This window comes from Perognathus longimembris, chromosome 1 (genome assembly GCF_023159225.1).
Source record: "Perognathus longimembris pacificus isolate PPM17 chromosome 1, ASM2315922v1, whole genome shotgun sequence".
In the NCBI taxonomy this organism is placed as follows: Eukaryota; Metazoa; Chordata; class Mammalia; order Rodentia; family Heteromyidae; genus Perognathus; species Perognathus longimembris.
Genome location: NC_063161.1, coordinates 107,114,234 through 107,258,412, shown reverse-complemented (window position 1 = coordinate 107,258,412; position 144,179 = coordinate 107,114,234). Strand labels below are relative to the sequence as shown.

Here is a 144,179-nt window from a genome sequence, read left to right as displayed (position 1 = left end):
GTGAGAATTTGGGGAAGTGAGTTCCCTAAGAAGATAGCCTCTGAATAAGAGAGGCCAGAGGGAGTTGGTTATTGGGTTTTAGACAAAGGGAAGGGAAGGGAACTTTTGCATCTGCAAAGTTCTTGGGGCAGGTGCTGGAGGAGCAGCGGAAGGGAAGGAGAACCTATGGGGATCTGCTTGCAGAAGCTCGGAGTGGGGTCTCTTGCTTACCTGTGTCTCCCTACCACACACACCTGACACTTTGCAGCTTTCAAAATACAGCATGGGAAGTGGGGGTGTGGCTTGAGTGGTAGAGCACTAGCCTTATGTGAAAAAGCCAAGCAAGCTTGAGAGGCCCTGAGTTCAAATCCCAGTACTAGTAAAACACACACACACACACACACCACACACACACGCACACACACACAAACACAAGAGTTCAAAATGTTGCACTTTTAAGTCGGCCCTCAGGAGAACATGACCTGGGGCTGCTTGGGATCCCGTGGTGCCACCCAGTGTCTAAACCTGGTCCTGACAATATTTCCTTCTGACCAGTCCCTTCTTTGGGGGGCTTGGAAGTGGCTGTCACCTACACAAGTCCCAGATTCCCTGGGCTGACTTCCCTTGTTTTTGCATGGTAGGAAGCCTGCACCCCACCTATGCAGGCCATGAAGTATGTGGAGCCCCAGAAGAGAAGTATCCAGGGCCCTGGCCGTTCTCGGGGCTGCACTGAGGTGTCCTTACTGCAAACCACTCTGAGACTCCAGATGTATCCCAGTCTCAGTGGAGACCAGACTGTCCTGCTCACAGCAGGGGGGTCGTGTGTGTGTGTGTGTGTGTGTGTGTGTGTGTGTGTGTGTGTGTGTCCTGGGGCTTGAACTGAGGTCTTGGCTGCTGTCCTTAACTGTTTTGCTCAGGGCCAATGGTCCACCATTTGAGCCACAGCTCCACTTCTGGCTTTTTGGTGATTAATTGGAAACAATAGTCTCATGGGACTTTCCTGCATGGGCTGGCTTCAAACCATGATCCTCAGATCTCAGCTTCCTATGTAGAAAGGTTTACAAGCATGAGCCAAACTCAGGGCTGAGATTTTTTGCTCAACGCTGGAGCTCTATCACTTGAGTTCCACTCCACTTCCAGATTTTTGTTGGTTAATTGGAGATAAGAATTTCATGGACTTTTCTGCCATCAGGCTTCAAACTTGTGATCTCAGATCTCAGCCTCTTGAGTAGCTAGAATTACAGATGTGCCCAGCTAATAATATATCTTTAATTAAAAAAAACAGTTCCATTTATACAGAGTGTAAAATAGATTAAAATCAGCGTCAATGCATGAGTCACCCAAGAGACTTGAATTTTTTTTTAAATCACAAACAGGACTTAGTGGTAGACGTAGCTAAGAACAGGAGCCTGTCTTGCAGGGTACCCAAGCAGGCTGGGCAATGGCCATTTGCAGGAGAGCTACTGCATACCCTTGTGTGCCCTTTTTGGGAAGGAGACACCACATCCAGACTTGCACTCAGGTGGAAGGTGCCAGAGTAGTTGTCCCCACTTTGCCTGCTAGTATCTCAGGAACATCAGACATGTGTATAGATAAGACACTGAAAGAGTGAGACACCTGTAATCCTAGCTATCCAGGAGGCTGAGATCTAAGGATCATGGTTCAAAGCCAGTGTGAGTATCAAAAAAAATAAAAATAAAAGCTGGAAGTGAAGTTGTGGCTCAAGAGCCAGCCTTAATCAGGAAGGAAGGAAGGAAGGAAGGAAGGAAGGAAGGAAGGAAGGAAGGAAGGAAGGAAGGGAAAGAAGGAAACAAAAGATACTTAACCATCACCTGCTCATCCTGGGCCTCAGTCTCTTCAAGAAGAGTGCCCACGTGGACCTGAGATTCCCCCCCTCCTGGGCCCCTTCTAAATGGCTTGCCTCTGTGATATTGAGCCCTGGCAGTTGGGCTGGGGGAAAGCTTGCCCTTCTCTGTAGCATTCCCCTCCCAGGAGAAGTGCTGGGGCTTTTAGACCTCTGAGCACAGCAGAGACCCCTAGAAAGCAGAACACCCTGACAACTTACCCCATATGACCCTCACCTGGCCATCTGCTCCTGGGTGCTCTCTCAACACCCATGTGCCAGGTGAGCCCCAAGCTCTCTGCTCCTCTGTGGCCTTCCTACCACACGCAGCCCAGGTTCACCCTCCTCACACCCTGCCTCCCAGACCAGCACACCTGAGCCCACTCTTCCCCCATGGACCCTGAATTCTGCCCTCTGCCCACCTGTGCTCATGTGGGCTCATCGTGTCCATCCTACTGTGGATCTTCCTCCTCCACAGCTCCTGCCTGGTGCCCCACTGCCAGGACATAGCAAGAGAGAGCACTTCCCCACCAAAAGACGGAAGCTAAAACCCAGGGACTTGGTGCTTACTGTCCCAGGCTCTTCCTTTCTTTCACTTCAGTTCATCTGCTTGGTGATGAACTGCTTCATTTTGCACACCACTCCTTCTAAACCCTTTTTTCATGTGTGCTGGTATTTGGGCTTGAACTCAAGGCTCTTGACTTTTTTTTTATTTTTTGGCTAAAGACTAGTGCTCTACCACTTGAATCATACCACTACCTTCAGCTTATTGGTAATTAATTGAAGACAAGAGTCTTGCAGTCTTCCTAGGCTGACTTCAATCTGCAATCCTTAGATCTCAGTGTCCTGGATAGCTAGAACCACAGGTGTAAGCCACATGCACACAGCTCAAGGTTAGTGCTCTACCACTTCAGCCACAGCTCCACTTCCAGCTTTTTTGTAAGTTATCTGGAGAGAAGAGTCTCACAGACTTACATGACCATGCTGGCTTTGAACCATGATCCTCAGATCTCAGCCTCCTGAGTAGCTAGGACAACAGGTGTGAGTCACATGTGCCTAAGAGGTTTTTTTGTTTGTTTGTTTTTGGCCAGTCCTGGGCCTTGGACTCAGGGCCTGAGCACTGTCCCTCTCTTCCCGCTCAAGGCGAGCACTCTGCCACTTGAGCCACAGCGCCGCTTCTGGCCGTTTTCTGTATATGTGGTGCTGGGGAATCGAACCTAGGGCTTCGTGTATCCGAGGCAGGCACTCTTGCCACTAGGCTATATCCCCAGCCCCCTAAGAGGTTTTATATTCTGTGGTTAAGGACCCCAAATAGATACACGGGGCATCTGAGAGCAGAGAGCACCAGAGATTTAGAGAGAGAGAGAGAGAGAGGCAAGGTGGGGGCTTCCTGAGGTCTGCCTGGAGGTGGGTGGAGAGGAAATGCATGCACATGAATGCTAGGGCCCTAACTGGGTGCTGTCCAGGGAGCAATCACTACTAGGAAGTTTTCCATCATCCCCCTCTTTCCTGCTGTCTACCAAGCATGGAACTCGCCCATCTCTGTCCGTATGACAGCTGGGCTGAGTTCTCTTCCATTCAGCCTTTGTTTCTGAACTCTTCCTTCTTGCCCCTTTCCCCCACCTTCCTCTCCTTTCTACTCTTTTCTTGCTCTTCTGTCTCTCTTGCTTCATCTCTATACCCCTCTTAGGCCACGCTCTCTCTCTTCTTGCATTCCCCTTTCTCTTTCCATCAAGGTAGACATTCTCTGTACCTGGCCTTGCTTCTCTCTTACTTGTCCGTGTCTCTCTCCCCTCCCTGCACACCTCCCCCACTTTAAACCAGTTTGGAGTGGGTCCCCAAGGCTTGCTCCCGCCTCCACCTGCCCCTTCCTGCATGCAGCACCCCACCACAAGCCCAGTTAATGTGTTTCGCATGGCATGTCAGTCAAACGCCCTTCTAATGTCCTTAAAGCACGCAGAAAATTGCATCCTTATGAAAAAGAAAGGGGGGGATTGCATGGTGGAGGTGGAGCTGCTGCAGCTTGGTCCCTACCCTGTTGAATTCAGAGGCTGAGCAGTCCCATGGTGTCTACCCTCCCCCAGACTCCCTTTTTTCTCTGGGGGTTGGGCCAGAGCCAGGACACTGCCTCCTTGAGGTGGCCTTCCAGGCAGCTCCTGGATGCATCACCTTGCCATTCCTCCCCTTCTGCATTTCTACTCATTCTTTCCTTTGCACTTTTAGGCCAAGCTCATAACTGCCTCAGGGCCTTTACACATGCTATGCTTGTATCTAAGATCAGCATAGCCATTCCTTCTTGCCATTCAGTTCTCAAGTGAAGGGTCAGCTCCCAAGATACCTTCCCTGACCACTATGATTAAATCCCACTCATCCATCACCTGCATCATTTTCCTCATGACAGTTGTCATTCCATAAAATCCTCTTGTGGATTTAACTGTGGCTACTTCACCTCTGTTTGTCCTGCTCCCAGTGTAAGTTCCTGAATCCATGGCTGTGGGTGTAGCACTTGGCACAGTGGCTGGTACACAGACCATACCTAGTAATTCCTTTGGTTTACATGCAGTAAGATCTGTTACAGATAGGCAGAAGCAATGGGAACCTTAAGGCATCTGGAGCTTGAGGCTGCTGGGGCTCGAATAGTAAGACATTCATAGAGATGATGGTGGCTGTGTGTTCCTGGGCAAGTTACCTAACATCTCTGAACTTTATCATCTGCAGAACAGCAATTAGGAACATCCCTACTTCTGGGCTGTCACTGAATCAAGGAAGTATTTCATGCTGGGTCCCCAGTGCTGGGAGCACCCTGCCTTAAGACATCAAAAGCTTGTTAAATGAATGCAAGGCCCATGGTGTAAATTGCTCAATAAATATTAGAAGTTCTGTGATGCTGCATCCAATTACTCCCTGCAGCACCAGGCAACATTTCAAATGTGGCCCATGAAACTGCCATCTTGCTTTTATAGCACCTGGATATTTTATTTTGTACTTACCCAAAGATCTCTTTTAGGATTATTATTAGAACATCTCTCTCTCTCTCTCTCTCTCTCTCTCTCTCTCTCTCTCTCTCTCTCTCTCTCTCTCTCTCTCTCTCTCTCTCTCTGCGTGTGTGTATGTGTGTGTACTGGGGCTGGCACTCTACCACTTGAACCACACACTACCTCCAGTTTTTTGGTGGATAATTAGAAATAAGAGTCTCATAGATTTGTTAACCCAGGCAACCTTTGACCCGAGATTCTCAAATCTCAGCCTTCAGAGCAGCTAGCACTACAGGTGTGAGCCACCAGTACCTGATTTAGAACATCCCCCCCTCCCATTAATCACAGATTACTACTGCGTTTCTACTCTAAAATTCAAGAATGGGCTGGGCATATATACACTCAATGGTAGAGCACTTGTACCACATGCAGGAGGTCTAGATTTGATTCCTGGAACTGGAAAAACAAAAAAATGGCAAAACAAAACTGCAAAAGCAAGTATTAGGGAAATCAATTGGTCCAGGTTGCAGTCGCCTCTCTAAATAACTCCTCTCCTGACACCTGCACCCTTCCATCTTGCTTCGTCAGCCCCCTGGCTTCTGCCCCCACCCCAGGTAAAGGGCTATGGTCCCTCTAAGTGCTCCTCAGCCTAGGGAAGCTGTGCCCCTTGGACTCTCTGCTTAGGCTTTCTGCTTTCCCCATACCTGAGGTCACTGCTGTCCATTTAAACTACTCAGCAGAACTCCACAGAGTCCAATGAGAGCACATAGGGTCCACAGAGCCTAGGACCCCCTCATCTGGGCCCCAGTGGTCACAGAAATCTAGACATGGATGACAATGAAGAGAAATTGAACTTTAAAAACTTAAGCTTGAGGGGCTGGGAATGTAGCTTAGTAATAGAGTGCTTGCCTAGCATGCATGAAGCCCTGGGTTCGATTCCTCATGAGGCACCACATAAAAAGAAAAAGCCAGAAGTGGCGCTGTAACTCAAGTAGAGTGCTAGCCTGGAGCAAAAGGAAGCCAGGTACGGTGCTCAGGCCCTGAGTTCAAGCCCCAGGACTGGCAAAAAGAAAACAAAACAACAACAAAAACCTTAAGCTTGAGCCCCAGAGGGAATGTCTTGCCCTCCCCAAACCTCTGGCCTAGCCTGGCAAGGACACCTGCAGCCTGGACACATACAGCCTCAGTCCTGCTGGCCTAGTAGCCACTGTTTGTCACCTTTATGTCCCATCTACAAACCTAAGGAGTCCCAGCTCCTTTGCCTGCTCAGGTGAGAGGCTTGGGGGAGGGGAGACCTGTGGCTGACAAATTCCTTCAATTCTAAGATCATCTGACCTGGAGGAGGGAGAGTGAGGCCTACGGCCTACGGCCACAGCTGGTTTCCCTGGGAACTGGTGCAGTGGTGGGGTAGTGTGACACTGAGTTGGAGCAGCGATTTACATTCCCAGCTGGGGCTCTTGGGAGTTCCTTCTCCCACAAATCTCTTCCAGGGTAGGGGCTCCCCCCAGCCCTGGGGTGTGGAAACACAAGAAGGATTATGAGACTCCTGCCACATAGAAATAGAATCATCAGGTCACAGGCCACCTATCAGGCCAGACAGCGGCTGGTTTGGTCTCTGGAGTTCTTAAGTGGCGCCTAAGGACGTTGGTGCTGGCTCCAGGAGACTGACCTTTCTTGGGCTTCCTATAGGCGGGGTAGGAGAGCGTCTTCCGCTTGCTTGGGGTGGGAGGGAAGACTTAACAATCGGGGTTCACTGTAGTTTAGGAGACTCAGGAACCCCATTCTTTCCTTCCATCTTGAAAATTCCACCAAACACTCTCGTAGCAATCCAGAATCCGGAAAGAGCATGCCACAGTCACTTTTATTTTATTTTATTAAGTGAGGTGCCAGAAAAAAAAAAAGGATAGGGTGTCCCCCGCTTGCACGTGATGGGAGGGGGGTCTGCATTGAGTTGAGAGCAAGCCTGGGACTCCTGGCTGAACCAAGTTGAGCCCCTTCTCCGCCCGCCCCCCCCCCGCCCCCCCCCCCCCCCCCGCCGCCCCAGCTTGGCTCTCCCGGCTACCCGGGACCCTGGCTACCTTTCTACCGACAAGAGGACGATTTGCTCAGGAAACCGAGGCAACGCTTCAGCGGCTCCCTAAGTCTTCCCTACCGACGGAGCCATCTCCAACTTCACCCCTAGAGCGAAAACCTCGCGCAGCCGTCGAGCGTGGCCGCCCAGCTGATCCTCACTGTCCTCTGGCCCGGAGACCCTTTCCTCCTGCAGGGTTCGGGCGATCGCAGGGGCTCCCCTCCATCCTCAAGTCCCAGACTACATCCCGGCCATCCCTTGCCCCAGCCGCGGGCCCGGGGTGTCTGAGAAGCTCTCCCCGTGCCTCAGCCGCCCGCGCGATCAATGCGTTTGGTTTCCCAGGACCTGGGGGAGGTGGGGGAGGAGAAGGGACTTGTGTGGCTAGGATCCAGGAGGAAGCAGATCCCTCCCCAAGCTCCAGGCCTAGGGTGGTGGACTGGGAGGGGACCTCGGCGCCCGAAGGCACGGATTACTTGGAATAGAGTGCAGACCCTTAGCTTGCGGTCCCGACTTGGCGTCTGCCTCGGTGACTTCGCTGTTCACGGGAGCCGCTCGCCGGGAGTTCCCATTGAGTCTCAGGATTCTCCCAAGCAAGCCAATCCTAAACTCTTCTCGGGCCGGAGGGACTGGGTCTGCGGTTGCTGTTCCCCAGCTCCTCATTATCTCCAAGGAGCGGAGCGGTGCAGGCTGGGACAAAAACTCCATCCCCACCCCCCACCCGCTCCCCCCAGCCCTGGAATCCGAACCCCCTTCTTCTGAGGCCCAGCTTCCCCACTGACCTACTGGTAACCTCGCTTTGAATCAGGTTCCCATCTCTGCCTGGGAGGGTGGTGGTATACTCACTGAAAACTGGGGGGCCTTGTGATTTGATTCCCCATTAGTAGTCTACACACACACACACACACACACACACACACACACACACACACACACTCCACACACCCATGGAGTTCTGGTCCTACCAGAACAATGAATGATTGGGACCAGTGAAATACCTTCCAAGCCCAAATCAAGTAAATTGCCTAAGGTGACAATCTTCTACAACTCTGCAGAAGTGACCAAGACAAAATGGAAACTTGGTCCTCCAGGCCTCCTGCCCTCAGAACTCCACATTGAAACCTCCATCTCCTTTGAAATGGAAACGATTAGGGGAAATTCTGTAATCACTTGGTCCTGGGAGCCTGGTACAGAACATTACCAAGCATTGCTAGGTTGAGCTGACCCCAAGGGCAGGAAAGAATTAGGGGACACCATCATGTTCCTTCCAGGCAACCAGTAAGGTCATCCCCGGGGGTCTTTGGAGGAGAACCTGAGCGCCTAAGACTGAATTGAGAACCTCAAGCCAGCAAGAGACCATTCCAGAGCTCAGGCAGGACCGGGGCTCAGGGATGTATTTGCAGTCTGCTGAATGTGTTATTGAGTCTCTCTGTGTCTCTGTCTCTGTCTCTGTCTGTCTCTCACGCTCTCTCACTCTCGCTCTTTCTCTTTCAATTTCTGTTTCTCCTCCTCTCAGTTTCTCTCTTTCCCACCCCCTGCACTACGGTTGGGATTCTGGGAAGGGGAAATTCAGACTCAGGTTCTAGGATAGTACCACCTAGTGAAGGTCAAGGTCATGTTGACCTTCACAGATGGGGATCATAACTGTAGGGTGATCACTGCTTTCTAAAATAGGAAGTCTTCCGTTGTGTGAAGGTAAATGTTCCGGTCTCCTTTCCCTCACTTTTTTTGTGGAGAGGGAGGGAAACCTGGAAAAGACCTGGCTTTGACTCCTGGTCCCTGATTAGCACCTCATGATCAAGATGTATCACTTTCTCAGAGCATTAAGCGATAAACTCATCATTTCTCCACTATCATCCTACTGGCACCAAAGAAGCACAGGGACAGAAATGCAGTTCTAAGATCATTCTAGAAGGTAAAAAGGCAATCGACAGCGATCTTCCTCCTGAGGAGGGGGCTCTGGCATGTTGTTCCCTAGAAAAGACCACCCTGTGAGGGCTGTGAGCTAGGTTAGTCAGTAGTCTTGTCTCTACCACTCTTTGGTACCCTCCCTGCTCCGGTGATCCTCCCTTCCCCTCAAAAAAAAAAAAAATCAGAGAAAAAGCAAACTCTGGGCAAGCACCCCTCTACACTGATGGGTGCTGCTTGCGCTTGTCTCTGTGCAAAATTTCATTATCATGAGCTTCGGCCTTCAAAAAGGGCCGATCGGGACCCTTCAAAGATCCACACCGCCGGTCCTTCAAGTCCCGGAGATCGAACAACCCGGGCGGCTCTGAGCTCTGGGCCGATTCACATGGCCAGCTGTAGACTACCGTGGCCTGCCGTGAGTCCCGGAGATTCGGAGGAAGATGGAGTCCAAGCTAGCCTCAGGAGCCCAGAGTGAAATCGGCTCATAAAATTCCGCCTCAGTCATGCCTCGGGTGGGCCATATCTGATCAGGGCACATCTCACCTCCACGGAGCCAGAGAAAAGGATGTTCTAGAATGGCGACTGCCCTTGGTATCTTGCCAGGCCCTCCACCCCTAACAGGTTCGGAAGCCACCGCATGGGGCCCCATAGTGTCATAAAATATTTTATTGGAAAAAAAAAAGTCACCATCTTCTCAAGAGTGGGGGGGGGGGGATAGGAGTCCCAGCGACTTCGGTGACCCAGTCCCAGGCAGAGCCGAGCGACATGGGTAGCCGGCCTCCATGCCGGTGCACGGGGCTGAGTTCCTGGGGGCGCGGAAGCGGGCGTGTGCCAGGCGGCATCGTGGCCCGGAGGTGGGGTGTGGTGTGGGCAAGGAGCGGGGCGTGAATGCACGTGGAGAGCCAGGCACCCCTGAGTCGTTTCCCGCTGCGCTGGACTCGACTTTCCTAGGTTAGGGCCTGAGCTTGGCTTCAAAGTCTGTGTCCTTCCTTGTTTGGCCCCTAATTGTCCGCAATCGAAGTAGTAACTGCATGTTTGCAGACGGCTGCGTGGATGTGGAAGGGCCAGGTCCTGGCTTCCCGCAGGCCTAAGGGGACCACTGGCAACGGCCCAGGTAGCCGGGTTCAGCCATCTCCGTTCAGTCCTCCCGGCTTTGGTCGCTGGGCTCGCCCGGCACCTCTACCGGCTTCTCTGCCTCCTTGGCGCGCTCCTGCTCGGTGAGTTGCTCGCTCGTCGGGATGGAGTTCTTCTTGGGCCGCCCCTTGGGCTTCGTAGGGGACTCCAGCCCGCCGCCCTGCAGCACCTGCTCAGGGGGCATGGCCAGGGCAGTGGTGAGATGGGTCGCAGATGGAGGAGGCCGGGTGCCCAGAACCCACGAGGAAGGGAAGAACCTAGCCCAGAGCTTCCAGGAGGACACCCCCCCCCTTGGTCCAGGGAAAACAGCAGCCATTTAGGTGCTGCTGGGGACAGGTGTGGCCATGGGGATCAAAGCTGCCAGGATGTCCAGAGGGGAAGGAATGAATGTTAATTGTTCTGGTGCAAGCAATCAGACATCCGTTACCAAGAAGTCAGGACGACTGGAACGCATAAAGTCTCCGTGGAGGAGGTCAGGGAGCATCTTTTGGGGGGGAACACGACTAGGGCATGATCAGGGAACACTCACTATTTTCTTCCATTTCATCCTCCGATTCTGATACCACGTCTTCACCTGCAACTGGCTCAGACCCAGGGACTCGGCGAGGTCTATTCTGCAATAAGCAGGGCGCACCCTCAGCAGGGCGGCTGGTCACCCTCTGGCCTGCTGGCTCTGGCTTTGCCCCACCCTTACCTGTCTGGCGTGGAGAGATACTTCTGCTTCTCGAAGCGTTTCTCCAGGCCCATCAACTGCAGCTCGGTGAACACAGTACGGCTCCGGCGCCCTTTTTTGGCTTTCGTGCCTGTTTCCCCAGGGCCTGATGCCTCCAACTTCCCACGGAGTTGCAACTCCAGTGGCAGGTGCGGCGTCCCCGCCGCACCGGGCAGCCCAGGCCCCGCGGCCAGCAACGCGGAGCCCAGACCGGAGCAGCCGAGGGGCGCCAATGGGAACTTGAACACCGCTGCTTGCTCAGCCTTCAGCACCGCTGTGAGGAAAAGGGGATCCCGGTGAGCTTGAGCCGTGCTCTTCCGCCCTCTAAATGCGCTGTACCACGCGTGAATTCGTCTAGTGCCACCCACTTGCGCTAGGCGCTTGGATTTGTACCCCATGCCGTGGGCAACCCTCCCACACGGGTGTCCTCCAGCAATTTGGAAAGAGAAACCACCACTATCCCGTGTTCTGGCCCTGGCTTTCCCAGGCCCCTAGCTGTGCCTGAAATTCCTGTTTTCTCGCGAACAAGTTCACAGTTCCGAGAAGGAGAAGCACAGGTGTGTCTTTCGTGTAAAACAAATCAAGGAGAAACGATCACGACTTGAAAGGTGGGCGGCTGCCCCAGCCAAATCAGCATCTTCGCAATCGAAAAAGAACGAGCTGGAGTGTGGACATACGCGCTTCCGTGTGAAGCTCAGCCTGGCGAGCCACGGCCAGCGGCCAGAGCATCATCTGGGGATGGGATTGGGGCGCTTCCTGAAAATTGAAAAGTGTCGGGCAAACACGAAAATTATTGTTGTTGCTTTCGCTGTTCAGATTATTTCCCATGAAGATGTTTCTATATTCTTTAGTCCTAAAGAAAACTCTTTAGCCCGCTTAAAACGAATTACCAACAACAGAGCAGATGCAAATGCAAAGCAGGGCAGAGGCTGAATGAGCCTCTGAACGAGCAATCTGGCCCAACAGCCACTGGAGGGGTGCGTTCAGACTGGAGCTGGTGCACGGAAGGTGGCTAATGGGGCTGGGGTTCCCTCTAAGCATATAAGGCCTCCCTTCTGCTCAGGACTCAGGGTGAGTCCTAGCCCCAGACTCCCTTAGGGCCTCTGCAAGATCTGAGTAAATTGGGAAGAAGGACAGAGGAGGTGATGAGAGAAAGAATTTTTAGGGAAAAAGTGGGAGTGGAGAGGCAGACCTAGCCTGCCAAGAGAGAATGAAGTGGTTGGGTGAAGAGTAGAAAAAGAAAAGCAAGAAGAGGATGGAAGCTGTTGGAAAGAACATGGCAAGACAGGGCAGCTCCCTACCAAAGAAGAGAGACAGGATGGAGGCAAGAAAGATCTGTCAACTGACTTCAGGTCTGCAGAGGCCCGGCCCAGCAGCTACTCACAGCCAGGCTGTGAGCCAGGCCCGCTAGCCAGGCCCCACCAAGTCGGCGCTGGGACCGAAGCCTCTGGTCGCAGGCTGGAGATCACGGGGCTCCGGAAGGCTCCGAGGCCGGCTTAGACCAGCTCGGCACTCAGAGATGCAAGGCCTTTTCAAGAGCTCCAGCTTTCTGAGTCTGGGCAGCCATGGCCACTCCTGGTCAGCGGTGTGCGGCGAAGCTCGGGCGTTTTTATTTTTTATCCACAGTGATCGGGAGAGTAGTCAGGCGCCTACGATGGACTTGCGGGCTCGGTCCCTGCACCTGGCCCCCAAACCGTGCAGGATGCCGGTAGAGCTGCCCTGAAGCTGAGAGCAACTATGCCCTCTACGGCCCAGCCGAGGGGCACGAGGCCTGGTTTCTGTGCAGCCCGTTGCCTACAACCACCCAGCGTGGAGTGCGCACACGTCGGTGCCCTGGGTCGACCTCGGAGCCCAAGGGGAGGAGGGTGGACCCCGGGCACCCCGGCGTCGGTTTTCTCCTTCTCGACAAGCCCAGCCCGCACCCCCTACGCCCCGGCCTCCGCACGTACCTAGGTGGCTGTGGAAGGGCCGCGCCGCCAGCAGCGCTTGCACGCCGAACTTGAGCAGCTCGCCCGCGGCGGCGGCGGCGGCGGCCGGCGCAGCGCCCTTGGGTCCCGGCGGCTCGGTGAGGATCTCCTCGATCATAAAGCTGCGGTAGCGGTGCGGCCGGTGATCCGCACAGCCCTCGGGCGGGCCGTAGCGCGCGGCGCCCGGCTCCCCGGGCCGCTGCATCACGGCGCCGGCGGATGCGTCCTGGGAGCGCTTGGCTGGGACAGTGGCGGGATTTGGGGCGCGGGGCCCACGCGGGGCTCTAGGCCGGCCCGCAGCTCCCGGCGGCGGCGCGCGGGCGCCGGCTCATGCCCCCTCCCCCGCCGGCCGGCCGGGCGGAGGCGCAGGGCGCGGGCGGGGCGCGCGGGGCTCGGCCAGTCGGACGCGGGACTGCGCCCCCCGCCCCGAGCCGCCGCGCCTCTAGCCGGGCCAACCTCGCGTCACCGCCCCGCCCCGCCCGCCCCGCCCCGCCCCGTGCCACCGCCCCCCCTCACCCCCGGGGCCGAGCCGGAGGGAGGGAACTGAGGAGGGTGGGAGGGAGGAGGGAGAGGGGCAGGCTGACCAAGACCAGGGAGGACGATCAGAGCCTACACCGTAGAAGGAAAGCCGCAGAGCTCCGGAGTGGAGACCCCCAAGAAATGGAATCGAGGATGAAAGGTGAGAGAGGGTCCTGAGGGAGACAGACAGGGTCACCCAAAGTAACACACAGGGCTGTGGGGTGCCTGGGAGGCCTGAGAAGTGAGGGGCGATGGAGAGAGATGCGGGAGTCAGCGCGCTGCAACGTGCGGGAGAGCACAGACACGAGCAGGGCGTGGCGAGGGGTACACTAGAGAGATTGGACAGCTCGGAGCGCAGCGGCCTAGACTGGGAGTAGGGAGGTTGGGAGCCGAGAGATGGGGAAGAGCTGCACCGAGGCTGTTCAGTTCAGCTGAGAAAGGTGTAGCTGGTTCGCAGCTTCCCAGGAAGGGCAGAAGATTGTAACTTCCCTCCGCAGGGGTGCAGCAGTGGGCAGGGTGGAACTCGCACCTGTGTACCATCATCCCCAAACATCTCCGTTTCACTTTTCTGTGTCGGGCCTCATTTCTCTTTTACCCTCGAAAAGAAAAATCCCCTCTTCAAGATTTATATGAACTGGGAATCCAAGAGATGCGACCGATGTATTATTCTCCTTGGCAATCCCTAGGAGACAGAATGGAGGAAAGTTTGCCTTTCCCAGTTTCGAGGTATCAAACCGTTATGGGGTGGGGCTTGGGGCAAGGCATCATCCACCACCGAGTGAGTCTGAAGGCCTGGCTCCATCCCTCCAGTCTCAAAGTTTCCTACAGGACCCAGGAAATTGTCAATGCTCCCTCTAGATGGTTCTCTTGGCCATTAGCAAAGTACATGCCCAAGTCACAGCCTGAATGATTCTAAGCTAAATTCTTCATTGAGTTAGTCTCTGGCTCTGCCACTTCTGGGCAAGCCGCTGGCTCTTCAGTCTCCATGAAGAGATATTAATACTCAGCCAGAGAGATTGTGAGGGCTGATAGGGAGGGATACTGCATCCCCAATGCCTCACAGGGAAGAAAACCGTGTGGGCGAACTCAGTTCCTCCCAGCAAGGAGAGTGGCTGTCCCTAGGAGGCTGGGAGATCAGTTGCTGCCCTTCTCCTCCCCTCCTAGAGCCTCAGGTCCTATTCTGGACTACCAGTCAGCATCTGGCTCCAGTTGGTGTCCGGGGCCACTTCTGCTCTACTGGGAGATAAGTCCTCACCTCTGGGAAATGGGGTTCATCACTCCTGTAGCCCCCCCTCCCCAAGATGGTGTGGTTTCTCCTGTTCCAGCTGCTGGCAGATGAGATAGCCTTGAAGCTAGCCCTTGACTCCAGGCACCTGGAAAAGTAAAAAAGGGCAAGAGCCTTTGTCTATAGGAGCTGGGCTGGGGACAAAGAATGTCTTACCAAAGGCTCTAATGAAACAGATCCCAAGAGACCATTGTCCTGTATTCCTAGCTGTTGAGTGAGTTTGTGGACCTCAAGGTCATCATCAAGACTAAAGGAACCAAGGTGCTGATGACTCACACCTAATTCCTAGAAGGCATTGCTCTGAGGACTGAGGTTCAAAGCCAACCTAGGTAAACAAATCTCAGAGACTCTTTTCTCCAATTAACTAGCAAAAAGCCTCAAATGGAGGTGTGGCTCAAGTGGTAGAGCATCAAATTTGAGTGAAAAAAGCCAAGCAAGAATATAAGACCCTATAATCAAGCCCCAGTACTGATACAAAAATTTAAAAAAACAAATAGAAGTGCCATGAGGTAAAATGGTGGTTTGGAAGAAGTAATGTGATACCCACTGGACGAGACAGTGAGGGTATCCTCTATTCTGTTTGCCCTGAAGGCATCCGTCTCTTACCTATCCCCCAGAGGCCCAGAAAGCCCAGATAGGAGCCCAGAAAGTCCAGATGGGGACCTTTCCCAGCTCAGCAAACTCTTGAGATGAAAACTCCAATCCTTTCTTTCCTCAGATGGCCTAGGCACACATGATTAGGACTGGGTTTCTATGTTCTGTGTCCCAATGTCCTTGTGTCCCAGTCTCAGGCCCTTTCTCCTGGACCCCATCTACTCTAGACCAGCAAGGCAGCCTCCTCCTCCTCTTCCATAACTTCCCAAAGGGCATAAGCTAGAGTGGTTTCTAAGACAGATTATGCCCAGCGCCCATCCTACTCCCTCCCTCTTATTTTGACTCTGACAGAAGCCACCTCGATATGAACCATCTCTGCCCAATCCAGTGACCATCTTGAATGTCTATCCTTCCTGAAAGTCTCAGATCTGAGGAAGAATGGCTCGGGTTGTTGATTAGCTATTTAACTGTTAGTACTGTAGCTCATCTATCAGGTGAGGACAAGGGATCATTTTCAGGATGGAAGCTTCAGCTCTAGGTTTTAAAGGAGTCAAAGACTAGTGCAGCCCAACCTCCACAGGTGTGCCCCCATTCCCAATTCCTTGGAAACTGGCCAAAGCTATTTCCTGTGCCCCAGGCCTGGGCTTGCAAAGTGTGAGCTTGGCCTCTGGGAATGAGGCTCCAAGGGCTGGGGGCGGGGGGGGGGGGGGGGGGAGGGAGGACTGCAAGGAGACCAGACTGAGAGCCAGATTATACCCACCCCACTTTCTCCCTCAAACACATCACCCACTGGTGAACCAGAGCCACAGGTTCTGGTGTGGTCTCCCTGCCTCTGGACCTAAAGCCCATCTGCAGATAAACCCCCTTTAGACGAAAAAACACAACCACTAGCGAGGTCTCCTCTATTCAAGAATTATAGCTTTGGCAGCCAGTGAAAAGGGGTTCACTCCAGACACAGATGACACCCAAAGGAGGGAAGCCCCCACCCAGGGGCCCGCCGCTGGGGACCCACCGCCGGGACTTCTTGCCACCGCTGTGAAAATCCCGGAAACCGTCTGCTCCCAGCGCGCACTGTGGAAAAGGTGACCTCAGCGCCCCAAGTTTGCCACGCGCCCTGGCGGGCCTCGGGTAGTGGGGGGCTCCGGGCTGCAGGGGATTCTCAGAGCCGCCTGGAAGCTGGGTGGAGAGACCCTGGGACGCAAAACCGTTCACCTCGCTACTGATGCTTTGCACCCCACTCTCGAGCCCCACAGCTTCAGTTGGAGTAGGGGTTCACTTCGTTTGCATAAACCGAACCCCCTTAGCTCCAGACCTGCCTCCAGCTACATTCTTCTGCCCACCCGCTCGAGGATTCTGGAATGGAACCAGCGCTCGAGGGGGTGGGGGGCTGAATCATTGTGTAGATGGGTGGTTCTGGGTAGGGCAGCGTCCAGCATCTGAGGGGCTTCTGAGAGGAACCGTCCTCCAGCCCTGTCCGGGACCCTTTCCTCTTTGCCTGGAAGCGGGTTTCGATCTACTTAGCAAAACGAAGTTGGGGTCAGGAGTGTAGGAAAGGAGATTTCTTTAGAACGGTTACTTCCTTTCTGGGTACAATCGGCCAAGTACCCACCTGCCAGGACCCAACAGCCCATCCCTACTTGACCGGCGAAACCTGGAGGTGAGTTGGGATAGCCGATGAGCCCCAAAGTGTGTTCTCTCCTTCGGAAGCCTGCCGGGCGGGCTGGTTCGTTGGCGGGCTCTTCCTTTAAGCCTGAACTTGGGATCAAGCTGTGGGGTCCCAGGCTGCGATGTTCAGTGCCCACCCCATCCCCACTTTCAAATGGATAGTGCGGGGGGGAGGGGGCGCAGGCCGCTTAGCCCCTGCTGGGAACGCACCGTTTGGAAAGTGTGCGCCCGGCGCCCCGCGCGTATCTGAGATCCAGGATCCGAGTCATCTATGCTGCCTTCAACTGAAAAAAAATCTTTGAGGGATTTAAAAAATTACCCCATCCCCATCCCCGGAGGTCCCCTTCTCCTGGGGACCGTGAAGTCACATCGTTGGAGAGTTTCATCTCTGGGACGCTTTCTTTTAGGAAAAATTCAACGTCCAGCGTAGACTTTCGTTTTGAGTCACTTCAAACATCCCGGGAGCATGAGGGTCAAGTCGCGCCTGGGATGACCTCGCTATTAGAAATAGCTCTTTCTTACCAGGCATCGGTGGCTCGTGCCTGTAATTGCAGCTACTCGGGAAGCTGAGAATGGAGTTCAAAGCCAGCCTGGGAAGTAAAGTCAGCGAGACTTATTGCCAGCTAACCACCAAAAAGCTGGTGCTGTGGCTCAACTGGTAGAGCACTTGGACAAAGAAAAGAGGAGGGAGGGAGGGAGGAGAGAGAGAGAGAGAGAGAGAGAGAGAGAGAGAGAGAGAGAGAGAGAGAGAGAGAGAAAGAGAGAGATCCCTCTTTCTCCAAGAGACCTTTCTTGCAGTATTATGCAGATTTGACCCTTTTGGAATCCCGCCCCCCCTTTTTGTAAAGTGTGCTCCATTTTACCGCGCTGTTTCCTTTGGAAATACAAGCTGAAAAGGACGGAGCTACAAATAAGTAGAATCGGCCCTGCAAGGACTCGGTACTTAGCGGCCAGGATCTCCAGGAGATCCTCCGTTTTTGGTAGATTTTGCGTCCACTTCACATCCATGGCTGGTCCTCCCCGGGGCTTTTCGGAGCCACCTGGGATCTGAGTCCATTCTGGTGATCAAGCTGCCCCCAGAGGTCATTCCCAGGGCGCTGGGAGCCGGCTCCGTGGTGCTGTGGGCAGTTGCTCGCAGCTGAGGTCTCACAGAATGGGTGGTAGTCTAGGGGATGCCCCCCTGGCTGCCTCCGGTGGCTGATGCAGAACCCCATCCCCGGGAAGGAAAGGGGATGTCTGATCTTCCACTGTCTGATGATGCCAGGAGGCGCAGAGCCTCTCTGGCCTTGGGGATAAAAAAAGGACCGCTTGTTGACCTCCACGAAGGAACCTCCTAGCACCTGGACAGGTGCTAGCCACCAGCTAGCCATCTGACTCCTACCTGGGGCTGGCCAGAGCTTGTGAGGCTGTGCGCGATCGGTTTGAGGCAATGGACTGGCCCCTGCCAAGCCGCCAAGCCTCCAAAACGCAGTCCCAACAGAGAGGCCGCGCCGAGGCGGCTTGTGTACACAGTCAGCGCTTGGTGGGAGGCAAGCAGGAAACGCCTAGAGTCTTCCCCTCCCCACCCTTCCCCTCCGACCTCTTCTTCCTTTAATTTCATTGTCTTTCTCTCTCTTTCCCCCTCCTCATATTCTTAGTCCTGTCCTTCTTCCACCTCTAGCTCTCACCTTTAAGCTCCTTTGCATATGATTCCCTTTCTCTTACAGGTTTGTTTTTCTCATCAAAAGGACACACGGCCCATGCCAGGCACCTTGGCTTATTCCTGTAATCCTAGCTCAGGAGGCTGAGATCTGAGGATCGGTTTCCAGCAGGAAAGTCCATGAGATTTTTTTGTTGTTGTTGTTGCAAGTCCTGGAGCTTGGACTCGGGGCCTGAGCACTGTCCCTGGCTTCTTTTTGCTCAAGGCTAGCACTCTCCACTTTGAGCCACAGCGCCACTTCTGGACATTTTCTGTATATGTGGTCCTGAGGAATCGAACCCAGGGCTTCATGTATACAAGGTGAGCATTCTTGCCACTAGGCCATATCCCCAGCCCCAATGAGATTCTTATTCTCAATTAAACACCACAAAAACAGGAAATGGTAACGTAACTTAAGTTACCAGCCTTGAGTGAAAAAAGGCAAGCAAGAGTGCAAGGCCCTGAATTCGAGTCACAGCATGGGGAGAGAAGTTTCTGTCTTCCCAATAGTGAGAGAAGGGGCCTTCATATTCCCTGGTGTGCCAGTCAGGTGCCACTCCCTGCCTTTAACAACTCAAGGCTCCTGGAGGGTTCTGCAGCCTGTGGGTGGGCCAAGTCTTCTATCCAGGGCCCCCTGGGCATCCTGGGAGCCTGTAAGCTAACCCCGCTAGGGATTCATACTGCCTCTGTCTTTCCTGTTACAGACAACCAATGGGACAACCGTGTGGCTACAAGCTTTGTCCCAGAATAAGTCAGAGACTGGGAGTTAGGCAGTGACTGCAGTACCCACCCACTAGGCACCTCAGGTCCTTGGAGAAGAGGGATAAAATGGATACAATGCTTACATTCCAGGCAGAGATGACAGAGTGGAGGCAGGAGCTGGTATCACCCCATAGTCTCTGTACTTTTTTGGGTCCCCCCCATGTCACTTCTGTACTTCTTGCCCTATTTCTGCCCCCTGATGCAGGGGTCTCATAGGCCCAGCGCATCCAGACTCAAATGTCATATAGAGCGAGCACCCAAGACCCATCTTTTCCTTACCACTATCCTTGAGCAAAATCATTCTTTGTCCAGCCCTCAGTTTCCCAAAATGACAAAACCAGAGGGTTGGGTTTTTCTTGTTTGTTTTTTAGATGAAGCCTTTTCCCTTTCAGTTTCAATAGCCTCCATCTGGGATCTTGATACTAAATTAAAAAAAAAAAACATTTTAGCTGGGCACTGGTGGCTGGTGCCTGTAATAATCCTAGTTACTCAGGAAGCTAAGAGCTGAGGATGGAGGCTCAAAGTTAGCCTGGGCAGGAAAACCTTGTGACTCTTATCTCCAATTAACCCCCAGAAAACCAGAAGTGGATCTGTGGCTCAAAGTGGTAGAGTGCTAGCCTTGAGCAAAAGAGCTCAGGGACAGCACCCAGGCCCTGAGTTCAAGACCCACTACTGGGGTGGGGTGGGGGGCTTTACAGACAGAGCAACAGAGCTCCAGTACAAGGAAGGATTTACCTCAGTCATTTTGGTATGACTGCAGGCCATATGTAAATCAATGTAAATGGCTTTGTTCCAATCATTTATGCATGCTAAAACTGGGATTTGATATCATTTTCACATGTCAGGAATTTTGTTTATTTGGTGGTACTGAGGCTTGCTCTCAAGGCCTGGAGCTTGCCTAGCAAGTTCTCTACCACTGGAGCTGTCCCCCAGTCCCTCTTATTTGTTTGTTTAAGATAGAGTCTCATGCTTTTGCTGAGGCCAGCCTCTAACCAGGATCCTCCCATCTCTATTTTTTCAAGTAGCTGGAAAAAGCAGGGGTCACCATGTTTGACCTTTTTGAAAAATTACCCTTTCTTTTCTTCTTTTTGATGATACTGGGATTTGAACTCAGGGCCTTGAGCTTGCTCAGCTTGCTTGATTGGCTGATGCTCTGACACTTGAGCCATGCCTCTAGGCCAGCCTTTTGCTGGCCATTTTGGAGATGGAGTCTTTGGGATCCCTTTCCTTAGGCTGGCTCCAAATCACAATTTACTGGATTTCAGCCTATTGAGCAGCTAGGATTACAGGTATGGGCCACTGGTACCCAGTGAAATATTACTTTTATCTTCATTTTTTTATTGTCAAGATGATATACAGAGGGGTTACAGTTACTCACTTAAGGTGGTGAGTACATTTCTTGTCATACTTGTTACCCCCTTCCTCATTTTTTCCCACCTTCCCTTCTCCCAACCTCCTCTGCTTTTATCATTTTTTTTAAACCTTCCCAATGATGGACATTGTCATTCTAGTCTTTAATGCTTATGAAGTCTATGAACATTAATAATAAAACAATTTCTTCCAAGTCAGATTCTTATCATAATTTAAAAAATATACCTTTATGGTTATTCTTAAGGCATTATACAGAGGGATTACTATTTTGTAAGTCAGAAAGTCTGGTTTCCCCCAGTTTTCCCCTCATCTCTGCCCACAAGTTGCATAGTTTATTTTCCACATAGTATATACTGCATATTATGACTGCATTTATTCTCCCTTGCTCCCACCATTTCTGCACCATCTTTGCCTAAAAAGACAAAATAAAACCTTAAAAGTTAGATTTTTTTAACTATTAAAATGTAAAATCAATTCGGTTTATTGGTCTTATGGAAGAAGTTCATTCCTGATCTGAAATCATTTCTTCTGCCTTCACTAATGAATACTCTTGAATATCAGAAATATTACATTAGGTAAGTATTTTTTCCCCAAAAATATTAGGTAAGTTTTTTTTCCCCTTCTGGTTTCTTTTTTCTAGGAAACAATTTAATTTTTTTTCTTACTGCTACTACTGTGCCTAGATGCTGTACTGAATGAGACACAACCATGTTTTTGGGTGACCCTCACAGCAGTATTTGGAGCAGAGACTATTCCCCAGCTCTTTGCATACTCCTGGTGACAGGATGATCGCTCCCTTCAGTGGCATCCCTAACGGATTGCTGCAAGCCTAGTGACCTAGACCACAACAATCCCGGCAGGCTGAAGCCACTGCTGCTGAGCACACTCCCTCCTCAAGGAGTCCTTTCCCGTCTCCTTGCAATTCTATCTAAATGCTCTCCAGCTGTTGAAATGTGGATAGGCAGGGGGAGGTGAGGGCCCTGACTTTCTGGGAGTTTCCCAAGCCTTGAGCCTTTGCAGCTGCCAAGTGACAAATTTTTGCAAGGAATAGGCAAAGGGAAAAATATGACAGAAAAACAGTTATTATAAATGTCCAGCTTGCTAAAAGTGTTTCCAGGAAATCTTGCTCCGAGGTGGCCTCAGCGCCCCACCCCCACATGTTCCATGGTTCTTTCGCCATCTGCTGGTCTCATTCTGTCATAACCAGGCTCACCCCTACAGGGCTTCAGTTTTGAAAAGAGAAATGAGAGCCCACCAAGCCTTACATGTGGAATCTTAAAATGTCCAAATTCCTGGAAGCCAAAAGGGATGGTGATAACTAGTGGCTGGGTGTGGGGAAATTGGAGATTTCAGTAAAACATAGGGCTTTCTGTTTAAGATGAACAAGTTTTGAGGATCTATATACATACAGCATGACGACTATAGCACATAATAGTTTATAGCCCTGGGTGTGGTGGACATGCCCGTAATCTCAGCATTTAAGAAGTTGAGGCAGGAGGATTGTGAGTTTGAGGCCAGCCTGGGCTACAGAGGTAGACTCTCAAAAACAAAACAAAAGTAACTATGAGAGTCAATTAGGGGTTCATTAAAGAGTACATTAGGTGGGTGTGGGGGTGTGGGAGTGTGCGTATGCACACCTCCACACACGCCATTACTAAGGCTTAAATTCAGGGCCTGGGTGCTGTCCTTTGACTTCAAACTGTAATCCTCAGATCTCAGCCTCCTGAGGATCTAGGACTTCAGATGTGTGGTGCCAGCACCTGTCCCAGGATAGTTCTGAATTCTTGATCCTCCTGCCTCAGTCTTCTGTTGTACTGGAATTACACACATCACTAGCAGGCCTAGTTATGGTTGGCTGTGTATATGTGTGTGCCTCTGTGTGTCCCTGTATGTGTACTGGTCCTAGGGCTTGAACTCAGAGCCTTGGTTCTGTCCCTAAGCTTTCTTTTTAACTCAAAACTAGCACTCTATTGTTTGAGCCATAGCTCCACTTCTGGCTTTTTTTTTTTTTTGGTAGATAATTGCAGATAAGAGTCTCATGGACTTTGCTGCCCAAGATGGCTTCTAACCATGATCCTCAGATCCTAGCCTCCTGAGTAGCTAGGATTATAGTCATGAGTCATGGGTACTCCACTTTGTAACAGGGAAACAGAGGCACGGAGGTGTGACTTCATGTGCCCTAGTAATAGAGCTGAGTTTGAAATGGTGCTCTCTCCACAGTACCATGATGGACCTGGAGCATTTGGGGGTACTTTTCCTTCTGGGTTAACACCACTGTCCCTCCGGCCTCCCCCTTGGTACTGAAGTTCAGATCTACTATTGCAACTGCCCAAAAGTCCTGTGGACATGCCTCACTGAGGTGTCCTGGGCACTGAGCACAGAGCAGCACACACAGCAGCCCAGGATCTCAACATGGAGGCCAGGTTGGTGTGCGCTCACATCTGCTTGGGCCCCTGTGCTCACTCCAATCCTGTCCCACCACAGCTCACTCTACAGGAGGAATGCCATGTCCAGACTGTAACGCAGGCTGGGGGTGGGGGGCATGAAAGGAATGGCACTTCCTAATGGTGCAGTGCACAACCCAAAGGGAGAAGTTCCACCAGGAATTCCCTTCTGTTTTCATGCAACCAAATAGGGGTGAAAAGATTCTCATGTTTAAGCTCTGTCATCTTCCAGGCACTCCTTTTCCAGATAACCAGCAACTTTTTGTTGAGACACGGAAGGACATGAAATCCTATCTTCACACTTCCTATTTAAAAGTTCACTTTAATTCAGAAATTTATTTGCCATCATGTTTATACTGAAGATCAGAGTAAAATAACATCCTTCAACCATTTCAACAAGGGGACTGTGGCAGCCTGAATTGTAAGACTGCCCCCTGGTGTTCACACCTGGAATAATCCATCCTTCTGAAAGTGAAGGGCTTGTCAGTGAGACAGGTTAAAACTGTTCAGATTCTGTTACTTTATATGGCAGATGTAGTCATGGTCCCTAAACTCGCTGACTTTGAATTGATACAAAGGGCCCGACCCAGGGGACAAAGTCCTTCCTGAGGTCAAAGATGTTCTGCTGGTCTTGGAGAAGTGGTCCTAGAAGCCAGGACCCCAAGAACATGGAAATAGATTCTTCCTGTAGTCAGAGTGAGCTTGAAAGTGGACACTTCCTTTACTGAGCTCCAGGTGAAGTCACAGAGGGGTCAACACATCTTGACCACAACCTAAGAGACCCTGAGTACAAAGCCCTGCCAAGCTGTGACCAGTCCTGGTTCAGCCAGGTGGGGCCCTCCTAGTGTGCCTTGAAATGGTGTCTGCCTGTTCTGTCACTTCCCCTGAGGTGGAAGTAAGGCAGAGCCTGGCCAGTCCCCAAGGACTACCACCCCCATGACCAGGGTGAGTTGTTATGACTTGGGTTAATGAACATACTGGCTTTAGTACAGAGTCACTTCCAGTTGGCTATTTTTTAATCCATAGTCTTGGCATCCTGTGGGTGTGACCTGGTGTGTTCCTCCCGCCCATGGCTGTCACTTGAACAGTTCTTACCTTGCCTGGGGCGGGGGGTGGGGGCGACAGCAGCTTCAGAACCTGGGAGCCTAGACCACAAGGTGTGCCTCGTCTCCATTTCACAAAAGTGAACTGGTGCCAAGCTTTTTTCTTTTGTTTTTTTTTAAAGAGAGAGAGAGAGAGAGAGAGAGAGAGAGAGAGAGAGAGAGAGAGAGAGAGAGAGAGAGAGTGTGTGTGTGTGTGTGTGTGTGTGTGTGTGTGTGTGTCCTGGAACTTGAACTCAGGGCCTGGGCTATGTCCCCTGAGTTTTGTGCCCAAAGCAGGCACTCAACTCAGGGCCTGGGCTATGTCCCTGAGTTTTGTGCCCAAAGCAGGCACTCTATCACTTGAACCATAGCTCCACTTCTGGCTTTTTGGTAGTTAACTGGAGATAAAAATCTCTCATACTTTCCTGCCTGAACGGCTTTGAAACATGATCCTCAGATTCCAGCCTCCTGAGTAGTTAGGATTGCAGGTATGATCCATTGGTGCCTGGCTCTCTTATCTTTAAATATATATATTTAGTAAGAACATTGTCGTTTAAAGAAAAAGCATCAGGTAGATGATAGAAGTGCATGGAGAAACTGCTAGGAATGAGGCAGCCTGGCTTCCTGCTCTCCTGCTCGGTGGCATGGAGTACATTCTTTCTGCATGCCACAGTCTCTGCCTTCCTGCAGGAGGCCCCTGACATGCCCTTCCCAGAATGACTGACATAGTGTGCATACAGAATGGCACCCATGCCGACCGGCTGTTTAGGAAATAAGTTTGGTGGTAAGATATGAGAACCTTGCATTAGCACAGTGAGTCTCCCTGCTGCCACTTTCCCATCCATCCCCTGCCATGCTCTGGGCCCTCTGAGACACCCCGAGACTATCACCAGCATTGGGGGTGGGGGCTGTCTCATAGAAACCTTGGCTTTCCTCCACTACCTTTAGGTGCCCTGAATTCAAGCCCCAGGACCAGCTTGAAGGGCTCTCCTCAGAGCATGCAGTGAGAAGGAATGAAGTGAATGATGGCTGCAATGGTGCTTCCCAGCTGGCCCAGAGCCCTGGCTCTGAGCTAGGAGACAATGCCCTGCTTCTGAGCTGTCTTCAGACATCCAGGAGGTGATTGTGTGCCCTAGAGACAAAGAAGTCTCTAGAGTTTAGTAACTTAAGATGAAGGTTTTTTTTGTTTTGTTTTGTTTTGTTTTTGCCAGCTGTGGGGTTTGAACTCAGGGACTGGGCACTGGCCCTGAGCCTCTTAGTACTCAAGGCTAACACTCTACCACTTGAGCCACAGCACCACTTCTGGTTTTTGATTGGTTAATTGGAGATGAGAGTCTCATGGGGACTTTTCTGTCCAGGCTGGCTTCCAACCGTGATCCTCAGATCTCAGCCTCCTGAGTAGCTAGGATTATAGGCATGAGCCACTGACACCAGGTGTTGAAGAATTTTTTTGACATCCTTAGAAAATTCCAAATTCTGAGGCTTGGATATGCCAGTCACTGCCATGATAGTGAAAATTTTCCTTGAAATTAATAGTATAACCATTGTTTACCATAAGCAACTAGGCCCCTTCTCAATAAAGTATTTGCATATGCTATGCCAGGCAATTCTTCTGCCTGAAATCTGCTTATGAAAGAGAAATATCTACTAGAGCTATTTAGGGACAGGCCAATCCTTTGTTTAAGATATTTGATGTTCAAAGAATTGGAGTTGGCCTTGTCTATAGGAAGGACTTTAGTTGTGTAGGTTTCATGATATGACACAACCTCTTCCCTCTTGGGTACAAGAAATACTACTAAAATGGAACCTGTATTGAATTTCCTGTCTTGCATTGGACTGGCTTGGTCTCAATGAACTTTTACACTAAGAACAACTTGAAAAGTTGGACAAAATATAAACAAACAGCTTTTTTACCATATTTCAGAGAGGTGGGAAGCCCAGAGAAGAAAGCCTGGTGTTTTGTACATTTTCCTCAAGAGATTTTCTAGTAACAAATGCTGAGCAAGAGAGCAGGTAGTTCAGTCAGCGACAGTGCCTAAGGGACAAGGTGGAGAGGCACTGTGACACTCCCAGGCCCTATGTGGGAAAGTGGGCAGATCAGCTCTTACTAGGACCAAAGCCAGCTTGAAATCAGCTCAAATTTTGGTTTGATTAAGGTTAACTTCACTGCCTGCCAGAAATTAAACTGAATCACTTCACTGTATGAGACAGAAGCCAGATCTCAAAGTATCTCCTAGATTTTTAAACCACAAAATCTGACACTTCATCAGAAATAGGCAGACATACAAAAAGACCAGAAATGACCAGCAATGTAAGACCAAAAGTAAAGTCATAGAAAGCCCAGATAGGGAATTATCATCCAGGGACTTTAAAATCATCAAGTTTCTGATTTCATATGTTCAGAGTATACAATGAGAAAATGAAAATTATTTAAAGCAATCAAATGGAAATTCTAGAATTTAAACCCATAAAATAACTAAAGTTAGAGCTCACTGGAGGCTAGAGATTCAGGGAAGTGATAGAATACTTGCATAACATGTGTTATGAGTTCCTAGGTTTAAATGTTCAGCACAAAACCCACCCCCCAAATTTATAAGTAATTCTACTACTGTCTATGAAGAAGTAAATACTAATGGGAATTGGTGGTGTATATGAATAAGAAAGACAGAGAAAGGGAGATTGCAGATGGATAGCATGGAGTCTTTGTCAAAGTAATGCATTTAATTTTGCATATTTGGGAGGAAATTCCTCAAGACCAGAGGCAGAAATCCCAGAAATAATAAGCAGAACAATTTCTGTGACAAAGATAGGTATGAGAACATAGTTTGAGGTTTTTTTTTTTTCTTTTTCTTTTATGCTGGTACTGGGCTTGAACTCAGGGTCCCATGCTCTCATTTGGCTCTTTTGCTCAAGACTGAAACTCTACCACTTTTAACTTTTTGCCAGTTAATTGGATATAAGAGTTTCATGAACTTTTCTGCCTGGTCTAGTTTCAAACCATGATCCTCACATCTCAACCTCCTGAATACCTAGGATTACAGGTGTTAGTTTCTGGTGCCCCACTCAAAGTTTGTGTTTTTACAAGTTAAAGTTGAAAGACTTTGTACTTCACAGGTACGGAGAAGACTGTCAGGCATAAGAGCCATACTTCTAAGTAGGGTTTAATCAATTACCAGAATATGAGTTTCCCTGGAATCTCTTTAAAATAAAAAAAAATTAATAAAAAATTTAAATATGTAAAATCAATTTGATCTTCAGATCAGGACAATGTAAAACACTTTAAAAATAATATAATAGGGCAGGTCAAGATGGTGGATTAGAAGTATCTGCCATTTTCACTCTAAATGAAAGCAACCTGGTATCATGAAAGAGTCTGATGAGAGAAAGAAAAGAAAGGAGCCAGAAACCACGAGTGAGGTGGCAGGAGGCAGAAAACTGCAGAGAAACAATCCAGACAGGAGAAATGAGGTGCCAGACTTTGAAGTCAGGCCCCACCACGTGAACCCCATTTTAGAATCGAACCCTGAGCCAATCAGATTTGTACCTGTGTTCTAATCTTGCTTGCACAGCTGATTGTTGTAACCTTGTTCTTTGCCTTTATAAGCCCTGTGTAATCACAGCTCGGGGCTTCCTCCTAACCTCCGCTGTGTCGGTGGGTAGTACGAGGCCCGAGTTGGCAGCTCATTAAATAAAACCTTGCCTTGCTTTTGCATTTCGGAGTGTTTGAATCTCGGTGGTCTTCTTGGGGGTGGTCTTGCGACTTGGCACAACAGAAAAAGCACCAAGGACCTTTTCTAGCTCCCTACAAATGGGGAAGGGGCAAATGAAAGACAGCAATGTAACAAAATCAAACAATCCTTCCAAATGACTGCCAACTGTAGCTGCAGGAAAAAGTCCGCACAAGCCACAGGCCTCAATCCTAGTATAGGATTTGTAGGGCAACAACTAGTCCAGTGTAAGAGACAAGGCCTTGTGAAAAAGACATTCTGTGTCTCCCCACATCCAGGAGAGTGACAGGGAGTGGACCCATCAGAGCTCCTGTTGTCAGGATGGAATCCCCCTGTCCCCTATATGGAACCATCATGGCTCAATGCCTCACAGGACATTTTGCCATAGAATCTGAGTATAAGATCAAAGATGATTGAGGAGAGGGCTGTGTCAAGATGCCACAGAAAATCCAATTGGCAGGGACACTGTCAGCTTAAACCCCAGAGCCTTGGGAAGCCTGGCTGTATTGAGTGAGAGAAGCTTAGGGTTTCTTACCAGGGTCTGGGGGCTGTTTTCACCCATAGAGAACTGCAGTGGTGACTCCTAACACCTGGCAGAGGCTATCATTAGAGGCCGCTGACACTCCAAAAGGCAGCTGCTCCAGATGTCTGTCAGTGAAAGCGCGTGGGACCCTCTGCTGGACCATAGAACAGAAAGCAACCATAACTGGCAGCTGGGACTCTGAAGGTTGAGGCATAGCAGTTTTCGGTGGCTTCACCATTCCCAGCTAGGAGAGCACTGCATAGCCTGAGCAAGGGCAGCAACGAGCCTGCCTCCTAGCCTCCTGAATGTGGTGACTACTGAGGGAGACAGAACTTGTCACCCAATCCCTCCTGCACCCCACAAGAACAATAGGAAGTTTGTACTTTGCGTAACGTTGTCTGTTTGTCTTCGTTGTGGGATTGCTTGAATATTTTTTATTCATTTAACAAAATCCTCCCCCTGAATATCTGATATCGATCACTTACCTTTTCACTTTTTAGTATGAGGCAAGTACCCCTTCCCATTCTCAGTTCTGCTTCTTCCTCCCTACTTTTTCTCTTGAAGTCATCATATCAGTATCATAACACCTGCCTTTCAGCATTCAAATAAGTTAAATGATATTTTTGTCCCTTCTCTAATTATGTCTTCCTGTACCTACAAGTAGAACCGTTCTCTTGCTCGTATTTCTTTCTATCCCTGTCCTCCCATCCCTAATCCTTCTCCCATCCCTAATCTTTCCTCATTATCTGTACTCTTATAAAGTAACTAGATTGCTTGAACAAAATTAGGTTTTTTTCTGTTTTTGTTTCATGTTTGTTTTGAGTTTTGTTTTGGCTGCTTTCTTTCTCCTCTTTATTTTATGGTGTGTGTGTGTGTGTGTGTGTGTGTGTGTGTGTGTGTTGTGTTTACCTATTCAATTAGTTTCATTTCATTTCTTTGCACCATATTCTCAACGTAATATTAGCTAGATTTTGTTCTATTGCCTTGCTCCACTTTCTCATGAACTGTGTCTTGGTCTCCAACCATTTTCTCCCCTACATACTAAATATCTAGTATTATTCATTAGTATTACCTTTACCATCTTCTTTGCATTATTACCCTGGTTAACTAAGGTCTAACTAGATTAAAAAGATACATCTTTGCCCTATATTCATCTAAAGTTATAGAGCAGCAGGGGGGATTATTCTTCATTAGGGAATCCCATAAATACAAGGTTGTGCTTTATCATCTCCAACAGCTTTTGCAGACATACTTCCACACCCTGAATGGAGACGAGAGGCCTCCACACTGTGGTTTGAGCAATGAAGCTGGTTATTTGAAAGCTGAGTCTTACTCTTCCAATATAGTGACTGGAATACATACCACAATCCAGGCATTGCCCAGTCTTAAATAAACTGTGAGAAATTACCAACTAAAAGGACACAGGAGATTGAAACCTCCACCCAAAATTTGTCTCCCGATGTACAGTTACCAGTAGAAAAAAATCAGTCAATTAGTGAATAAAGAAGGTAGCATGTTTCACTGAAAAGCCAATAGTGCCACAATAAAGGGTTTAAGTGACAGTAAAGAGCAAGAAAATGCAAAGAGCTCAATAAAATAATGACAAGAAGCCTGCATGAATGGTGCATGCCTACAATACAAGCTATTCAAGAGGCTGAGATTTGAGGATCACAGTTAAGAGCTAGGGAGAAAAGTTGATTAGACTCATCTCCAATTAATCATACACACACACACCCCACACACAAAGCTGGAGGTGAAGCTGTGGCCCAAGCAATAGAGTACTAGCCCTGAGCAAAAAACCTTCAGGGAGCTAGGCACCAGTGCTTACACCTGTAATCGTAAGGAGGCTGAGACCTGAGACCTGAGAATTGAGGCTCAAGGCCAGTCCAGGCAGTAAAGTCCATGAGACTCTTAGCTCCAATTAACTACCAGAAAGCCAGAAGTGGTGCTGTGGCTCAAAATGGTAAAGCTCTAGCCTTGAGCTGACGAGCTCAGGGACAGCACCCAGGCCCAGAGTTCAAGCCTCAAGACTGACAAAAACCAAACCAAAACAACAATAACAACAAAAACCATAGAGACCAAACAGCACACTGTTGAATAATGAATGGGTCCTTGAAGAAATAATGGGGAGAAATCAAAAAGTTCCTGGAATCAGATGAAAATGTAAGCATGACCTTCCAAAGGAAGTGCTAAGAAGAAAATTTACAGGTTTGAATTCCTACATCCAAAAGACCATTAAAAAAGCCTGATGATATACCTAAATACCTAGAAAACAGGAACACATAAAACTCAAAATTAACAGATGGAAGTAAATAGTAAAGATAAGGGCAGACATTAATGAGACCGACATTTAAAAAATCTACAAAGAATCAATAAAAACACAAAGTTGATTCTTTGAAAAACTAAATGACTATTAATCCCCTAGCTAATTTGACCAAAATAAGGAGATAATAGACTCAAATTAATTAAATAGGAATTTTACAACAACAAATGAAATCCAAAGGATCATGAAGGAATACTTTGAAAACCTATACTCAAATAAGATGAAAATCTAGAAGAAGTCAATAAATTTCTAGATACAATTGACATACCAAAATTAAAGCAAGAAGCTTTAAACCACTTATATAGATATATATAGCAAGCAATGAGATTGAAGCACTACTAAAGAGCCCCCTAACAAAGAATATCCCAGGACCAGAATGATTTACTGTCAAATTCTATCAGATGTTTAAAGAACTAACACCAGTAATACTCAAACGGTTCCGTGAAATAGAAAGGGAAGGAAAATACTAGCAAACTCATTCTATGAAGTCAGTATTACACTTATTCTAAAAGCAAACGAGAAAACAACAAGAAAAAGGACCAATCTCTTTCATGAACATTGATGCAAAAATTCTTAATAAATGTCTTGCATACTGAGGTCAACAATATATTCATACATCAAGATCAAGTTGGTTTCATTTCATCAATGCACAGATGGATTCATATACATGAAGCAGTACATATAATAAACATATACACATAGGCAGAACCAAGAACAAAAAGTATATCATCATCTCAATTGATTCTAAGAGAGCCCTTGACAAAATTCAACATGTTTTCATGATGAAATCTCTGAAGAACCTAGGAATTGAAAGAATGTGCCTTGACTTGATAAAGGCTATGAAAATGACAAACCTACAGCCTACTCTATATTAAGTGGGGGAACTGAATTCATTCCCCTTAAGGTCAGAAATGAGACTAAGGTGTCCACTCCTCATTTTTATTCAATATGGTACTAGAATTCCTAGCTAGAACAATAAGGCCAGAGAAAGAAATAATAGGGATTCAAACAGGGAAGGAAGAAATCAAATTATCCTATTTATAGATATTTTCCTACATTTAACAGACCATGTAGACTTTATCACAAGCTTTTAGAACTGATACTTTTAGAAATAGCATTTTTGAAAATGGTCATACTTCCCAAAACAATAGATTCAGTTAAGTACCCATAAAAATTTCAATGTCAGTTTGCTTTAAGTTGATCTATAGACTCATTGCAATGCCATAAAAGTCCCAGGAAGTATTATGAAGAAATTGACAAGGTGATTCAAAAGTTTATAATGAGAAGCAAGTGCCCAACTCTAAACCTTGTGAAGAAATGAATATTACTTCGTCTAAAGAGTTGGCTTAAAATTACAATAGTGGAGACTGAGCTATTGGCATAGGGTAGTCATATAAATCAATAAAACAGAATAGAACACACATACACATGTTAACTCAACAAGGGAAAGGATTCTCAAATAAATCATTGTAGAATAAATGGATATCCACACAGGCTAAAGTAAACTTCAAATTTTACATCACACCATATATACAAGTAACTCTATGGATGATAGTTCTAAGTATCACAGCTAAAACTCTAAGGCTGCTAGAATATGTGTACCATATTTTTCTGTGAAAGAGCAGATAGTAAGTATTTCATTCTTTGCAGACCATAAGGTACCTGTTGCAATCATTCAGTTCTGCTGCCATAGCACTAATGAGCCATAAATGATCAATGAATGAGTATGGCTACATTCTAACAAAATTGGGTTGCCCAAAGCAATTCCAAGACAACTGTGTTTGCTGACCTGTAGACTTAAGTTTTAGCTCCTCATTGTTCTGCAAGAGACGAAGAGAAAATGTTTTTGACTTTCGATTAGGTATAGATTTTTATTTTTAACAGAATAGTACAGTTATAAAAGAAAATACTGACACATCAATCTTTATCAAAATAAAACCTTTTTGCCTTTCAAAACAAAATTGGAAAATAAGTCATGAGCAGGGAGAAATATCTGAAATACTGTTGTTCTCTATTTGCAGAGGACTAGTTCCAAGACTTTCCCATCCCACTGCTATGGATTCCAGAATTCACAGATGTTCAAGTCCCCTATATAAGGTGCTATGGTATTTATACATAACCTAACACCCCCTCCAGTTTAATTTAAATAATATCTAGATTATATATAATACAATACTATATAAATGCTAAGTAAGTAGTTGTTATACTGTACTGTTTAGGAAATAATGACAAAGAAAAAGTCTGTACATATTTAGTGTTCAATGCAATGTTTTCCAGTTCGTGTGTGTGTGTGTGTGTGTGTGTGTGTGTGTGTGTGTGTGTGTGTGTACTGAGGCTTGAACTGAGGGCCTCAGATTTTTCATTCACATCTGGTGCTCTATCAACTGAACCATGTCTCCAGTTCTGGATGGTTAATTGGAGATACGAGTTTTGAAGATTTTGTCTGCTGGAGCCAGCTGCCAACTCATGATCCTCGGATTTCAGCCTTCTAAGTAGCTAGGATTACCGGTGTGAGCCACTGGAACCCAGCTCCAAATATTATTGATCCATTGTTGGTTGAATCTATGGATGGGGAAACCATGAATGCAGAAGGCTGAACACACACACACACACACACACACACACACACACACACACACACACACACTGCTGAGACAATACAACTGGACCAAAAATGGGGCAAAGAGGGTACATTAGTACTAGAAAGAGAAGCTTCTTTCTTCTGGCAATATCTTTCCAGCATCCTTAATTCACAAAGTTAACCAATATCATATTCAGTATAAAAAACAAATGCTCAAAGAGTTCAGGCAGACATTAAAGGATGAGTTTGAGCTAATAAACAATAAAAGTAGTAACTGTCCTCACCCCATTCCTTCACTACATGGGTCTGGGTATCAAGAGATAGAAATGAGTTTGGCTCCTCTTACCGTTCCTCCAAGTGAAAAACAATCATCAAAGATTGTTTCTATCCCAGAGTTTTAGCTTCTGCAATATTTAAGTTTCAAGGCTTGAATATTGAGAACTAGCTCACTGTCATATTTTGTTTGCTGTGAAATTATTTTGACCAGAAAAAATTATATGAGGGATGGCATGACAAAGTATTCAGTGAGTTTGTGGCACTACTTTACTTTCTGGGAGATTATTTCCTTTATTGGCTGTCCTTCATGGTCACCTGTGAGTGGGGCTATAGTGCTGTAGCCATTTCACTTAGGAGCACCAAACCAAGCTTGAATTCTTCCTCAGTTAATTGCTTGTAAGGAACACATGGGAGGCTAAAGGCACTACAACAGCATTGAAGGTGTTTGAGCCACTTGCCATCCCATTGTGCCTTTCAGAACTGAACTTAGTATCAATATACTCTTTCCACTTGATGACAGATCGCTGATGTGTACACCAAGACTTATTAGTAAGTAGGTCAGGTAACACTATTTTCACTATAGAAAGCTCAGGTCATATGGTCACCTTATACACCATGGTTATGCATTCAGTCTCCATAGAGGCCCCAGCAGCAAACAGAAGCTGTTTCTCACAAAGGGAACAATAATTTGCAGAAGATGATTCAGATTTATTTCCCAATCCCAGGGCCCAGCATTGACTGTCCTATTCATGCTAGCAAGACTCTACAGAGAAATTCTATTTGACACAATACTGAAATTATCATAGGCTCTGCTGGATCAAAGGACTGATGGGCAGATGTGACTGCTTCCATTTTCATTCTTTCACATTGCCAACTCAATAAGAATGCTAGTACTTGATTTTAGAGATGAGCTCTCTCTCCCAGGTTCTGTATAGATTATATACTTTCCCTAGCCCCCAGCTCCAAGTCCTGGAACACCAGAAAAATGTTCTGCTCTTACTGCCCTTATCCAACCTCTTTTAACTGACTACTTCAAAGAGTCTTTCCTATATTAATTGGGTAATGAATTAATCAAAAAGTTGCTGATTAATTAGCTTTGATTTCTGGAAGCACTTCCAGAAATATGGGGAGAAATGACATTTTACAAAGTATAAAAATATACTCCCCAGCCAAACTGCTGGGCTACAGAAGGTGGTTTCCTGCTAAGGTAGGCCAAAGTCAATGGGGTAGAGAATACAGGAGACAAATTCTGGTTTTGTGGCAGTGTGTCACTATTTGGAGTGCACACCTTCTGTCTTCTGATTGTGTTTTGGTGGGTGGTAAAGACCACTCTGTTATAAGTAACAAGACCAAGATTATCACCTGTATCACCCAGCTTTGTCACTAACCAGTGTGTGTGTGCGTGTGGGGGGGTGTCCTGCCTGAATACCACATGGTGTTTTCTTTTCGGTTACCTAATTAAAACTTAGCAGTTTCTTCTCATATAGAAATTAAAAGTTGAACTAGGTTGAGATTAGACTTCAAAATTGGAATTCTAGGATTCTAGGGGCTCCTCAATGATATTTAGAGATCAGACTTTTGAAAACTCAGCAGAAGAAAAGCAGTGAAGAGTTCCAAGCCACTACCCAGTGCCCCCAACTGGGAATATGGAAGTTGAAGGCTTCATTACAATGTAAACAGATGAAGAAAGCCTTAATCCAGAACAAGGATATGTGAGGCAGTGACTACTCCAGAGTGAGCAGCTAGCAAGATGCCATCTTGAGAGGCACCTTATCCAAGGGGGAGATGCTGTCTTGAGAGCATGCTTATTATTTTCTTTTTGCTGATGCTAGGGCTTGAACTCAGGGTCTCTCATTTGTGCTCAGGTTTTTGCTCAAAGCTGGTACTCTACCACTTGGGTCATGCCTCCAGTTTTGGCTTTTTGGTAGTTAATTAGGGATAAGAGTCTCAGTCCAGGTTGGCTTTGAGTCACAATTCTCAGATCTCAGTCTCCTAAGTAGCACGAGCCACCAGTATCCAGCTGAAAGTACCTATTCTTGAAGATTTATGCTAGGGGTCTAGGAATAAAGAACAATCAAGGCTTAAGGAATCAGAGAAGACTTTGCCATACAATTTGTTTTTTCAACAGTCATAAGAGGTGAATTAGGAGAAGGAAGAGTGTCCAAGGACAGGTAGTGGTTAAGAGGGCTCTCACAGAGGTTAAACTATGGAAAGCTACAAGGTCAGCTTGGTTGCCCAAGGCCAGGCCTTGGTAATGCCTGGTTAGTATAGGGTGACAGGGTCTTAAGACTCCTGGTCAAATGATACAGCAGAGGTGTTAGCATGGCAGCTGTTGTCTTTTACCACAGAAGAGTGCAGCTGTGATTCAAAACAGTCAGCAGAGGTGCCATGAGAGGCAGCTGAGATGCTTGAAAATACAGGGAAAGCTCTCTGTTATAGGCACAAATGTAATCTTCTGAGACTCCAAGTGTCTAGAAAATAAGAACAAAAAATGACAAACAGGACTAGATGAAATTTTACAAGTTTCTGCACAGCAAGAGGAGCAATTACTAGAACCAAGAGACAAGTCATAGAATAGGAGAAAATCTTCACCAGATAAAGGATTATCACTCAGAATATACAAAGAACTTAAAAATAAACACCTGAAGAGAAAAAGAACACATAACCCAATTAAAACATGGGGAAGCAAACTGAAAAGACAGCTTGTAGAGAATATGTACAAATGGCTAATAGGTGCATGAAGAAATGTTCAACATCCTTAGTCATAAAGGAAATATAAATAAAAACTATACTATGAGTCTATCTCACCGCAGAGTAGCAATCATCAAGTAAACAAACAATAAATACTGATGAGGGGTGCTGGGAATATGGCCTAGTAGCAAACGTGCTTGCCTCATATACATGAAGCCCTAGGTTCAATTCCTCAGCACCACATATATAGAAAACGGCCAGAAGTGGCGCTGTGGCTCAAGTGGCAGAGTGCTAGCCTTGAGCAAAAGGAAGCCAGGGAGAGTTCTCAGGCCCTGAGTTCAAGGCCCAGGACTGGCAAAAAAAATAACAATAATAATACTGATGAGGATGTGGGGAGGGCTAGGAATCCTCACACGTTGTGATAGGAATGTAAACTAGTACATCCATTATGAAAATCACTATGGACTTTCTTCAAGAAACAAAAAATAGAACTATGTTGTCAGCCCATCATATCACTCTCATTCATATATCTGAAGGAGTGTAAAGCAATATGCAAGAATGATATTTTCAAATCTGTGTTTATTGAAGTGTTGTTCATAGTTGTCTAACTGTGGAATCAGCTGAGATTCCCCAATAAAAGATTGTTGGGATCCAGCCTTTGGACTTCACGGGGGACTTGACGCCCTTCCCCCCCAGCCCTGGGGGAATGCGGAAGCAGGCTATGGTTCTCTGGGTCCGGAACCAGAAGAACCGGCTTTGCACCCAGCCCCCAACTCTCTCGCCAGCCCAGGCGCCCCCCAGCCTCTCCCTGGCGCGGCGCTTTCGAGTGACGTTAGCTCAAGAGGGGGTCATGTGATAAGGTCCCAGCCTATCAGCATCCTGGCCGATCGCCTTCCCTCCCTATCACTTCCCTTTTATCCCGCCTTAATAAATCAGATAGCTCTTGAAGCTTCTCCGAGACTCGCGTATGCCTGGCTTTCTTTACTGGTAAGGAGGTGGGTAAGCGTTCTCGTTAGGCCGCGTGCACGTGAGGTCAGTGCTGACTCCCCCGCCCCATCCTGGCCCTACCTGCCGGCCGGGTGACCAGGAGAGAGGGTGAGAAAGGGGGTGGTGAGAAACGTAGCTGAGCCTTGAATCCCACGCCAGGGGAGGTGACCCGAGCCTGACATTTTGGCGCCCACGTGGTTTCGCAACCCACGCGAGGAAGTCCGGCTCCCGAAAGACCCTCACGGAATTAGAGAGGAAACTCTGGGACGCGCGGTCCTCCCACCCAGGTCAGAAAGAGGATGGGACAAGTTCAAAGTAGGCGAAGTAATTCGCCCCTTGAAATCCTAAAGTTCACCCTCCAAAACGCGGGGATTAATATCTCAGAGCCCTGCGCTATACGAATTTGGGAGGAATTGACCCATAGGGTCCCGTGGTTCGCTGAGGCCAACCCACTCTCGTGGGAAACTTAGGACAGACTACAGCCGGAGGTAGAGGAGACAGAATGGGGAGAAGAACTCCCACTCGTAGCCTTACAGGCTATTAAAACTCTCAAGGCTTGCTTCTCCTCGGACCCGGGGGAGAACCCCTGGACTCAGGATAGGGAGGCCGGAGGGAATTTTGGTCCAGAGGGGGCTCCGATGCCCCACTTCGAGAGGCCCAGGGACGAAGGTCCCCGGGACCTCAATTCAGGCGCTGCTCAGGCGCTGCCGGCTCGCTGCCCCTCCCCCACCAGAGGCCCGGCTTGGCTGCATACATATGCAAATCCAAGGAGCCCGACTGAGAGGCACCAGCAGCCCAGGGGGCTACACGCTTTCGCCTAACTCAGACGATTCAGTAAACCTCAACCTGGTGGCCATCTCAGCCTCGTGGCGATACAAGATTTCAGAGAATTTAGGAAAATAGTTCTCGAGGGAGGGGGACCAAACACCCCCTGGGGGGAGAGCCTACTCGAGAACCTGGCCCACCGGTTTCCTACCGCTCAGGAGTGGAGAAGCCTGGCCCGGTCACTGCTTGATAGAACAATGTATGAGGAGTGGTGTGCCCTCTTCAGATATGAGTGCTATGCTCAGGAAGAGAGAAATCAGGTCACCCATCCGCCAATCCCCATAACCTTTGGCATGCTGTTTGGATCCACCCGCCCCCAACGGGATCCCTTCCCTGCCCCCTACCGTGAGCAGGTAAAGGCTGTGGGACTGGCAGCATGGCGTGGCCTGAGAGGAGGGCCCCTAGAGTCCCCGGCAAAAAAAGCTATCTAAGAAACCGATGAGAGCCTTGCTGCCTTCGTTGGCCGAGTGAGGGACAATCTCCGCCGACAGTCTCAGGGGCCCCAGGTAAATCAATTTCTAAGGACCCTGGTGTGGGAAGGGATGACATCAGAATGCAGATTGGCTTGTGCAGGAGTAAAGGAGAGATCAGTGGACAGCTGGATCTATGCTTGTCGGGGCATCAACGCGCGAGCCCGCCAGGTGCAGCCGCTGACCACTCTGCTTACTGAGGAGCCTGCCCCGGCCCCCACCGGTGAGGTAAGCGGGGAGCGCTGTTACACATGCAGCGGCTGGGGTCATACTAAGACGGTCTGTCCCTCTAACCCTGTAAGATCTAGCCCTGTAAGATCTGGTGCCCTGAGGGGACAGTCCCCAAGCTGGGGAGCTAGGGAGGTACCCAAAAGACTTTGCCCCCGCTGCCAAAAGGGATTTCATTGGCGGAGAGAGTGTAGGTCCAGATTTGATGCCAAGGGAAGGCCTTTAAACTAATGGGGCGCCCTCCAGCCCTGTCACCCGAAGGAGGTGATCAATCCCGGGACAGGCCCAATACACAGCCTGAGGCTAAGGCCCTCTGGAAAGTTCCCATTGTCTCCGAGATGAGGCCAAAGACTGAAATCATCATAGCTGGGAAAAAGTTCCGAGTCTTAATAGACACCGGAGCAGACCAGACCATATTAAAGAAGGAGCTAGTGCCTCCGTGGTGGGACCTAATCCCTGGCCCCCAGACGTCGGGGGTGGGAGGCACAGCTGAAAGTGAAACAACCAGAGACTGGCTCCCTTGGGATGATATGAATGGTGGCAAGGGAGTAGTGCGTCCCTTAATAATGACCAACTCACCAGATAACTTATTGGGACGAGATATCTTGGGAAAGATTAAGGCTGCGGTCATCACAGGCCAGGACCTGCCAGTTAGCCCTAGCGACTGCCAAAAGGCGCCTCCCTCTGAGGCCTCAGGGCAAGAGGCCCCTAACTCTTCTACAGGGCCTCACCCCCAATCCTAAGGGCCACTGTTCCTACTGTCCCTGCCATTCGATGGCACCCAGGCGCCCCGATTTGGGTGGAACAGTGGCCTATTCCCTCAAACAAATTAGAAAAGTTAAAGGAAATAGTTTTAGAACAACTGTCCCTTGGGCATATTAGACCCTCGCTGAGCCCTTGGAATAGCCCTGTATTTGTTGTACAAAAGGCCTCAGGCAAATGGAGGATGGTACAGGACCTAAGAAAAATTAATGAGCCGACAGTCCCCCCAGGCACCCCCTTAAGGGGGCTGCCATGGATCCCCTCTATTCCTCGGGACCTTAATTTTATTGTACTTGACATCAAGGACTGTTTCTTTTCCATTCCCCTCGACCCCAGGATTGCGAGAAGTTTGCTTTCTCTGTGCCCTCGGTTAACTACCAGGGGCCTGATCAGAGGTATGAGTATTACCTCAGGGCATGGTTAATAGTCCTGCCTTCTGCCAACATTATGTGTCACAAGCTCTCCAACCCCTTCAGAACCAGTCAGATATTGTTTTGTATGTTTACACAGACGATGTTATTATTGGATCAGCAGATGTTCAAGTGCTAGACTTGGCCTATAGCAAGGTACAAACACTCCTACAAAGAGGAGGGCTGCGTATAGCCAGTGACAAGGTTCAGAAAGTATACCCCTTTAAGATCTTGGGGGCAGAGCTTAAACTAGACTCTGTGTGCCCCCTTAAGCCCCAGTTATCCTTCCAGCCATCTTATACTCTGGTGGAGATGCAAAGACTGTTACGGGAAATTAATTGGCTAAGACCCTGGCTTTACCTGCCTACAGAGGAGCTGCTTCCGCTCCATGACTCTTTGAAGGGCAAAGCGCCCACTGATGTTATTACAATAACCCCATCACTTCAAACAGCCTTCCAGAAAATCCAATTGGCCCTAAATAAGGCACAGCTGGCATGCTACAAGCCTGAGTGCCCACTTTGCCTTTGGATCCTCCCCAGGTCTGAACTTTCCTCAGCTGCTATTAGTCAGGTGAGCCTCTTCAATGGGTGCACGCATCAGTGGGAGGAGCTCCCAGAGTTTATTCCCAGCTAGACCAGCTAGCTGACTTGGTAATTAAGAGCAGGGATACTTCCCTGAGACATTATGGGCGAGATCCCGATGGGCTAACTATTCCCTACCGGTTGTCAGATTTTGAATGGGTCATAAGGAATAATGCACGTGTGTCCAGTGCCCTGGAGGGCTTTATGGGAAAGGTAGATTGCCACTATGGCACCTCGAGGTGGGTGACCTCATTTTCCAGGCTACAATGGACACCTCCTGTGCTTTTCTCTACCAAGCCTCTCATCAAGGCTGCCAATGTGTTTACAGATGGGGGACGAGCTGGCTCGGCCATAGTGGTGAGCTCCGCCTCGCCCCCTGCCGGTGGGAAAGAAAACACCCATTACTTTGAAGCCTTCACTGGCTCTGCACAATTTAAAGAATTGTACGCAGTCGCCCTGGCACTGACCCATGTCAAACAGCCAATGAACTTGTTTTCTGATAGTCTGTATGTGGTTAATTTGCTACCCAACCTGGTATGTTCATACATTAAATTAGATGAAAACCCAATCACTGCTCTGATGATCCAAGTCAGGTCTCTGTTAAAAGAGTGGGGTGAGCCTATATTTTTACAGCACCTTCGTGGACACCAAGGACTGCCTGGGGACCTGGCACAAGGTAATCGTATGGCTGACCAGCTGGCCACTAATGGAACCATCATAGCTCTGGCCATTGTACAACCTCAAAACCTACAAATGGCCAAAGGACTCCATGAGCGTACTCACTTAAATTGGAGAGGGTTACATCAGAGATTTCCTTCAATTCCTATAAAAGACTTAAAAAAAGATTATAAGGACTTGCAAATCGTGTATGCCTTTCGTGCAAGTCCCTCCCCTGCAAACTCCAGGGGTGAACCCAAGAGGGTTGAAACCTAACGTAATTTGGCAGACTGATGTAACCCACTACGCTCCTTTTGGAAGGCTAAAATATATATTCATGTCTATTGACACATGTTCTGGCGCGTGTTAAGCCTCCCTGCATACGGGGGAAAGCCACTTCTTACAATGTTTTGCTATCCTAGGGCTGCCTTTACAGGTGAAAACAGATAATGGACCTTGCTTCTCCAGTAAGCCTTTAAAGGCCTTTTTCCAAATGTGGAATATTAAACATACCACTGGAATACCATACAACCCAAAGGGTCAAGCCATAATTGAGAGGCATAATAAGACCCTGAAGGATCAATTATTAAAACAAAAAGGGGGGGAGAAGCCCCCATGACCAGCTGAGGACAGCAATGTTTACATTAAATATTTTAAATTTCTCAAAGGACCAACCTCTGTCGGCTTTCCAGAGACACTGGTCAAGCCAAACACCCTACTTAAAGGTGGAAGTCCGTTGGAAGGATCCCCTTACAGGGGCATGGCGAGGTCCAGACCCACTTATCAGTGCCGGAAGGGACTTCGCTTGCGTTTTCCCAACTGGGGAACCGAATCCAATCTGGATACCAGCTAGAGACTTAAAATATTGTTCATCAGAATAGCCACCCAAGGGCACCTGCCCTTGAGGGATGTCTCCCCTTGTTTCCTCTCAGGAAAGCAAAGACCGTAGTGGAATTTTCTATGGAGAAACGGGAAAGCCTGCCTGTACCAGCGATGGACCCAGTGTCGGCCCTGTTTCTTCCCTGGACCCTGCCTGGCACCCTTTGGAGTAATGTCCGCTGTGGCAGCGTGGCCCACAGCCTTGCACAAGGACCAAAGGGAAATTTTGCACGGTTGTTCCTCCCTTCGCTTCCCCCCTTTGCTGCTTATCTTAGGGGTCCCCATTGGAGGGAAATAGGAGCTAAAGGACTTGTACACCTTAATGTTTTATGATAAATGTTTACAATAAGCAAGGGATTGGCACCTTGCTGCAATGCTTACTATAAAGTGTTTACTAATCTCAATTGTTAAGTTACCAGCACCCTGGCTGCCAAGTCGCCAGGACCTGAACCTGCCTCTACCTCACCATCGAGGGAAGGAAGAGCCATCTGCGCTACCTTGAGTGACACCAGAATGGACCAGGATTCCTCTATTTCCTATGGACTAAGCCAGATAAGAGACCCTCCATTGCTTTGTGCCTGTGTTGTAATTGCTCATGTGTTACAGTTGCTCATGTTTGCATTTGCCTTGTATTACGATTGCTTATGCTCATGTCTGCTTTATGCTCCCATTTACATTATGTTTACATTTCCCTGTGCTAGACACATGGGTCTCTTATACTGTAAGCGATAGGCCAGAGCTGTCTAGGTACCAAGTGGCCTTTGGCCTTTTAGCCATATAGGAACCCCATGAGGCTCGTCACTCGACCCCTGGGACCTGTGCTCACTGAGGTCCGCTGGCATGAGAGAAAATTATCAGGGCTTTCTTTCAAGTGCCAATCCCACTCTCCCCGAGTCCTCTCATTGGGCCCGCCAGCCCGGCAGGAAGGTCAGCCTGAAGAGCTAGGGCGTTAGCCCAAGACGGGTACAACTCCCCATGGAGGGGGGCAACCTAAGACATGGCGCGCTCTCAAATAGGGCGCCTCCTGCTGATCAAAGAAAAAATAAAAAATAAATGTAAAAGGGGCAGATGTTGGGATCCAGCCTTTGGACTTTCGGGGGACTTGACGCCCTTTCCCCCAGCCCTGGGGGAATGCGGAAGCAGGCTATGGTTCTCTGGGTCCGGAACCAGAAGAACCGGCTTTGCACCCAGCCCCCAACTCTCTCGCCAGCCCAGGCACCCCCCAGCCTCTCCCTGGCGCGGCGCTTTCGAGTGACGTTAGCTCAAGAGGGGGTCATGTGATAAGGTCCCAGCCTATCAGTGTCCTGGACGATCGCCTTCCCTCCCTATCACTTCCCTTTACCCCCGCCTTAATAAATCAGATAGCTCTTGAAGCTTCTCCGAGACTGGAGTATGCCTGGCTTTCTTTACTGGTAAGGAGGTGGGTAAGCGTTCTCGTTAGGCCGTGTGCACGTGAGGTCAGTGCTGACTCCCCCGCCCCATCCTGGCCCTACCTGCCGGCCGGGTGACCAGGAGAGAGGGTGAGAAAGGGGGTGGTGAGAAACATAGCTGAGCCTTGAATCCCATGCCAGGGGAGGCGACCTGAGCCCGACGAAAGATGATTGGATAAAGAACATATCATACATATATTCCATGGAATATTACACGATCATAAAGAAAAAAATGAAATTCATTTCTTTTACTGGAAAATGTATAGAACTGGAGATCATGTTGAACAATATAATTCAAACTCAAAAGGCCCAATATGATATTTCCCACTCACTTGTTGAAGCTACACATAAAAGATGTACATATTCATGGACATGTACTTATGCATAGATACATAAAAAACATATGCATATATGCCCACCTACATATACACATATGAAGCTATATACATATGTATACACACAAGTATACACATATATACACATTTATATAGACACATATGTATGTGTATATACATATATATATATACTCTTATCTTCAATTAATCATTTAAAAAGACAGAAGTAGAACCTTGGCTCAAGTGGTAGAGTGCTCAGGGTTAGCACCCACGCAAAGTTCAAGCCCCAAGACTTGGACCTACATATATAGGTGTGTGTGTGTGTGTGTGTGTGTGTGTGTGTGTGTGTGTAGTAATCCTTTATCTGTTGAAGAGATAGTGACGATTTTCTCCTATTCTATGAATTGTCTCTTGGTTCTGGCATATTTATAATATGTATGTAATATGTGTATGTATACATATATATATATATATATACTATATACACGTGTGTATGTATTAAAACTGCTGGAAGTAGGACTGTAGCTCAAGTGGTACATGGCCAGCCTGAGTCCACGCCCAGTACCAGCACACACACAAAGTCTAAAAAAATGAACGAATATATACTGAGTACCCACTTACCAGACTCTTTTCCTTACTAGTTGTTTAAAAAACCAGGTGTTGTTATACTTTTTTCATCACTTTCATTTTCAGATCACAAAATAGTCCCATCGAGGAAAATTGACTTTTCTAAAGCAGAGCTGGAATTTTGCAAAGTTGAATGGGATTTTACAAACCCAAATTTATTTGCTTTTAAGAAGAATTATATCAACATCAACCACTATACTCTAGTTAGGACAAAAAGAAAGAAGTACAGACACCTTGTTTGAGAGATACATTTCCAAATACGGATTCATAGCAAGGGAATAATCAATGGTATTTGGTAAAGCTGTCTCTTTTTGTTCCTTTTTTATACATGCTAGTCCTGTGGCTCAAACTCAGGGCCTGGGCACTGTCCCCGAGCCTTTCTGCTCAAGGCTAGTGCTATACCACTTGAGCCATAGCTCCTTTTCTGGCTTTTGAGTGCTTACTTAGACATAGAGTCTCATGGACTTTCCAAACCAAGCTGGTTTTGAACCATGATCCCCAGACCTCAGCCTCCTGAGTAGTTAGGATTACAGGTGTGAACCACTGGTGCTCAGGTTGAATAGCTGTTTCCTAATGCAAGGACCTTCCAGCTCAGAAACAACTGAGGTTGTAAAAACAACAACAACAACAACAACAAATAAATAAATAAAATGGAAAGAATCATACAACTTGTGGGGGGAGGGGGAAGGGGAAGGAAAAACTGGAAGAAAGTGAGGGAAGGGCAATACTGTTCAAAAAGAAATGTAATCATTACCTGACTTATATAACTGTAACCCCTCTGTACATCACCTTTACAATAACATTTTTTTAAATAAGAATGAAACCAGTTGATATAATATGTGCATTGATAGCTAGGTGCCACAAGATGGCACAATTCTCAGTAAAGAAATGAGATTGGTCCAAGTTTGAAATGTACCCTTTTGCCTGTCTCCAAGTAAAATATCCTTGTTCTTTTAGAAATGCAGTCTTGGCTCTTTAATTTTATAACAACTAGTTACATGAATGTAGTTAATCCTTTGTCCTGTAATCTTACTCGCCCTTTCCTCCCTTTGTCCGCATATTCATGTTTCCCATATGTAAAAAAAATATATATATATATATTTTTTTTTAAATTTTCCCAGTCCTGGCACCTGAACTCAGGGCCTGGGCACTGTCCCTGGGAGTTCCTGGGCACTGTCCCTGGCTTCTTTTTGCTCAAGGTTAGACCTCTGCCACTTGAGCCACAGCGCCACTTCTGGATGTTTTCTATATATGTATTGCTGGGGAATTGAACGCAGGGCTTCATGTATATGAGGCAAGCACTCTTGCCACTAGGCCATATTCCCAGCCCCCCATGTGTAAAAATATTATTTCCTTAAAGAATCTCAAATTTGTGGACTGTTTGTCCACTGAGCAATACTCTTCCAATCATGTTCTCCTTAGCCATCATAACATTCTAGACCCATGAAACATCTAACTTCAAGATTTTAAATTTCATGTTAGGGCTACAAGCAGGTATTCAGTACTTGTTTGTTCAATAACTAAACAGTAGACTACATCACAGAAACATAGCTAACCTAACTTCTATTGCTCAGAAGATTTTAGGGGAAAATTTTTCTTCCCACAAAACATATGTAAAAGACATACACAACTACCAACTAAGTATTTTATTAGGAGCTGGAACCAGGGCTTGAACCCAGGGAGGCTGGCACTCCATTACTTATGCCATACTTCAGTTCCAGCCTTTTGCTGATTAACTGGAGGTAAGAGTCTCAGGAAATTGTTTACTCAGGCTGACTTTGAACTACAATCCTCAGATCTCAGCCTTCTCAGTAGCTAGTATTAGACTGGCATGAATCACAGGTGCCTGGCATCTGGCAGCTGTTTTTTAACAGCTAGATGACTTTTGTTAGTAACAGGGCCTGAAATATGGCATTCTTGCGGAGTGAAAAAAGTTTGAGCATAACCCACTAAGAAGGTTTTGATATAATGTCTTTTTTAAAAAAATTGCATGCTGATTTCAACTTATTTCGAGTTAAATTTAATTCAATACCGAGTACTTGCTATATAAGAAGTTGCTGCATGCTTTAGGTGATATCAGGATGTGAACAACAGAGCTACAGTCCTTTAGGACTTTGAAACTCAGTATTTATTTGGCGGGGGAGGGGGCAGTACTGGGGCTTGAGCTCAGGGCCTGGTTGCTGTGCCTTAGTTTTTTCACTCAAGGCTGACCCTCTATCACTTGAGCTAAAACTCTACTTCCAGCTTCTTAGTAGTTTATTGGAGATAAGAATCTCATGAACTTTCCTGCCTGGTCTGGCTTTGAACCATGATCCTCAGATCTTGCTCAGCCTCTTAAGTAGCTAGGATTATAGGCCTGGCTGCAACTCAGTAATTCTTGTTTCAGCACCATGATTCTACAATCCGCATTAAGTTTGTCTTTTGAACAAGTGATTCTTAATCCTCAGCCAAGATTAACAGGATCATGTGTTGGGTGGCAAGTGACAGCAGGGGTAAATTGGGAATGCCTGAAAGGGTACAGCTAGTATATTATTTATTTTTCTACTTATAAGAAAGATTTTAACTCCAGAAAGTAAAGTTCAACAATGCCCTTCAGAGGGGATACATACAAGATTAAAGAACGAGTGGATGTGGATGATGGAGACTGAAATCTCCAATGCTTATATTGAGCACAGAGATGCCTGGTTTGGCAACTCTTTTTCTCACTTCACAACTCCAAATGCTCCAGCAATAAGTTATTTACCAACATTTACCAACCCATTTACTGAATGCCCTTCCTAGGGTTTAGAATAAGCAAGTACAATCTGCACTGCCAGTCTCTCTTCCAGTGCCTTCCCACATGCTGTTGTCTGTTTGGGCTGCTCTAGTACTAATAGGCTGGCAAATCCCTTCATTGTGAAACCCAGACCAAGCCTTAGTCCTCCCACTTCTGGGATTCAGTGATCAGTCTATAGTCACTGTCTGTTTAAAAGAACAGTGTCCCCCACACTAGGGGCAGGCACTATGTCACATTCCTATAGTACTTCAGAGCTCTAGCAAAGGGCTCAGGACCACCAAGGATCACTCTCTCATGTACTCCCTATACTTTCCATAGATAAACTAGAAGCCTTCTGGAATAAGAAGTCAGAAATTCCTTTTTTTCCCCTACCAGTCCTGGGGTTTGAACTCAGGCCCTGAGCTCTGTCCCTGACCTTTTTTGCTCAAAGTTAGTGCTCTGCTTCTTGAGCCACAGTTCCACTTCCAGCTTCTTTGGTAGCTAATTGGAGATAAGAGTCTCATGGGCCTTTTTGCCTAGACTGGCTTTGAACTGTGATCCTTAGATCTCAGCCTCCCCAGTAGCTAAGATTACAGACATGAGCCACCAGTATCCAGAAATTCAAATCTTACCATCATACCCAGAGTAAAGGCCCTAAAGCAGTAGCCGTGTGTGTGTGCACGCCCACACGTGTATATGTGCACGCAATCCAGTCCTGCAGCCTGAACCCAGGGCCTGAGCACTGTCCCTGAGCTTTTTTGCTCAAGACTAAGCCACATCTCTACTTCTGACTTTCTGGTAGTTAACTGGAGCCAAGAATCTCATGGCTTTTCCTGCCTGGGCTGGCTTTGAACTTCCATCCTCAGATCTCAGCCTCCTAGGTAGCTAGGATTACAGGTGTGAGCCAGTGGTGCCCTATAGCATCCTAAGAGGCCATCAGTTAGTTGAATTTATTAGATTGCATATCATTGCATTTGTGTATAATTTTCTCCATATTGAAATGCTTCAGGTGCATTGTCTTCTTTCAATCCTTATAAAAGCACTGTCTTAAGAATTTTACAGATGGACATCAGTGGCTCACGCCTATAATCCTAAGTACTCTAAAGGCCAAGAGGAACACAGCTCAAGCCAGCCTGGGCAGGAAAGTATGTAAGATCCTATTTCCAGTTAACCAGCAAAAGCTGGAAGTGGAAATGTGCCTTCAGTGGTAGAGTACCAGCCTTGAGTGAAAAAATCTAGGCCAAGAGCATAAGGCCCTGAGTTCAAGCCCCATACTGGCGCGCGTGCGCGTACACACACACATACACACACACATCATAGAATCACCTAATCTGGAAAAGATATTAAAAATCATATCTAGCTCTATTTCAAATTAAAATAAAGATCAGCAGAGGTAAAGAGACTTATTTCAAATCCCAAGATTTAACAAGAAAAGCAAGGCGTATTTTTTATTGCTGAATAAATGACCACAAACAGAAGCTTAAAGCACTACCATTTATGATCTCACAGTTCTGCAGCAGCTTCCAAGTTGAGCATAGACAGCTGGGTTCTCTGCTAGGGGTCCCAAGATGTCAGAAGGCTTTCTCATCTGGAGGCTTGGGAGAAGGACTCACTCCCAGGCTGCATTCAATTCCTTTCACTCTCATTCTTTGAGTCACTTGATTTCTGCTGCTACTACCAGTCAGAGAGCTCTCTACTTTTAAAGGTCTCATGTGATCAGTTCAATTCAATCTCTTTCTTAACATCAACTGGACCATGTAACATTGAGTGCCACAAAATGGCAGTAAATTCCAGCATGTTCAAGAGTCCCAAGGATTACATGGGCTGTGTACATGGGACCAGAGGGGGTGGATGACAGAATCTTGCCTCTCACATGGGGACTTTAAAATCATTCAGACATGGATTTGATATTAACTTTACCTCTCATCGTCTCTGCAACCAGGCAAATCATTACATTTCACTGAGTCTGTATTTCTTCATCTGTGGAATGAGAACAATAAAGAAATCCACGGGTTTTTGCTAAGTGTTGATCAGAAGATGGATAAAATAGCAGTTTTAGGATACAGAGCGCTCTGTGGCAGGATCTAGTTGAAGTTGTGTGTTATAAGTGTAAATGGCACCCACAGGCAAAAGCTTTTTAAAGTTAGTTCTCTTAGTTTTCCAGTGCTAAGGGTGGACCCCAGGGCTACATGCATGCCAGGAGGCAAGTGCTCTGCCACTGAGTCACACCCATGATGATATCAGTCTCTCTCTAAAGAGACTCTCTTTGGATGTGATAAAATCAGGGGTACCTCCCCTGCACTTTTTAATCACAGTAAGATAGGAGCTGGGATCAGGGTTACAAATGGCCTTTTATTGTCTGTCCAAGGCAATGCTCAGCCACTTTCAGATATATCTGGGCTACTTTTAGGCCTTAGCTGAAGATGGGATTTCTCCAAGTGACTGGCCACTCCCTTACCACCAAGCTGGCATGGCTCACCTTGTGCAAAGTAGAAGGTCCATCCGAGAAGGACTATCCTGCAGATGGAGCAAGGCAAGGAGGGATAACTAGGCCAAGGTTTCAGAAACAGGCATAGCTTATCTACTTCTCACAGTTTTGAAATGTTTTTTGGGCAGAACTTATGATTTATGGTAACACCTAATTATATCCCTTAATTTAGAACATCAAGGGAGATGACTCCCTATGGTCTGAAGGAAGCACTGAAAGCCAGCCAGCCCAAGCATCTGTGGGAGCTCCACTTTTCTTTTCCTGTGTGGCTTAGTTTCTGAGAAGGGAGCTCACAGATTTAGATGTCACTTGGTTAAGAATGATGATGTTAGAGGCAATGTAAAAGCTGCTTTTGCTGGGCCTATAAATTAACTAAACTCTGAACACTCAGCCACCCCAATTTGCATCTGTGCTCTGTGATTTGGGCCACTTACTGATGCAGTCACTTTACAGGATTCATCCATAAACATCGTGTGACAAAAGGCAAACTGCCACACAGACAAACTACACCTGTCTCTTTAAGAGAACAGACAAAGCTATAGATCATCAACCAGGCCTGCACAAAGACTGAGCTAATAGTCAACCAGGTCACCTACCTATGACTTGGGTCTATTTTAACTGTGCATATCTTTCTCACCACCAGCCCCTAATGCTCCCTATTTAACCTGAAGCCAGTGTCTGTACCCCTAAAGATAGGTGAAGAGGCTGGGACTATGGCTTAGTGGTAGAGTGCTTGCCCAGCATGCATGAAGCCCTGGGTTTGATTCCTCAGTACCACATAAACAGAAAAAGCCAGAAGTGGCTTTGTGGCTCAAGTGGTAGAGTGCTAGCCTTGAACAAAAGAAGCTCAGGGACAGTACCCAGGCCCCGAGTTCAAGCCCCACGATTGGCAAAGAAAACAAAAAGCAAGTGAAGATATACTGAATTTGTGTCTTCCCATGACCACCATGGAATAAATGTCCTCTTTTTGCCCTTCATCATGTCTCTTTATTTGGCATGTTGGGGTAAGTGGCTAGACCAAACTTGGGGCTCCTAAACTCGGAATTGGGTCTAAAAACCCAATTTCAGCTTCATTATATTAACATCATTTCTCTCAAAAGCAAAAGAAATGATTAGATGATGAGGTCTCCTCTTCCTTGAGAATACATAGAGTACTGACCCTTGCATATAACACATCTATTTCAAATAGCATCTGCTAAATGAATTTTTTGACTTTATTGTTAAGATGATGTACAGAGGGGTTACAGTTATATACTTAAGGTGGTGAGTATATTTCTTGTCATACTTGTTACCCCCTTCCTCATTTTTATTCCACCTTCCCTCCCCCACCCACCACCCTCCCTGCTTTCATCATTTTTTTAACCTTCCCAATGATGGACATTGTCATTCTAGTCTACAATGCTTATGAACTCTATGAACATTAACAATAAAGCAATTTCTTCCAGGTCAGGTGATAGGTACATTTCTTTTAGCTTAGTAGAATCTGTTCCTTCTTTTTCTCTGATGCTAAATGAATTTTTAAAAAGGGGAAGAAGAAACTGAACAATGAGCTGGAATCCAGTCTCTCTCTCTCTCTCTCTCTCTCTCTCTCTCTCTCTCTCTCTCTCTCTCTCTGCTCTCTCTCTTTTCATCCTGCTTTCTTTTGCATCACTCAATTTCCTGCTACCCTGGACTGGTGGCCGCCAGATGAACAGATTTAATAAGCAGGCATTAAGGTCTAGATAAACTGAAATGAGCTAGCTCCAACAGCCCCTAGAAATTCCCAGCCAGCCTGTCAAATGGAACTGTCTTTAGAACAGCCATGCAGCTGAGGAAATGAGCAGTGCTCTTCCCATCTGCTGCCTTTCTGCTCTGGGGATCTGTGTTGATTGAATTCAAGGAGGTTAATGAGCTCTCCCTGGCTCTTGTGGGCTTTGCCCAATCTCAAGGTCTGGGTTTCATCCACTTTAGAAAATAAACAGACGCTTGAAATGCCCAGGGTGTGCTAATGCCTATACAATTCAAGTTCTCCTGCCATGGTGATTTGTGGACTTTCTAAGAGGCTATCACTTAATACTAGGAAACTCCTTGGAGTTTGTAGCCATATATTAAGGGCTCTAAATCCTTATTCTTCCCCTTATCAACTGAGTGCTTTGGTTCATTTTACCTCTCTCAGCCTCTGTTTCTTTACATGTGAAAGTAGCTGGGTTGGTGGTAAACACCTGTAGTACCAGCTACTCAAGAGACTGAGGCAGGAGTTGGAGGTCAGCCTCAGTAATGTGGTAAGAACCCATCTCAAAGAAAGGGTGGAAAGAAAAATAAGCTGAAATTAAAAAGTTATACCTGGCAGGGCTATCATGAAAACGAAAAGAACCAACAGTACCAATTTCCTAATAGAAAATAGGTATTCAACAAATGGGCTACTGTGATTACTCCCTCTTGACTAACTATATATTCATATCTTCAAATCATCCATACTATTGAAACCAGCTGTTATGAGATATTTCAAAAACATTCACTGGATCATTAAATGTTACCTTTTTTTTCTTCCTCCCTTCCTTCCTCCTTTCTTTCCTTCCTCTGTACTGGAGTTTGAACCCAGGGCCTTGTGCTTGCTAGGCAAATGTCCTATACCACTTGAGCCAGGACCCAATTTCTTTTGCTTTGGTTATTCTTCACATAGGGCCTTTGTTCCCCTAGGACCAGCTTTATTCCAGGAGCCTCCTACCTATAGCTACTGCACACCTGTAATCCTAGGTGTGTACCACTAAACCAGATTGGTTTTTGAAATGGGAGAATTTCACTAATTTTTTGCCCAGATAGGCCTCAAATTACAAAACTCTCCATCTTTGTCTCTTGGGTAGATGGAATTATTATAGGCATGAGCCACACGGCCTGACTACTCAGTGTTGGATGATGGGGAATGAGACAAATAAGATGGATTAGAGTTGGGTGTGATGATATGTGCTGCCCTCCTAACTACCTATGAGGCTCAAATTAGGAGGATGGTACATCCAGGGAAGCCTAAGTAGAAAGACTCTTATTTCCAATTAACCACCAGAAAACTGGAAGCGACGCTATGGCTCAGGTGGTAGAGCACTAGCCTTGAGCTGAAGACCTCAGGGACAGCACCCAGGCCCAGAGTTCAAGCCTCACGACCAAAAAACAAATAAAAAACACAGGAATCCAAGCCTAAACTCTGGCATTAGGGAGGCTGAGGCCAGAGAACCATGAGCTTAAGGTAATCTTGGATTACAAATAATAGTCTTTCAAAAAAAAGTATATGACATTTGATTCAGCAATTCTGTTCCTGGGGTGTATCCTAAAGAATAGAATGGAGAAATTAAAAAAGGTATATGTATAAGGACTTTCTTTTTTTTTTTTTGGCCAGTCGTGGGCCTTGGACTCAGGGCCTGAGCACTGTCCCTGGCTTCTTCCCGCTCAAGGCTAGCACTCTGCCACTTGAGCCACAGCGCCGCTTCTGGCCGTTTTCTGTATATGTGGTGCTGGGGAATCGAACCTAGGGCCTCGTGTATCCGAGGCAGGCATTCTTGCCACTAGGCTATATCCCCAGCCCAAGGACTTTAATTTAGAGTTTATCGGGGCTCGGAATATGGCCTAGTGGCAAGAGTGCTTGTCTTCTATACCTTAAGCCCTAGGTTTGATCCCTCAGCACCACATATATAGAAAATGGCCAGAGGGGCTGGGAATATGGCCTAGTGGCAAGAGTGCTTGCCTCATATACATGAGGCCCTGGGTTCGATTCCTCAGCACCACATATACAGAAAATGGCCAGAAGTGGCGCTGTGGCTCAAGTGGCAGAGTACTAGCCTTGAGCAAAAATGAAGCCAGGGACAGTGCTCAGGACCTGAGTTGACAGCCCAGGACTGGCCAAAAAAAAAAAAGAAAGAAAGAAAATGGCCCGAAGTGGCGCTGTGGCTTAAGTGGCAGAGTGCTAACCTTGAGCAAAAGGAAGCCAGGGACAGTGCTCAGGCCCTGAGTCCAAAACCCAGCACTGGCAAAAAAAAAAAAAAAAAAAAAAAAAAAAATTAAAAAAAGATAAACCCCAGTACCAGCACCAAAAAAATAAATAAAAGTCTCATTTAGAGTTTATCATGAAAAATTTGAAATGGCATCTATGAAAGATGATCAGACAAATGGTTACAGTCATTGAGCCTATTCTGTTACCATTAAAAAGAATGACCTTGGGGCTGGGAATGTGTCAGCAGTACAGTGCTTGCCTACCATGCATGAAACCTTGGGCTCAATTTCTCAGCACCACATAAAGTTAAAAAAAGCCAGAAGTAGCACTGTGGCTCAAGAGGTAGAGTGCTAGCCTTGAGCAAAAAGAAGCTAAGGACAGGGGCTGGGAATATGGCCTAATGGCTAGAGTGCTTGCCTCATATACATGAAGCCCTGGGTTCGATTCCTCAGCACCACATATACAGAAAAAGGCCAGAGGTGGTGCTGTGGCTCAAGTGGCAGAGTGCTGCTAGCCTTGAGCAAAAAAAAAAAGAAGCCAGGGACAGTGCTCAGGCCCTGAGTCCAAACCCCAGGACTGGCCAAAAAAAAAAAAAAAAAAAAAAAGAAGAAGCTAAGGACAGTGCTCTGACCCTGAGTCCAAGCCCCAGGACAGGCCAAAAAAAAAAAAAAAAAAAAAAAAAGAATGATCTCGGCTTGGTGGTACAGGAAGATCATGTGTTTGAAGCCAGCCTATCAAGATCCTCACCCAAAAAAAGAAAAAATATATATATATGACATTGATTCTCTCTTTAGCTTTGAAAATGTAAGGTAAGCTGTCATGTTTTGATAAGGTCTTTCAGGATGGCTGTATGACAAGGAAATGAGGGTGCCTTTGAGTAGCTGAGAGCAACAAGGAACTGAGGGCAGCCTTGAAGAGTTGAGGGAAGCTCACTGTAGACAGCAAGCGAATGACTTCAGTTATAGCTACAAGATGAATTCTGCCACTTGAGGGGATTTAGGTAAGGATCCTTTCTCAGTCTGTCTCTGATAAGATTGTATCCCTGGTCAATATTTGGATGGTAGCCCAGTGACAGAAGCTAGAACAGCCTTTGGGCCTACAGAAACTGTGAGATGACATCCATGGTGTTTAAAGCCATTCAGTTTATAGTGATTTGCTATGTAAAACCATCTAAGATGTGCTAAGCAAAAAATTTTGCTTTTAAAACAATATGCATGATACCATTTTGTTTAAAAGTACTGTTTGGAACCACAGTACTAAGTTAGGAGCTAGTATTGGTGTGCCATTGTGCAAGTGATTATAGATTATAATGTGTTGTATACTTCTACACTTCAAAAAGTATTTAGAAAGTTTTACTATAAAGAAATAAGCCAGGTCTTGATGGCTCATATCTATAATCCTTGCTATGCAGGAAGCTGAGGTGCGAAGATCAAGGTTTCTAGCCAGCCCCAGCAGGAAAGTCCACAAGAATTTTATCTCCAATTAACCATCAAAGAGCCAGAAGTGGAAGTGTGGCTCAAGTGGTAGAGCTCCCAACTTTGAGTGAAAAAGCCAAGCAAATGTGAATGCCTAAATTCAGCCCCAGTTCCAGCACACACAAAGGAGAAAGATAAATGAGGATATATATATATGTATACATATACACATATGTATATATATCTTGATTTAGATATTACATAATGTAAACATGTATCAAAACAACCCATAATCTATAATAAGGTGTGCAATTCTTATGTAACAGTTAGAATAGAATTTAATTCTAAAAAGTAAAAGTCTTACCAAGTAGTAACAATGTAAAAATGAATTCCAGATGGACTTAAAATCTTAAAGTTAAAAATATTATAGAGATGTTAGAAGAAACTTTGGGAAAAGGGTCATATGGATTTAATGGGAGAGTCCTCCCTAAGAAAGTAAACATGAAGTCTAAAAGGAAAGATATGGAGCCTGTTTATACAATATAAAAATCCCCAGGGAGCATCCTTCCCCACTTCTTATTTATGGGTCACACATAATGACTTTCTTTCTATTGTACAGTATGGGAAGAAGTAGCTTTACATGGGAGAAATATGACCAACACCACTCTAGGCCAGTGATCAAAGGTCCTATCAACAGTGAGAAGTCATGTTAGTAGTATATATCCTTTATACAATGTGATGAGAAACAAGCACTTCACCTCTGGGATTAACACCTGACCAAAATGACTGTGACAAATATAACACATTAAGGCAACGGAATAAAGAATAAATGTGGGGTGTGGGGAGTCCCACCTTATCTCAAATATTCTGTCATTTTAATACTGTTCTAAAAACAAAGCACATTAGCATATTCTTTATATGGTAAAATACAGTGGATATTCATAGAAAATATATTAAACAATATAAAACATTGTGTACTTTACTTACATTTCTTGCAATAGTGTGTGTGTGTGTGTGTGTGTGTGTGTGTGTGTGTGTGCCAGTATTGGGGTTTTAATTCTAGGCCTTGCACTCCTGCTCAGCTTTTTTTGCACAGCTGGTGCTCTACAACTTGAGCCATGACTCCACATCCCAGAGTTTTTGCTGGTTCACTGCAGACAAGATTCTCTCAGTAGGGTACTGGTGGCTCACACTGGTAATCCTAGCTACTCAGAAGGCTGAGATCTGAGGATGGAGGTTCAAAGCCAGCCTGAGCAGGAAAGTCTGTGAGACTCTTATCTCTGACCACCAGAAAATCAGAAGTGGTGCTCAAAATGGTAGAGCACTACCCTTGAGCAAAAGAGCTCAAGGACAGCACTCAGGTCCTGAGTTCAAGCCCCATGACCAATGGCACTCCTCCCTCCCCCCAAAAAAAATCTCTCAAATGTTTCTGTCCAGGTCAGCTTCAAACCATGGTAAGATACAAGGCACAAGTCCTCTGCCTAGCATTTTTACATTAGTGTATTTTAAAATTAATGATGTATTAATGGTATTAATTAATGATATATTCTCATTTTTTTAAAATCTACATTCAAAACTTTGGGAGATGAGTTACCTATGGTGGTGTCATTTTCATACCATGATGATGCAAAAAATGGATGCCCTTAGAAACTGAGAAAACTAAAGAATTTATATATAATGTAAATAACACAATAACAATAAACCTTGCTTGAGTTGAAACTCCAAGAATGTTGTTAGAAAAGCATGGAATAAAAATAAGGTAAATAGGATATTAATCAAATTTTTAGTAGAAAGTTTATCCAAGTTGTAGTTGAGAAATGATGTCTACCTTGTTTGAATTTCTCTCAATAGTTAATTTTTTTTCTAGTACTAAGGCTTGAATCTATCACTTTAACCACACTTCCACTTCCAGCCTTTTGCTGGTTAATTGGCAATGAGTCTCACAGACTTTGGATTGCAATTCTGAGATCTCAGCTTGTTAAGCAGTTAGGATTACAGGCATGAGCCACCAGTGTCTGGCCAGTTGATTTTAAAATACTATGTATTTAATTTGTGGTTATATGATCCCATTAACTATAGAATTTGTCTTTCCAGTGACTGAAACACAGTATTTGTGTGCAGTGGTAAACTGTGCAAATGCAGTAAGAAGACAACCATTGATTTGCTAAAGAAAGTCAGGACCTCTATCCTTGATTTAGCTCTTCATCAATCTCATAGTCATCTTTTCATAGAGCCAAAGCTAACCTTAACTACACCCCTAACCCAGTGAGGCTGTTTTAAGCTGCCTATTCCACTGCTCCCTCCTTCTTCCTAATGTTACCTCCTCTCTCTCTCTCTCTCTCTGTCTGTCTCTCTGTCTGTCTCTCTGTCTCTGTCTCTGTCTCTCTCTGTCTGTCTCTGTCTCTGTCTCTCTCTCTCTCTCTCTCTCTCTCTCTCTCTCTCTCTCTCTCTCTGCAGATACTCTGATTGTGGAACATACATCCATTGTGGAACAGGGCATCTTGGATATTACCCTGGCAGGGCAATATATGATGAGTCATGATAGGCCTTGCCTCTTCTATTCTTGATTTTACTTTTTGTCAATCATGGGACTCAAACGTGGGCCCTGGGCACTGTCTCTGCACACTTTCACTCAAGGCTAGAGCTCTACAACTTTGAGCCACAGCTCCACTTCTGGTTTTCTTGTGGTTAATTGGAGATAGAATCTCATGGGCTTTCCTGCCTAGGCTTTGAACCATGATACTCAGATCTCAGCCTCCTGAATAGCTAGAATTGCAAGCATGGGCCACCAGTGTCTGGCTGCCTTTTCTTCTTATCCAGGAGTCATATATGCTATCCTTTTTATTTTACTACCTGATCTCTCTGCATGGATCATCATTCATTTCCCCTTATTTGGATAGATTTTCAAGATTCACCTCCTTTCTCATCTTTTCAGAAGGTTTCATTGCCTCTTTTCCTTCAGTCTGGATGACTTTTTCATGAGTTCCCACACCACCCACATACAGTTGTCATAGTGTGTTCAAATTGTCTGTGTACTTGTCTGTCACTTCAGAGACTGTGGGCAGGGCAGTGACTAATTCACCTCAGTAATTGTTGATGCTTAATGCAGCACAAGTAAATAAACAAAAATTAAATTTAAAAAGTAAATAAATAAAACCAATCCCATTCCTTATTTAAAACCTCAAGTATGGGGGCTGGGAATATGGTTTAGCAGTAGAGTGCTTGCCTAGTATACATGAAGCCCTGGGTTCAATTCCTCAGCACCACATAAACAGAAAAAGCCGGAAGTGGCAATGTGGCTCAAGTTGTAGAGTGCTAGCCTTGAGCAAAAAGAAGCCAGGGACAGTGCTCAGGCCCTGAGTCCAAGCCCTCTGACTTGCAAAAACAAACAACCCCCCCCTTCAACTATGGGCACTGCTCTCCCCAGGACAGTGTTGAGAAATTAAGTCATCATCTTCAATTTTCTCATTCTACATTTTAAGGAAAAATTTTGCTTTTTTAACATTACCATATTGGTGCTTAGATCTGATAAAAATATTTTAGTATGTTATGTATTACTTTTTACATTGCATTTTTGGGAGGGGATACTGCTGGTACTGGTGCTTGAACTAAGGGCCAGGGCTTTGTCCATTAGCTTTATTCACTCAAGGGTGGTGCTTAACCACTTGAACCACACCTCCACTTCCTGCTTTTTAGTGGTCAACTAGAAATAAGAGTCCCATGGATTTTCCTGCCTGGGCAGATTTTGTGATCCTCAGATCTCAGTCTGTTGAGTAATGAGGATTACAGGTGTGAGCTACCAGCTCTTTTCTCCTTGCTTTGACAGCATACTTGATATAAAGGAGAGGGATTATTTAGACTCACAATTTTAGAGATTTTGGCCCAAAGTTCTTGGCTGGATTCTGGGTAAAACAGAACATTATGGCTATAGGAGTTTGTGGAGGAAGAGGCTGTTCACTTCATACCTCTATGACCTCTGCTTCTTCTAGGAAGCAGAGATGACAGAAGGGACTGTATACCAGATATAATCTTCAAGGACATGTTTCAAGAGACCTACTTCTTCTTCTTAAAATCCCCAGAACATCTCAAAATAGTGCTACCAGCTGGGACTAACACTCAATACAGGAACCTGTGGGGGGACATTTAAAATTCAGGCCATAACAGGTATATTACATGGGATCTGGTAGAAAGTGACTTGACCTAAAGCACTTAACTCCCCCCTAACAACCACATCTTAGAACTGTCCTTGCTACAGACCCTGTTGAACCATCTCCCCTCACCTTCCCCAGAACAAACGTGCCAGCTGTCTTGGAAGAGAGTTGGAGATCAAGGCCACATCTGATGCTGAAGGTCCTGGTGAACATGTTTCTGAAACCTTGAAATAAGTTTAACATTGCTCATCTACCCTGCTTCCATCTGCCTCCCCCAACCCCACCTTCTGCCTAATATTTAAAGAGCCCTAGTTGTAAGGGTGTGTGTGTGTGTGTGTGTGTGTGTGTGTGTACCATTTCCCCTTCAGCCAGGTTGAAGGAGACTTGGTGGCCCTTTCCAGGCTTCATTCCCTTATAAAGCCTATTGGTCCGCTGTTTGCTTTCTGCCCTTTCTTTATTCTGATACCCTCATGACTCAGTTTCCTTTCAGGGTCTGTGTCTGCTTCCTGACCCATGAAGCAATGTTTATCCTGTTCATGGATTCTTGTCAGCTTTAGACAGAGTAGCTTTTTTGGCTTAGTTTACCGAATTATATTTCTTCAGTCTACACGCTTGCAACACTGAACAACCTATTTATATCAAATCATCAGGTACACCTAAAAGTCTCTCTGCATCCTAGACTGTCACCCTTTATATCTTCTAGTGTCATCTGCATCAAAGAGCTAGAAATGATGCCTTGAAATGAGTAGAAAAATATATGTAAAACATCTTGAATAGGGTGTCACAAAATCTGTATTTGCCTAACAAATTGTTCTCCTTACCTAGAGGAAAGGATGTATTTCTATAGAGCGATGTGAGATAATAGGATTGCCTGAGAAATAAGATCATAACATTCTCTTTCTCTTAGAATCCAGCCAAGGACTTTGGACTGATATGAAAGCTGCTATTTAAGGGCTGGGATGTAGCTCAGTGGTAAAGTACTTGCTTCCTAAGTGCTAAGCCTTGGGTTCAATCCTCAGTACCAAGAAATAAATAAAAGACACTGTTGTTCATTTTTCCCCCTGGGGAGGGGGTGTTAATGGGATTTCATTAAGTGCAGCAATGTGTCCAGGTATAACATTTCTCAGCTTGCTGAAACTATGATACTAAGCTTGACTCTTTAAGATGGAGGGACACAAGGTAGTCTACAAGGTAGCTGCTGCTGAGGGAATCTAATGGTTCTTGTAACAAATACAGGTCTGGTGGCTGGAGCTCTAACTACCATTTTAACCCACAAGGCAAATTTGTGGAATGGAAGACATGCTGTAAGGATGCTGAAGCAATCTGGGTCCTTGGTGGTAAGGGGACAAGTATGCGGCATTTCCTTATATAAGAAAGAAAAATCACAAAACTTGTGGATTTAGGATTTGGGGATCTCCATTCAGGCACTCTGTTAACTGCTGGGCCTTGCTGTCATCCGTGGATCTTCTCCCTCGGCGGATTTCTCTAGAATAATACCTGGACCAGCTCGGGGCTAGGATGGCGGGAAGAGTGTGAGGCTGAGGGGACTGGAGGAGCGAGAAGAGAACCGCAGGAAGCCGCTACAAGGGCCAGCGGCGAGACTCTAAATCGATCAGAGCGCAGATCTCCGAGTTCTTCCTCCTTCACCCATTCGCAGTCTCCGTCCGAAGAGCGCTCGAGCCGGCGCTCGAGCCGCGCTTGTAACCCGGGTCCCCACAGAGTGGCGGCGCAGCCCCTTACTGTCCCCAGCCGCCCCGCGCCCCATTCGAAAGCGCCAGAAGCCGCCAGGGGCGTCATGGACGGCCTCGAGTCTCTATTGGTTCGTTTCTATCACGTGCAGGCAGAGGCATTTCTCATTGGCTGGAGGGCGGGCGCGCGGAGGGCTGCGCTCGGGACGCGGCCTCATCCCGAGCGCGCGGCCGCGGTGCGGCGTTTGCGCGCGCCCGGGAGGACGTTGTCTAACGCGGGGGGCAGAGACACCTCCCCCACCCCCCCCCCCGACACACCTTCCTTTCAGGGCGTGAAGGGCCACCGCTGGGCCTGGGGGCGCCCCCTGAGGGTGTGCAGGGACTGCAGGCAGGCCCAGCAACCGCGGACTTACGGGACAGCGCCTGTGGCGGGCCCTGCCCAGTCCACCTACGCCTCCCGGCCCTGGACCCGGAGTGACCGACCCTACCAGCTCCAGGGCTCCGGATGCGAAGATTCGAAACGCCGAAAGGAGGTGCGGATCCCGCCGCCAGTTAGCTACACCCCCGTATGGCTCTCACAGTTATTTCTTTCAATGTGTACTTGTTACGGGCCGCGTTTTGAAGGCACGTCCGGAGGGATGGGAGCCTTGGTGCGGAGATCATGGGGTGGAGGGTCGCATAAACAAGTAATCAGGTGTCTTGCCGAGGCCAGTGCTGGGGACCGCCCCCCCCTCCAGAATGGGGAGCCGCCCCTCAGCCCTGCTCAGAGTGGTGATCTTCTGATTTCTCCTGAGTAGTTGCATATCTGGATTTTAATATCAGATCTCTTGATTTTAAATGTCCTGGCAAGCCAGTTTGAGACTGGCTAGTTTGTGACCTCTGAGTCTAGCCTTACATTAGACACGTGACATTTGAGAATAAGGGGGTATTCACCTCTCATTGGAACCTTGGGACAGAAGTTAAGCATTATTAGGACACTATTCAATATTTTTTAAGGTACTGTTACTGATGAGCATTCATTGTGAGCCTCCTTTTGGAAGGCTGATTGTGTATTTTTGTGTCAGCACAGGAACTTGAACACAGGGCTTTGCATGCTTAGTTCTTTTGCTCAAGGCTGTATGTAGCTCTACCACTTGAGCCACATCTGCACTTTCAGCTTTTTGCTAGTTAATTGGAGATGGCTTTGTGGATTTGGCTGACTGGGCTGCCTCTGAATCCTGATCCTCAGATCTCAACCTCCTGAGTAGCTAGTATTAAAGGCATTACTAGGATACAGGCACCCACTCTTTAGTTTTGTTTTTTATTTTAAATTTTGTTTTAAGACCCTTTTGAAAGGTGCTCTGGTTCAAGAGGAGGCCAACTCCCATAGACAAAAGACACTTGGGCCCAACAGATGCCCTGTGATTGGTGCAGACAGAATCTTTCATTTGCATAATAAGTTGTACCTTGATTCATGCAAATTTGAAGAGGCTGTTGGGTTTTGGTGCAGACTTTTTTGGTCCCTCCTCATTCTTGTTATAGGGCTACTTGACTCACTTTGTAGGACACATCTCATTTCCCACCGGATATAAGACTTTCTCTTGAATGGTCTTGCTCACCTTTTCCCAGCTGCTGACTGGAAGAAGCAGCAGTGGCAGCAGTAAGGCTGACAAGCTGAGCATCCTATCAGTGGGCAACAGAAAGCTGTAACACTGAGGCCACTGAACTGTGGAGAGACTCAGAAACCCTTCCCACAGCAGGATCCCTAACACCGAAGGCCCCAAACCCTGTGCTTCTGCCCTAAGTGTCAGGGGACTTGAGTTTAAACCCAGAGACCAAACCCATTGCTCACCCTTGCTATCAAAGGGTCAGGGTTCACTGCCATTGCCTGCTATCATCTGGGCCTATCCACGATTTGTATTTGGGTAGAACAAAAGATCCCCAGGTAGTTGGTTTGTTTGTAGTATTTTTTTCTCCGACATGCATTTTTCAAGATGGATTTTGCTCATATTTATTTGGGAGGTTAGTGTTGGGCAAAAGGTCTTGGATGTTACAGGATTTGTGATTGAAAGAGATATAGAACACAGTATGCCTGTGACATTGAAATTTTATTCAGGTTGCAAATTAGGAAAATGATTCTGAGAGGAAAGGGGAAAATACAGAGAAACACTGCTTCAGGGAAGTAAAAGGAGACATTTTTCTAACAGTTGTGTATGTTAAAAGATTAACAAAAATAGAGCGCTGAGAATATGACAGCAGTAGAGTGCCTGTCATGCATGAAGTCCTGGGTTTGATTCCTCAGCACCACATAAACAGAAAAAGGCAGAAATGGTGCTGTGGCTCAAGAGATAGAGTGCTAGCCTTGAGCAAAATAAAGAAGCCAGGGACAGTGCTCAGGCCCTGAGTCCAAGCCCCAGGACTGGCAAAAAAAAAAAAAAAAAAGTTGGCACAGAGGTGGAAGAACTTGAAGGGTTGTAAGTTTCATACCAGGCACTGCTAACAGTACACACAACATCTGTGTTCACATATGCATGCACATAGTTTTATTTGATTTCCACAAGAGTGTCATTCTGCTTTAAGAAAGCTAATGCTTTAAGGGTTGGGATGACATGCCTCAACCAGAGCTACTCACTGAAAGAGTAATGATGTAACTCATGTATGTATGATCGTGGGACTTGAACTCAGGGTCTGGGTGCAGCTCTTTTGCCCAAGGCTAGTGCTTTACTTCTTTGGACCACAGCTCCACTTCTGGCTTTTGAAAATAGGGTCTCATGGACTTTCCTGCTGGGACTGGCTTCTAACCGCCATCCTCAGATCTCAACATCTGGAGTAGCTAGGAGTACAGGAGTCCTAGGAGTACCAGTGCATGGTCTGACTCCAAACTCTTAAATCTCAATGAAAATTGTAGATACAGGTTGTGTGTCAGAAAAGGGGTGACTTAAGAGAAATATTTGGGGGTACAGTGAAGGATTTTCCTGCTTTAAAATGTTTTGTGGTTGATCTAAGAGACATAACTTACAATTCTTCCATAAAATGATGATGTTTTGATCATACTTTGACTTAACTCCCATGACATTATATTTTTAGTTTACTTGGAAATCCTTCCATTTAATAGCAATTAGTATGGATACTTAATTTGTTAGAAGATTATGTCTAAAGAGACTTTCTCAGTGGTTTCTATGGGTTTTTTTTACATTCTATTATAAATTAGCAATTTATAATTTTGCATTTATATAGTATAAAGTGATATTTTTAATACATTGTTGAATAAACTGACAAATATATTGCCTGAGGTGATAGTATTTGGAACTTATAAAATTTTGAAATGTATGATACAGTAGTATTAGCAATAATTACCATGCTGTGCAATAGATCTCAAAAAACTCATTTCTCCTTTTCAGAGACTGTACTTTTTGACCACTGTCTTCCCCACCTCACCTGCTACCCTTGGTAACTGGCATTCTACTTTTATTATTGTATTTATGAGTTTGTCTTATTACTTTAGCATAAAACTCCCCAGTTCCATGTATAGTGTCACAAATGGCATCGTTTCCTTTTTTTCTTTTTTTTTTGCCAGTCCCAGAGCTTGAACTCTGGGCCTGGACTCTCTCCTTGAGTTTCTTTTGTTCAAGGCTAGTGCTCTGCTACTTGAGCCACAGCACCTTTTCCAGTGTCTTCTGAGTAGTTTATTGGACATCAGAGTCTCATGAAATTTCTTGCCTGGGCTGGCTTTGAACTGTGATCCTCAGATCCCAGCCTTCTGAGTAGCTAGGATTACAGGTATGAGCTACTGGTGCCCTGCATCATTTCTTTAAGGCTGAATAGTATTGCACTGTGTGTGTGTGTGTGTGTGTGTGTGTGTGTGTTAAACATTTTTTTAATCCTACAGGGCTGCAGTGACCATTTCTTTGTTGAGAAATAGCCTTGAAATTTTTATTTTTTGAGTCTGGGTTGGCCTCAAATCATGATCCTAAGTAGCTGTGATTTCAGGTATGAGCCATTGGCACCCAGATACTTTTTTGAAGAACTTCTATCCTCGTTTCCATAATTGCTGGACTAATTTATTTCATCCTCCCTACCCACAGCAATCTATTAAGAGTTTCTTTTTTCCCTGCATCCATGCCACTTGTTTTTTCTTGATGATAGCCATTCTTACGTGGGTAAAATGGAATCTCAATGTAGTTTTGTTAATCATAATCACCATTATGGGTGCATTATGGCAGACTGTTACAAAAGGCCACCTTCTAACCTATCATCCTGGCCACTATAAAAGCCCACACCTCCCTTTGATCTGTGTGAGGATGAATAAGTGTCAGTCTCTGGATCAGACTTCCCTGTCTGGATGTGTTAATGTTTATATACTGTTTCACTATAGGTACAAACAAGTTAGAAGAAGACCCAAAATTAATTACTTGAGGGAAACAAAGCCATTTTTTTAATGTCTAGGAGTCAAATCTATTGATTATAATTCAAGCGGCACTGCTTGTTCGGCAGCCATTTGCTTTATCTTTAACTTATAGCCTTCTAGCCTTCACAAAGAAAGTCTGCTTGCCTGGTATATGATCTTGAAACATTGCATTCTGTTACATCAGAATAATATGAGTCACCAGAAATCTGTGGCTCATTGCTCTAATCCTAACAACTCTGAGATCTGAGGATCTGAGGATCTGAGGATCGCAATTCAAAGCCAGACTAGACAGCAAAATCTGTGAGACGTTTATGTCCAATTAATCACCAAAAAGCTGGAAGTAGAGCTGTGGCTCAAGTATTAGAGCATTCGCCTAGAGCACAAAAGCTAAGGGACAGTGTCCAGACAGGACCCAACCCCTGAGTTCAAACCTTAGAACCAGCTTAAAAATAAATAAATCTGGGCACTGATGGCTCACATCTGTAATCCAAGCTACTCAGAAGGCTGGGATCTGAGGATCACAGTTCAAAGCCAGCCCAGGCAGAGAAGTCTGTGGGACTCATAAAACTACTCATAAAGAGCCAGAAGTGACCCTGTGGCTTGAGTGGTAGAGCACTAGTCTTGAGCACAAAGAAGCTCAGAGACAGTTCTCAGGGCCCAAGTTTAAGGCCCAGGACTAGAAAAACAAAACAACAACAACAACAACAACAAAAAAGATGAAATTTTAAAACAAAAAAGTAAAAATTTGAGTACTTCCTATGAATTGGACATTGTAATCACTTAAGTGGATCTACTATAGGATTCCATAGCAAGTTGTTGTATATTTAAGAAGTACTATGTGATATTAGCTACTCATGGAAACATTTTCTCGCTTAGAGTCATATTTTTACCAAGTCTGCCTTGGTATGTATAAACACTAGTCTTTATAAGATATGCAACTATTATAATAGTTGTAAAATATGTATAATACAATATTTGTAAAACACAATATCCTTATCAGGACCAGTGTAGGTGGAATAGTATTGGAGAATTTATATTTTCTCCATTTACTTGAACCTTCTGTTTTAGGGCTTAAATTGCCTGTTTTGTTAAATTCATGTTCTAATTGTATATTTATTTTACTCTATTCCAAATATTCTTTCCCAAAAAGTTTGCAGTATATCTTTCAAAAATAAACCTTTTTAAAAAAGATAATATATATTGAGTGTGAAATTTAGAAAATATTGATAGTCAGAAAATACATAAAATCTACCAGTAAGCTATCCTGTTAATATTCTGGTATATATCCTTCCAGTTTCTTGTCCATGTTTAGAGATAATCAATTTAAAATGAGATTATACTCTGTAATATATTTTGTAACTTGTATTTTTATTTAATGATATGTAGTAAATAAGTATTTTTAATACACATGATTCTAATTCATTGTTTTTTCTTTTTGCTGGTTGTGGGGCTGAACTCATGGCTTGGGCGCTGTCCCTGAGCTCTTTTTGCTAAAAGCTAGTGCTATACCACTTTGAGTCACAATGCTACTTCTAGTTTTCTGATGGTTAATTGGAGATAAGAGTCTCATGGTCTTTCCTGCCTGGGCTGGCTTTGAATCATGATTCTCAGATCTCAGCCTCCTGAGTAGCTAAGATTACAGATGTGAGCCACTGTGTCCAGCTTCTGATTCTTTTTTTTTTTTGCCAGTCCTGGGCCTTGGACTCAGGGCCTGAGCACTGTCCCTGGCTTCTTCCCGCTCAAGGCTAGCACTCTGCCACTTGAGCCACAGCACCGCTTCTGGCCGTTTTTTTCTGTATATGTGGTGCTGGGGAATCGAACCTAGGGCCTCGTGTATCCGAGGCAGGCACTGTTGCCACTAGGCCATATCCCCAGCCTTCTGATTCTTTTTAAGTATATGTTGTGTTGTAAGATTTAGGTTCAGAAGAATTTTGTTAATTACTGTAAAAGGTGAAGTCAGAAACCTAAACTGCTGAGCCAGGAACAAAATTCAGTCCTTTGCTCTTTTCCTTCATTAAGCTTGCCCTCATTTCTACCCTTCCACCTTCACACAGGAGGGTTCTGTCAGGGTGTCTCTGAAGGAAGATTTATCTAGTCAGATACAGTTACAGTGTGGTTCTCTTTTCAAAATCTTGTAGCCAACCTGCCATAATGTTTATTTTTTATATTACTACCACTAGAGGCAAAGCATCAGAAGTAAAGTTCAAAGGATCTGGAGTAATGGGGGAAAATAAAATTGTATTCTAGAATTCTTCAAACATGGATAAGGTAAAGATACTGGAATAAATATTTAGAGGCAAATAATAGGTACTCAAGTTTAAAATTTTTGTATGCCAAGGAAATGGCTCCAAATTAAATTTTGCCTTTTATATATTAAAAAATTCTGTTTTTATAGCAATTTTGTCATAATTGATTTCTAGCTTGTAAATATATAACTATTAAATCACTCCCTGTCTTGAAATGTTCACTTTTTTTGTGTACATTCCAAATAACTGTATGAAAATTTGTATACAAATGACTCAGGCCACAGATTAGCTTATACTAGTATTAAAAACTGGTAGTTTTAAAATATAATGTGAAAATTTCTTAAAATGCACATAATAGCCAGGCACCAGTGGCTCATGCCTATAATCCTAGCTGCTTAGGAGGCTGAGAATCTGAGGCTTATACTTCAAAGCCAGCCTGAGCAGGGAAGTCTACAAGACTCTTATTGCCAATAAACTACCAAAAATAGCTGAAAATGAAGCTATGACTCAAGTGATATAGAGCACTAGCCGTGAGCAAAAGAAGCTCAGGAACAGTGTGTAGGCCCTGAGTTCAAAATCCCAGTACTGGCATAAAAAATGTGTAATAATAACCAGTGTAGTTATTTTTACTTCTATGAAAGTATACATTTGAATTGAAATTTTTTCAAAAACCAGTAAGCCAAAAAGAAAGAAAGAAAACACTTGCGATCCTAACACTGTAAATATCCCTTTAGTATGTTGATCTGATTTCCCTTTCACTTTTTTAACCTGTGGTAGACTCTATTCCTAATAGTTATATCAAATGATAACTCCCCTGTGGATTTTTCAAACTTAGTCACAAACAACATTTCAACAACTTAATTTAGACAGAGATGGAGTTGGCTTTTGTCAAGAGTTTCTTGTGTGGGAAGCATCCATTCTAAAGACTAGGGAAGGCACTACCAGAGGGCTTTATAGGTAGAAAAGATGGAGGAAGACAAACAGGAACCAAAAAGTAGATTGGTCTTTACAAAGTTACTTTCCTTAGAGGTTTAAAATAGCCCTTTCAACACCATGCCAACTCAGATAAACTGAACCCCTTCTGATTTCATGTTTGGAAAACTGGCCACTTTTTTTTTTTTTGCCAGTCCTGGGCCTGAGCACTGTCCCTGGCTTCTTTTTGCTCAAGGCCAGCACTCTGCCACTTGAGCCACAGCGCCACTTCTGGCCATTTTCTGTATATGTGGTGCTGGGGAATTGAACCCAGGGCTTCATGTATATGAAGCAAGCACTCTTGCCACTAGGAAAACTGGCCACTTTTAAACTTCAGCTTAATGATGACCTGGCTCAGGTGACTTTTATTTGAGTTTCATCTGACCTTCTGGCCCCAGTGTAAGAGTTCAGCCATTTTTTTCCTTTTCCTTTTCCCTTCCTCCACCACCGCCCCCCCTTCTTTCTTTCTGTATGTGAATATGGGGCTTGAACTCAGAGTTTTGTACTCTCACCTTTTATGCTCACAGATAGCACTCTTACCACTTGAGCCCTGCCTCCAGTCCAGCCTTTTTCCAGTTAATTTGAGAGTGTTGATAACTTTTTGTGCCTAGGCTGGCTTTGAATCTCAGATCCCAGCCCCTTGAGTAGCTAGGATTATAGGCATGAGCCACTGGTATCCAGCAAGAGTTCAGTCTTAAAAGGCCAATGACTTGTAATTTTTAACTCACCTCCTCATTATTTGAATCAAGCCTGTATACCTGATGTATTTCGTGTTTGGTTTTTTTGTTTTTTTTTTTATGAGGATGGAGGGTGTTGGAGATCAAATCAAGGGCCTGGCACATGTTAGACAAGCACACTACCGCTGAGCCACACCCCAACCTTTAAATTCTATTTGTGATCTAAGAGTGGATGATCTCATTCCTGATTTAAGAGCAGAATCGTTGGATAAACTACAATAGTTTTTTTTTTTTGTTAATACTGTGGGGTTTTAATTCTAGATTTACTTTCAGTATGGATGCAGATGGCCCATCTTTGGAGAAAGTGATGGCTAAACTAACTTTTCAAGTATATTTTAGTCATCTGTGTTAATAAAAAAATAAAAAAATATAGACATCATATAATGGAACATGTAGAACCATATAGAGAAAACAAGGCAGCTGTATTACTATTATTAGCATTTTGGTCAGTCTCCTTCAATTCCCTTTTCTATGCAGATTTACTTTTATATACTATAAACAATTTTAGACTTCACATCCTTGAAGTTCTAGAAAATTTACTACTTTAATGTATTGGTAAAATAATGTCAGTATATGCCTTTTCCTGTTCCTTCCACCTGAAATTTCTTAGATGCTGACTGTCCCAATTTGGATAATTTATCATTGTTTTCATCCCATAAATACTCCTGAACATTTCTGGCACTGTCTATTGATCGTCTCCTTGAACAAGCTTACCTTCACCATGGCCTGCTGGACACTGTTACTGGGCTAATAGCTCTCTTTAGCTCCTAGCTGAGTTAATATTCTTAGCCTTCATCTGCAGGGATTTCCACATCTCCCTCCAGTCTGTGTGTCTATTTTTTTTGGAGTGGGGGAGAGAATAGGGGTGGGTCCTGGGGTTTAAACTCAGGGCTTGAGCGCTGCCCCTGAGCTTTTCTGCTCTAGGGTAGCACTCTACCACCTAGAGCCACTTCTGGTTTTCTGGTGGTTGATTGGAGATAAGAGTCTCATGGACTTTTCTGCCTGGGCTGGCTTTGAACCGTGATCCTCTTGAGTTCCTAGGATTACAGGTGTAAACAAGTGGTGCCCAGCATTTTTGTGCCTATTTTGTGAGGGCTTTAACATGCTTCCAACATAGCCTGCCTGGTGTTTTGTCAAAAAGGCAGCACAGAATCAACTGACTTTAGTTCAGTGTTTGCTATTCCTTGGAGCACAAGCTCTTTGTAAACAGAGATGATAAGCAAGTACCACAGGGGACAGTTTTTCTTCTCTCTCTCTCTCTCTCTGATTAGTTGTGTGTGTTCCCTGGTGCACAGGGGGAAAATATTCTCATTTGGATCCTTCTCTTCTCTTCCATCTGATGCAAATGATTACATAGCTGAAAACATGGACAAGAATTCTACTGTTTATTTATAGATTTTTTTAAGGTGAGTGCCTTTAATGATTTAAATTGTTATGAACAGATGGCAGAATAATTATACTTATAGCTGTACCTTCCAAATTCTGTTTCTAAGGTCAGTGGTAGAGCTCTTTGACAGATAAATCAATTTAATCCCTTAAATTATTGAACACAGAGATAAAATTGAACGTTTTTTCTGTATATTATATTTTAGACTTCTAAAATGTTTTAGACATCGAAGTGTTTATATTTTAAAAATTAACTTATCTCCATGATTATTAAAAGATAAGGTGGTAATTTTTTGCCACATAAATTATATAACTTTCAGTTGACTGAATAATTGTGCTAGCTATTTAAGTAAGAGATCTCAGTATATACAAATCACTTTGTGCCAGACAATTAAGCCTAACTCAACCTGTTACAGGATTTATCCTTCATTTTTAAGTGCATCCCAAGGTTACACTGAAGAAAACATGATTCCTTGCAGTATAACAGTACTTTTAACACCTGGGTTTATTGCTCTTCATATTTTTTTACCCTTTTTACTAAACAGTTACTTTTTAAAGGTGAAAGATTATTTTATTTATCCTTATATTTATATCCCACCTCATCCCTTTCATGGTTCTTGGTGCCCAGTAGGGCTCAAGTATTTATTAGATTAAATTAAAAACTATTATTCACTTAGGCCTATGATCTGATCTCTTTTTCTATATGTGTTCCAGTTTGTCTGTGTTCATTTTAAGCTGTGTTTCTGCTATATGCTATACTTGCACTTTGGGAAAATATACATATGCAATGACATCATATTTTACTTTTTAGTTTTTTTATTGTTATTATAAATGGCATAATTTTAGCTGATTGGAAGTTGGAAGCTAGACATGGTAGCTCATAACCGTAATCCCATTTTTTTGGAAAGTAGAAATAGGAGGATCACAGTTTGAGGCCAGTCTGGACAAAAACATGAAGCCCTAACTACAAAACAGACTACAGCAAAAAGGGCTGGTGGCATGACCCATGTAGTAGGCCATACTTTGCTAACTCAAGTCCTTGAGTTTAAATCCCAATACTACTAAATTTTAAAAAGTTGTGAAAATATTACAAACATAACCTAACTATATTATTAAATATATCAAGGATTTTTGTTGCTGGCAAGTTATAAGTGAATACTATCATATTTTTGTTGTTACTCAGATTGTTCTAGTTGTTGCTTGCCACTGGGAACTTTTCCAGGTGGCTCTTGTGTTCCATTGACATTCCCATCAAATTGTATTTTGAGTACTTCCCTACTTTGTGTTCTTTGTGGCACTGCAAAGAGTTGCTCACTCATCTTCAATATTACATTCCTGCTCCAGCCCTAAAACCAGCCAGTTCAACAAGAACAATTTCCACTGGAAAATGGCATTAGAGACCAGATTTGCTATTGATCATTGCATTCATAAACTGCCTTATTGAATGGTAACTCCTTTGTACAACTAGTTAAAGATAATATAAATATAAAAAATTAACAAAGTTGAAATATACATATTTATATACTTGTTATATATGTATATATTTTGGGTTTTTTCTTTGGAAGAAATTGTAGTATTTAGCAGTGAACACATTGATGGTCTAACTTTAAAATATTTCATTTAAGAAATACCCATACATCAAAAATACTTTCCATGGGGCTGGGGATATAGCCTAGTGGCAAGAGTGCCTGCCTCGGATATACGAGGCCCTAGGTTCGATTCCCCAGCACCACATATACAGAAAAATGGCCAGAAGCGGCGCTGTGGCTCAAGTGGCGGAGTGCTAGCCTTGAGCGGGAAGAAGCCAGGGACAGTGCTCAGGCCCTGAGTCCAAGGCCCAGGACTGGCCAAAAAAAAAAAAAAAATACTTTCCATAATGGAATAAATCATTTACTTAAAGAAAAATAGAAAGATAGAAAGAAACAGGATTTGTTCTGATCTGGCATCACAATTGGGTGCTGTTGCTTTTAGGCTCTGTCAGTGACTGGAGATAGGAAGTGTATATGTGTATTTCCTGTGTATGTATCCATGGCTCTCTCACAATGGTCCTTTCTTATCCGTAGTTTTAGTTTTCTATGGTTAACCACAGTTTGAAAATATTAAATGGAAAAATTCTAGAAATAAATAATTCATACCCTTTAATTTGCATGCCATTCTAAATAGCATAGCAAAGTCTTATGTCCTCCTACTCTGACCCTTGAAATGAGTCATCGCTTTGTCTACTGTGTCCATGTTGTATATGCTGTCTCCTACCTATAGTCACTTAGTTATAGGCTGTCAAACATTTGTGCTCACATGCCCATGTCCATTACCTCATTCACCTTATGGAAGTTATTATGGAAGTTGTGTAATCATGAGAAGGAAAAGGATGGATATGGTATAAGATACTTTAAAGGATTCACATAACTATTACAGCATATTGTTTTAATTGTTGTAGTTTAACACTGGTTACTGTTAACCTCTTAGTTCAGCCTGTTTTACAAATTAAACTTTATCACAGGTATGCATGTGGAGGAAAAATCAAGAGTGTGTATATAGAGTTTGCTACTAGGCGTGATTGCAGGCATCCATTGTGTTAGGTTTTTAAAGTAGGTAGCCGGTAAAAGAGAACACCACGCGGTCTTCAGGCAGGAGAGAAAAGTTTATTACCGAACTGCTGGCCTGTGGCCAAGATGATCCATGGCCAGAGAGAAGGGAGAGAGAGAGAGAGAGAGCGACCCCCACCCAGACCTGCCTTATATCTAGGGCAGGGGCAAGGGGTGTGGCCAGGTGGATTAGGATGTGACCTCAGGGAAAGGGGAGGTAACTGCCTCCAGATCTGCAGGTTACCCAGGTAACTGGGTGGAGACAATGAGGTGGGGCATCTACATGGAGCCCTCAGGGAGAGGACCTAACATTCCAGCCTTTTAATAGTTATGAAAAAGGGCGAAGACTCTCTCTGGCTGCTTCCTGCTGGCAAGGGGCGTCAGCATTAGGGGTAAAAGAAATGTGGCCCCTCCTGGAGAAGGCGAGCAGCAGGGTCCCTTGGTGGTAGATGTCAGTTCTTGAATGAAGCCTGGAAGAAGTCTCATGAGGCAGGGGATGGACAAAAAAAATATTAAGGCAAAAGGAAGGGCTTAGGGCACAAAATTAAAAATTGGGTGACTTGGCTAGTTCTTATACTCAGATATGGACATTAGATGGACAAGCTACTATCTCTTGATGCCCCGGCTCTGATTAATTTTGAAAGGGTGAGACAAAGTGACTCCATTTTGGATGCGATCATTTTCCTCTTACTCCACTCCATGATACTTGTTCCCGGAACTGGCTGAGTCCCAGTGGTCTAGGTGCTTGTTGCTGGGATGGCTTGCCCCCGTTGGCATTCACAGGATTTGAACTCAGGGCCTGGGCACTGTCCCTGAGCACTTCTGCTCGAGGCTAGTACTCTACCACTTGAGCTCCACACTTCTAGCATTTGGCTGGTAAGAGAAGTCTCTTCAGCCATGCTTCCAGCCTGGCTCTTCGCTGGTTAGTTGGGAGATGGAGTTTGAGAGATTTTCTGCCCTGGCTGGCTTCGAACTGCAATCCAAGGAGTCTTTGCCACAAAAGCCCTTTTTTATTTCCAATTAAAACAACAAGGAGACCAAGGGGACTAGAGCTTACCTGTACCTTGTCAAGAACTGACCAAATACTTGCCAGAATTCTGCAATGACAAAACTCAGTAGATGTGATGAGTTTTAGCACATATATATATATAGCTATATGGACATACTAACAAATGACATTTACACATACATACACATATGGAACACACATACACACTGTGCACATAGGCTTTACAGCATGCAAAAATGAATTTCAGCAGTAGACTCTTTTAGAATTCCAATAGTAAATGACATTTTTTTGTCCAATATTTTAGAACCATGTGGTCGGTTAGAAAAACAATTTTGCTAGCAAACAACAATTTTCAGATTATAAAATGGAGAAACTATGGGGTGCCATGTTGAGGGGGGTGGCAGGAGGACACAAACACTAACAGAGAACATGTAGCATGGCTTGCTGGTGCCTGTTAAACCCAATATCCACCACGTGGTCAATGCTAGAGAAAATAACTTTTAGATATCTTTGCTGACAAAGCACTTTGGTGGGCAAGCCTCAGTTTCGAAGGTCTGTGAAAAGAGGCAGCTTTGTGAGCAAGGCACATTACCAGGATGGTACAACTTGGAGTTTCAAAGGAAGCAAGTAAGCAGGCAGATGAGGGAGAAAAAGGAAGAGAGGAAAAGAGAAAGAGAGAGAGAGCCTGAATATAAGTGACTTCTGACCATTTACCATTGCAGTGGCAAAAACTGTATCTGTTTGAGTATTTCAAGCAGGCCTCATTGCACTGTCAAGAGGCGTGCTAGCAGTTTCCCGGCTCGGGTGTGACTGTGATGCAAAGCCCAAAAAGCACTGGAGGGAGGCGCCTGGTGAGTGGATGAGAGCTTACCCGGCAGAAGCGGCGGACGGAGCGGCAGAGAACCGGAGCAGCAGCAGTTTCACTCACCAGGGTAGACAAGTGGTGTGGAGGTGGAGGTGGATGTGGAGGCAAGCAATGGTATTAATGAAAAGTCCCACGTGGCGTCTCACAGCAGTTTGGTTCGTGGAAAAAGGGCTGTCAGGACTGGGGATACTCCCAGAAAAAGGAGAAAAATAGAGGGAATTCCGCCTGTCCTGACTCTTAAGCCCTATCCGAGTCACAGCACCATATATGTTAGGTTTTTAAAGTAGGTAGCCTGTAAAGGAAAACGCCACGCGGTATTCAGGCAGGAAAGAAAGTTTATTACCGAACTGCTGGCCTGTGGCCAAGATGATCCATGGCCAGAGAGAAGGGAGAGAGAGAGAGAGAGAGTGACCCCCACCCAGCCCTGCCTTTTATCTAGGGCAGGGGCAAGGGGTGTGGCCAGGTGGATTAGGATGTGACCTCAGGGAAAGGGGAGGTAACTGCCTCCAGATCTGCAGGTTACCCAGGTAACTGGGTGGAGACTTAATGAGGTGGGGGCATCTACATGGAGCCCTCAGGGAGAGGACCTAACATTCCAGCCTTTTAATAGTTATGAAAAAGGGCGAAGACTCTCTCTGGCTGCTTCCTGCTGGCAAGGGGCGTCAGCATTAGGGGTAAAAGGCAGAAATGTGGCCCCTCCTGGGAGTATTGGAATGTGTCCTTTGTGCATCCATTTTTACTCCTCAGTGTCTACAAAGCTAAACAGCAGGAGTTTACTCTGATGTGTCAGATACCAATTTAGATCTAATCCATTCAGACTTTCTTCCTTTCTCATCTTAACTGACCAATCCATATTGACACATCTGGCTCCTATTTTGCCATTTTTTTTACTACTTTTTTCTGCTCTAGTACACATGTAGATTCGTATCAGAATTGTCTTATACTACCACAAAAAACACTGACTTTAGTACAATATTTATATATTATTCCTTTCCTTCCTTAAAAATTTGTTTTCAAAATTTCTTTTCTTTTCTTTTTTTTTGGTCGCTCTTGGGGCTTGAACTCTGGGCCTGGGAGCTGTTCTAAGCTCTTCAGCAAAAGGCTAGCACTCTACCACTTGAGCCACAGCACCACTTCTGGTTTTTCTGGTGGTTAATTGGGGATAAGAGTTTTCTGGACTTCCTGCCTGGGCTGGCTTTGAACCATGATCCTTAGATCTCAGCCTCCTGAATAGCTAGGATTATAGGTGTGAGCCACTGGCAGTGGGCTCCAAAGTTTCTTATACCTCTTTCTCACCCCTTCAATAAGGTTATGTCTGACACTTGTAATACAAATCAATTCTTTTGGCTTAGTTTGTCTTCCAAACTGAGATCTACCCCTCCTGGTGGATTTTTTTTTAAACTTACAATAAAAAGACATTAAGAGGAACTGGGATTGTGGCTTAGTGGTAGAGTACTTGCTTAGCATGCATGAAGCCCGGGATTCGATTCCTCAGTACCACATAAAAAAGCTGTAAGTGGCACTGTGGCTCAAGTGGTAGAGTGCTAGCCTTGAGCCTAGAGAGGCTCAGGGACAGTGCCCGGGCCCTGAGCTCAAACTCTAGGACCAGAAAAAAAAAAAGACATTAAGATTCATTTTTTGGGGCTGGGGATATGGCCTAGTGGCAAGAGTGCTTGCCTCCTATACATGAGGCCCTGGGTTCAATTCCCCAGCACCACATATACAGAAAATGGCCAGAAGTGGCGCTGTGGCTCAAGTGGCAGAGTGCTAGCCTTGAGCAAAAGGAAGCCAGGGACAGTGCTCAGGCACTGAGTCCAAGGCCCAGGAATGGCCAAAAAAAAAAAAAAAGATTCATTTTTGGTGCTGTGAAATTCCATGAGTCTTAACAAATAGTATCATTTATCTATCATGGCACTGTTAGACAAAGTAGTTTCTTGGCTCTGAAAATAGTTTGTGCTTTACCTAGTTAGCCCTCCAACCTTCTCCAACCCCTTTCACAAACTGATCTGTTTTATATCTCTGTACTCCCAGGAAGTCATATAAATGGAATCATGCAGTATGTAGCCTTTCTTAAACTGGAATTTTTCACTAAGCATAATGCATTTAAGATTTCTCTGTCAAACAAATTAATGGCTGTTTCCTTTTGATCATATAATAAACAGTATTTCTAGTAGAAATGCAACATCCTGGATGCTTCAGTTTTGAGTAATTATAAATAATATTGCAATACAAATCCATGTATAAGTAGACATAATTTTCTGGTCAGTTTGGATAGAGACCTAGAAGCTTAATTTCTGGGGTTCAGAAACTACGTTTAGCTTTACAAGACCCTGCCAAATTTTCTTCATAAGTGGCTATGCCATTTTATATTGATTCCATTAGTAATTAAGGAAAACGCCTGCTACTCTCCATTTTTGCCAACATTTGGAAGAATATTGCCAGGATTTTTGTCTTTACCTTTCTAATACATGTAAAATGGTTCTAGTTTTAATTTCCCTACTGTATATCTTGTTTGATACTTGTTTGGTGTCTGTATATTTTCTTGGTGAGGTGTTCAATTCTTGTACCATGGAAACAAAAATATAACAACAAAATTTATTAGTAATTTTAAAGTTCAAACAATACACAATCGCGTAAAACTGAATAAGATGGGATATAATCTCTGTTTCAAACTTAAATCTCTTGGAATAACTGGTGTAATAGATTGGCACGTATGCTGCCAGTTTTTTCTTGATGTTTCTAAAAATAAAAACATTTTTCTATATAGATATAACTACATTAAAATTATTACTCTGCAACTTACTTTCACATTTTAACCTTCTAGGTCATTCCATACAAATTTGACTGGTTTATATTCCATGAGAAATATATACTATACTAGGCATAGGGATAGATGCCTGTATTCCTGGCTACTCAGAATGGAGAGGCAGGAGAACCTCAAGTTTGAGGCTGGTCTAGGCAAAGTTAGCAAAGACCCTATCTTGAACAAAGCAAAACAAAAGGGTGAGTGAGTAGCCTAGTATGTCCAAGGCTCTGGGGTCAATCTATAGTGCCACAAGAAGGAAAAGGAAGAAGGAAGGGAAGAAAGAACGAAGAAGAGGGAGAATGAGGAGAGGAGGGAGGGGAGAAAGAGCATCAGGAAAATAAGAAAGGAAAGGAAAGAGGAAGGAAGAAAGAAATATATAAGAAAAAAAAATCGTGTTTGTGTTTTGTGTTCTGTGTCCTAAGATCTCACTATGTAGCTCAGGCACCCTGTAACTAGCTATATAGCTTAGGTTAGCCTTGAATTTGCAATCTTCCTGTCTCAGCCTCCCATATACTTTGATTATAGACATTATCCACCACACTCAGTTTAGGCTATAATTTACCCAACCATTTCTTACACAAAATATTTTAATTCTTACCATTTTTTCTACAGAATATTTTAGTTTATTGTAAAGATGATGTACAGAGTGGTTACAGTTACATAAGTAAGGTAATGAGTATATTTCTTTTTGAACAGTGTTACCCTCCTTTTCTCCCACTTTCCTTCCCCCTGCCTCCCCTCCCCCATCTACAAAATACCTTAATGTGTGAAAAAGTAAAAACACTCTTTCACATATTAATGGCCTTTGGGCATATGCTTTTTTTCTTAAGTAAAAATTCTGTATATAGATTTAGAATGTCTACATTTACCAATCTATAAAAAAAGAAGAAAGCACAAGTCTTCTTAGGAATGTTAAGTCATTTTCTCTCCATCTGGAAATTTTTTTCTTCCCTCCATCTCCCTTTCTCCCCTTCTTTTCCTCCCTTCTTACCCTTTCTTTCTATTCTCCCTTCCCCATTCTATCTCCTTCCTCCCCCCGCCCCCAATTTGGTTCTAGGGATTGAATGGAGATAGAACTCAGCTCCTCACATATGCTGCGCAAATGCTGTACCATTGAGCTGCCCACCTTTTTTTTTTTTTTTTGTGTGTGTGTGTGTGTGTGTGTGTGTGTGTGTGTGTGTGTGTACTGGTCCTGGGGCTTATACTCAGTCAGGGCTTGGGCACTGTCCTTGAACTCTTTTTTTTTTTTTTTCTCAAGTATATCACTCTACCACTTTGAGCCACAGCTCCACTTTCAGTTTTCTAGTGGTTAATTGGAGATAAGAGTATCATGGACTTTTCTGCCCAGGCTGGCTTTGAATGGAGATCCTTAGATCTTAGCCTCCTGAGTAGGATTACAGGTGTGAACCACTGGTGCTTGGCTTTGATCTAGTTTTGGTATTAGATTAATTCTAGCCTCAGAGAATTAGATGGGATATTACTTCTATTCCTCTTTTTTCTGAAAGACATTATGGAATTGGTATTATGCTTAATGTTCAGTAGAGTTTACTAGTGAAACAGAGTCTGATGTTTTCTTTTTCAGAAGGTTTTTAGTATTGATTCAATTTCTTTTATAGAGATGAGTATTTACATTATCTATACATTGGTGGTCTATTATTTCCTTCCTTTGTTTAGTTTTAATTTGGTTTTCTCTATCTAGTATCCTAGGGTGAAAGCATAAGTTATTGATTTTAGTTCTTTCTTCTTTTCTAGACTTTAGTACTCTGGTTTTCCAAGTAGTACTGTAGCTGCATTTGTTTTGAGTATGAGAGGAGTACTGGGTATAGACAAGTGTTCTACCACTTGAGCCGTGCCTCCAACCCTGCTGCCTAAATTTTTATGTTAAATTAGGGGGAAAAAAAACACTATTTCTACTAGCTGAATGCCAGTGGCTCATACCTACCATCTGAAGATCACAGTTTGAAGCCAGCTCAGGCAGAAAATTCTGTGAGACTTTTCCAAAAATCTGGAAGTAGAACTGTAGGTCAAGTGGCAGAGCACTAGCCTTGAGCAACAAAGATCAAGGGCAGCACCCAGGCCCTGAGTTCAAGCCCCAGGACTGGCACCAAAAATAAAAAGAATCCAGAACTATTTTTACTTGTGAAAAATGCCCTTTATATATTATTTACTATCTTTTCCATTTTTAGCATGCAGTTAAGTGGTATTATGTACATTCATCAATGTTCCTTTGAAAAGGTAGATTTATTTAAAATGTTTAGTAGGATCCTTCCAGGGTTTCTGAAGAACATCTCGCAGTGGAAGGCATTGCTGGCTTTGCCAGCTGAAACTAGACTATGGAAAATGGCTGGGGCAATAAGGAATAAAAATGCTTATCTCTATCCTTCCTAGTTCCTTAGTTTGGGGAGGGATACAGTAGAGAGAATTAATTGAGAAGTACAGTTTCAGGTCTGCAGATGCACATTGACTCAACAGGTCTTCTCTGCCTCATTTGCAAAAGGGCATCCAGTCTGAGCAGAATTTAGATATAAAGGGAATACCAAAATTGAGAGACAAAGGACAAAAAGACAAACGATTTCAAAAGCAATACCTACAAAACCATTTGGTATAAATCAACTGCACAACTTGGTGGGGGGGCGCGGGAGGGGGGAGAGGAGAGAGGATAAGGGGGAGGGGAGAAAATGAGGGAGGAGGTAACAAGTTGAACAAGAAATGTACTCACTGCCTTACATATGAATCTGTAACCCCTCTGTACCACACTTTGACAATAAAGAAAACAATTTTTATTAAAAAAAAAACACAAACAAACGTAGGGCTGGGAATATGGCCTAGTGGCAAGAGTGCTTGCCTCCTACACATGAAGCTCTCAGTTGGATTCCCCAGCACCACATATATGGAAAACGGCCAGAAGGAGCGCTGTGGCTCAGGTGGCAGAGTGCTAGCCTTGAGCCGGAAGAAGCCAGGGACAGTGCTCAGGACCTGAGTCCAAGGCCCAGGACTGGCCAAAAAAAAAAAAAAAAAAGAATGGTAAAAAAGAAACATAGTCTCAAAGACATTCGGGGCACTGGTGGCTCACATCTGTAATCCTAGCTACTCAGGAGGCTGAGATCTGAGGATTGAGGTTCAAAGCCAGCCAGGGCAGGAAAGTCCATGAGACTCTTATCTCTAATTAACCATCAGAAAACCGGAAGTGGCACTGTGGCTCAAGTGGTAGAGCACTAGCCTTGAGCTGAATAGGTCAGGGACAGCTTCCAGGCCCAGAGTTCAAGCCCCATGAGCAACAACAACAAAAAGCCAGAGACAGAAAGAGGCAGAGATCACACAAAAGATTACAGAAAGAAAAGCAGACACAAAAACAGTGGGAGAGACCTTGACTAAAAAACATCTTTGAATAAAGATGTTATCCTTCATTTTCTTGGACTTCATTACTCAAAGTCCTGTGACAGGAACCTAAGACGCCTATAGCAACAGCACTGCTGTGCTCTGTGGCATCAGTGGAGCTGCAGCACTGGTAGACATTGCCTGTTGCAGGGCTACAACCCTAGAGGTCTCCGACAGCCGCAGAGCCAGAAAGGCTCCTATTTTCCCTGTTTTGTATGACATATTCATTTTCTATCCCTTATTTCTTTTTTTTTACTTTAATTTTGTTGTAAAGGTGATGTGTAGAGGGGTTACAGTTACATAAGTAAGGTAATGAGTATATTTCTTGTCGAACAGTGTTACCCACTCCATTTTTCTCCCACTATCCCCCACCACCATTCTTTATTTCTTGAGTCCTTCTTTTGTTTTAGATACTTTTGAGTATGCCTTTTCAAATTCCTTATTTCTCTTCTGTATGCTTTAAGTTATATTTTCCATGCTTGCTCTGGGGATTACAATTAGCATCTTAACATAAACCAGTCTAGATTTTATTCCTCTAATTTTAGTAGCATGCTAAAAGTTTCTTCCAATGTGCTTACATTCCTTCCCCTTCTTTTATATTATTATAGCCACAAAATACAAGTTATGTCTTTATATATGTTCATTAATTAATTTTTATGATTATTGCTTTATGCTGATAAAACAGATAGGTCAAGAAGAGCTAGGATGAATGCGGGAGTAGATCAAAGGCAGAGCACTTGCCTAGAACACATGAAGCCCTAGGTTTGATCACCAGAGCCAAAGTGGCATAAAAAACTCACCTCATACTAACAAGCTATTTCCATCCTGAAGCTAAGTCCTAAATATTGCTGGGTGTGGTGGCACTTACCTACAATCCCAGCACTCAGGAGGCAGAAGCAAGAGGATGTGGAGTTCAAGACTAGCCTGGCAGGACTCAAACCATGATGCTCCTCCTACCTCTGCCTTCAAAAGTCTGATATAACAGCTGTGAACCATCATGCCTGGCCTATTTCTTGAGACAAGGTCTCACTAATTTTTTGCTGAGATGATCTCAAGCTGTAGCTTTTGTCTCTTGAGTAGCTAGGTTTTCAGGTATGTTCTACCATTCCCAGAATCTCCATTTCTGCAGAAGATTTTGGCTATAGAATTGGGTATAGAACTTTTGTTCACCATGTACTTATTTTAACCTTAGAAGAAGTGTTCATCTTATTCTCTTTTGATGTCCCTCTTTTCTGATGATATCCCTTCAGCTCTTACTTCACAGTCTTATACTGGACTACAGTTTTAGTTGCCTGGCCCTTTCATGTGCTTTCCATCCTCTGAAAGCTGACTGAGATAGCTTGTCTATTGATAACTTCCTTTAGCTTGGCTATTCTTTTAAAAATGTCTGTAAAATCATCTCACCATGGTCCCAGGAAGAAGGAGAGGTTGGAATAAGCATGCCTCAGTACCTCAACCAGTCACTGTGGGTCTTGTCCTCTGTGGTCTAATCTCAGCCTGTGTGGCCCAGGAGTCAGATGTCTGCCGTGTTGGGAGTCATCTCAGCTTATTGTCCAGACATTTGAACCTTATTTCACAGAATAATTTCCTTTTACTTCAGGAATGAAGAGATAGAAAATCTTCTTATCCTTTCTAGGCTGTGAATGAGCAAGTAAAGTGAAATGGTCAGAATAGCAAACAACATTTTAAGCTATTCATGTTGAACTAGCTGAAAGTGTTGATTGAAAACAACTTTAAGTAGAGCTAAAAAATCTTGTCTTTAAAGATAAACATAATTATATAGCTTTATAACTTAGATATTTATTTAAACATTAAAAAATTACCTTTAACTTGTTGTAAAAAGGGCTTTCACTTCAACATGTTAGTTTGTGAGTACAGTGCATCTTGATCAATGTCATCTCTTTTCATAATTCTTTTCTATTTCCCAACACCACCCATCCCCTCAATTTAGTTCCTAGTTCCATTTTCACATATATACATTAAATATTGTGACTGCATTTGCCCACCCTTCCTCTCTCCATTTGTCTACTTCTTCCCCTTGGTCTCCCCTTACCTCCATCTCCCACATACTACAAGTTCCAGCTTCCTGGTGTTCATTTTGTTAAACTGTAAGTTAGTTGTTCAAAGGAGTTACACCATTGAAGTCCTCTCCTGCCTCCACCATATTTAGTCAATATGTTTGTATGTATTTATATAACCCTGTATGTTTTCCCATATATATCTGCAATTTAAATCTAACTCCCCCAAATGAGAGAAAAAATAGATATTTATCAAAAGGATATCCAAATAATGGTTCCGTATCATTAGGAATTTATATTTTGGTGTTTAGGAAAAGGTGGTATCTGCTACTTTACCAAAGAGTGGCTGGAGTTGGGAGGAGTCTGTTCTTGTTGAGCAATGCCCTGATTTCAGGCCATTTGGTTGAAAACAGAATTATGGTAGAAATGTTGATACCAGGAATATCAGCCAATTCCCTGATTGGGTTGGTCATGTAGGGTTTCTTCATGCATTTCATAATTTTATGAGAATTTGCTCAGGATCAGTTAACAGCCTTTAGCATTTGACAGCTAAACAGAACCCAGGAAACAGACTTTCTCAGTAACCTCAGAGACATAAGCCCTTGCTTGCTGTTAGGTAAATTCAGGCTTGCTTACCTAGTGCTGTGGCGCTCAGAGCACTAGAGGGCACCAATGGAAACGACTTAGAAATGCTGAGTCTTACCTTAAACCTGGGCTGGGGCCCTACAGTCTCGGTTTTTTAAGTGTTTATAATGGGTGTCGATTAGGAATTGTCTACTCTTGGTGAGTTAAGAAATACCTGTCTTTGATTTGAGGTTAGTCTAGAGCTAGAGGAAAAGCTAGTCAGGTGTGGCCACGACTGAGACAAGGACAGGGAATATGAAACAGCAACATCTCTTGTTATCATTTACCTTGTCTGTTTTTATTATAGGGTGTTTTCTAAAGTGTACTCATTTAAATGATGAAATAGCAGGGCTCTTGCTATAGGGTTGTTTTTCATAATTGGTGACAGGTCTCAGGAGAGCCTTGGGCCCTCTCTAAGGAGCATTTAAAGAGTGAGGTCATAGATGGTGAAGTTACTGGGAACTGCCAGATAGAGTGGATTTTTAAGTGGCCTGTAGGCCTCTCCCCGAGGAATAATATTGTTTGAAATATTGGAGGGATCTGAGAAAAAAATTAGAGTTTTTTTTTTAATTGTTGCTTTTCTGCCTCTGTAATTGATTTGAAAAGAAAAAAGGTGTTTTTTCCTCTCTGTCTTTTGAGGTTATAGATTCAGAAGTGGGGGCCCTTCAGGTTTTCTTTTTAGTCTGTTTTTATTTTGTCTTACTACATAAAGAATTAAAGCTTTAAGAAGAAAAACACTGCCATCACATTAGGAGGCTGGAGTTCTTTTGATGTGTGTGTGTGCCTGTCCTGGGACTTGAACTCAGTGCCTGGGCACTGCCCCTGAGGTTTTTTGCTCTATACTTGAGCCACAGCTTCACTTCTGGCTTTTTTTGGAGGGGAGGGGGTATTAGGATATATTAGACATTGCCAGAAACCACACAGACATCCTGGTACAAAAGAACAAAGGAAAGGTTTATTGCCAGGAAAGGGACCAGCAAGACCCCTCCTCACCAGGGAAAAGTGAGAAATGCTGTCTGTTGTCTGGGGTGACATATATAACCTAGGAGGTCTTAGAGGCAGGGACCCCAGTATGGACTTGCTGACCAGGGGCTTCATCATGTGGGCCTAGGATTTATAGCTACTGCCCAAATGGTAGATAAGGGGTCCTGCAACTCCCAGGTCTGAAGGTCACTCACTCTAAGAGGAATCTTGTTGCCTTATATGGTTGTAATTGCCCTAAAGGAGTGCCATCTCAAGGTAAAGGGAGGTGGAGGCTGATTATTTACTGCCCTTACTAGATGGGCCTAGTGTTACTTAGGAAAGGAACATGCTAAGCTATGGGAGAGGAGGGTATTGGGTTTACAAGGGGTACTTGGAGATGAATCTCTTGGACTTTGCTGCCCAGAGTTGGCTTTGAACTGCAATCCTCAGATCTTAGCCTCCTAAGTAACTAGGATTACAGACAGGCATTAGCCACAGACACCTAGCAGGAGGCTATTTTAATAGCAACTGTGGCAGTTGAGTCTTTTACTCAGCCCTACAGAGTGAGGGGATGGGAGTGAACTATAGAACTGGCATTTGGGAAGGCATTCTAAAGGAGAGAAAATTTGGGTAGGAGGTTGAAGTCTTTGTCACAATGCACATTTTGCTGAAGAGGAAACAGATCCAAACTCATGGAATTATCCATGAGGTAGATGGATTAAAAAATTAGAAATATGATTGTGACCAGGAAAAATAAATATAAGGCTTTCATTACATTTGCATAATGCAATCCTTGTATGCTTTTAGCTAGGGAAAGGTAGGCATGATTACAGCTTGTACTTTATAGATGAAAATGTCAAGATTCAGGAAATGGAGCTGTTGCTCAATTGATAGAGCACTAGCCTTGAGCAAAAAAAAGCTTAGGGACAGTGCCCAGGCCCTGAGTTCAAGCTAGGACCAGCACCAAAAAAGAAATTGGCTTTTGCTAGCACCAGTGGTTCACACCTGTAATCCTAGCTATTCAGAGGCTGAGATCTGAGGATAATGGTTTGAAGTCATCCTGAGCAGTAAACTCTCAAGAATTTACCTCCAATAAATTACTAAAAGAGAGAGAGAGAAGAAAAAAGAAAAGAAAGAAAAAGTATGGATTCAGAGTTTAAATGGTGGTTTCAACTTGTGCCTGAATGTTCATTCATGAGTCAAATTTAAGGTTACTATGGGCAAGGCCCTGATGTAGGCTTTGGAGCTATAGCAGTTGACCAAGCAGCCAAAAACATTCTGTACTTCGGGCTGGGGATATGGCCTAGTGGCAAGAGTGCTTGCCTTGTATACATGAGGCCCTGGGTTCGGTTCCCCAGCACCACATGTACAGAAAATGGCCAGAAGTGGCGCTGTGGCTCAAGTGGCAGAGTGCTAGCCTTGAGCAAGAAGAAGCCAGGGACAGTGCTCAGGCCCTGAGTCCAAGCCCCAGGACTGGACAAAAAACAAAAAACGAAAAAACATTCTGTACTTCATGAAGCTTTTATTCCAACAGGGAAAGCAGATAAATAAGTACTAACATATTACATAGGTTTTCATCAGACAACCTATTGAGATCAGTTAATGAAGATGATTTAAATTTTAACTTGGGCTTCTCTGCTTTCCAGCATAGCTTTAAGTACAGGTGCAGGACCTGCTACATCATTGACCTAGCAAGTACATGGGTAATGGATGAGTATAATGTTCCTGCAGAGCTCTGACTTGAGTGTGGGGCTAAAGAAATCTGCATTTCTGCTGGCACCCATTCCAAAGCCAGAGTGCTGGTGCTCTGAACACCTGGGAAAGATTCCATCATTGCTGACCTCCCGGGCACTTACTTACAACTGCACCCCACAAATTCTCTCCAGAAATTTCCATGAAGATTTTGGCAGAACACCATGTTTCTGGAAAATCAAATGGAAGGCAGTGATTCAAAATTTCCTCAGTCCATCTTAGAATCCAGTCTCTGTGTGAAATGCTTTTTTAATGAAGTAAAACATTCTTTTGTATCAAAGTCTTACTTCGTGACTACTCTTGCTAACAGAATGAGTAATAGCTCACTGCTGTACTTAAGTTTTAAGTAGTAGGTACTAATTAGTGAGTGGATGACTCAACAGTTGAGTCATTTGAGGGGCTTTTAGGGATAAAAGCAAACTGTAGGATAGAGTAAGCAAAATACTTGTCACTCGATCAGGAAATGAAGTTATATAATAGGTGCTTGTGCAGAAATGTCAAGATTACGATTCAGCCCTTTTCTCCCAGTTTTACAGTGGGCATGCAAAATTAATTCAGTGGTGAATGGAACAAATGTTCCCACACAGCCTTCTTGGAACTTCAACCATTAGTATCTACTAGCAGGACTATTGGACAGTTAATGAACAGAATCCTTTGAAAATAGAAGCAAAATGAAGTGAATACAGACAAGGGAAGAAAAATTTATAAAAAATGTATTGGCTTGCAAGTTTAAATAGCAAGAATTTACTGAATACTGTTACTCCATGCATTATGTTAAAATACATACACCATACACACACACACACACACACACACACACACACACACACGCATTCACACAGAGTCCTCATCCTCACAACCTAAGAAAGATAGTTATAATCCTCATTTTACAAAAGATTTTCAAGCTAAGTTAAGATGGTTCATATAGCTGAGAATGAATAGAGTCAAGACTTGAACACAGAACATCTGACTCTACCCTTTTATATACTTCAACTCATTTTTGATCTGCGATTATATACAATTGAATTGTAAATTAATATTTTTAGCAAAGGCAGTATTCAGTGGGCACAGTTTCAGAGATCTCCTGGATAACCGGGCCAGGTGGCTCACACATGTAATCCTAGCTACTCAGGAGGCTGAGATCTGAGGATACTGTTCAAAGCTAGCGCAGGAAAACAAATCCATGACACCTTTCTCTCCAATTATCCAGCAAAAAGCCAGAAGTGGAGCTGCAACTTAAGGGGCAGAGTGCTAGCTTTGTGCAAAAAAGCTAAGGATCAGCACACACAGACAAGTACGCGTGCTCACATACAGATGATAGGTGAGATTTCTCTCATAACGAAGATAAACCAAGCAGATCCAGATATAACTGTATATAACATCTCTATCTTAACTAAAAAACTGGACAGCAGGTTAAAAAAAAATTGTTTGGGCACTGTGTAGCAGGCACCTTGAGCTTCAGTCTCTGAGAGAAGAGAAGTAAACAAGTGAGTGAGTGGAGTATCCCACCAACCTTCCCCTGAAGGCAGGCTCCAAACTAGCTCCAGGATGAGACCCAGCCCAAGCTTACCCAGAGATTGACTAGGTGGAACTCTGTGTGGATAAAGAGGTTGGAATTTTGCTATTAATATCTCAGAGAGAAAAGACGCCTCACGTGGAGGCCTTTCCGCCCCCACATGTGAGGAAAGCCTTTAAGGCTTTCTTGGTGCAATAAGTATTCCACCAATTACCTGAGGCCGGAATATAGGAAAACAGTAAACAGAACAATTCCCGGGAAGGTCTGGCAGTACTTCCTGTTCTCCCAGCCAGAGTGGGAAGATGAAATACATGGCCTTAGCTGAGGGTCTAAATTAGCCCAAAGTAAAGCTGCTTGGGAACAGCCCTAACAAAATGCTTAAAGCAAGTCTTAAAAGGATCCAAACAACTTAAAATATATCCATTATTTGAGATTGCTGGATAAGTAATGGGGATTTCCTTCTGGAAGGTAGGGTGGAAGGGCTTGAGAAAGGTAAAACAAGAATCAAGTGTTACAGGTGATCCGATGAAAGAGGTATGCTGGGGCTGGGAATGGGGCTTAGTGGTAGAGTGCTTGCCTAGTATGCATGAAGCCCTGGGTTTGATTCCTCAGTATCACATACACATTAAAAGCTGGAAGTGGTGCTGTGACTCAAGTGGTAGAATGCTAGTCTTGAGCAAAAGAAGCCTAGGCCCGGAGTTCAAGCCCCAGGACTGGCAAAAAAGAAAAAGTATGCTGTTGAATTAATACAGCAGGGAAACTGAGACAGCTAGATTTCCAGTTAAAGTTAAAGACAGATTGACAACTACAAGAAGAATGAAAACAGGAGTCTGTGTAGTCTTCTCTTTCTTCTCTCTGTCTGTCTGTCTGTCTGTCTCTCTCCTCCCTATTCCTCCCTTTCCCCTCTCTCCTATTTTGTGCTAGTCCTAGGGCTTGAACTCAGGGCCTGGGCACCGTTCCTTAGCTGCTCCCTCCACCCCCTTCCCCTGCACTCAAGGCTGGCCCTCTACCAGTTGAGTGATAGCTGCCTTTCTAGCTTTTTGGTGGTTAATTGGAGATAGGAGTCTCATGGACTTTTTTGCCTGGGCAAGCTTCAAACCATGATCCTCAGACCTAAGCCTCCTGAGTAAATAGGATTTTAGGTATGTGCCACTAGCACACAGCTTTCCCTATTTCTTAAACTGATTTTCCCTTGTTATCTCAAACATTTAAAATTTTGACTCAGATACTTAGATCATTAAAGAAAACTTTCCATTTTGCCACTGTTTTTTTCTGTTTAGTTGTTTGTTGATTGGTTCATCTTGGGGAAGGGGTCTTTCTTTTTGTGGTGCTATTAATTGAAGCCAGGCCCTGGGGCCTACTAGTCAGATACTCCCCCTTAGACTCCTACCTCAGCCTCCTTCACTGTTTTTCTAGGACCAAGAATCTATCTTCCATCCTCCCTTTACTCCTTTTTTTTTTCTTTTTCTCATTATCTTTAAGTAGTTGTATAAAGGGGTTTCAATTTAACCTATCAGTTTATGAGTACAATAAAGAATCTCTTCTTTCATAAAAAGCATAGACTCAAGTTGTTTTGCAAAAACATACTGATTTGTGATTTTAGATAACTTGCAAATAAAAATTGTTTTCCTATTTTAAATATTTTAAAGGTAGATTTTTCTTTCATTCTATATGTTAACTGTTAGATTTTAATAGTATTATTATTGTTGTCATTGTTATCTTGAAGTAATACAAAGGAATTTTAATTCAACCCAGTTAGATTAGGAGTACAGTGCCTCTCGATCAATGTCACCCCTTCCATTGTTTTTCCCCATCTCTCTCAATCCCTTCCATACTAACATTATTATTATCAATGTAAATGAAGGGACAACACTTATTACCCCCAAATAGAGAAAGAAAGACCTTTCTTACTAGAGAAGGCCTTTCTTACTAGCAAAGACCTTTCTTGAAGGCTTTGCTTACTAGATAAACCATTAGAACCTGAGAAAGTAAAGAAACTGCACAAATGGGCTCACGGTATAGTTCAAGTGGTAAAGTACCTGTCTAGCAAGAGCAAGGCCCTGAGTTTAAGCCCTAGTATCATAAAACAAAAACAGCAAACTTATGGTTTTTGTACGGTTGGGAGTTCATGAAAAAGTCAGGTTGCCAGGCAACATACCATTACTATAATTAACATAATAAATTGATTGTTAAAAAGACTTGCTTCATATGTGACAGTGTTGACTTATATGATATCAATTATGTGGTAATATGAGATTTGATATGTATGAAGAAGAAAGGACAACCATTCTAATAGGAAGAAGAGCAAGGCTCTGAAGCCACAGTTGATTAACAGGAAGTTCATAAGAAAAATCCTCTGGAAAGCTGTGCTACTTTACTAAGTAAAGCAATGTAAAGCAAAACAACAGTGAGATGCTGCTGCTAAAATTTAAAGTGCCCGTAACTACCTTTTAAAAGCTTACATAAATTGCTCTAATCTTCCTGTGGGGCACAGCAGATTTGTGTTAAGAGCATCAGCTTTGCAGTCTAGATCCACATGGTCTTAGCAAATGGAGATCATAATAGGGAATACCTCACAAAGTGATTTTATGAGAATGACAGATTTTGTAAAGTAAAGCAGTTAATATAAATCATAGTGCATGTGCACAATTGATTTTAGTTTTGAAGGAAACTAACTGGATCCAAATATTGGAAGGTCCCTTCAGAACTAATCAAGTGAGTGAAAAAGACCTCCACCGCATACCCTTGTACAATCTCAGGACATCAAAGGGTAAGATCATGCAGTTTACATAAACCTCAGACTGACGTCACACTTCTCATCAGTAGCATTTGCTAAAACGAGTAGCACAATAATTTCAAAATTTTGAGATGGCTATGTTTTTCTAACATAGAATTTGGTATCTAAATTACCTACAAGAATGTGGATAATATAGATATTTTCAGAATTAAAAGACTCAGATCTCAGCCTTTTGACTAGGATTATAGTCCTGAGCCACTGGCATCTGGCAACATTAAAAATCTTACTATGCGAGAAGTGATATACATGGCAAGACTTGGAAATATCAGGGAAGAGAGAATGGACAGGCAAACTAACTTACTTTTCAAAGAGGGAATCAAGATACTGAAGCCCATAGAATAAGTGATGGCTAAAAGATACTTAAAATTACAAAGATACTCAGATGGATGGTGGTTTGGTATTGGGAGAAGGGAGAGTAAACAAACCAGTTTCCTCTTCTTTTATATCTAGAATTCAATGGGTTAGAAAGGATAAAATAAAGTTGGGTGTGATGACTCATGCATATAATCCCAGCCATTTCAGAGACAGTGACAAAGATTAACACAAGTTCAAGGATAGCCCAGGTAAAGGTAGCAAGAACCTGTCTCCAAAACAAAATATAAACAAAAGAATTGAGATGTGGCTTGTGGCAGATTACTTGTCTGGCATTTTCAGGACTATGAGTTCAGTTCCTTATATCACACAAAGAGGGTGGGGGAAGGAGGATGCCATAAGAACTCCAAACCTAAGCATAGTGATTTACCCTCCAGGAATAATCAGAGCAAGTGTTTATCTCCAGAGCAAACAGTTGTCTTGTGGAGTAGGAGATGGAGACATTTTATTTTTTATTCTGTGCCATTTATTCACTTTAAACTTTGTAAGCATTTATTTTTAACCTCAAAATATGTTCCCAATCATTTTTAGCCAGGTTTTTTCCTTTGACTGTTGATGTCTTCTGATGTATTTGAAACTGCTGAAAATACTGGTATGATGACAGGCTAGGCATATATACAATCCTAACAAGGGAGGTGACTAGTTGTTGTGTTCCGTTCTGTCATATCTGGGGGATCAACTTTAGCTCTGGACAATAGAATCTTAATGACCATAGAACATGAATAGGAAAAGGCATCCAGGCTAGTGAGGCAGTTTAGAGCATTCCATATGAAGGAAGTTGAATGAACCCCTGATGCATTGTTTGGGAAGACATAAATCAGGAGTGAGGGGAACACAATGGCTAGTTTTAGATGTATAGGAGAAAGAGTATATTGGTCTGTATTGGCAGAAGTAGAACTAGTGGGAAGATACGGAAGAGAGGCAGCACTACCAAGATCTTTCTACAGACCAGAGCTGTATAATGTCAATTCCTGTTAAACAAAGATATTGAGAGTATCTCCATACTCCGTTTAAGTATAAGGCCAGCTAGAGGACTTCTGAGCTTCCTTATAACTTTGGCTTTCTAATTAGCTAGTGGGAATATGTGTGTGTGTGTGTGTGTGTGTGTGTGTGTGTGTGTGTGTGTGTTTTTGATACTGAGGCTTGAACTCAGGGCCTAGGCACTGTCCCTTGACATTTTTTGCTCAAGGCTGGCACTCACTCTATCATTAGAGCCATGCTCCACTTCCAGCCTTCTGGTGGTTAATTGGAGATGAAAATCTCTTAGATTTGCCTGCCTGGGCTGGCTTCAAACCATTATCCTCAGAACAGTTTCCTGAGTGAGCCCCAGACCCTCAGCTTGAATACTTCATCTTTAAAGATATAACAACAATAATAAAAAGAAAGATTTCCCATCTCTTCCACTCCGCCTTCCATCCAGAATCTTAGTATTTGATTATAAGTAGAAAAATAAGGCACAGGAATCAGGTATTTAACAGCTCTTCCATTCTCATTTGTATGTGGATTTTTAATTTCCATTCTCATTTGTATGTAGATTTTTAATACAAATGCAAATATGCAAAGCATTAGTACAAGTCAGAATGTTTCTATGAACAAGTTTAAAGAGTTCAACTCTATTAAGTAAAACATAAGTTTTCTGGACAATGCCCACGTTTGGATTTTTTTCTTTTTTTGATCGGTCATGGGGCTTGAACTCTGGGCCTGAGAGATAAGAGTCTCATGGACTTTCCTGCTTGGTCTGGCTTTGAACCACAATCCTAGATCTCAGCCTCTTGAGTAGCTAGGATTATAGGCGTGAGCCACTGGCATCTGGCTCACATTTGGATTTTTTATAATTAAAACAGTATTTCATTTGCAATACTGGGGACCAAATCCAGAGCCTCATGCATGTTCTGCTGCTGAGCTACATTCCCAGCTGATCAAGAAATTTAAAATTTTTTTATTTATTTATTTTTGGCAGTGCTGGTCATGCTACATGTTAGTCAAGTACTATACCATTGAGCTACAATCCAGCTGGCTTAAAAAGATGTTTTTCGGCCAGGTGCCAGTGACTCACACCTGTAATCCTAGCTACTTTGGAGGCTGAGATCTGAGGATCATAGTTCGAAGCCAGCCCTGACAGGAAAATCTGAGACTCTCACCTCCAGTTAACCACCAGAAAACCAGAAGTGGCCCTGTTGCTCAAAGTGGTAGAACACTAGCCTTGAGTGAAAAAGTTCAGAGATACTGCCAAGTCCTGAATTCAAGCCCCATGAACAACGTTAACAACAAAAAAAGAAATTAATTTTTTACTGACATAACCAAATTGAAATTATTTTAATTTTTTAGAAAAATTGGAATTATATATGAATTTCTCATGCATCATGGTCAGCATTATATAAGCTTTTCTGGGTTATATCCTTGCATTTTATGAAAATAATTTCATACTTTATAAAATTTTACATTTGGAGTGGGAGAGATTGAGGAAAAAGAGGACACTGTATGAAAGGAAATGTACTCATTACCTGACTTATATAATTGTAATCCCTCTGTACATCACCTCTATAATAACAATAAAGTGAATTAATTTTTAAAAAAAAGATGTGAAAGGAGGGAATCTATTAAGGAAGAAACAGGAAACCTTCAAGGGGAAGGGTAAGAGAGTAACTGGGGACATGGTTATACATGTGTGTAAAGATGTCACAATGAAAACCATTATTTTGTAAATAATAGTAATAAATTCACAAGTGATATTTATTTTAATCAGTGTTTAATTGAAGTACAGTTAGTCTAACTACTGCATTAGATGACATGTTGGTTTTCCTAAAGGCTCAGAATTGTTGAGATTACCGTTTTTACAGTTTTATTTGCAACTAGAGAATAGTAAGAAAAAAAAACAAACCTGAAGGATGGGATTGCCTTCTACTCCTTCATGTGTATATTAACCTTCTGAAATGATTTACACACCTTTGAGACAGGGAATAAATAGCTACTTTGTAGAGTTCTAGTTAAAAAAAGTGTTAATTTTTGTATCTGGCACTTATTAAGAGCTTAAGAAATGTGATAATGTGTTGTTGTTTTTTTGTAACATACAGAAAGATTTACTATAATCTTAGTCCTCAGGAAGCTGAGGCAAGATGACTGCAAATTCAAGCTTAGCCTGGGCTACATAGTGACACAAGGTCTCAAGAAAAAAAAAAACAAGATTTATTTAGCAGCTTGAGCAATCTAGCAATGCCTTAGGCATAAAAATTAGCATGAGCTAGATTAAGTTATGCATTAGATAAAGATCATCAACCACAGGTTGATGCGGTGAACCATCACTTGGTACAATCCATTCTTCTGTAGAAAAAGAGGCTCCTTTTAGGATACCATTGTGTCTACAATATGTACTATTTCTTGAGCCTAGTTCCAATTTGGCTTCCTCCTTGAAGTCTTACACTCACCCTCAGATTGCACAGTCTGAGTGGTTATATCTTGTTACATTTTTTTTGTTTGTGTCTACATCTTATTTTCTCAGTAGATTAAATACACAAGGAAGAATCTGATTTATTTGGTCCTCACCATATCCAGCTCATATGAGCCATGGATTGAATTTTAGATTTTCTAGTAGTAACATTAAAAATACGAAGAATCAAGGCAAGTTTATTTTAGTAATTATCTAATCCAACATATAAAAATATTATTTAAATGTGCCATCAATGGGAAAAATTATTAGGGAGTTATTTCCCTTTTCTTGTACCAAGATTTTAAAATCTTTTATTTTTTAATGTTTACCATATATCCCATCCTGAACTAGCTATGTGTCAAGTATCAGTAGCTGGCTGGGGATGTGGCTTAGTGGTAGAGCACTTGTCTAGTATGTGTAAGGCCCTGGGAAGGAAGGAAGGGAAGAAAAGAAGGGGAATGGGGGAGGGGAAGAGGGAAGGAGAGGGAAAGGAAGGGAAGGGAAAAGAGGAAAGAAGGGAGGAGAAAGAATGTCAGCAGTCAGCTAATGACTCACTGCCATATTGGATGGCCATCCGTTAGCATATTATGTATGGATGATTAGTAAATGAATATCTTCCAGGGCAAACTGTAAGAAAATAATCTTTTTTCCCTTTCTTTCTCTCTTTTTCTTCTTTCCTTTCTTTCTTTCTTTTTTTAGTAAATGACCATGGCTGCCGGAGTCTTATCTCAGAATGAACACCCATATTCCACTTTGGTAAATCACAGTGGGTATGCTGCAAACCTGGAAGGTACTGTCACTTTAATATAACTTTAAAAAATCTTTTTATACAAGCTAGTATTTAATAAAAGTAACTATGCGAATGAATGTGAAAGAAAAGTCTCTTATTTATTTCATGATTCCAGATCCAGGTATTATTTAAGTCCTTTTGTTTACTTCCTCCTTACCATTTTGGCCTGTTAGAATTTCTTTTCAAAACCCTGAATAATGATCTTGGCCTTTTAAAAAGGAGTGTTGCAAACAATGTTTGTCTCAGATTATGCATTTGCTCCTCTCATGAAACGCCTACTTGTGAATCAACCATTCATTTCTTTCTCTTTTCATTTCTTGTAAGTGTCACCACTTATGAAGCATATTCAGAAGCACTCAAGCCTTGTTCTCTCAGTGCCTCTTTTCTCCCCTGTCCCCTTCCCACACACTGCGTGGATTTTTTTTTCTATGACACACAGGCTCAAGGAAGCAGGCAATGGCAAAATCCTGCTGTCATTTTTGTCCCTCACTATGTTAAAATTCTGAGCTGGGAGAGGACCTTATTCCTTGTTGGCCTCATTGGATCTGTCATTCTGCTTCCTATACTGTGGCAAAATATCTGAGAGAAATCACTTGTAAGGAGGAAAAGTTGTCTGGCTGGTGGTTTCAGAGGTCTCAGCCCATGGTTGCCTAGGCCCATGGCTTTTGTACTTGTGGGGCAGAAACATGTGAGAGAGTAAACTTCTCACTTCATGGTGCCAAGGAAGCAGGGGGTGGTAAGTGAAGCGAAGAGGATGAGAAGAGAAGGAAGAAAAGAGAAGAAAAAAAAGAAGAGAAGAGAGAAAGAATGAGAAGGAAAGAAAGGGAGAGGAAGGAGCCAGGGTCTTGGTACCCATCTAGGACACACCTCCAACTTCCTTCCATTAGGCCTCACCTTGTAAAGGTTTCACCACCTCCCAATAGCACAGCTGATGACCACACCCTTCAAAAAGTGCTTATGGGTCATTAAAGAAGACCCAAACCGAACCATAACAGTTGTGCTGCCATCACCAACATTAGCCAGAAGAGATGCTGAATACTTTTTTTTTTGGGGGGGGGGGAAGGGGGGTAATGCTTATTGCTATATGTATATCTTCTCACTCTGGGTTCACTTTAGTCCTACTGAAGAAGAAGCTTTGCTGGATTTCTTTTAAAAGTGTGGATTAGATGATGGAAGAGTTGAGGAGGAAAAATCTAACCAAAGATACTGTAGTTCAATGCTTGCTGAGAACAATTGGTTCTTCTGAGAACAAGTTGTGTTCTTTTGGAGTCAGGCCATTCCACCAGGGGGTGCTGTCTTTCATCAAGAAAACCAGTGTTTCCCACTTCTGATCTTGGCAAATTCTTGAAGCTCCTCCTTCATTTGTGTGCTATGTCTGACTCTAGAGGTACTAGGCACTAATACTACTGGTAACTACCATTTGTGGATAGCTTCTAGGTGTCAGATTGACTGTTAGTTTCCTTGATTTTAGAAAGAAGCATCTAAAACATATGCAGTAGTGTACTGCAGTACTCACTATTTCCCTTGTAAACTATTTCTTCCCACAAGTGTAGTAACCATGAAAGCTTTTCCCTTCTTTCTTCTATTAGGATTTTACATAATTCCATTGGGTTCAACATCCAGGCTTTTGTGTGTATCGTACATTCCTTTTTTATTGATGAGCCATATCATAATGTTTTTTATGCATATACTCATTGAGGAGTTTCTGAGTCATTTCTAGTTTGGAACTATGATGTATAAAGATTAAACATTCACTCGCAAGTGGCTCACACTTGTAATCATAGCTACTCAGGAGGTGGTGGTCGGGAAGATCATCTCCAGGTTAGCCTGGGCAAAAAACTTTATGCACAACAGAAAAAAAAGAAAAGGTCATGAGGGTGTGTACCTGTCGATCCCAGCTATGGCAGAAAACATACATAGGGATATTGTGGACAAGCTGATCTGGGCAAAAGAGAGAACCCATCTCAAAAAATAATGGAACCCTTGGAGGCATGACAGGCTAGGATTACATATGTAAGCCACTGGCACTTGGTACCTGCTGACAAGCACAAAGTCCTAAGTTCAAACTCCTCTATAGTAATAGATAAGTAAATACTGCATTCTAGATCATGTTAATCTTCACAAAACTATTAAACTGTTCTCCAAAGTGCTATACCATTATACATTGACACTAGTGATATATCAGTGAAAAAGTTCTCTGCGTACTCACCAGCATTAGGTGTCATTATTGTAATAATTCAAGTAGGGCATAATGATATGTCTTAGTAGGCTTTTTTTTTTTTTTTTGTAGTGGTTGTTGTGGTTTGGTTTGGCTTGTTTTTGCAGTGCTGGTGATCAAACCCAAGGCTTCATACATGCTGTGCAAGTGTTCTATCACTGACCTACATCCTCAGCCCTTCTTGTGGTTTTAATTGATGTTTCCCTAATGAAAATCATATTCAGCTTTGCCCCAGTAGTTAAGAATGTAGGAGAAATAATTCAGCGTGGCATGCTAACATTCATTATTGTTTTCCTGTTTTTAATCAATTCATGATCTTATGCTTATCCTTCCAGTGCTTACTTTGTGTCCATTATGCTCTTATTTTTTCTAGAAACTTAGGTTACAACTTAGGTTAATTCCTGTTCTCTAATATAAGCATCAAATGGTAGAAATTTTCTTCATAACTGTTTTAATAGCTTCCCATGTATTTTGATGTGTTTTAATCTCATTTTGATTAATTTCTATGTGTTTTGTAGTTTCCTTTAGGCTTCCCCTTTAAAATCATGAATTATTTCTAAGTTTAATACTTAATTTCTAAGTCTTTAGAGATTTTTTTTCTGTTGTCTTTCTGTTACTTCTTTCTAGCTTGACTCCATAATGATCAGAGAACATTTTAAGATATTATTATTATTATTTTGATTTGCAAGTCTTGGGCTTGATCTCATAGCCTGGGTGTTACCCCTAAGCTTTTGTTTTCAAGGCTAGCCCACTACCACTTGGACTGCAGCTCTACTTCTGGCTTTTTGGGGTGTTTAATTAGAGATAAGAGTCTCATAGACTTTCTTGCCTGGGCTGACTTCAAACCATGATCCTGAGATCTCAACCTCCTGAGTCGCTAGAATTACAGATGTAAGCCATCGGCACTTGGCCCCAGTTCTTCCAAAAATAAATGCCAAACACATTATAATCAAAGTTTTCATTGAATAATTTCAATATATTGTGTATCTGTTGGTTTTTTCTTCTCATTCAAGTTGTGATACTCATAGTTCTTGGTGTGACAAATAATTTTCAGCCATATTCTGGACAGTTTGGACCAATTTTTTCTCATCTATCAGGCAATCTCTGTGATGAAGTATAGCTCAGGATGCAATCCAGAGGTATTCTTAGCTTTCCACTCTACCTTATTACGACAACAGAAACAGAGGACTTATTACCACCACCCTGCTTCATTGCACATTAATGCAGTGGAATTTCACTTCTCAAACAGCTCTGTTGACACTTCAATAATAGTGAAAGTGGGGCACAGCCTTCCACTGTCACATTGTCTTTGAGTGGAGGTGTAAGATCAGCTCCCTGGAGAGGGAGAAACAGAAAACTAATGATCCAGGCCCCACTGCTATTTGGGAGAGGGGAAATAGAAGGTAACTACTTTGTTGCTGTAAGTTATGGTTGAAACCCATTCCCTTGATGTGCCCTGTGGCACAGAGGAAGTGTAGTGTTAATGCCCAGTATCTGATCTCCTATCACCTCTTTTCTCCCCATGGATAGATACCAGTCACGGGTAGGAGCTCAGCTCCCCCACTGACCATTGACGACAGGAGGAAGTGATCATCCTTGCTTCTCTCTGTCTCCTTCTGCCTTATTGACAGCAGAGGCGGCAGAGGTGGGGAGGATTAGTCCCCCCACTGATATGGGAAGAGGCCAGAGTGCCAGCTAGCCTTGCTTCATTTCTTTAGTCTTGTTGCTGCCAATTAGATATGGAAATTGGTTTCTCTGCTGGTCCTCACTAAGACCAAAGTTTGAGGAAAGGTTGAGGGGCTCACTAGCCCCAGTATGTTGTTCAGGTCTCTTGATGCTAAGAGGGGGATAGATGTTCAGTTCCCAACTGGGTCACTAACATGGAGGGAGATGATGAGCCGACTGTCAACTGGTTGTGATTCAAACTCCACTGTTGAGACTTGTTGCTGAAGGGTGAGGGTTTCAATCAAATGGCTTTGATTTACTTTGATTTTACATTTCCCAGTGATTAATGTGACACCACCCCGTCTCTTGTGGTACCTGTGTCTCAAGCTTTTGTTCAGGTGTTTCACTTAGGGCTAGTGATCTACTACTGGAGCCATTCCTCCAGTTCTGGCTTTTTTACTGGTTAGTTGGAAATAGAGTTGCATGGATTTTTCTTCCTGGGATGTCTTCAAACTGCAATCCTCAGATCTCACTCTCCTGAATACTAAGATTACAAAAGTATGAGCCATGAGCACCCAGATCATTTATATATCTTTTGGGGAGAAGCATCTATTCAAATCCTTTGACCACTTTAAAATTGGGTTATCTTTTTATTGTTGAGTTGAAAAGTTCTGCGTATACTCAGAACACTGGATTATATTAACTTTTCTCTACACTATTCTCTGATTTTGTTGATTTGTTCTTGGGATTGTTGAGTTAACTTGTATAATTTCCTTTCAGCATGATTTCTACTTCTACCACTTCCTTTGTAATTTGTCATATAGATCATGTTTCTATACATTGTACATCTAACAACAGGATCACAAAGCCACCTACAGAATGGAAAAAATTATTTACAAATCATATATCTATTAAGGGAATTATATTTAGACTATATAAAGAATACCTAAAACTCAACAACCAGAAAAAAAACATTCAAAACTGGACAGTGAACTCAAATTGACATTTCTCTATAAAATATATACAAACTAAGCATATGAAAATATGCTGAACAGTATTATCTAATTAGAGAAATGGAAATCAAATCAGAATAAGAGATCCTTGTCTCATTTGTAGGAATTTGGAGTGGGAGGATCACTCTTCAAGGCCAGCCCAGGACAAAACACAAGACCCTATTTATGCATAAACTAAAGCAGAAAGGACTAGAGATGTGGCTCAAGTGATAAAGTACTTGCCTAGCAAGCTTGATGTCATCCCTGAGTTCAAATTCCAGTATTGAGGGGGTGGGGAAGCAGAGTATGATACCACTGTACACTCAAAAAGGCTTAGCCGGGATAGTGAGGCCGCAAATTCTTACATAATTCCTTCATTCTTTAGCTATTCTTCTTAGTGAGTTGTAGGACTGTAGAAAGGGAGAAAATTTTAAAGAACTTTGTAGAATTGGTTTGCAAATGGTAGTATCAGGATGAACTATTAGTTTAATATATATGCATATATATACACACATATAAATATATAGAGAGAAATAAATATAGATACAAGTGTGTGGTAGGCATGTATGCCTCTATATAAACATGTACTCTTCAGTTGCATCCACCAAGAAGACCCTAGTAGAAATAACACCCTAAATATCATTCTTTATTAATAAATGTCAGGGCTTCTTGACTCTAATTATGGTAAAATGGATATTCAAATTGAGAGACATTCTGTATGATAACTTCAGAAGTGTCAGGTATGAAAAGACTGAAGAGTTTGTCCCAGAGTAAAATAAATAAAAGAGACAGGACCAGAAAAATTTTATATGTGATCTAGAACTGGGCCCTTAAGCTGTAGGAACACTGCTGGGGTGATTAATCTCTGAACCTTCAGTGAGTCTGGGGGCACATGTTTTCTCTTCTATGTGGAAGCTAGATCTAAAATATAACTGGACATGGATAATCTATACAGGACTTTAGGCATTCACACACAGACTAAAAATGTATAAGAGGATATCATTAGGGGAAGAACTCAAAGGTGTAATTTCTTTGAACATTTAAAATACTGTTTATTGAAATGAACTCCAAAAAATGGAAACATGAGTCTTTTGGGGAGGAGGGAGTCACTGTTGTTGATGGTGGTGATTTTTTTTTTTTTTGCTTTTGTATTTTTTTTCCTTTATAGAGGGGGCAAAAGTGAGGCGCAGAAAGGGAAGGAGGGAGGAAGAGTGAACAAATATAATCATGCCATTCAGTATATACTATGTGGAAAATGACCTATGTAACTTGAGGGCAGAGACAGGAGGGGAAAATGGGTGAAAGTGAAATAAGGGGTAACTGTCTAAAAAAAGAAATGTACTCATTACCTGACTTATGAAATGGTAACCCTTTGTAACCCCTTAATAACAATAACATCATATTTTTAAAGTATTAAAAAATTAAAGCTCAATTGTTCAACTACGTTGTATGCTGATCAATCAAATAAAAAGAGAACTATACTTAAAATGGATCACTAGAGGCCTTAGCAAGAGCAATGTTCAGTGGACACTAGAGGCAAACGCCAGAGCTGAACCAGCTGAGGATGGGACAGGTGATAGAAATTTTTGTTTGTTTTAATAGCTGTTTAACTGTGACTGCGGGAGAAGAAAGGCCTTCAGAAGAAGAATTATGGTGAGAGACTAGGAACATTTGAACAACGAACGATTTAGTCCTAATAAGGGAAGCCTTAGAAAATGTGTCTTCACATTTGCAAGTCAAAGAGATTTTTTTTGGGGGGGGCGGCTGGGGTTGGTAGGGGGAAGATTGGAATCAATGTTTAGAAAAATGGATTTTAAATCAACATTAGGAAACATTTTGAGCTGTCATCTAAAACTGAACATCTAAATTACCTTTTAAGAAGTGAGCCCTTCGTCACAAAAATGGAGAACACAAGGCTGGAAAGTCAGCCTCACAGCAAATTTCCTGAAGTGACTTGTTTGTGGACATAAGAGTGCAAGTAGATGGAGCCCCGTCTCTCACAGATGCTGTTGTTTGAGTTTGTTTGGAAAGAATGGGCCTTGCTGAAATCTGAAACACTGAAAGAAATGACCAGTACTTGGCATTCCAAATCTGCCCAGGCTATTTGGTGTTTGAACTACATACTCATAGAAATGAAAAGAGAAAAAGCTGAACGCTTACTGGTACAGTTCAGTGCATTTGGTGTTTTTATTCTGTTTATCCAGAGTGTGACCATTTTGTATTTCCAGTGATCAATATCTCATTTTGTCCTTTAAGTAGACTAAGTTGGCTGTCTTGCCTACCTGACTGCAAACCGATCAGTGACCACAAAGGTGCTTAGTCTAGAGACTTCAGCTTGGCACCCACCATCTTTATTCTGCTTACACAGTGGTGATTTTAGTAGCTCAGGGATTCAGGACTGATTGTGTGCATTACCTTTTCCTACTTTCTGTTGGGCATGCTTTCTTTCCCCAAGTGACATATTTGGAAGTAGGGAGAAGAGTAAGACAGAAACTTAATTTTTGGTGCCCTGTGATTTGATGTTCCTGAAATGAAGATGATGAAACATTTTTTTCTGTGTACTTATTTAGAAACATCCATTTGCCAGAGAAGGGAAAAATAGATCTGTTATTAACAGGTAAGTGAGAAAACAACAGTAGCCTTGGTTCTTGTGACCTGCTAATAAATCGTAATTGTGAAAGAGGAAGAGGGAGCAGAAGAATGGGCAGGTCTAGAGCAGTGAATGGCTCTAAAGATTCTGTGGCCATCAGAGTAAATTATTTCCATGTTATGTAAGACATGAAATGGAAATTAAAATAGTCTTACTATTTCTGTTTATCTAAAAATGTGGCTTCTATTTTTTCCAATTTTTGACTTTTAACTAAAAATACTTTGTATAATGAGTCTGAATAATTCATCTTAAGAATTGATCATTCATCTTAAGTTTATTTTTAAATTGATTTTTAAATGGCAGAATAAATATAATTTCTTATAGAAAGAAAGTAAGCTTGATGGCAACATGTGTGAAATCTAGTATGGGTTTATAACTAAATCTACCCACAAAATTGAAAGAAAACTTTATTCTGAAGAGAATACAAAAGACCAATTGGGTACAAGTAAAAAAGCTTCTAAGAACTAGAAATCCCCTTAAAGGGGGTTGGGAATATGGCTTAGTGGTAGAGCGCTTGCCTCATATGCATGAAGCCTTGGGTTTGATTCCTCAGCACCACATATATAGAAAAATCTGAAAGGGTGTGGCACAAGTGGTAGAGTGCTAGCCTTGAGCTAAAAGAAGCCAGGGGCAGTTCTCAGGCCCTGAGTTCAAGCCCCAGGACTGGCAACAAACAAGCAAAAAAAGAAATCCCCTTAAAGTTGTTTGCATAATTGCTTTAGGACAGTGTGTTATGAATAAAAACATGCTATGAAGGCAAAAATGATAACACCAGCCATATTGCTGGAGCATAAGTGGTAAACACAAAAGCAGATCAAAGTCCTGTTTCTATTCTCTTCATATCAGTGCTGGTTTTTTGTTGTTGTTGCTCTGATGAAGTGGAGGGTTGTGCTGTGTTGTGCTGAGTGACTGAAAATGTTCCTCATTTCTGCTTCACATGCTTGGTTTTTAAAACATGGGCCTGGTATTGATGGCTCATGCCTGTAATTCTCAGGAGGCTGAGATCTGGAGATTGTAGTTCAAAGCCAGCCTGGGCAGAAAAGTGTGAGGCTCTTATCTCCAATAAACTACTCAGAAAAGGCTGAAGTGGTGCTGTGGCTCAAGTGGTAGAGTGCTAGCATTGAGCAAAAGAAACTCTGGGACAGCTAGCATTCTAGCCCCATGACCTCTAGCCCCGCCCCCAACAAAAAGATTCGACTAATAAAAGTATGAGCTCTGAACATTGTTTGCTCACCAGTCATATATTCATTTCTAGGAAATTACTGAAGGAGAAATATAGAAATTAAAAACTACAAGGTGCCAGTGGCTCATGTCTGTAATCCTAGCTACTCAGGAGACTGAAATCTGGGTATCATGGTTTAAAGACAACCTAGGCAAGAAAAACTGTGAGACTCTTATCTCCAGTTAAACAGCAAAAAAAAAAAAAAAAAAAAAACCCTGAAGTTGAGCTGTGTGGCTCAAGTGATAATGTTAGCCTTGAGAAGAAAAAGCTGAGAGACAGCGCCCAGACCCTGAGTTTAAGCCCCAGTACTGGCACACATACATACAGACAAAAAAAAAAAGTACCAATCCTGAAAATTTTAAGGCCTTATTTCTAAATAAAAATCATTTACCATAGCCCAAACACCCAACAGCTAAGGATTAAGTAAACAGTGGTGCACCAAATTAATGTATTCTAATCATTGTTGTTCTTCTATGAAATGAAAATAATAAAAAGACAGAAACAGAATGAGAAAAATTCCAATACTAAAAGGTAGGGAAAATGTACTCTGAATTACAAATATGAAGAAAATCCTGAAGTATTTGGACACACTGGGAAAGGAAAAGTGGACTAGTGTATTACTTAGGGACTGAAAAACTGCCTCTTAATGGGCATAAGGAACACCTTCTGTGGCATAAATAAAACTGGATTGGCTGTGAATTAGGCATTTTACCAAGGCATAATTTTGGAGCCATCCTTCAGACAAGTGGGGAATTGAAAGCTGCTATGCCCATCTCATGCCTAGGAGGTGGGCACAGTTCCACTTCATGTGCCAGATGGATGCAGGGTGTATTCCTAACACCCTGTTGTTAGCAAGCTGAGGAAGTGTGCCAAGAGGGCTACTTTTGCCTGGCAGATTCTTGTTTACTCTGGGATGTACTTCCTTAGTTCCTGATACAGGGTCTCTGACTGTATAGTAACTTGGACAGCTCAAGTGTTATGTCAGGCCAATTCTTAGGACTTCTTTTCTTTTTTTTTCTTTTGTCAGTCGTGGGGCTTGAACTCAGGGGCCTGCATGCTGTCCCTGAACTCTTGCTCAACGGTAGCACTCTACGACTTTGAGCCACAGCTCCACTTCCAGTTTTCTGGTGGTTAATTGGAGATAAGAGTCTCATGACCTTTTTGCCTAGGTTTGGTTTTGAATTGTGATCCTCAGATCTCAGCCTCCTTTGTAGCTAGGATTACAGGTATGAGCCAGTAGTGCCTGGCCAGTTCTCAGGATTTTATAGCAAAATTTTTTCTTTCCTCTTTTTTTTTTCCCTCCAACATTAGGGCTTGAACTCAGGGCCTAGACACTGTTCTTTGTATTCCAAATTAGAGCTCTACCAGGCCACAATTCCACTTCCAGCTTTTTTTTGGGGGGGTGGGGGTTAGTTGGAAACAAGAGTCTCAGACTTTCCTGGCTTTGAACCGTGATCCTAGTTTGAATCTGGTGCCTGGCTACAAAAATTATTCTTGAGATGATATGAAAACCCTTTCTTAGCTCAATCAAAGTAAGTCTTCCCCTTCATCAAATTTGACTTCCTTATAATGTCACTCCCTCTTGTCTCCTTAAATACCTGTGTCCCCAGTGAAGCTTGCTGGATCTCTCACTTTTTGTGTCTGGGCTATGTGAAAACTGGCTGCAAATCCCTATGGTAATGTAATCTGAAGTCCCAGCAGTACCTCCAGCACTATGGCAGTCCACGACTGAAGTGTCCCTCAGCCCCACTGCCACTGTCCTCTCCAGGACAAAGGAGAGACTTCAGAGCACCGATGGCTTCCTGCCATTAGATGCTACCTTGCTTTCCTAATCCTGTCTCCCATGCTTCTTTCTTTTCATGCAAATTTCTGTAGACTGGTCATTTCCTGTGTTGTCCTGAGGGGCTAGCAGGCCTTGCCTAGAATGTTCCTCAGCTCATTCCTCCAGACAGGAAAGCTGAGTTGGTGAAAAAACTTTCTCCCTTTCTGGATGCTAAATGATAAGAGTGTGATGCTCTACTACACATGGAATAGAAATTGGGACACCAAATTGGACAAAAGAACATATTGTTGGTGAAATGGGGGTGGTATTTTAAAAAGAAACTTGCTTCTAGCATTCATGATCATTAAAACAGAAAAGAATCTTATCTATGGAAATAGTTTTGTTTCTGTTTATGTGGAATAAAATACCATTTGTGCAGAGAGCAGGAGTGAAGAGTGAAGGCGAGGCCTGACATTAACAAGGGAGGAGGCGGACAATGCTTGCCTTGGCAGTTGTTGCAGTTTCTGTGTTCATAATTTATATCCTTTATTCTCAAATTGCAACCTCATCTTCATCTAATTCCTTTAAAATGTAATGCTTTTGTGAATTTTCTTTATATGTCTTCACCAAGACCTAAAAGCTTTCTTCCTTTCATGGGACAAAGGGCAGAGAGTTATATTTTTGAGTTTTTGAGAAGTATAGTACATACTTATAAGAGTTATATTCTAGCAGGGCATAATCACGAACGAGTTCCATATTCTAGAAATGAACTGTCTTCTGATAATATATGTGCTCTAAAATACCTTGATTTATTCTATCCAAGTGTTTCTATCAAGAAGATATAGAGCTCAGAATTGGCTATAAAAAAATTTAGGAGACTTTATACTGGCTTTTTAAAAATTTTGTCTATGTATAAATTACAACATAATATTCCTTTGTATTTAGTGTACTGGTTATGCAAAAATTCAATGATCTTTTAATAATGTTGTAGAGTATCCAGCATATCTTTATTACAATTAATTTTAATTTACCCTGCTCAAAGAGTAATAGAAAAGATTTCTTTTGCTCATAATACCCAGAGACAAGCTATAAAAGGGATTACAACTTTTTTTAAACCTTCTTGTCTGTGTGTAAACAGTGTTTGCATTATAAAGCCATTTTTCAAAATGCATTACAATGTTTTGGAAGCAATTCTTAGAGCATCGGATATTTAAGTGCATTTGAGAAATTAAATTGAGTTGTCTAGGCTTAGGAATGATCTCTTTAAAATGCATATTGTTCCTCAATATATTTGAACAATTTGTCCATAGCACAATCCACTTATGTAGGATTTTTGCCTGTTCAGATCTAAGTGGGAATCAGTAGTTTCTTTGTTGGTCACTATGGAAACGCGTCAGCCTATCCTGAATAGCTCTTAGATCATACAGAGCGATGCCTGTGTCTCAGTGTACTTCCTCGCTGAGCAAGCCAGGGCTGACTTCTCCCTGCCTCCAACTCTTGCCTCCCTGGAGCCAGTACCATGCAGGTACAGGACGTGTCTCAGCGGCCCTCGGCTGTCCACTTCCTCAGCTCCTTTCTGCAGGGCCGCCGGCATTCCACGTCAGACCCAGTCCTGAGGCTCCAGCAGGCCCGGCGTGGTTCTGGTTCTGCCACAAAACTGCTGTCCTCATCTTCTCTTCAGGTGATGGTAGCTGTGTCTTCTGTCAGCCGTGCAGAGGGGAACTCAACTTTCCTTGAGAGAAAAAGTAAAGCTCGTTTTCTTCTTACAAATTGCCATATCTTTGTGTCTAAACTTAAAACGTATCAATAGGCTATGTTGTGTTTGTGCCTTTTTAAATATGGACAATTTTGTTATAGTTTTTAGGATTGTGGTAAAATTTTGAATGGATATGTGAGAAAGATGAAACCGTTGTTTCTGTGGGTTTTTAAAAATATTTAAAATGCAGGTTTTGAACAAAACTCTTCACCTTGAAAAGGATTTGTTTTTACAAGTTCTCTTTTATTATCAATATTCAGTGAGGAAATTATTATAGGTGAAAGCTTTTTGAATTTTAGATGAAGAGCATGTCACATGGGTGCTCATCATCTATGATCCTGAGATAAATGGAGCTGTTTCCCCGTGAGCATCCCTTTGGGACACTGGTGGATTATGAATCCTCCCCTCCTTGTGTGGTCTATAGGAAATTCTGGACGTCCAACACCAAAGTACACCAAAGTAGGAGAGCGTTTGCGGCATGTCATCCCTGGACATATGGCATGTTCCATGGCATGTGGTGGTAGAGCCTGCAAGTATGAGAACCCAGCCCGCTGGAGTGAGCAGGAGCAAGCCATTAAAGGGGTTTATTCATCTTGGTAAGTGATCCTGTCATTCTTGCATAGCTATAAGGCAAAAGAAGGAGCCTGTGAATGTTAGCTACAGACAGAGGATATAGAAATGGCAGTGTGAGCTCTCAAGTCCAGGAACATCGAGGCCATCCCTGGCTTTACTCTAGACCAGCTATGGGATCTTGGCCTCCTCAGCCTTAGTTTCTCATCTAGAGACTAGAATTAATCAAGCCAAAACCCTAAGGGTGTGTTTTCAAATCAAGTGAAATGATGTATGTAGAGTAGCTTGAAGAAGTGAGTGATTAGATGGCTACCATATTCCAGGAGGAATACAAATGCTCAGCTCTGAGTCTGAGAAAATTATGAGTCACACATTTAGTTCTTCTGTTCGATCCAGGCAAGCTTTCGAATCACTTTAATGTTGTTCTTATATTCTTTAGGAAAAGATGTATTGTCATACAAATACACTTCAGCCTGCCTTAATTGAGGTGTAACAGGCTGTCAGTTCAATAGACAACCTAAGATGCTTTCATTGTTTCTGGCGTGTAGGTATAATTAGTATCACTTTTGAATCATGCTGCCTTCTATTCCTAACAATAAGCTAGTCAGATATACCTTCAGTGATATAATGACATCTGAAAAATGCTGAAAATCATATCAAGTCATGTTTAAAACAGACTTTAGAAGGATTTTCTATTTAAAGAATTCCAGTAATGAATTGTTTTATACAGCAAGAACCCATTCTAAACTAGGTATTTGTTAACTTAAATAGCTTCTCTAACTTGCATGCTGTAATTTCTCGTGTTGGATTTGCTGTGTACATCTGTAGTGACATAATTTAGGATCCATGTCAGTGTCACTGTCACTCTTTCTAGATATATTCAGAACTATCACTGTCACACTATGGGCACCAAGAAGCACACATTCTGGAGGCATAGGCAGACAAGTAAATTTCTAACAGCATAGCTCTGGCCATTAATACTTTTACTTTACTGTTGATTAAACTGTGTGAGCCGCTTTCACCTCCACTGCTTTCACATTGCATCTTTCTGCATCTTATGCTAAGTACATATGAATTTGGGGGATCCTAGACCTTTGGGTCTCTGTTAAATGTTATACATTATTACAGGGTAGAGAATCTTTTGGATCTTACTGTGCTAATCTAACATCTTTGTTACTCCTCTAAAATACCTGTGGCTCACACCAGCCCCTGATGAGATATTTGAACAGAACAGATTAAAGCTAGAGCCCTAACAAGAGAAACTAGAGCTTTATTTGGTCTGTCCATCCACCCATTTGTCCATCCATCTATAAATATCCTTTTGCCTATAGTGTAGGCACTATGCCAGATGCTTTCAAGTTATAATAATTCACTCCTTTTCATAAAACTCTTATGAGTTATTAATGCCATTTTACTGATGTTTCAAGAGATTAGTTTGCTTCACAGCTAGCAAGTGGAAAAGTTAATGCTTGAAGCCCAACTGACTCAGAAGGTTTTGCTAAATTACAATAACTCAGTATTTATTCATGACTACAGCCAGGATTTGTGCTGAATACTTTATATCTGTATCATATTGAATTCTCACTCTGACTATATAACGCAGGCATTAGTAGCCCATTTACAACCTTAGGTAATCAAGTTATCAATTGAGTTATCATAAGTGCCTCCCAGTTGGCTTTCTAGTCACCAACCATTGATTGGATAACTTGTGAACATTTGGTACCTTTGCCACTTGCTGAGGTTTCTCCATCATGTCTACAAGAATCTCTGGAGAGTCCTTGTAGACATTTTGTCAGAGTTCATAAATACTTTATGTCCTGGAATTTTTTTCCAGGAGGAGCTAACGGCTTCTCATCACATTATGAGGATATAAAATTGAAACCAGGTTTGGACAAAATATTCTTACAGAATTGTTGAAATCATAGAAAAAAATCATACTTTCAGGTAAAACTTTTGGATTCTATTTATGTATCTCACTAGCCTTACCATCATCTTCAGGGTCACTGACAATATCCTGGCCATGGCTCGCCCATCCTCTGAGCTCCTCGAGAAGTACCACATCATCGAGCAGTTCCTCAGGTAAATGCTGCCTTTTTCACAACTGTCATGAACAAAACTGTGTTTTTCTTTCACTGGCTGTGCCATCAAGTGAAAAAGTGCTTTCCTTTTAAAAATAGGCAGTGACAAGCTTATTTTAAATAAAGATTTGAGAACAATTAATGTTTACTAATGCCAAAATAATTAAAAAATTTTAAACTCCAGCTCTCAGTGACTAATTGCCCCTTTTCCTTAAAGTCAGGGCATAAAAACAATAATCAACCTGCAGCGCCCTGGTGAGCACGCTAGCTGTGGGAATTCTCTGGAACAAGAAAGTGGCTTCACCTACCTTCCTGAAGCATTCATGGAGGCTGGCAGTAAGTTCTTTCCCACCCTCAACATTAGATATCAAGGATGGTGCTTAGAGACTTTTGCCTGCTAGACTTTCAGGTTAAAAACAATGGAAATAATGGTTGCACAGTAGCTTGACTTTTAGAACATGAGCATAGACTTTGACCTTCAATGATGCTACCACCATTCTTTGGCGTTGGGGTATGGGTTTTTTGTTTGTTTGTTTGTTTTTTGCCTATAAGAGGAATATTGTTTAAGAAAGACTAAAGCTCCCATTCAGTTAATGCCTGCACTGTGTGAGACACTATTACTTCATTTCATCCGTTATTTCTGTTTCATACATGAGGCCACAGAGACTTGGAGTGACTGAGATCACGCTGCTTAGCAGTAGAGGGGAAAGCTGGAAGCTCCTCAGGCTCTTGCTTTCCTTGGTGCCAGCTAGACAGGCTTTTAGAAGGATGCTGGGCTTTCTTCTACCAGTGGCATGTGGCACTTCCACAGATGCCGCAGTCTCAGGAGCTTTGGAAGGACTTCACACCATACTGCATTTCAAACCAGGATGAACAGGATAAATGTATACCCTTTTTAAAAAACTAACAATTTGTCAGTATTTTGGACACATTTCCATACTTTAACAAGAGCACATGTTTTATATACCTCTTTAGCTGAGTAACATTACCCGGGATAATTGACCATTTTAATTTGTAATTTGACTTGTATGTGTGTGTGCCAGTCCTGGGGTTTGAACTCAGAGCTGGAGCAGTCCTGAGCTTCTTTTACTCAAGTCTAGTACTCTACAGATCCACTTCCAGCTTTTTTTTGTAGTTTAGTGGTGATATGAGTCACAGACTTTCCTGCCCATCCAACCACGATCCTCAAATCTCAGCGTCCTGGGCAGGGTAATAGGCTTGAGCCACCAGTGCCTGATTCAAGTATAAGCGCTTAACAATTAAACTAAAGGAAATGTAAAAAGCCTATTACTTTAGGTTTGTTTATTTTGTGAAACCTAAGTGCCTTTTAACTGTGTATACTCTTCATAAAATCACTAATTTCTCCTGAATGTCTTTGCAAGTAGTTTTTCTGAATATCAATTTTGTTGTTTCTTTCTCTCACTGCCTAGTTTATTTCTACAATTTCGGGTGGAAGGATTATGGTGTGGCATCTCTCACTGCTATCTTAGATATGGTGAAGGTGATGACATTTGCCTTACAGGAAGGAAAAGTAGCCATCCATTGTCATGCAGGACTTGGCCGAACAGGTAAATTCTAGGAGGTGATTTCAATGTCATGTAGGCATGTTGAAACACGCAACAAATACAATTTATTGATTCTAAGGATAAATGTTATTTTAGAATCCTATCATAGTTTTAGAATCATATGGAAAGACTAAGTAAAAGATATTTGAACTATCTTAAGCTGATAATTACATTCATCATATGTTAATGAAGTATATTTTGAGTGACAGAGCTGAAAAACCAATGCATTTAAACAAATATCTAAAATTACTTTTGACCACTCTGTTTTCTTTCTTACTCTCTTCCTTCCTTCCTTTCTTTCTCTCTCTCCCTTCCCCCTTTCTCCCTCCCTCCCTCTTTCCTTCCCTTTCCTCCCTCTCTCTCTCTCTCTGTCTTTTTTTTTTCAGGTCATGGGGCTTGATCTCAGGGTATGGGTATAGTCCCTGAGCTTTTTTGCACAAGGCTAGTGCTCTATCACTTTGAGCCATGGCAACACTTCGTTTTCTGGTGGTTAATTGGAAATAAAAGTCTCACATACTTTCCTGTTCATGCTGGCTTTGAACTATGAACCCCAGATCTCAGCCTCCTGAGTAGGATTACAAGCATGAGCCACCAGCACCCAACTTCTCTTTTCTTATATAAAGGAAAAAATACTTGACTTAAATATATAGTATCTTTAAAAAATGTAATTCTTAGGGCTGGCACAGTGGCTCAAGCCTATAATCCTAGCTACTTGGGAGGTGGAGATGGAGAACTATGGTTTGAGGCCGACCCAGTGATAAAAGTTCAAGATACCTTATCTCAACCAATGGTTTGGCATGGCAGCATATACCTGTTGTCACAAACTACATGGGTGCAATGTCATATCCTTATCATCACAGCTACAAAGGAAAGCACAGATAGGAGGACTGCAGTCCAGATCAGCCCAGGCATAAAGCAGGATGATAGGTTGAAAATAGCCAGTTTGAAAGGAACTGACAGAGTGGCTTAAATGGTAGAGCGGCTTAAATGGTAGAGCACCTGCTTATCATGCTTAAGGCCCTGAGTTCAAGCCCCAAGACTGACATATATATATGTGTGTGTGTGTGTGTGTCTACACACACACATATACACACACACACACACACACTACACACACTGATCAGCCTGGTTTCTTTAATAGTATATGCTTATAAGAAAAAAAAGTTCTGTCATGATATGGAGGGAAAAAATACATAGTTAGAAGAATTTTCAGGAAGAAAAACAGGCTGTGAGTATAAATAATCCCAAAGGAAAAACTTTCCAGATAGGGTAAGGGCCCAGTTGGAGTGGTTAGTGGTTGATCCCCAGGTACAGGGGGTGGCATTTCAAGAGAAATTTTCAAGAGCTGTTCAGAGTAGAAAGCAGAAACACAATTGATCATCTTCCATAGTGGAGCTGGAAGGAGGAGGCTAGATAGACTAGATCCTCAGCTCACCTAGTCGTGCCTTCCCTGCTCCATACTTCTATGCTAACTCAGCATAACTTTTTGCAGTAAGTAGGGGAAAGGGGCACAATAAAAAAATGCAAAAAGTTACAAAGGTTTTCATTATGATTGCTCTTCAAATGTGCTTTGTTTATATAGTTCTTTATATCGTTAGATATCTAAATCATCAAAGACAAATAAATTAAATGAAACAAAGTTTTTCTCATTAGCAATCTTCTCTTCTTCACCATTCAGGTGTTCTAATAGCATGTTATTTAGTTTTTGCCACAAGAATGACTGCTGACCAAGCAATTATATTTGTACGAGCAAAGCGACCCAATTCCATACAAACCAGAGGGCAGCTGCTCTGCGTTCGGGAATTTACTCAGTTTCTGGCTCCTCTCCGCAATATCTTTTCTTGTTGTGATCCCAAAGCACATGCTGTCACCCTAGCCCAGTACCTGATTCGCCAGCGTCATCTGCTTCATGGCTATGAAGCACGCCTTCTGAAGCACGTGCCCAAAATCATTCACCTCGTTTGTAAATTACTGCTGGACTTGGCTGAGAACAGGCCAGTGTTGATGAAGGACACGTCAGAAGGACCGGGACTCTCCGCTGAAATCGAAAAGACTGTGTCTGAGATGGTCACCATGCGGCTGGATAAAGAGTTACTGAGACATAACAGTGATGCATCCGATCCATTTAACCCCACCACAGTGGCAGCAGAGTTCGAGAATCAGGATGTGATTCTTTCCAATGAGCAAGAGTTTGACCCCCTTTGGAAAAGACGGAATGTTGAGTGCCTTCAGCCCCTGTCTCATCTGAAAAGACGGCTCAGCTACAGTGACTCAGACTTAAAGAGGGCTGAGGCCCTCCTGGAGCAAGGGGAAACTCCATGGACAGTGCCTGCCCAGGACCTGCTGGCCCACAGCCTCCCACAACAGAAGCCTGTAGGCCATTGTTACATCCCATCTCCAGAGCCAGGTTTAAATAAGGAAGCATTGGTTCGCAGTACATTTTCATTTTGGAATCAATCCAAGTGTGGAGGCTTGGAAGGTCTCAAGGATGATGGCTCACCACTTTTCCATAGGAAGGACAGTGCAAGGGAAGTACAGCGGAGTAGAACCTTCTCTGTGGGTGTTTCATTTTCTCACAACCCTGGGGAACCAGTCACACTCAACTTTGAAAACATCCCTAAGGATCTAGTAGCTCGCTGTCAGTGTGAACCTGGCAGTGGTTGGGACCCAGGCTCAGTTAAGGAGGGAGGCAGGACTCTCTCCAGCCCTCCAGACTGTGGTTCCAGTCCCAAGGCACGGTTCCCATTTGGACATGAAACCCAGGACAGCAAGTGTCTGTCTCAAATACCACACACTGCCTTGCAACCTGAATTGAGTGTCGAGGCAAGGAGAATCCTGGCAGCCAAGGCCCTGGCAAATTTAAATGAGTTTGTAGAAAAAGAAGAAGTGAAGAAGAAAGTAGAAATGTGGCAGGTATTTGAATTTCATTTCATTAGATAATGAGGGGGGGATCATATTATGTCAGAGCAAAATTATAGCACATCTTTTTAAAGTTCATTGTCATAGAAACACATAGATATGTTTGCATCATATTAATTTTCACACTTCAAGATTGTCACCTGTGTGAGCCTGATATAAAAATGACACAGGTGCTTGTATAGTTTTATTTAAATATCTGTGTGCAAAAGAACACTTAGCATGATGCTTGATCCATAATTAATGTTGTGTAATGACATTAATGTTGGTAACTTCCATCTTTGCTTCTGGGTTTGTGAGGGTAACCACAAACTGACCTGAAGTAATACAAGGCCTGGCACAGGGAACCACTCACTCAGAGACATAAATAAAATGAAACGATTTCTCAAAGCTTATTGGCATAAATATTGAGTAGAGCCTGGCTTCTCAGACTCCTCTTCTGCAGACTTGCTGACCCCACAGGAAAACAAATGGGAAGGAGCTCAGCCTACCATGGTTCTACTAGCTTTATCTGAAAGGAAGAGTTTGCAGTCCATTTCTTGGCTTTTACTTAAACTCTTTTTTTGTGTTATACTTCACAAGACAAGTCTAAAGTCAGCCACACTCTTTTCCTACATGAACCACCTATTCTACAGAAAAAAACAGACCTCTGAACCTCATTAGCAGAAACAGGTAAACTGCCCCACCATGATGGTGAATAAAGCATCCTGGCTCAGTAAAATCATGATTTGTCAGCCCTTCATCTACAAGCTATTCTTCCATATTCCACTATGAATTAAACAAGGTATGTTAAATTTCTTCAGATGAAGAAACATGACATTTAAATTGGAGCTTCATGCTACTTTCTGCCTTATGATGGTGAGAGGAGAGAACTTTTTTTTTTTTTCTTGGTTAGCCGTGGGGTTTGAACTCAGGGCTTGGGCACTGTCCCTTAGCTTTTTCTGCTCAAGGCTTTAAGCCACAGCTCCACTTCTGTTTTTCTGGTGGTTAACTGGAGATAAGAGTCTCACAGAATTTCCTTCCCAGGTTGGCTTCAAACTGTGATTCCTAGATCTCAGCCTCTTGAGTAATCTAGGATTACAGGCATGAGCCACTGGCACCCGACTAGGAGAGAATTTTTTTTTTATTTAATTAAATTTTGTTGACAAGGTGTTGTGCGAAAGGGGTACAGTTACATAATGGGGCAGTAAGTACATATCTTGTGATATCTTACACCCTCATTTTTCTTTCCTTTCCCTAGATCAGGTAGGCATATATACAATACACAGTGTACCAAAATCATATACAGTAGCCACGTGGTGTACGCCAAAGGAAATTCACCTAGAACTTTAAATATAACATCAACAACAGAGTTTGCTTATCTGTGTCTTATATGATCATATGTACATAGCTGTTGAGCTATTGTGATCCACTGATAGGTCTATTTTAGACCTTTCTATGTTTAGTAGTTGTTTGGTTTTAGATACATAATGTAAGGTCGCTGACCCAAACCTGTGGAAATACCATTTGACATGAAGTTTTTTTTTTGTTTTTTTTGTTTTTGTTTTTGTTTTTGTTTTTTGCCAGTCCTGGGGCTTGGACTCAGGGCCTGAGCACTGTCCCTGGCTTCTTGCTCAAGGCTAGCACTCTGCCACTTGATCCACAGCGCCACTTCTGGCCATTTTCTGTATATGTGGTGCTGGGGAATTGAACCCAGGGCCTCATGTATATGAGGCAAGCACTGTTGCCACTAGGCCATATCCCCAGCCCGACATGAAGTTTTTTGTTTCGCAGACCTGGTATCTACTGTCCCATCCCCCACCCCACCCTAACAGTCATATATCAAGGAAACCATGCCCCTTTCTTCTCTGTGTTCTAGGCTTGTCTCGCTCAACATTATTTGTTCAAGTTCTGACCATTTCCCTGCGAATACCAATATTTTATCATTTCTAATCGCTATGTAGTATTCCATTTTGTATAGGAACCACATTTTTTGGATCCATTCATCTGTAGAGGGGCATCTGGGTTGTTTCCATATTTTGGCTATTGTGAATTGTACAGTGATAAACATGGATGTGCAGATGTCTTTTTGATATCCTGAGACCTGTTGTTCAGGATAGATGCCTAGGAGTGGTATGGCTGGGTCATAGAATATGTCTATGCTGAGCTTTTGTTGTTGTTGTTGTTTATTAATTGAACATACATTTTTTTACAAGGTGTTGTGCAAAAAGGGTACAGTTACATAGTAGGGCAGTGTGTACATTTCTTGTGATATCTTACATCCTGTTTTTCTATCCCTTGTCTAGGTCAGGTAGACATATATACAATATACAATGTATCAAGAACATATACAGTATTCACAGACTTGGTCTCTACTGTCTCTCCGTCTCCCTTTGTTAACAGTCATATATCAGGGAGATCATGCCCCTTTGTTTTCTGTGATCTAGGCTTGTCTCACTCAACATTATTTGTTCCAGTTCTGACCATTTCCCTGCGAATAACAATATTTCACCATTCCTAATCGCTATGTAGTATTCCATTGTGTATAAGTACCATATTTTTTGGATCCATTCGTCTGTGGAGAGGCATCTGGGTTGTTTCCATATTTTGGCTATTGTGAATTGTTATGCTGAGCTTTTTGAGGAACCCCCATACTGTTCTCCAAAGTGGTTGTACTAATTTGCACTCCCACCAACAGTGCAGAAGGGTTCCTCTTTCCCCGCCTCCCCTCCAGCATTTGTTGTTGCCTGAGTTCAGGGTATAGGCCATTCTAACCGGAGTGAGGTGGTATCTCAGGGTTGTTTTTATTTGCATTTCCTTTACTACCAGGGATGTTGAACGTTTCCTCATATGTTTCTTTGCCATTTTTATCTCTTCTTCTGTGAAGTCTCTCTTTAGCTCCTTTGCCCATTTCCTAATTTGTTTACTGGGCTTGGAGGGGGTTAGTTTTTTGAGTTCAGGAGAGAACTTTTAATAAAAACCATCTGAATTATTTTGGCCAACAAAAACATATTTTTTTTTCCTAAAATGAATTGTTTTCTTTACCTTGTATTCTCAACTGAAAAGTTTTTCATTCAACCAGCATATATTTCCTGCATATTATTATATGTTTAAAAAGTTAGCAAATGGCCTGGTATGGTGGCTCATGCCTGTAATCCCAGCTATGCAGGACGCAGGTCAAGCCCTCTCTGAAAAACAACTAAAGTGAAAAGGACTAAGGGCATAGCTCCAGTGTTTAGGAAATTCAAACACATTGCCACTAAAAAGATTGAAAAAGCAAGCAAGCAAAAGTTCCTCAGTTTCAGATAAAGGATAGTGTAGCCTCACTCTTGTTTCAACCCTGTGCACCCTCAGTCAACTGTCCCCACGAGCTGCAGCTGTGCTCAAGTACGGGTTTGGTTTGAGAGAGATTGCTCCAACATGTAACATGTGCAAAAGCATTTTCTGGAAGAGAAGCACAAAGCTTCAATTAAGGTACTTCCCCCTTATTCCTTATATGATTGACTTTTTTTTTTCACTTCCTAGGTTTTAGCCCTTCCAGTAATTATTTTGGAAGTGGAATGCTGAAAAAAAAGGGAAACAAACACTATTTGAGTAGTTATTACTACCTGTGGATACTAGGGCCTAGACATGCCCTCTCACATATATTACTTCCCAGGATGTTTCTACTTAATGATTCCTTATTAATTTTAGGGTTAGGATTAATAAATAAATTAAGATTAATTTCCTGTCACTGACGAGGAAACTAAGGGTCACAGATGTTAAGTGACTGGCTCAAGTCACATGACTGGTATGCAGCCAGGTCCGGCTCATGTGTTTTCACATTTTCCCCTCCTTCTCTACCCCCAGTATCTTGCATCAGAGAGCATCATGTTACAAAAGCCAGTTCACCCACAAGGTTTTGAGTAATGACAATTCTGCCAGGCTTGAGTCCTCATTAACAAGCATAACATTGGTTGAAAAGCCACCCTGCTGTGTATACACGACCTGTGGGATGGGAAGGAATACAGACAGCTAAAAGTAGTGGCTTATTGATAAGATGCCAGAGCTTCTCCGTGGCATGGCCAGTGTGGATGGAATTAGGCAGACTGAGTGGAAGCCCTTCTCTGCCATTTTTCTAGCTTTGAGCTTCCAGCTAAGATTTTTCATCCTCTTAAACTTACCTGCGTCCCTGCAGAGTTGCTGTAAAAGTCAAGAGTCCTGTGCAGCAGTGCCTGCCTCACCATGGGTGTGCTGCATGCATTGACTGGGTGAATAAATGAAGGGTAGCAATTACAGTGCTTATTACCATTATGAAAATAGGCTTGATTAAAATCTAAAGCCATCAGGAAGTAATTAAAATTCTCCTCTCACTTCTCTCCTGCCCTCTGGGAGGTGAAGCTTTAAAATCTCATGCTTCAATTATCTCTAGGCATTTGGACTATCTGTAAGACTTCCCAGTTCCTTTGACCCTAGAAATTTTCAGGGTGCAGAGCTTGTTATTGGGTCATTTCTAAAAGTGCATTTGAAAGAAATACCTGCACTACATGGACCAACTTTCAAACAATCTTTCTTTCTTTCTTTCTTTTTGTTAAGTAGTTGAACAAAGAGGTCTCAGTTCCATCAGTCAGGTAATGAATACAATACATCTTGATCAATGTTACCCTTTTCATTGTTCTTCCCCATTTTTATCTTTTTGTGTACTTTGAAGTTTTAGTCTAAAGCTTACCCTGAAATCCTAGGTTAAATGTTCCCATATTCTTTTCCATCTACCATTCTACTTGTTTTGTTTGCCAGGAGCCTTTGAAGGAAGACTCACTGTTCTTGAGCCATGTCTGTTGTTTCTGGGCTGAGTACAGGGCTCCCTTCCTAACAGCCCTACTCTCAGTAGTCAGCCAACACCACCATGTGAATGAAGCAGGCATGAGCTTCAACAAGGGAGACTGAGTTGGCCCAGGCCTCTGGTGGGAACTGCAAGGCTAGAAGGGTTTCCCAGTCACACCTCAGGACTGTTAGAGACAGCCAGGATGAGTCTATGCCCTCTTTCTCTCTTTCCCTGTCTTCATTTCTGTCTCCTTTTTCTTCCTGTTTAGAAAGAACTGAATTCCCGTGATGGAGCTTGGGAAAGAATATGTGGTGAGAGAGATCCTTTCATCCTGTGTGGTTTGATGTGGTCTTGGGTGGAGCAGCTGAAAGAGCCTGTAATAACCAAAAAGGATGTGGACATGTTGGTTGATAGACAAGCAGATGCTGCCGAAGCCCTGTTCTTACTAGAGAAGGTAAAGTTGCTGTTGGGCATTATAATTCAGTTAATGGATTATATAATACAAGTTTTACACACTTAAAAATTATTACTGGGGCATATGAATGAAGGAAGGAAGGGTGAACAAATGCTGTCATCATATTCAGTGTAGGGATGAGAGAGGGAAAGATGGAGAACAATGGAAGGAGTGACATTGATCAAGAAACAGTGTACTCATAACCTGATTTACAGAATCAAAACTTCTTTGTACACTACTTAATAATTTTTAAAAATCATTACAAAAGGAGAATTCATACAGAATCTCTTATCTAAGTCTAATTTAAATAGTTTTTCCAAAAGAGAAAAAAACTGAGGGAGATAGGGACGTATCTTAGTGGTAGGACACTTGCCTGTTGTATAAGGAACTGTGGTTTGAGCCCCAGCATTGTGGACAGTAGTGTGGAGGCAGAGATTGATGCATAGCCTAAACATTTAGAATATACAAAAATAGAAAGGCACCACTAGGTGTGGTAGAATATTGCCAGTACTCAGAAAGCAGAGGCAGGAGGAGTTCCAGGGCCACTGAGGCTACACAGAAATCTCAAGTCCAGCAAGGGCTGGTGGCCAGGTATGGTTGTTCATACTTATAAACCTAGCTATTTGGGAATGAGGGAGGAGGTGACAAACAGTACAAGAAATGTATCCAATGCCTAACATATGAAACTGTAACCTCTCTGTACATCAATTTGACAATAAAAATTTAAAAAAAAACGTAGCTATTTGGGAAACAGATTGAAAGGATCACAATTCAAGGCCACCCTGAGCAAAAAATGACCCCCTCTCAACCAATAAAAGCCAAGGGTGGCACTATACACTTGTCATTCCACTATGCAGGAAATGTAAATAGGAATTTGTGGTCTAGGCCAGTTAGAGCATAAATGTGAGACTCTCTTTGAAAAGTAAATTCAAAAGCACTAGGGAGCATGGCTCACATGGTAGAGCATGTGCCTAGCACATGCAGGACCTTGAGTTAAAATGTCAGTACCACCTAAATAAATTAATTAACAAATAGCCAAGAGCTGGGAAAGTTACTTCATGGTAGGATACTTGCCTAACATGAGAGAAACCCTGAGTACATTTCTGAACACCTCATATAAAAAGGTCCATAATGCTAGGAGTGTCACAGTAAACATTTAAAAGTCTTTTCTTTTGCCCTTATCAATACATAGTTTTAACTTATAGTTCATTTTTGCTTAAAAGTATAAAATGATACTTTCCTGCAAACAATATAAGCTTTTTATAAATATTGTCTATAATTGGTGCATAGAGCTCTAACATGAAGATGTGCCACATTAACCACTTTTTCACTGGTGAATATTTGTTTATACATATTTACTTTGGGCACATTTGTGTGTAAACTATGAAGTAGATTGGAATATGTATTCTTTTATATTTTTTTAAAGGGTTCATAGCTGGACCTTGGTGGCTCATGCCTGTAATCCTTGCTACTCAGGAGGCTGAGATCTGAGATTGTAGTTCAATGCCAGCCTGGGCAGGAAAGTCTATGAGACTCTTATCTCCAATTATCCACCAGAAAACTGGAAGTGGTGATGTGGCTTAAAGTGGTAGGGCACTAGCCTTGATCTGAAGATCTCAGGGATAGGGCCCAGGCCCAGAGTTCAAGCCCCACGACTGGAAAAAGAAAAGGGGAGGGGAGCTCATGTTACACACCTATACACATACACACAAACACATGAATCTTAAATATATGTGAAATAGAAGAGTACAGAGGGAAAATAAGAAACTGGTTATGGTGATTGCCTTTAGAGGACACTATAGGACAATGGATCTAGGAAGGGAGAGAAACTTTTCATTGTAGATCTTCTTATACAAAATTAAAATTTTTTAATATTTATTTATTTGTTTGTTTGTTTGTTTGTTTACTTATTTATTTATGGCCAGTCCTGGGCCTTGGACTCAGGGCCTGAGCACTGTCCCTGGCTTCTTTTTGCTCAAGGCTAGCACTCTGCCACTTGAGCCACAGCGCCACTTCTGGCCGTTTTCAGTATATGTGGTGCTGGGGAATTGAACCCAGGGCCTCATGTATATGAGACAAGCACTCTTGCCACTAGGCCATACCCCCAGCCCCCAAATTTAATATTTTTAAACATAGCAAAATTTTAGTTAAAAGTAGACTTTGTTTTTATTTTAGGGAACAATATTATTGAGTAATCAACCTTGAGCTACTGTTTTGCAACAGTATATGTATCTCACTGTTCACAAGTCTTCACTAAAAACCTGTTGCTGCATGCACACACACTCAAAATGCACACAGAAGACACAGTCAGCATATACCCTCCCTTAGTTGTATACCAACACAAAACACACTCAGGGAAGCTTGTTCAAGCACAGAAACACACCCAGTTGTGCAACATACCTTTTTAAGATAAGATTTCCTGTATTGGGAGTTCTCTTGGGATATTTTCTCAGCAACTGAATTACAGAGATAAAAGGGGAGTAGGCGATAAGGGGGGAAGTTAACCTTTGTTGGGCTGCAATGGGCCTAGCCCTTCAGGAAGTCATTTCCATTTTACACTTCTGTTCACCCTGAGAGTCATTGGTGATTGAGTCTCTGTACACAAGCAAGAGGAAAATGCTTGCTTGTAGACTTGTGGCTTGGGTCATAGAAGGATTCAGACTGGATTGTGGGGCACAAGCTCTTGTTCTCTGTCATATCACACTTCCTGTTTCACCACAATTCATCCCAACCCCTATGCAAAGGGCATTGAAGTTGTTTTACATTGTTTACTTTTACAGGCATCGTAATGATCGTGTGTACTTAGAGGTCTTTCTGTATGTCAGGTTATGCACTTACAGATTTCCAGGTGAAATTGGTGGTCTTGGTGGATAACATCAAAGTGATTGAGTTCTTCCTCTGCTGAGTCCAGTTGGTGGCACCTTTACAAGTTCTTCCACCCTCACCTTGGACAATGCCTCCTTAAGTTTGAATTACTACTCAGGAAGTGGCCTGTTTCTTTCTTCATCTGCCCACCTCACCCCCATAGCATTTGCGATGGCTGGGTACACAGGGGCCAACCACCTGCTACCTGGAGGATCAGTGCAAACACTACCATGATGTGTCAGCATCTAACTGAACGGAAAGAATTACACCCTGAAACAGGAAGAAGGGGGGGAAAAATCTATTCAGTACACTGCAGGAGAAACATTTGGTTTAAAATTGCGCTAATCTTCAGATTCACTTCTGTTTTGTTCAATAACTCGCCAATTTTGATCCTATCTCGTGAGTGTTTTTCAGATTATATTAACACATAACAGTGAACACTTGTTATAGCTCTTGGGTAGCTATTTAAGTCTTTGAGATTGAACCAAATGTGCACTGTATAGTTATTTGAGTTGATTTTTTTGAGATAGTTGTCAAATCATTTTTGATTTCTGCCCAATCAGGGACAGCACCAGACGATCCTTTGCGTGTTGCACTGCTTAGTGAACCTGCAGACAATCCCTGTGGAGGTGGAGGAAGCTTGCCTTGCCCATGCCATTAAAGCCTTCACTAAGGTATGTTGACCAACCACCCCACCCCCACCCTGCCACAAATCACCATTACCCTTGTAAATCAGGTATCAGAGGTTACCTTCCTCCTCTACAGTAGAATTTAGGACTGTGTCTCCATTATGGAAATGTCTTTGGCATTTCTCAAAACTAGTTGCAGGGTTTCCACACAATGATATTAAGAAAAGCTGAACTCTGAGTTTTTCCAAGGCGAACATAGGAACAAAGAGCTTTTATAGAGGAGAAAATAGAAACAATTGAGTGTTAAGTATTTTTAAATCACGTGCTTGGTAGGAGTCAGACAATGTTGTCTTGTCTAGCCAGTCCTACCTTAGATTTAGACAAGAAACCATCTGTTGAGGACAAAACATCCAGCACTGCCAGTTCAGTTCTGTGTCCTGGCTGGCAAATCTTAAACATGGAGTTTAAAAAATATATTCCCTTGCTGTGCACATCTTCTAGCAGTGTTTCTTGGCTGCAGAAAACAACAACAATAACAAAAACAATTCATGCCCAGAGAGAATGCTCCCCTCACCCTTTGCCTAATTTTCTTGTTACATTATCACATATGATAAGAAAATATCATTACACAAAAACCCAGCTTTTGAATGACATCCATGGTAAGCACTGATAAGAGCAGTTATTATTTGTACTTATTCACACATCATAGAGATTTTCCTTGTTAATATTTGTCCAATCTTCTTCCCTTCTGCTCTGCTGAGTGGCATTCATATTACAGGCTTCCTTGCTCCTTCTGTGGCTTTGATAGCCCTGAGCACTCCTGAGTGTCCTTTCCATTCTGTTTTCTGCTGTTTCCAGTGACAGCGGACTCAGATCCAAATCATGTGGTCCCTTACATCTGAATTTTCACAGACAAAAAGGCTACCTATGTTCACAAAGAGGGGTATGCTGTGGTGTTTTAGAAAGTAAACTTATTCATGTTAATAAGGACTATTTGCAAATAAAAATTAATGAAATTTCTGGGTGTTGGTGGCTCACACCTATAACTATTCAGGAGGCTGCGATCTGAGGATTGCAGTTCAAAGCCAGCCTACATAGGAAAGCCCCTGGAACTCTTATCTCCAATTAACCACCTGAAAATCCAAAGTAGAGTTGTGGCTCAAAGTGGTAGAACACTAGCCCTGAGCACAAAAGCTCAGGGACAGTGCCCAAACCCCGAGTTCAAGCCCTACGACTGACAAAAACAATGAGTTTGGGAAAAATCTTTAGCACTGGTCTTGGGAAGAAGTAGGAATTCTTTACAATGTCTGTTGTCTAGAAAAGTATTAGAGGAGTATAGCTCAGGGTAAAGTCCTTACCTAGTGCATGTGTGTCCTTGGCTTTGATCCCCAGCACCATAATAAAGCAAACTATTGGAGACTAGCTGTTGATGGGTCTTCTATCCATGAATAGTCTGATGAAAGAGGCACTGACATCTGTGACTGCTGGGCAGAAAGCACATTTTCATGCCTTCCTGTGTAATAGATGACGCTTACCTCCAGGGCAAATTTTGGCTGGTAGCTCCCTTATAAGACACTAGGGTTTTAGGGTTGGTTGTATACTTTAGTAGAGTGCTTACCTAGCATACTTGAGGTCCTCTGCTTCATCCTAGCATCGAAAAAATAAAGGGGGAAGGGGCTAAATTGCCAAGAGTGGGGCTCCACAGCTATGATACAAAGCATCTGTTCTGTAGCTTCCAACTGGGACCTTAAGTCAACTCCATGGAACTTGGTGGGGTGGGCGGCTGAGAACCAACAAAAATACAAAGAACATACCACCAGGAAAAATCAAGTTTATTTCAAACTCAGGAGCCTCCTGTCTTCTCTCAGTGTCTGTAACACTGGCAAGCAAGTGGAGTAACATCTCAGACCCTTTGTAGATAGAGAAAGGAACATCCTTCCCTTCGTCAGTTAATGTGGCAAAGATCAGTGCAGGAGGGGAATAGCTGCAAGGATGAGGTCCTGGTTCTTCCTCAGTGAACCACACATTACTGTAGGGATGGGGTGTATAGGTATTTTCTCTGGTTCTCTGACCTGTCATTTCCTCACCAGAGTATGATAAACCTGGGCTGCAAGGAAAAGGAATCTGACTTTCACTAAAGTTTGTAGCTATATAAGACATATTAGATGCTTATAGGTGCAAATGTTTCTTCTCATAACAATTCCAAGGCCATAGGTAATGTGGTGTCTTTTTTTTCTAGTGAGGAAACTGAGGCTCAGAGAGATTGAGTATAAGATGGAGATATGTGGGGCTGGGAATGTGGCCTAGTGGCAAGAGTGCTTGCCTCTCTGGGCTGGGAATATGGCCTAGTGGCAAGAGTGCTTGCCTCCTACACATGAAGCTCTCGGTTCAATTCCCCAACACCACATATATGGAAAACGGCCAGAAGGAGCACTGTGGCTCAGGTGGCAGAGTGCTAGCCTTGAGCGGGAAGAAGCCAGGGATGGTGCTCAGGCCCTGAGTCCAAGGCCCAGGACTGGCAAAAAAAAAAAAAAAAAAAGAGTGCTTGCCTCTCATACATGAAGCCCTGGGTTCAATTCCCCAGTACCACATATATAAAAAACGGCCAGAAGTGGCACTGTGGTTCAAGTGGTAGAGTGCTAGCCTTCAACAACAAGAAGCCAGGGACAGTGCACAGGCCCTGAGTCCAAGTGCCAGGACTGGGGAAAAAAAAAAAAAAGATGGAGATATGTATCTTTTGGTGGAAAGCCAGGCTCTGTATTCAGACTTTGGTCCACCCTGGCCTTTGGGTCTCTTCACATCATGCTTACAGCTGAAGTGCCTTGTATGTTATCTTATAACATCAGAGATCTGAATTAAAACTACACTTCACATTCACTGATGTTGACCTTCCTTGTGGCTAACTGCATGCGATTATACTAAATATCTAGACACTAGATTTAATTTTTGAGTTTTCACTCCGAAGTTCAGTATTGACCTGATTGGCAGTTCTAATGCAGTCTTCCAATTAAAATGGGTGAACTTTGTTATGCATTTTAAAAATATATAATTTTACCTATTCAGCTTAGAGGGTTTTTTCCCAGCATTTCTTTTCCTCATCAAAGAATAATTAAAATCATTTTTGAACGATTCATCTTGTAGGTTTTTATTAACGTGAAGTTCTGGGGGAGAAATGCGGAAGTATGGACACAGAAAATGGACGCGTCCCATGCAAAGAAGGAGGGATGAATAAGTAGATTACATAGGCTGCTGAGGACAGAAAATCTGTTTGGAAATAGAATATTGAGTCTATCATTATGTATTTATCAAAATTTTAAAAAAAAGTAGGAAACCCAGAGAAAGCCCTAATGTAAATTATGGAATTTGGGTGATAATGGCTTATCAGTGGAAGATCACGGTGGTAACATATGGACCATTCACACTGCAGAATACTGACAGCCAAGATGGCTGTGCATCTGTAGCAACCTCAAGTAAATGGGAACTCTTTAACTTCTGTTCAAAGAGTGATTCAAATTCTTGTCACACTGTCCTGAAGAGTAATTTTCTTTGCCATCAGGTTAATTTTGATTCTGACAATGGACCAGTAGTTTACAACACCCTGAAGAAAATCTTTAAGCACACATTGGAAGAAAAAAGGAAAATGGCAAAAGACAGCCCTAAGCCTGGCCTGGTGTGAAGCTGACATTCTCCATAAGGTGGATGTTTCAGACCTACAACTCCCATATCCTTTGTATTCTATATGTGAATAAGCTAACGCTTGTGGAGCTGCTTTTTCTCCTGGCACTTTTATTTCCAGTACTGTTCACGTGTGCTGAGGATGACCATTCCTTTTTGGAACAATTTTTTTTTAATATCCTCATGCTATGTCTTAGTGTTGAAAAGTTGCCATGAAGTTGGTGCCACTTCCTTTTATTTATTGGAATGAATTAATATTGTTGGATTAACAGTTTTTAAGTATATGATGTTTACATTCTCATTCTTTTTTTTTGACATTTTGGGAAAAAGTAACTCTTCTTTCCAAAACAATTATTTTCTTGACAGAACTCTTCCTTGAGTGTTTACCAAATAGATAATTTTAATAGTAAAACCTTACTGCTTTTCCATCCCCCAGACATATGACTGAAGAAAGTCACCAAGTGTCTTACACTGTTTTATATTTATTACTAAGATGGCTATTAATATGTTTTTAAAGGACTTTTTAAAACCCCATTTGAAATATTTTTTGTTTTTCTTTTCTTTTTTATAAAAGTGACAAAGGATTTCAAAGTGTTATTACTGTTCTGAATGATTTAGTTTTACTTCAATGGATTGACTAAGGAGTAATTGGGATTTTTTTTTTCCTTATTGAAAGTGGACTTGCTTTTTGTCAGGCTTCCAGACAAATTCTCCAGCCTTAGCTGTCTTAGGAGGCAAGAGAGTCATTCTCAACATACTAGGCCTTATTCCCACTCCCTTGAGTTGTTGCCAACCTAACCCGCCTCTTGACAGAGAAAGAGGGGTTAGAAGCTGGCAGGGTTTAACGTTGCAAAGGAGCAGGACTCGCCTTTGTCCTCCCAAGGACTCCACAGAAAGGCCAGTAGTGCCAGAGGAGGGCCCTATGCTGGCTTTGCTCTCCACTCACCATGGCTGCTCTGTAGAGGTAGCTCAGTGCTGGAGCAAGTCAGAGCAGGGCCCTAGTCTGTGCTGATGAGATATTGGCACAAGCAGCCTGGCCTAGGCCCCACACATGCCCATCTGCCATTTCATACACCCACTTGCCTCAGGCTTCTGTCTTGAGCTCTTCTTTGGCTATAAAGATTAAATTTTAAAATTGAATTTGACCCCAGGTTACATTTGTCCTAACTGGCTTCAGATGAAAACAGGTGGCCGCCTAAACTTCCTGTGGACCAAACCACCAGTCAGCAAATGAAGCCATAACTCTCACTTAAATTACATTAATATATGCATGTAGCAGAGGCTAAGCCATAGAGAGAACAGTAGATTTTTTGATAAAGGTGTTACCAGACCAATTTAAACTAAGGAAGCAACAACTTGATTTTCAAGAGAAAAATTTCAGGGGAAACAAAACCAATTTAGAACAAGTGTAATTTCTCCAACACCATTTCTGAATTTGAGCAATATCGTATCAAAAAATATTTTAGTTCTGATTAGCTTCACTAACTCTAAAAGTAAGAGCTGAATTCAGTTTTCTTCCACACTTTGAATTTTCCTGGGAAATCAAATACAGTGGATGTTAGTGGGACCACTTCCCATTCCCAAAATATCTCATTCAAGTGCCTATCTGGGAAAGAAGAAACAATTCCATTTTATTCCAAGATGCATTATGAAAACTAGGATTTTTACCAAAAAATAAAATGTTTGTCTTTATCTTTGTTGGCTTGGGAAAGATGTGATACTATGGAGCTCTTGATTGGCTTGCTTCCTTTCTTCCCTCCCTCCCTCCCCCCTCCCTCCCTCCCTCTCTCCCTCCCTCCCTCCCTCCCTCCCTCCCTCCCTCCCTCCCTCCCTCCCTCCCTCCCTCCCTCCCTCCCTTCCTCCCTTCCTTCCTTTCCTTTTGGCCAAAAAAGCCAGCTATTTGCCTGCGTCTTAAACACTTGTTTCAAATTATAAAACAGCCATGTTGTGATCATGGCACCACACATCTAAAAATCCAAGTACACCAGCCTGAAAAAAATGTGACCAGGCTGTATGCAAGCATTGTATTTATTGGAATAAAAATGAAAAGAACAACCTGTAACCTGGGTCTAGTACTTCTTTCTTTCTTTTTTGTTTCTCAACAAAAACCTTTTATGAATAGACTGGAGTCTAGTACTTCATTGTCTTAATGTTCTTTAGTGTCAGTGTACATTCTACTGAGAGAGACAGGATTTGTTTTTAGATTATCCTGATGGACAGATGGAGGCTAAATAATCAGGTAGCCAAGCTCAAGTTAGTCTGAACATCTTTCACTGGTTAACAGTGGCAAGGATGTAGGTGAATTTTAAGGAGAATAGTCGAGAAAGATCTCCATGTGGACAAGATTCCTGCCTTTCTGTATTTGAGAGAGAGATTCTTTGTAGCCGAGATGATAGAAATTGTACATATTGAGAGGTTTTTAGGTTGCTAATGTTTACTAGACAAGTCATAAGACTGAAAGCACACACACATTAAGAACTTATGACCATTGTCTAGTTCTCTTGACATATGAGGAAGATGGATTATTCATATATGTATGATGAAAGATGTCAAATCAGATAGACTCTCCCACTGTACCACATTTCCACTCATGCTGCCACCTATAGACTCGACCAGATGAGCTTTCTCAGTCTAGAACACCCTCAGGGACCTCAACATTTCTTGTAGCACTAGATTTCATAATGCAGTGGAGTGTGGAAGCAGCACAGATCTCCTGTGGTCTGGAAAAGGCTGAGCTGGTCTGTTCTGTAATAGTCTCTTAACAGCACACTTAAGGATGTGCATGATTTCTTGCCATTGTTAGGTTTTCCTACCTCAGAGAACTTGCTAATGCCCTTTGGGAAGAATTGTTTTGGCAGTGTAGAGTTTGTTTCATGTATTTGCATAACTCATAAATTCTGTGCTGACTTACTGAGTCATATCTTCCAGCCTCCCAGTTTTAACTTGAGAACATATGCCATGTCACTCTAGATTCCATGAAAATAACTACATATTATAAGTCAACAGAGATAAAGTTTCTCTGCGTGCGTGCTTGCGCATGTGCATGCCAGTACCGGGGCCTGGATGCTGTCCCTTAGCTTTTTTACTTAAGGCTGTTGCTCAACTCTTGAGCCACAGCTTTACTTCCTGCTTTTTGGTGGCTAACTGGAGATAAGAGTCTCACAGACTTTCCTTCTTGGCTTGTCTTAAAACCATTATCCTCAGATCTCAAACTCCTGAGTGGCTGGGATTACAGGCACAATCCACCAGCTCCTGGCTTCTCTATTTTTCTTAAGTAGAGAATGATGACTCAAGTGTTATTCCAGTCTCTTCTCTAGATGTCTGGAAAAAAAAATACCAGGGTTAATATTCAATGCATAGCCTATAAAGTTAGGAAAATGGAGCGGAATGGTTGGGTTGGGAGAAATGGGGGAGAATGATTAAAGGAGTAACATTGGTTAAGATATATTAGATAAACTGACTTTTGAATGGTAACCCCTTTATACATCTATTTAAATATGACAAAAAATATATCTAAAAAATATCCAGGGGAAGACAGAATGTATGCCCCAATTCCTTGACATCTTAAGGTTCTTTCAAACAATTTAAAAGGCTGCTTTTTTTTTTTTTTTTTTTTTTTGGCCAGTCCTGGGCCTTGGACTCAGGGCCTGAGCACTGTCCCTGGCTTCTTCCCGCTCAAGGCTAGCACTCTGCCACTTGAGCCACAGCGCCGCTTCTGGCGGTTTTCTGTATATGTGGTGCTGGGGAATCGAACCTAGAAAAGGCTGCTTTTTTAAGGTTGTATTTATAAAACCTGTGTGGTTGTTCCAAATTAACAAGCATTAATATGTTTTCAGTGCAGATAAATCAAGAACAGCATTCTTGGGGCTGGGGATATAGCCTAGTGGCAAGAGTGCCTGCCTCGGATACACGAGGCCCTAGGTTCGATTCCCCAGCACCACATATGCAGAAAACGGCCAGAAGCGGCGCTGTGGCTCAAGTGGCAGAGTGCTAGCCTTGAGCGGGAAGAAGCCAGGGACAGTGCTCAGGCCCTGAGTCCAAAGCCCAGGACTGGCCAAAAAAAAAAAAAAAAAAAAAAAAAGAACAGCATTCTTTGTGGTGCCAGACTTGAGCAAAAAAGTGAAGCAAGAGCATAATTCCTTGAGTTGAAGCTCCAGAATGCACACAAATAAACAAATAAAAATAAAGTTGCATTGCTTTATTATAATTTATGTAGTGACAAGAGGTTGTTAAGCCCTTGCCTTCTAACTTTTTGATTAAAAGGAAAAGATTACTTTTTTAATACTTATTTATTGTCAATAAATACTTATTTATTGATGTACAGAGGGGTTACAGTTTCATACATAAGCCAGTGGGTACATTTCTTGTACAATTTGTTACCTCCTCCCTCATTTCTCCTCCTCCCCACTCCCCCTTTCCCTTTCCCCTCATGAGTTGTTCAGTTGGTTTACACCAAATGGTTTTGCAAGTATTGCTTTTGGAGTCATTTGTCTTTTTATCCTTTATCTCTCGATTTTGATATTCTCTTTCCCTTCCCTAGTTCTAATACCAGTATATACGGTATTCAGGGTACTCAAATGAGATACAATGATAGCACGGGGACAACCACAGGAAGGGGATACAAGAGGATCATCAGCAACAACAACAGAAAGCTACCGTTTCACATGGCATGATGAAAGTAATTACAACAGTGATATAACACTCGTTTCCATAACGTGGAGTTCATTTCACTTAGCATCAGAAAAGATTATTCTTAAACTTACCTATTTTAGAAAAATTAAATTTTTAGATCACGGTTGGGTGACTCACGCCTGTAATCCTAGCTACTCAGGAGGCTGATCTGGGGATCATGGTTCAAAGCAAGCTGGGTCAAGAAGTCCATGAGACTCCTATCCCCAACCAACCACTAAAAAGCCAGAAATGGAGCTATGGCTCAAAGTGGTAGAGCATTAGCCTTGAACACAAAAGCTCAGAGACAGTGCCTACGTCCTCAGCTAGCTCAAGCCCCAGGACTGGCAAAATAAAAATTTTTTAAATATATTAGGATGGGTTCTTAATTACCTAGAATTAGGTTGCAGTTTGTCTCAATACCTTTTGGTTTTGATTTAGTAAGTTACTTTATCCTTTTCTTTGTTTTCTTAAAAATGAAAACAAGTCGCCCATAATAAAATGTTAAAATGATAATAAAACCCAACCTTTTAAATGGAAAAAAAAAAACTCAAACAAACAAAAAAGACAGGCTACCCAGGCTTTGATCAGGTTGATCCATTGGAAGAGCCATTTTGTGTTGGGGGCGGGGGGCGGTGTCTTAAACTCTAGGCCTGAGTTCTCTCCCTTAGCTTTTTCACTCAGGGTTGGTGTTCTACCACTTGAGCCACACCTCCACTTCTGGCTCTTTGGTGGTTAATTAGAGATGAAAGTGCCATCAACTTTTCTGCTCAGGCTGGCTTCCAACTATGATCCTCAGATCTCAGCCTCCTGAGTAGCTTGCATTATAGGCTTGAACCCCCAGAGCTCAGTTTCTAATTCATTTTTGGTTAGATATAATTCAATCTACTTGACCAGCCAACAGCCAAAGATGTGGGGAGATATTTAGCCTGAAAACATCCCTTGCCAAATTTTGTATATTGAGTCTCAATCTCTCTCTCTTTTGGTTGGCCATGGGACTTGAACTCAGGACCTGGGCACTGTCCCTGAGCTCTTTTTGCTCAAGGCTAGTGCTCTACCACTTTGACCCACAGTGCCACTTCTAGTTTTCAAGTGGTTAATTGGAGATGAGAGTTTCACAAATTTCCCCGCTCAGGATGGCTTTGGACCAGGATCCTCAAATCTCAGCCTCCTGAATAACTAGGATTACAGATGTGAACCACCAGCACCTAGTCTGAAGCTCTGATCTCTAGGGCTTCTGAATGTGACTATATTTGAACATAGGGCCTCCCAAGAGATAATTAAAGTGAGATGAAGTCATTGATATGGTCCGTCTTCCGATGTGACTAGTATATAAGAGAGTAGAGTGGAACACAGTGTTTGCACAGAGAGGCAGCCATGTGAGGACATATATGTGAAGGAGAGAAGCCTCAGAGAAAACTATTTCCTGCTGACATATTGATCTTGGATTTCCAGCTCCAGACCTTCAAGATAATGAACTACTAATCTCTCAGGACTGCGGTACTTGTTCAGGTGGCTTTAGCATACTCACTTGAGGAGCAAACTTCTTCAGTACGTTGTCTGAAGCTGGTATTTCTCTGTGCTTCTACCTTAAACATCTTGCTTGTCTTTGCCTGTTCTTAAGCTCCACAAGCATAAGTTAATATTCTATGTACTCAATTACTTGCTTTTTCATTGTTGTTCAACTATTACATTTATCCATCATGATATGTGATGCTATAAGTTGTGTTAACTGCAGTATAGCATTCCCCATGTGTGGATATTTTGCAACTTATCCTTTTTACTTGTGATTGACATCTGAGTTGTATTTGCACATGTCTCTGTATGCACACATCCAAGTGTTTTTCTAGTCTGTGACTGAGGACAAGATTCATAAAGTTGTTTTATGTACCAATTGTTTAAAACAATTATAAGCTTTAGAGTTTGAATATATTCAATTCTTATGCAATGAAAAATTATTTCCAAAATAATTATACTAATTTCTATCCCCATCTACAGTAAATTGGACTTCTCCCTGCTCTGCACCCCTACTGATAATCAGAATTGTGTGACATTTTTATTTTTGCCAGATTCAATAGGTATATGTTATTACTTGGTTGGGCCAGTCCTGCTCTCAAAGTCTGGTGTGTGTATGGATATCTGTTTTGCTTCATTTAAATCTTGTCATAGATTACACATAACAAAACTTGTCATCTAAACCATATCAAAGTACATATTCCATTGGTATTAAATGCATTTATAATGTACCATCATCACCAACATCCAGCTGCATTACTTTTCTCCAGTGAAGCCAAATCTGTACACATTAAATAACTCCCGATTCCTCCCACAGCTCAACCTGGTAGCCAGCCTTCTGCTTTCTGTCATTATGATTTGACTATGCTAAGCAGCTCATAAATATGGATTTGTTTTAAATAATATGCCGATTTCATTCAGCAGGATTTCATCTTCCAATGGATCAACCTGATCAAAGCCTGTCTTTTTTTGTTTGTGTGAGTTTTTTTTCCATTTACAAGGTTGGGTTTTATTATCATTTTAACGTTTTATTATGGGCGACTTGTTTTCATTTTTAAGAAAACAAAGAAAAGGATAAAATAACTTACTAAATCAAAACCAAAAGGTATTGAGACAAACTGCAACCTAATTCTAGGTAATTAAGAACCCATCCTAATATATTTTAAAAAATTTTATTTTGGACAGTGTCACCCCTTCTCTCACTCCCAGTTTTTCCCTCCTGTCTCCACAGACAAGTCGTGTAGTTAATTTTGAACAAAGGGTCTAGTGAGTGTCACTGCTGCAGGGTTTCATCCTTTTTAAGATTCAGTAACGTACTGTTTTATGTCTACATCACAGTTTGCTTAGCATAGCTTGATGGACGTTGATTTGCTTACATATTTTAACTATTATCAGTAATACTGCTATGAACATATGTCTACAAATATGGTAATCAGGTGGTAGAGTGCTATTCAGGAGCAAAAAAAATCAAGTGAGAGCATAAAACCTTGTGTTCAATCCCTAGCACAGGCAAAACAAAACAAAACAAAAACAAACCCAAGAGTCATAAAGTTAGGAAAGCAGTTTTACCAGTAGTCAGTCATTGTTTAAGCTTATTTAAAATCATTCAAATAAGTATGAATGGATTAACACAGAGAATAGCATCTATAAATAATGAAAATATGTCAGATATATGCTCACAACAACCATACATAACAGTTCAAAGCAAACTTTAAGTATTAGGAAAATTATCAAAGCTAACATTTATTATATTTTAGAATATGAAAAACTCAGAAACAAATGGGTTGGATAAAAGGAAGATGTGAAAAATAAGAATGATGAGCTCATTATAAAAGCATGATGGCTCAAGCCTCTAATCCAAGCTCCCCAGGAGGTAGACATTAGGAAGACTGCAATTCAAGACCAGCCTGAACAAAAAATTAACAAAACCCTACCTCAACAAATACAGCCGCGGTGGCATGCACCTGTTATCCCAGCTATGCAGAAGGTCATAGACAGGAGGATCAAAGTCTGAGACCACCCCTGAGCAAAAACTTGAGTGCCTACTGGAAAAGTCATTCCACTTACATGAGAAAATTAATCCGGGGCTGGGAATATGGCCTAGTGGCAAGTGTGCTTGACTCCCAAACATGAAGTTCGATTCCCCAGCACCACATATGTAGAAAACGGCCAGAAGTGGCGCTGTGGCTCAAGTGGCAGAGTGCTAGCCTTGAGCAAAATAAAGAAGCCAGAGACAGTGCTCAGGCCCTGAGTCCAAGGCCTAGGACTGGCAAAAAAAAAAAAAGAAGAAGAAAATTAATCTATCTAACTGAATATTAGAACTACTCTAGTAGTAAAATTGTTGGATAGAAAAGGAAAAAGCAAAACTGATTTGGAAAAAATGAGACAAAAAGATCAAGAAATGAAACCAGACAATCATCAGACTTTGTAAGAGCAGCACCATTTCAGAAGACACAACTGAAGAGTATCCTGTTAGGATGGCAGTATTACCCAAAGTAATCTGCAGTTTGCTGAAGATCTCAAGTTCCTGTGAAATGTTTGGAGACAGAGCCTGTAAACAGGTGATAGAGCTTAGATGAGTTCGTGGAGTTGCCGGGCTGATAGGACTGGTGTCATTATTAGAAGAGACACCAGAACTGACCCACCACCAAAGTGAGGGCACAGCAAGAGCAAGAAAGTGACTGTCAACAAGCATGAACACGGGCTGGCAATATGGCCTACTGGCAAGAGTGCTTGCCTCCTTCACATGAAGCTCTCGGTTCGATTCCCCAGCACCACATATATGGAAAACAGCCAGAAGGGGCACTGTGGCTCAGGTGGCAGAGTGCTAGCCTTGAGCGGGAAGAAGCCAGGGACAGTGCTCAGGCTCTGAGTCCAAGGCCCAGGACTGGCCAAAAAAAAAAAAAACCAAGCACGAACACTTCTCACCAAGAAGCAACCTTGCTCTACTTTGATCTTGGACTTCTAGCCTCTCTAAGTGTGGGAAAATACATTTCTGAACAACATTTCTGTTTTTAAGTTATCCAGCTTGTGGAAATTTATTCTGGCCTGTGCTGACCAATACAAGGGATGTGATTATATTATGATCCAAGTGTGCACAAGATATTACCAGAACACTATAAAAGATGGACGAAACAATATTAGGAATTCTCAAGTGCTTGCCTGTGCATCACATCTAACTGCATGTATAATGAGACAGAGACACCTGTTGAAGACAACATGAGGATGCACAAGAAAATCCACTCTCTGGGAAACTACAGGACAAAGGTCCTGCTTTCCTCAGTAGGTAAATTGCAAGAGAAAAATTAGAGCGGAATCCCAAGATTAAAAGAGGAGCTAGTCAGCAATATGTGGATCTGGTTCAGTTCCTACTGTAATGTTGATGGCAATAATAGCTAGATATATGACGACATTAAGGAAGTATTGTTATTTTTATTTCTAAGGGTTCTGTAGTTTAGAGATATAGACTAAGATATTTATTTACAAATGGTGCTTATCTATAATTTTAAAAACGTAATCTGTTAGGTGAAAAAAATGTCCTTGTAAGATTCAAAAGCTGCTGGATGCTGGTGGCTCATGCCTGTAATCCTAGCTAATCAAGAGTTTGAGGTTTGGGGCTGGGGATATGGCCTAGTGGCAAGAGAGCTTGCCTCGTACACATGAGGCCCTGGGTTCGATTCCCCAGCACCACATATACAGAAAACGGCCAGAAGTGGCGCTGTGGCTCAAGTGGCAGAGTGCTAGCCTTGAGCGGGAAGAAGCCAGGGACAGTGCTCAGGCCCTGAGCCCAAGGCCCAGGACTGGCCAAAAAAAAAAAAAAAAAGAAAGCTCGGGGACAGTGCCCAGCCCAGAGTCAACCCCCAGTACAGGCACACAAAAATGAAAGGAAAAAAAGCTGGCCACTGGTGGCTCATGCCTATAATCCTAGCTACTCAGGAGGCTGAGTTCTGAGATTCGAGATTCAAAGCCAGCTCTAGTAGGAAAGTCAGCAAGATTCTTACCTCCAATTAACTACTAGAAAACCAGAAGTGGTGGGTGCTGTGGCTCAAAGTAGTAGAGCCCTAGCCTTGAGCACAGGCACGCAGGGACAGCTCCATGAGTTCAAGCCCATGATTGACAGAAAGAAAGAGGGAAAGGAAGGAAGGGAGGGAAAAAAAAGGAGTGAGGGAGGGAAGGAGGGAGAACTGAAGAAAGAACTGAAGATTGACCATAGATAAACCATTGTGAAAGCAAGTGATGGATATGTGATTTATTGTCCAGTGTTCTGTTTGTTTATATATTTGAAATTTACCATGATACAAAACTCAAAAGGCAGTATAACATTTTATTAACTTACACAATTAATTTACACAGCACGAAAACTTGGCTTTTCCAGGTCCAAGTGTCTGAAGGACAAAGCCAGTGGGAGTTGAAGGGATAAAGTCCAGAGAGAAAAGAAATGTGCGGACAAAACCCAAGCAATCTGCAGTTGAGTACTGTTCATTCATGGGGTTAATAGGGTACATATTAACAAACCAAAGAAAGAAAAACCATGTTTTCATCTTAAGAAATACAGAAAAGGGCATAACAAATCCCAAAGCCATTCTTGATTAAAATTCTCGGCAAACAAGTCATCCTAAGAAAGAAACATCCTTAGTCAGGCATCAGTTGTTCACACCTGTCATCCCAGCTATGCAGGAGGCTGAGATCTGAAGAATACAGTTTGAATCCAGCCCAGGTAGGAAAGACTCAACACCAGTTTACCATCAGAAAACCAGAAGTGGAGCTGTGGCTGAAGTGGTAGAGTGCTAGCCTTGAGCAAAAAGCTCATGGACAGCACTCAGGCCCTGAATTCAAGCCCTGGGATTAATAGGCACGCGCACTTGCGCGTGCACGCGCTTGCACACACACACACACACACAAGCAAAAGTACTAAGGAACAATCTGTTCTGTGCTCATTCGACCTCTGTTGGCACCAGACATTCCTTAGTGTTGTGTTGGCTTGGAGTCAAAGCATATTATTCCAGCTTCTGCCTCCATCTTTCCATCACCCTCTCTCCCCTCTTCTTTCTCTACTGTGTGTCTCATGTATGAACAATTATTTATGGATTTAGGGCTTATTTGGATAATTGTGGGTAATCATTTCATTGTTAGACCCCTAATAATGTCTGCAGAAACCTTCCAAAGAAAGAAACATTAAGGGGTTGGAAATGGACATTTTTTTAAATTAATTAATTTATTTTTCTGCCAGTACCAGGGCTTGGACTCAGGACATGGGCACTGTTCATGAGCTTTTTTTTTTTTTTTTTTTGGCTCCAGGCTGGCACTGTACTACTTGGACCACTTTCTTGGTAGTTAATTGGCTATCAGAGCCTCATGGACTTCGCTGCTTGGGTTGGCTTCAAGCGTCAATCCTCAGATATCAGTCTCCTGAATAAGCAGGATTACAGGCGTGGGCACCCAGTTTGGACATGTCTTTCAGTGAGGGGTGTGATTCAACTCATAACTCCTGTACACTGAAAACTAAAAAAGAAAAAATGCTGAGAGGAATTAAACAGACTTTAACTAAATCGAAAGGTAGGCCTATGAATCAAAGGACCCAAGATTATTAAAATAACACCCCCATTCATTGATTTATATTTCAACGCGATGCTAATCAAAATCCAAACAGGCTTTTCTTGTAGAAATTGACAAAACTATTGTAAAATTTGTGTGGAAGGCAGAGGACTTAAAATAGCCCAGACAGTTTTGAAAAAGAAAGTAGAACTCTTAACACTACCTGATTTGAAAAACTATTATAAAAACCATTATAATCAATGTACTGGTGTTACTACAAATAAATGTTAATGGAACAAAATAATAAATCTATAAATACAACGTGCTGGTGACTCTTGCTTGTAAACAGTTGCTCAGGAGGTTGAGCTCTAATGATCCAGGTTCAAAGCTTGCCCAGGTAGACAAATCCAAGAGAGTCATCTCCAATTAACCTCAAAAGGTCAGAAGTGGAGGTGTGGCTGAAGTTGTAAGAGCACTAGCCTTGAACAAAAAGATAGTGAGAGCATGAGACCGCAAACCCTCATGCTGACACAAAATAATACATAGCTAGCCTGGAAGTTAAGTATATCTTTTCCTGACTTGGACTTGTGGAATAGCTTCAAAAACAGAAGAAAAGTCTAACATCTGTACTTCCATTTGTGTTTGTTACCGTCCTAAGCCCTTTTCTCCACAGCCACTTTGCAATCAATCACCTGGGGTTCCAGGAATGACAGGATTGATCGATGGTGTGTCTTTTATGACTAAAGGACTAAAATGATACCTAAAGAACAGCAGAGACTTGCAGGACAGAGCACCCTCACATGAGGATAATTTATCAGGAGCGATCAGTATGTTCCCTCGAGTCAGAAAAGTTTTCTCTTGAGAACTAGATTGCTCCATTCAAGTGATGACAGTGGTAACAACTTCTCCAGACTGGGAAAACCAGACAAAGATAATGGCCAGCCAGACCTCAGCAGTAACAAACTCTTACGTGATGCACAACGTTGTCCCATCCTATCCCTAATTTTTCCTCCACTTACACCAAATGCTCAAGTCTCTACGCTGAAGATGATCTGAAGTACCATCTTCTCATGGCACCACCATGCATGTGATCTCATTTTTCTGCCATTTTGCTTTCCTAATAAACTATAACTTTCATATATATGGAATGTATATTTATTTATATATATACACATTATATATACCATACATATTTCATATATGTATTATATATATATATATATATATATATGATAAAGAAGCCCATGAAAAGATCAAGGAACTGAAACTCTCATACTTTATCAGTGGTCAGATACAATGGTTCAATCACTTTGGGAAAGTTTGGCAATACCTTAAAAACAGTTGGATGCTGATGGCTCACACCTGTAATCTTAAGCTACTTAGGAGGCTGAGGTCTAGGAGAATCTCAATTTGAAGCCAGCCCAGGTAGAAAAGTCTTTGAGACTGCATCTCCAGTTGATTAGCAAAATGGATCAAGTTGTAAAGCATCAGCCTTGAGTGAAACTAAGCTGAGCCATAGCACAGGGCCCTGAGTTCAAACCCCAGTACTAACTCTACAACCCATTTCCCTCCTAGATATCTATCCATATTGGGAGCAGGGACATATGTCCCTACAAAGATGAACCTAGCAGCTGGAAAAATGGGAAACAACTGAGATGTTCATGAACAAGTAGATGGATTAACAAGTTGTGAAGTATCTGTACAAGAAATAGTATTCAGCAATGAAAAGGAATAAGCTACTGACACATAATTAATTTCAGCTTAATTATGCCACACCCTCCATCCTCACAAAAAAGCGGGTACAAATCAATAGTTATTGAAGGAAGCTCTGGTTGGGAATTAGGCAGATGCAGAAAACTCATTGTTATGGAGGCATTTACTGTATTGATTGTGGTGCTAGTTTATGAGTATATACCAAATTGGGGCTAAATTATTGTTCATTGGTGGATTGTATGCTAATTATTTACCAAGCTTTGGATTCTATATCTACTGACACAGGAAAACAGAAGATAAGATAAAACATATCCAATTTTAATATTGGAAATATCCCAATATTGTATGTTAATTTTGCCTCAATATAAAGCAAGAAAAAGTCAGGGTACAGGTGTCTCACACTTACAATCCTAGCTGAGATGTGAGGATTACAGTGAGGATTGCAGTTCACCCTCAGCCTAGGCAGGAAAATATGGAAGACTCATCTCTAATTACCAAAAAGTTGGAAATGGAAGTGCCAGTCAAGTGGAGGAGTGCTAGAGTGCTAGTTTTGAACAAAAGAAGCTCAGGGACAGCACCCAGGTCCCGAGTTCAAGCTTTAGAACTGGCACATGTGCACATGCACACACACACACACACACACACACACACACACACACACAGAGAGAGAGAGAGAGAGAAAAGGCCAGTTGCTGATGGCTCACACTTGTAATCCTAGCTACTCAGGAAGCAAAGTAGGTAGGATAGTGGTTCAAAGCCAGTAGAAAAGTTCATGAGACTCTAAATAACCAATAATTAGCCAGAAGTAGAAGCATATCTCAAGTAGTATAGTGCCAACCTTGAGATTAAAGCAAAAAATGGATGAGGGTATGAGGCCTTGAGTTCAAGCACACTATCCACAGTACTGGCACCAAAGAAAAAGGAAGGAAAGGAGGGAGGAAGGAAGAAAGAAAGATACGAAGGAGGGAAGGAGGGAAGGAAGGGAGGGAGGGTGGGAGGGAGGAAGGAAGGAAGGAAGGAAGGAAGGAAGGAAGGAAGGAAGGAAGGAAGGAAGGAAGGAAGGAAGGAAGGAAGGAAGGAAGGGAGGGAAAACATTCTGGTTATGGTAGTGGGCTCCACATGGACTGTTATCTTCCAGGAAAACTTGAGATTTAACTGTATTATCTGAATTTTTATAACATAGATGTGCCCACATAGTCACTATGTAATTTTTCAAAGTTAACAACAAAACTATCTAGCTCACAACTAAATTCTCAGGTCTGCCAGTTCTGAATACACAAGCCTCTATGAGTTGTAACATTTTTGCATTAAGAGCTTTGTTTTTAACACTCTAAAATATCTTTAAGTGAATCAAAATGCATTTCTTTCTTAAAAATGTTTCTTTCTGAGAATTTGCAAAGAACTGAGTTTAGGAAAAGATCTGCATCGTAACAGATGTCTTACATTCCCTCCTCAGTCCTGTCTCTAAATATTACTTGGTAAAGTAAAGCACTGTGTTTTTCTAGACTCTGACTAATGCTTTTTTCTCACTCTCTCTTTTTTTTGGCCACCACCCTCCAGAACACAGCCTCTATTACGAGATATTGGACTTCCTGCTTCCTATATTTAAAACTTACAGAGGAGATAGAGTTGTTAATGGCTACAGGATTTCTTTTTTGGTCAACCATTTACTATAATGACCATCAGTTATTGATGAACTAATTGGAAAGCACAAAAATATGGATTTCATGAAAGAACTTAGGAAAGGCTGCAGCCTGTCTGCCTTCTGCAGAGCAAGGAGAGGAGGCAGGCCAAGGCCATAGAGGCCTCCTCCGGCAGGAATTCTGACACCGTGCCTCTTGGCCACTGCCCAGAAACTGAGTCATAGAGAAACCCCGCATGGAAAATAAACCTTCAGACTAATGACAAATGGTGTTTTAGAGAAGGACTGGGTCAAAGCCATCTGTTAGAGATGGGGGCTGGGATAAGGTGCATCTGAATTCTTTCCCTCTGTCCTTATTTTGTCTTTCCTTGGGGTCCCCTCTGGAAGTCCGTCAGAGCCCTTGAATAGTTACAGCAAAGGAGAGGGTGCCTGGGAACAGACTGTAGCCCAGGCAGGCTGGATTCTTTACTGTGACCAATCCCACTGGAGCCACAATACCTCTAGGAAGATGGAGAAAACTGCAGTGGAGGGGCATGTAGATTCAGTCTGCCAGAGTAATAGGAATTTTAAAATAATATATTGAAGGCTTCTTTTTTTTTTTTTTTGTCAGTTGTGGGGCTTGAACTGCGTGCTGTCCGTGAACTCTTTTGCTCAAGGCTAACACTCTTATCACTTAAGCCACAGCTCCACTTCCAGTTTTCCAGTAGTTAATTGGAGAGAAGTGTCTCATAGACTTTCCTGCCCAGGCTGGCTTTGAACCATGGTTCTCAGATCTCAGCTTCCTGAGTAGCTAAGATTACAGGCATGAGCCACCAACACTCACCCAGACTGTTCTTTTGTTGTAAGTAAAAGAAGTAATTCTCGGTCTCCTGGACCATGAAGTGACACTTGGGGTAGAAAACCCAGAGGGGTCATTTTGGTGACAAATTTCAAAGACCCTCCCTCACCTCCGAGATGTGCGTGTGTACGTGTGTGTGTGTGTGTGTGTGCTTGAATTCAGGATCTGAGATCTGTCCTTTAGCTTTTTCCATTCCAAACTGGTGCCCTACTGCTTGAGCCACAGGTCTACATCCAGCTCTTTTTTTTTTCTTTTTTGGTGGTAGTGGTTTAATTGGAGTTCATGGTCTCACAGACTTTTCTGCCTAGGCTAGTTTAGAACTACAATCCTCAGATTTCAGCCTCCTGAGTAGGTAGGATCATAGGCATGAGCTACCAGTGTCCAATATTTTTAGTAAATATATGAATAAAGGTGAACAATAAATATCACATATTTATTGTCTTCCAACCAACCCAGTGTTGACCAATATACCTTCCCTCTCCCCCACTTCTCTCTCAGTCATTCCAAGCCTTCAAAATCATGCCAAGGTTTGGAGGACCCATCAGGGGTGGGAAACCTTTTTTCTGCCAAGAGCTATTTAGGTATTTATAACATCATTCTTGGGTCATACAAAGTTATCAACATAGGCAGATGGTCGTGGGCAACCAGCAATAAATGTATATGTCTATCCTATGCTGTACCAAATGATCTGGCAAATCAGGCTCATGTCCTCTACTCTTGGGCCATGCTCTCTATTGTGCTTCCCCTGGCTGCCTCTTCTGCCCCCTGGCCTCAAGGCTAGAATATGTGCACATCTTCTCCTGAGAGTCCAGTCCATTCTTGGAGGCCAGCCTTCCCCAAGCATAGACGGGCTGCTTTCCAGCTGGAATAGGAGCTGGGAGCAAAGCCTAGGCACTGAGCCATTCCCACTCAACAATGATAGAGTGTCTGGCATTTGCAGCCACAGACTTCCTGGTAAACACATTTCAGGGGTTCAACATGAAAGAATGCCTGTGGTGTGCGTGTGTGTATGTGTGTGTGTGTGTGTGTGTGTGTGTGTGTGTGTGTGTGTGTGTTGCATGTGCGCATGCCTGGGCTTGAA

At 42.9% G+C, this 144,179-nt stretch overlaps 2 protein-coding genes across 5 annotated transcripts; one reads left to right on the top strand and one right to left on the bottom strand.

The window, feature by feature from the left end:
* Positions 1-9,911: 9,911 nt before the first annotated feature.
* On the bottom strand, positions 9,912-12,871 carry Barx1 (BARX homeobox 1). Its single transcript, XM_048352020.1, has 4 exons — positions 12,569-12,871; positions 10,602-10,893; positions 10,437-10,521; positions 9,912-10,076 (listed from the first exon to the last, which is right to left on the bottom strand). Exons 1-4 carry the CDS (start codon positions 12,789-12,791, stop codon positions 9,912-9,914), a joined length of 765 nt encoding a protein of 254 aa, XP_048207977.1. The 5' UTR covers positions 12,792-12,871.
* A 48,103-nt stretch (positions 12,872-60,974) lies between these two features.
* On the top strand, positions 60,975-128,936 carry Ptpdc1 (protein tyrosine phosphatase domain containing 1). Of its 4 annotated transcripts, XM_048341126.1 has the most exons (10): positions 60,975-61,290; positions 95,297-95,387; positions 108,077-108,248; positions 110,221-110,301; positions 110,518-110,636; positions 111,731-111,868; positions 113,544-114,778; positions 119,833-120,018; positions 123,447-123,557; positions 127,069-128,936. In XM_048341126.1, exons 2-10 carry the CDS (start codon positions 95,300-95,302, stop codon positions 127,186-127,188), a joined length of 2,250 nt encoding a protein of 749 aa, XP_048197083.1. In that variant the 5' UTR covers positions 60,975-61,290; positions 95,297-95,299; the 3' UTR covers positions 127,189-128,936. The 4 variants fall into 4 exon arrangements, with proteins under 4 accessions (XP_048197083.1, XP_048197155.1, XP_048197236.1 ...); XM_048341198.1 differs by lacking the exon at positions 95,297-95,387; XM_048341279.1 differs by lacking the exon at positions 111,731-111,868.
* Positions 128,937-144,179: the final 15,243 nt, after the last annotated feature.

Excerpts from the sequence above, each read along its gene's own strand:
- Ptpdc1 (XM_048341363.1), top strand. The coding sequence starts at position 107,416 with ATGCAGGTACAGGACGTGTCTCAGCGGCCCTCGGCTGTCCACTTCCTC. Across the intron at positions 110,637-111,730 it reads AGCATTCATGGAGGCTGGCA|TTTATTTCTACAATTTCGGG; the intron begins GTAAGTTCTTTC and ends CTCACTGCCTAG. Across the intron at positions 111,869-113,543 it reads TGCAGGACTTGGCCGAACAG|GTGTTCTAATAGCATGTTAT; the intron begins GTAAATTCTAGG and ends TTCACCATTCAG.
- Barx1 (XM_048352020.1), bottom strand. The coding sequence starts at position 12,791 with ATGCAGCGGCCCGGGGAGCCGGGCGCCGCGCGCTACGGCCCGCCCGAG. Across the intron at positions 10,522-10,601 it reads TATCTCTCCACGCCAGACAG|AATAGACCTCGCCGAGTCCC; the intron begins GTAAGGGTGGGG and ends TGCTTATTGCAG. Across the intron at positions 10,077-10,436 it reads GGATGAAATGGAAGAAAATA|GTGCTGCAGGGCGGCGGGCT; the intron begins GTGAGTGTTCCC and ends CCCCCTGAGCAG.